Genomic DNA, 144,179 nt, shown 5'->3' with positions numbered 1-144,179 from the left:
GATGTTTTGGGAACTGTCAATTCTGTCCATAGATGAACTTTTAACGTTTTGTGCAATTTCAAGCATAAGTTGGTCTATTGGTATCTTTTCCTAAGGAAACGTTGTACCGAAAGATAAACTAGCAAGTTAGACTTCTAAGAACACTAAATAGAGTGCAACGGTCCACTTCGATGCTTTACGAATGTTCAATTCTGTCCATAGATGAGCTTTTCCAGTTTTGTGCATTTTCAAACGTAACTTGTTTTATTGGCATCTTTATCGAACGAAACGTTGTACAAAACATAAACTAGCAAGTTACACTTCTAACGACACTAAATAGGGTACAACGGTCCACTTTGATTCTTTAGGAGTGCTCAATTCTGTCCATAGACAAACATTTCAAGTTTTGTGCAATTTGAAACATAACTTGGTCTATTGGTATCTTTACCTAAGGAAACGTTGTACGAAAGCTAAACTAGTAAGTTAGACTGGCAAGAACACTAAATAGAGTACAACGGTCCACTTTGATGCTTTGGGAATGCTCAATTCTGTCCATAGATGAGCTTTTAAGGTTTTGTGCAATTTCAAGCATAACTTGGACTATTGGCATCTTTACCTAACGAAACGTTGTACGAAAGCTAAACTAGCAAGTTAGACTGCTACGAACACTACATAGAGTACAACGGTCCACTTTTTCGCTTCGGGAATGCTGAATTAAGTCCATAAATAAGCTTTTCAAGTTTTATGCATCTTCAAACATAACTTGGTTTTTTGGCATCTTTATCGAACGAAACATTGTACAAAAGCTAAACTAGCGGATAACACTTCTAACAACACTAAATGGAGTACAACGTTCCACTCTGATGCTTTAGGAATGCTCAATTATGTCCATAGACAAAATTTTCAAGTTTTGTGTAATTTGAAACATAACTTGGTCTATCGGTATCTTTACCTAACGAAACGTTGTACGAAAGCTAAACTAGCAAGTTAGACTGCTAAGAACACTAAATAGAGTACAACGGTTCACTTTGATGCTTTTGGAATGCTCAATTCTATCCATATATGAGCTTTTAAGGTTTTGTGAAATTTCAAGCATAACTTGGACTATTGGCATCTTTACCTAACGAAACGTTGTACGAAAGCTAAACTAGGAAGTTAGACTGCTACGAACACTACATAGAGTACAACGGTCCACTTTTTCGCTTCGGAAATGCTCAATTTAGTCCATAGATGAGCTTTTCAAGTTTTATGCATCTTCAAACATAACTTGGTTTATTGGCATCTTTATCGAACGAAACATTGTACAAAAGCTAAACTAGCGGGTAACACTTCTAACAACACTAAATGGAGTACAACTTTCCACTCTGATGCTTTAGGAATGCTCAATTCTGTCCATAGACAAAATATTCAAGTTTTGTGCAATTTGAAACATAACTTGGTCTATCGGTATCTTTACCTAACGAAACGTTGTACGAAAGCTAAACTAGCAAGTTAGACTGCTAAGAACACTAAATAGAGTACAACGGTTCACTTTGATGTTTTGGGAACTCTCAATTCTGTCCATAGATGAGCTTTTAATGTTTTGTGCAATTTCAAGCATAACTTGGTCTGTTGGCATCTTTTCCTAACGAAAAGTTGTACGAAAGATAAACTAGCATGTCAGACTTCAAAGAACACTAAATAGAGTGCGACGGTCCACTTTGATGCTTTACGAATACTCAATTCTATCCATAGACGAGCTTTTCAAGTTTTGTGCATTTTCAAACATAACTTGTTTTCTTGGCATTGTTATCGAATGAAACATTGTACAAAAGCTAAACTAGCAAGTTACACTTCTAACGACACTAAATAGAGTTCAACGGTCCACTTTGATGCTTTAGGAATGCTCAATTCTGTCCATAGAAAAACTTTTCAAGTTTTGTGGAATTTGAAATATAACTTGGTCTATTGGTATCTTTACCTAACGAAACGTTGTACGAAAGCTAAACTCACAAGTTACACTACTAAGAACAGTAAATAGAGTACAACAGTACACTTTGATGCTTTAGTAATGCTCAATTCTGTCCATAGATGAGCTTTTAAGGTTTTGTGCAATTTCAAGCATAACTTGGTCTATTGGCATCTTTACCTAACGAAACGTTGTACAAAAGCTAAACCAGCATGTTAGACTTCTAAGAACACTAAAAAGAGTGCGACGGTCCACTTTGATGCTTTACGATTGCTCAATTCTGTCCATAGACGAGCTTTTCAAGTTTTGTGCATTTTCAAACATAACTTGTTTTATTGGCATCTTTATCCAAAGAAACATTGCACAAAAGCTAAACTAGCAAGCTACACTTCTAACGACACTAAATGTAGTACAACGGTCCACTTTGATGTTTTAGCAATGCTCCATTCTGTACATAGACAAACTTTTCAAGTTTTGAGCAATTTGAAACATAACTTGGTCTATTGGTATCTTTACCTCACGAAACATTGTACGAAACGTAAACTAGCAAGTTAGACTACTAAGAACACTAAATAGAGTAAAACGGTCCACTTTGATGCTTTGGGAACGCTCAATTCTGTCCATAGATGAATTTTTAAGGTTTTGTGCAATTTCAAGCATAACTTGGTCTATTGGCATCTTTACCTAACGAAACGTTGTACAAAAGCTAAACCAGCATGTTAGACTTCTAAGAACACTAAATAGAGTGCGACGGTCCACTTTGATGCTTTACGATTGCTCAATTCTGTCCATAGACGAGCTTTTCAAGTTTTGTGCATTTTCAAACATAACTTTTTTTATTGGTATCTTTATCGAACGAAACGTTGTACAACAGCTAAACTAGCAAGTTACACGTCTAACGACACTAAATAGAGTAAAACGGTCCACTTTGATGCTTTAGGAATGCTCAATTCTTTCCATAGACAAACTTTTCAAGTTTTGTGTAATTTGAAATATAACTTGGTCTATTGGTATCTTTACCTAACGAAACGTTGTACGAAAGCTAAACTCGCAAATTAGACTGCTAAGAACACTAAATAGAGTACAACGGTCCACTTTGATGCTTTAGGAATGCTCAATTCTGTCCATAGATGAGCTTTTAAGGTTTTGTGCAATTTCAAGCATAACTTGGTCTATTGGCATCTTTACCTAACGAAACGTTGTACGAAAGCTAAACTAGCAAGTTAGACTGCTACGAACACTAAATAGAGTACACCGGTCCACTTTGATGCTTCGGCAATGCTCAATTAAGTCCATAGACGAGCTTTCCAAGTTTTGTGCATCTTCAAACGTAACTTGGTTTATTGGCATCTTTATCTAACGAAATATTGTACAAAAGCTAAACGACCAAGTAACACTTCTAACAACACTAAATAGAGTACAGCGGTCCACTCTGATGCTTTAGGAATTCTCAATTCTTTCCATAGACAAACTTTTCAAGTTTTGTGCAACTTGAAATATAACTTGGTCTATTGGAATCTTTACCTAACGAAATGTTGTACGAAAGCTAAACTAGCAAGTTAGACTGCTATGAACACTAAATAGAGTACAACGGTCCACTTTGATGGTTTGGGAATGCCCAATTCTGTCCATAGATGAGCTTTTAAGGTTTTGTGCAATTTCAAGCATCTCTTGTTCTATTGGCATCTTTAGCTAACGAAACGTTGTAGGAAAGCTAAACTAGCAAGTTAGACTTCCAAGAACACTAAATAGAGTACAACGGTCCACTTTCATGCGTTACGAATGCTTAATTCTATCCATAAACGAGCTTTTCAAGTTTTGTGCATTTTCAAACTTAACTTGTTTTATTGGCATCTTTATCGAACGACACGTTGTACAAAAGATAAACTAGCAAGATAGAATGCTAAGAACACTAAATAGAGTACAACGGTCCACTTTGATGCTTTGGGAATGCTCAATTCTGTCCATAGATGAGCTTTTAAGGTTTTGTGCAATTTCAAGCATAACTTGGTCTATTGGCATCTTTACGTAACGAAACGTTGTACGAAAGCTAAACTAGCAAGTTAGACTGCTACAAACACTAAATAGAGTACACCGGTCCACTTTGATTCTTCGGCAATGCTCAATTAAGTCCATAGACGAGCTTTCCAAGTTTTGTGCATCTTCAAACATAACTTGGTTTATTGGCATCTTTATCTAATGAAACATTGTACAAAAGCTAAACGACCAAGTAACACTTCTAACAACACTAAATAGAGTACAGCGGTCCACTCTGATGCTTTAGGAATGCTCAATTCTTTCCATAGACAAACTTTTCAAGTGTTGTGTAATTTGAAATATAACTTGGTCTATTGGAATCTTTACCTAACGAAATGTTGTACGAAAGCTAAACTAGCAACTTAGACTGCTATGAACACTAAATAGAGTACAACGTTCCACTTTGATGGTTTGGGAATGCCCAATTCTGTCCATACATGAGCTTTTAAGGTTTTGTGCAATTTGAAGCATAACTTGGTCTGTTGGCATCTTTGGCTAACGAAACGTTGTAGGAAAGCTAAACTAGCAAGTTAGACTTCTAAGAACACTAAAAAGAGTGCGACGGTCCACTTTGATGCTTTACGATTGCTCAATTCTGTCCATAGACGAGCTTTTCAAGTTTTGTGCATTTTCAAACATAACTTGTTTTATTGGCATCTTTATCCAAAGAAACATTGCACAAAAGCTAAACTAGCAAGCTACACTTCTAACGACACTAAATGTAGTACAACGGTCCACTTTGATGTTTTAGCAATGCTCCATTCTGTACATAGACAAACTTTTCAAGTTTTGAGCAATTTGAAACATAACTTGGTCTATTGGTATCTTTACCTCACGAAACATTGTACGAAACGTAAACTAGCAAGTTAGACTACTAAGAACACTAAATAGAGTAAAACGGTCCACTTTGATGCTTTGGGAACGCTCAATTCTGTCCATAGATGAATTTTTAAGGTTTTGTGCAATTTCAAGCATAACTTGGTCTATTGGCATCTTTACCTAACGAAACGTTGTACAAAAGCTAAACCAGCATGTTAGACTTCTAAGAACACTAAATAGAGTGCGACGGTCCACTTTGATGCTTTACGATTGCTCAATTCTGTCCATAGACGAGCTTTTCAGGTTTTGTGCATTTTCAAACATAACTTTTTTTATTGGTATCTTTATCGAACGAAACGTTGTACAACAGCTAAACTAGCAAGTTACACGTCTAACGACACTAAATAGAGTAAAACGGTCCACTTTGATGCTTTAGGAATGCTCAATTCTTTCCATAGACAAACTTTTCAAGTTTTGTGTAATTTGAAATATAACTTGGTCTATTGGTATCTTTACCTAACGAAACGTTGTACGAAAGCTAAACTCGCAAATTAGACTGCTAAGAACACTAAATAGAGTACAACGGTCCACTTTGATGCTTTAGGAATGCTCAATTCTGTCCATAGATGAGCTTTTAAGGTTTTGTGCAATTTCAAGCATAACTTGGTCTATTGGCATCTTTACTTAACGAAACGTTGTACGAAAGCTAAACTAGCAAGTTAGACTGCTACGAACACTAAATAGAGTACACCGGTCCACTTTGATGCTTCGGCAATGCTCAATTAAGTCCATAGACGAGCTTTCCAAGTTTTGTGCATCTTCAAACGTAACTTGGTTTATTGGCATCTTTATCTAACGAAATATTGTACAAAAGCTAAACGACCAAGTAACACTTCTAACAACACTAAATAGAGTACAGCGGTCCACTCTGATGCTTTAGGAATGCTCAATTCTTTCCATAGACAAACTTTTCAAGTTTTGTGCAACTTGAAATATAACTTGGTCTATTGGAATCTTTACCTAACGAAATGTTGTACGAAAGCTAAACTAGCAAGTTAGACTGCTATGAACACTAAATAGAGTACAACGGTCCACTTTGATGGTTTGGGAATGCCCAATTCTGTCCATAGATGAGCTTTTAAGGTTTTGTGCAATTTCAAGCATCTCTTGTTCTATTGGCATCTTTAGCTAACGAAACGTTGTAGGAAAGCTAAACTAGCAAGTTAGACTTCCAAGAACACTAAATAGAGTACAACGGTCCACTTTCATGCGTTACGAATGCTTAATTCTATCCATAAACGAGCTTTTCAAGTTTTGTGCATTTTCAAACTTAACTTGTTTTATTGGCATCTTTATCGAACGACACGTTGTACAAAAGATAAACTAGCAAGATAGAATGCTAAGAACACTAAATAGAGTACAACGGTCCACTTTGATGATTTGGGAATGCTCAATTCTGTCCATAGATGAGCTTTTAAGGTTTTGTGCAATTTCAAGCATAACTTGGTCTATTGGCATCTTTACGTAACGAAACGTTGTACGAAAGCTAAACTAGCAAGTTAGACTGCTACAAACACTAAATAGAGTACACCGGTCCACTTTGATGCTTCGGCAATGCTCAATTAAGTCCATAGACGAGCTTTCCAAGTTTTGTGCATCTTCAAACATAACTTGGTTTATTGGCATCTTTATCTAATGAAACATTGTACAAAAGCTAAACGACCAAGTAACACTTCTAACAACACTAAATAGAGTACAGCGGTCCACTCTGATGCTTTAGGAATGCTCAATTCTTTCCATAGACAAACTTTTCAAGTTTTGTGTAATTTGAAATATAACTTGGTCTATTGGAATCTTTACCTAACGAAATGTTGTACGAAAGCTAAACTAGCAAGTTAGACTGCTATGAACACTAAATAGAGTACAACGTTCCACTTTGATGGTTTGGGAATGCCCAATTCTGTCCATAGATGAGCTTTTAAGGTTTTGTGCAATTTGAAGCATAACTTGGTCTGTTGGCATCTTTGGCTAACGAAACGTTGTAGGAAAGCTAAACTAGCAAGTTAGACTTCTAAGAACACTAAATGGAGTGCAACGGTCCACTTTGATGCTTTACGAATGCTCAGTTCTGCTCATAGATGAGCTTTTCAAGTTTGTTGCATTTTCAAACATAACTTGTTTTATTGGCATCTTTATCGACCGAAATATTGTATAAAAGCTAAACTAGCAAGGTACACATCTAATGACACTAAATAGAGTACAACGGTCCACAGTGACGCTTTAGTAATGCTTAATTCTCTCCATAGACAAACTTTTCAAGTTTTGTGCAATTTAAAACATAACTTGGTTTATTGGTATCTATACCTAAGGAAACGTTGTACGAAAGCTAAACTAGAAAGTTAGGCTGCTATGAACACTAAATAGAGGACAACGGTCCACTTCGATGCTTTACGAATGCTCAATTTTGTCCATATATGAGCTTTTCAAGTTTTGTGCATTTTCAAACATAAGTTGTTTTATTGGCATCTTCATCGAACGAAACGTTGTACAAAAGCTAAACTAGCAAGTTAGAGTGCTAAGAACACTAAATAGAGTACAACGGTCCACTTTGATGCTTTGGGAACGCTCAATTCTATCCATAGATGAGCTTTCAAGGTTTTGTGCAATTCCAAGCATAACTTGGTCTATTGGCATCTTTACCTAACGAATCGTTGTACGAAAGCTAAACTAGCAAGTTAGACTTCTAAGAACACTAAATAGAGTACAACGGTCCACTTTGATGCTTTACGAATGCTCAATTCTGTCCATCGACGAGCTTTTCAAGTTTTGTGCATTTTCAAACATAACTTGTTTTATTGGCATCTTTATCCAAAGAAATGTTGTACAAAACCTAAACTAGCAAGTTACACTTCTAACGACACTAAATAGAGTGCAACGGTCCACTTTGATGCTTTAGGAGTGCTCAATTCTGTCCATAGACAAACTTTTCAAGTTTTATGCAATTTGAAACATAACTTGGTCTATTGGTATCTTTACCTAACGAAACGTAAACTAGCAAGTTAAACTAGTAGGAACACTAAAGAAAGTAAAACGGTCCACTTTGATGCTTTGGGAATGCTCAATTCTGTCCATAGATGAGCTTTTAGGGTTTTGTGTAATTTCAAGCATAACTTGGTGTATTGACATCTTTACCTAACGAAATGTTGTGCGAAAGCTAAATTAGCAAATTGGACTGCTAGGAATATTAAAAGTACAACGGTCCACTTTGATGCTACGGGAATGCTTATTTAAGTCCATAGATGAGCTTTTCTAGTTTTGTGCATTTTCAAACATAACTTGTTTTATTGGCATCTTTATCGAACGAAACATTACACAAAAGCGAAACTAGCAAGTGACACTTCTAACAACACTAAATAGAGTACAACGATCCACTTTGATGCTTTAGGAATGCTCAATTCTGTCCGTAGACAAACTTTTCAAGTTTTGTGCAATTTGAAACATAACTTGGTCTATTGGTATCTTTACCTAACGAAACGTTGTGCGAAAGTTAAACTAGCAACTTAGACAGCTAGGAACACTAAATAGAGTACAATGGTCTACTTTGATGCTTTGGGAATGCTCAATTCTATGCATAGATGAGCTTTTAAGGTTTTGTGCAATTTCAAGAATGACTTGGTCTATTGGCATCTTTAGCTAACGAAACGTTGTACGAAAGCTAAACTATTAAGTTAGACTTCCAAGAACACTAAATAGAGTGCAACGGTCCACTTTGATGCTTTACGAATGCTCAACTCTATCCATAGACGAGCTTTTCAAGTTTTGTGCATTTTCAAACATAACTTGTTCTATTGGCATCTTTATCGAACGAAACGTTGTACAAAAGCTAAACTAGCAAGTTACACTTCTAATGACACTAAATAGAGTACAACGGTCCACTTTGATGCTTTAGGAATGCTCAATTTTCTCCATACACAAACTTTTCAAGTTTTGTGCAATTTGAAACATAACTTGGTCTATTGGTATCTTTACCTAATGAAACGTTGTACAAAAGCAAAACTAGTGAATTAGACTGCCAAGAACACCAAATAGAGTACAACGGTCCACTTTGATGCTTTGGGAACGCTCAATTCTGTTCATAGATGAGTTTTAGGGTTTGGTGCAATTTCAAGCATAACTTGGTCTATTGGCATCTTTACCTAACGAAACGTTGTACAAAAGCTAAACTGGCAAGTTAAACTTCTAAGAACACTAAATAGAGTACAACGGTCCACTTTAATGCTTTACGAATGCTCACTTCTGTCCATAGACGAGCTTTTCAAGTTTTGTGCATTTTCAAACATAACTTGTTTTATTGGCATTTTTATCGAATGAAACGTTGTACAAAAGATAAACTAGCAAGTTAGAGTGCTAAGAACACTAAATAGAGTACAACGGTCCACTTTGATGCTTTGGGAATGCTCAGTTCTATCCATAGATGAGCTTTTAAGGTTTTGTGAAATTTCTAGCATAACTTGGTCTATTGGCATCTTTACCTATCGAAACGTTGTACGAAAGCTAAACTAGCAAGTTAGACTTCTAAGAACACTAAATAGAGTAAAACGGTCCACTTTGATGCTTTGGGAATGCTCAAGTCTGTGCATAGACGAGCTTTTAAGGTTTTGCGCAATTTCAAGCATAACTTGGCCTATTGGCATCTTTACCTAACGAAACGTTGTACGAAAGCTAAACTAACGTGTTAGACTTCTAAGAACACTAAATAGAGTGCAATGGTCCACTTTGATGCTTTACGAATGCTCAATTCTGTCCATAGACGAGCTTTTCAAGTTTTCTGCATTTTCAAGCATAAATTGTTTTGTTGGCATCTTTATCGAACGAAATGTTGTATGAAAGCTAACCTCGCAAGTTAGACTACTAAGAACACTAAATAGCGTACAATGGTCCACTTTGATTCTTTGGGCATGTCCAATTCTGTCTATAGATGAGCTTTTAAGGTTTTGTGCAATTTCAAACATAACTTGGTCTATTGGCATCTTTACCTAACAAAACGTTGTATGAAAGCTAAACTAGCAAATTGGACTGCTACGAATATTAAATAGAGTACAACGGTCCACTTTGATGCTTCGGGAATGCTCAATTAAGTCCATAGACGAGCTTTTCTAGTTTTGTGCATTTTCAAACATAACTTGTTTTATTGGCATCTTTATCGAACGAAACATTGCACAAAAGCTAAACTAGGAAGTTACACTTCTAACAACACTAAATAAAGTAAAACGGTCCACTTTGATGCTTTAGGAATGCTCAATTCTGTCCATAGATAAACTTTTCAAGTTTTGTCCAATTTGAAATATTACTTGGTCTATCGGTATCTTTACCTAACGAAACGTTGTATGAAAACTAACTTCGCAAGTTAGACTACTAAGAACACTAAATGGAGTACAACGGTCGACTTTGATGCTTTGGGAATGCTCAATTCTGTCCATAGATGAGCTTTTAAGGTTTTGTTCAATTTCAAGCATAACTTGGTGTATTGGCATCTTTACCTAACGAAATGTTGTACGAAAGCTAAACTAGCAAATTGGACTGCTAGGAATATTAAATAGAGTACAACGGTCCACTTTGATGCTTCGGGAATGCTCAATTAAGTCCATAGACGAGCTTTTCTAGTTTTGTGCATTTTCAAACATAACTTGTTTTATCGGCATCTTTATCGAACGAAACATTGCACAAAAGCGAAACTAGCAAGTGACACTTCTAACAACACTAAATAGAGTACAACGATCCACTTTGATGCTTTAGGAATGCTCAATTCTGTCCGTAGACAAACTTTTCAAGTTTTGTGCAATTTGAAACATAACTTGGTCTATTGGTATCTTTAACTAACGAAACGTTGTACGAAAGCTAAACTAGCAACTTAGACAGCTAGGAACACTAAATAGAGTACAACGGTCTACTTTGATGCTTTGGGAATGCTCAATTCTGTGCATAGATGAGCTTTTAAGGTTTTGTGCAATTTAAAGCATGACTTGGTCTATTAGCATCTTTAGCTAATGAAACGTTGTACGAAAGCTAAACTAGCAAGTTAGACTTCCAAGAACACTAAATAGAGTGCAACGGTCCACTTTGATGCTTTACGAATGCTCAACTCTGTCCATAGACGAGCTTTTCAAGTTTTCTGCATTTTCAAACATAACTTGTTCTATTGGCATCTTTATCTAACAAAACGTTGTACAAAAGCTAAACTAGCAAGTTAGAGTGCTAAGAACACTAAATAGAGTACAACGGTCCACTTTGATGCTTTGGGAACGCTCAATTCTATCCATAGATGAGCTTTTAAGGTTTTGTGCAATTCCAAGCATAACTTGGTCTATTGGCATCTTTACCTAACGAATCGTTGTTCGAAAGCTAAACTACCAAGTTAGACTTCTAAGAACACTAAATAGAGTACAACAGTCCACTTTGATGCTTTACGAATGCTCAATTCTGTCCATAGACGAGCTTTTCAAGTTTTGTGCATTTTCAAACATAACTTGTTTTATTGGCATCTTTATCCAACGAAATGTTGTACAAAAGCTAAACTAGCAAGTTACACTTCTAACGACACTAAATAGAGTGCAATAGTCCACTTTGATGCTTTAGGAGTGCTCAATTCTGTCCATAGACAAACTTTTCAAGTTTTATGCAATTTGAAGAATAACTTGGTCTATTGGTATCTTTACCTAACGAAACGTTGTACGAAACGTAAACTAGCAAGTTAGACTAGTAGGAACACTAAAGAAAGTAAAACGGTCCACTTTGATGCTTTGGGAATGCTCAATTCTGTCCATAGATGAGCTTTTAAGGTTTTGTGCAATTTCAAGCATAACTTGGTGTATTGGCATCTTTACCTAACGAAATGTTGTACGAAAGCTAAACTAGCAAATTGGACTGCTAGGAATATTAAATAGAGTACAACGGTCCACTTTGATGCTTCGGGAATGCTCAATTAAGTCCATAGACGAGCTTTTCTAGTTTTGTGCATTTTCAAACATAACTTGTTTTATTGGCATCTTTATCGAACGAAACATTGCACAAAAGCAAAACTAGCAAGTGTCACTTCTAACAACACTAAATAGAGTACAACGGTCCACTTTGATGCTTTAGGAATGCTCAATTCTGTCCGTAGACAAACTTTTCAAGTTTTGTGCAATTTGAAACAATACTTGGTCTATTGGTATCTTTACCTAACGAAACTTTGTACGAAAGCTAAACTAGCAACTTAGACAGCTAGGAACACTAAATAGAGTACAACGGTCTACTTTGATGCTTTGGGAATGCTCAATTCTGTGCATAGATGAGCTTTCAAGGTTTTGTGCAATTTCAAGCATGACTTGGCCTATTGTCATCTTTACCTAACGAAACGTTGTACGAAAGCTAAACTAGCAAGTTAGACTTCCAAGAACACTAAATAGAGTGCAACGGTCCACTTTGATGCTTTACGAATGCTCAACTCTATCCATAGACGAGCTTTTCAAGTTTTGTGCATTTTCAAACATAACTTGTTCTATTGGCATCTTTATCGAAGAAACGTTGTACAAAAGCTAAACTAGCAAGTTACACTTCTAATGACACTAAATAGAGTACAACGGTCCACTTTGATGGTTTAGGAATGCTCAATTTTCTCCATAAACAAACTTTTCAAGTTTTGTGCAATTTGAAACATAACTTGGTCTATTGGTATCTTTACCTAATGAAACGTTGTACAAAATCAAAACTAGTGAATTAGACTGCCAAGAACACCAAATAGAGTACAACGGTCCACTTTGATGCTTTGGGAACGCTCAATTCTGTCCATAGATGAGTTTTAGGGTTTGGTGCAATTTCAAGCATAACTTTGTCTATTGGCATCTTTACCTAACGAAACGTTGTACAAAAGCTAAACTGGCAAGTTAAACTTCTAAGAACACTAAATAGAGTACAACGGTCCACTTTAATGCTTTACGAATGCTCACTTCTGTCCATAGACGAGCTTTTCAAGTTTTGTGCATTTTCAAACATAACTTGTTTTATTGGCATTTTTATCGAACGAAACGTTGTACAAAAGTTAAACTAGCAAGTTAGAGTGCTAAGAACACTAAATAGAGTACAACGGTCCACTTTGATGCTTTGGGAATGCTCAGTTCTATCCATAGATGAGCTTTTAAGGTTTTGTGAAATTTCTAGCATAACTTGGTCTATTGGCATCTTTACCTATCGAAACGTTGTACGAAAGCTAAACTAGCAAGTTAGACTTCTAAGAACACTAAATAGAGTAAAACGGTCCACTTTGATGCTTTGGGAATGCTCAAGTCTGTGCATAGATGAGCTTTTAAGGTTTTGCGCAATTTCAAGCATAACTTGGCCTATTGGCATCTTTACCTAACGAAACGTTGTACGAAGGCTAAACTAACGTGTTAGACTTCTAAGAACACTAAATAGAGTGCAATGGTCCACTTTGATGCTTTACGAATGCTCAATTCTGTCCATAGACGAGCTTTTCAAGTTTTCTGCATTTTCAAGCATAAATTGTTTTGTTGGCATCTTTATCGAACGAAATGTTGTATGAAAGCTAACCTCGCAAGTTAGACTACTAAGAACACTAAATAGCGTACAACGGTCCACTTTGATTCTTTGGGCATGCCCAATTCTGTCTATAGATGAGCTTTTAAGGTTTTGTGCAATTTCAAACATAACTTGGTCTATTGGCATCTTTACCTAAAAAAACGTTGTATGAAAGCTAAACTAGCAAATTGGACTGCTACGAATATTAATTAGAGTACAACGGTCCACTTTGATGCTTCGGGAATGCTCAATTAAGTCCATAGACGAGCTTTTCTAGTTTTGTGCATTTTCAAACATAACTTGTTTTATTGGCATCTTTATCGAACGAAACATTGCACAAAAGCTAAACTAGGAAGTTACACTTCTAACAACACTAAATAAAGTAAAACGGTCCACTTTGATGCTTTAGGAATGCTCAATTCTGTCCATAGATAACTTTTCAAGTTTTGTGCAATTTGAAATATTACTTGGTCTATCGGTATCTTTACCTAACGAAACGTTGTATGAAAACTAACTTCGCAAGTTAGACTACTAAGAACACTAGATGGAGTACAACGGTCGACTTTGATGCTTTGGGAATGCTCAATTCTGTCCATAGATGAGCTTTTAATGTTTTGTTCAATTTCAAGCATAACTTGGTGTATTGGCATCTTTACCTAACGAAATGTTGTACGAAAGCTAAACTAGCAAATTGGACTGCTAGGAATATTAAATAGAGTACAACGGTCCACTTTGATGCTTCGGGAATGCTCAATTAAGTCCATAGACGAGCTTTTCTAGTTTTGTGCATTTTCAAACATAACTTGTTTTATCGGCATCTTTATCGAATGAAACATTGCACAAAAGCGAAACTAGCAAGTGACACTTCTAACAACACTAAATAGAGTAAAACGATCCACTTTGATGCTTTAGGAATGCTCAATTCTGTCCGTAGACAAACTTTTCAAGTTTTGTGCAATTTGAAACATAACTTGGTCTATTGGTATCTTTAACTAACGAAACGTTGTACGAAAGCTAAACTAGCAACTTAGACAGCTAGGAACACTAAATAGAGTACAACGGTCTACTTTGATGCTTTGGAAATGCTCAATTCTGTGCATAGATGAGCTTTTAAGGTTTTGTGCAATTTAAAGCATGACTTGGTCTATTAGCATCTTTAGCTAACGAAACGTTGTACGAAAGCTAAACTAGCAAGTTAGACTTCCAAAAACACTAAATAGAGTGCAACGGTCCACTTTGATGCTTTACGAATGCTCAACTCTGTCCATAGATGAGCTTTTCATGTTTTGTGCATTTTCAAACATAACTTGTTCTATTGGCATCTTTATCGAACAAAACGTTGTACAAAAGCTAAACTAGCAAGTTAGAGTGCTAAGAACACTAAATAGAGTACAACGGTCCACTTTGATGCTTTGGGAACGCTCAATTCTATCCATAGATGAGCTTTTAAGGTTTTGTGCAATTCCAAGCATAACTTGGTCTATTGGCATCTTTACCTAACGAATCGTTGTTCGAAAGCTAAACTACCGAGTTAGACTTCTAAGAACACTAAATAGAGTACAACAGTCCACTTTGATGCTTTACGAATACTCAATTCTGTCCATAGACGAGCTTTTCAAGTTTTGTGCATTTTCAAACATAACTTGTTTTATTGGCATCTTTATCCAACGAAATGTTGTACAAAAGCTAAACTAGCAAGTTACACTTCTAACGACACTAAATAGAGTGCAATAGTCCACTTTGATGCTTTAGGAGTGCTCAATTCTGTCCATAGACAAACTTTTCAAGTTTTATGCAATTTGAAGAATAACTTGGTCTATTTGTATCTTTACCTAACGAAACGTTGTACGAAACGTAAACTAGCAAGTTAGACTAGTAGGAACACAAAAGAAAGTAAAACGGTCCACTTTGATGCTTTGGGAATGCTCAATTCTGTCCATAGATGAGCTTTTAAGGTTTTGTGCAATTTCAAGCATAACTTGGTGTATTGGCATCTTTACCTAACGAAATGTTGTACGAAAGCTAAACTAGCAAATTGGACTGCTAGGAATATTAAATAGAGTACAACGGTCCACTTTGATGCTTCGGGAATGCTCTATTAAGTCCATAGACGAGCTTTTCTAGTTTTGTGCATTTTCAAACATAACTTGTTTTATTGGCATCTTTATCGAACGAAACATTGCACAAAAGCAAAACTAGCAAGTGACACTTCTAACAACACTAAATAGAGTACAACGGTCCACTTTGATGCTTTAGGAATGCTCAATTCTGTCCGTAGACAAACTTTTCAAGTTTTGTGCAATTTGAAACATAACTTGGTCTATTGGTATCTTTACCTAACGAAACTTTGTACGAAAGCTAAACTAGCAACTTAGACAGCTAGGAACACTAAATAGAGTACAACGGTCTACTTTGATGCTTTGGGAATGCTCAATTCTGTGCATAGATGAGCTTTCAAGGTTTTGTGCAATTTCAAGCATGACTTGGCCTATTGTCATCTTTACCTAACGAAACGTTGTACGAAAGCTAATCTAGCAAGTTAGACTTCCAAGAACACTAAATAGAGTGCAACGGTCCACTTTGATGCTTTACGAATGCTCAACTCTATCCATAGACGAGCTTTTCAAGTTTTGTGCATTTTCAAACATAACTTGTTCTATTGAGATCTTTATCGAAGAAACGTTGTACAAAAGCTAAACTAGCAAGTTACACTTCTAATGACACTAAGTAGAGTACAACGGTCCACTTTGATGGTGTAGGAATGCTCAATTTTCTCCATAGACAAACTTTTCAAGTTTTGTGCAATTTGAAACATAACTTGGTCTATTGGTATCTTTACCTAATGAAACGTTGTACAAAAGAAAAACTAGTGAATTAGACTGCCAAGAACACCAAATAGAGTACAACGGTCCACTTTGATGCTTTGGGAACGCTCAATTCTGTCCATAGATGAGTTTTAGGGTTTGGTGCAATTTCAAGCATAACTTTGTCTATTGGCATCTTTACCTAACGAAACGTTGTACAAAAGCTAAACTGGCAAGTTAAACTTCTAAGAACACTAAATAGAGTACAACGGTCCACTTTAATGCTTTACGAATGCTCACTTCTGTCCATAGACAAGCTTTTCAAGTTTTGTGCATTTTCAAACATAACTTGTTCTATTGGCATCTTTATCGAAGAAACGTTGTACAAAAGCTAAACTAGCAAGTTACACTTCTAATGACACTAAATAGAGTACAACGGTCCACTTTGATGGTTTAGGAATGCTCAATTTTCTCCATAGACAAACTTTTCAAGTTTTGTGCAATTTGAAACATAACTTGGTCTATTGGTATCTTTACCTAATGAATCGTTGTACAAAAGCAAAACTAGCGAATTAGACTGCCAAGAACACCAAATAGAGTACAACGGTCCACTTTGATGCTTTGGGAACGCTCAATTCTGTCCATAGATGAGTTTTAGGGTTTGGTGCAATTTCAAGCATAACTTGGTCTATTGGCATCTTTACCTAACGAAACGTTGTACGAAAGCTAAACTAGCGTGTTAGACTTCTAAAAACACTAAATAGAGTGCAATGGTCCACTTTGATGCTTTACGAATGCTCAATTATGTCCATAGACGAGCTTTTCAACTTTTCTACATTTTCAAGCATAACTTGTTTTGTTGGCATCTTTATCGAACGAAACGTTGTATGAAAGCTAACTTCGCAAGTTAGACTACTAAGAACACTAAATAGCGTACACTGGTCCACTTTGATTCTTTGGGCATGCTCAATTCTGTCTATAGATGAGCTTTTTAGGTTTTGTGCAATTTCAAACATAACTTGGTCTATTGGCATCTTTACCTAACAAAACATTGTATGAAAGCTAAACTAGCAAATTGGACTGCTACGAATATTAATTAGAGTACAACGGTCCACTTTGATGCTTCGGGAATGCTCAATTAAGTCCATAGACGAGCTTTTCTAGTTTTGTGCATTTTCAAACATAACTTGTTTTATTGGCATCTTTATCGAACGAAACATTGCACAAAAGCTAAACTAGGAAGTTACACTTCTAACAACACTAAATAAAGTAAAACGGTCCACTTTGATGCTTTAGGAATGCTCAATTCTGTCCATAGATAACTTTTCAAGTTTTGTGCAATTTGAAATATTACTTGGTCTATCGGTATCTTTACCTAACGAACACTAAATAGAGTACAACGGTCCACTTTGATGCTTTGGGAACGCTCAATTCTATCCATAGATGAGCTTTTAAGGTTTTGTGCAATTCCAAGCATAACTTGGTCTATTGGCATCTTTACCTAACGAATCGTTGTTCGAAAGCTAAACTACCGAGTTAGACTTCTAAGAACACTAAATAGAGTACAACAGTCCACTTTGATGCTTTACGAATACTCAATTCTGTCCATAGACGAGCTTTTCAAGTTTTGTGCATTTTCAAACATAACTTGTTTTATTGGCATCTTTATCCAACGAAATGTTGTACAAAAGCTAAACTAGCAAGTTACACTTCTAACGACACTAAATAGAGTGCAATAGTCCACTTTGATGCTTTAGGAGTGCTCAATTCTGTCCATAGACAAACTTTTCAAGTTTTATGCAATTTGAAGAATAACTTGGTCTATTTGTATCTTTACCTAACGAAACGTTGTACGAAACGTAAACTAGCAAGTTAGACTAGTAGGAACACAAAAGAAAGTAAAACGGTCCACTTTGATGCTTTGGGAATGCTCAATTCTGTCCATAGATGAGCTTTTAAGGTTTTGTGCAATTTCAAGCATAACTTGGTGTATTGGCATCTTTACCTAACGAAATGTTGTACGAAAGCTAAACTAGCAAATTGGACTGCTAGGAATATTAAATAGAGTACAACGGTCCACTTTGATGCTTCGGGAATGCTCTATTAAGTCCATAGACGAGCTTTTCTAGTTTTGTGCATTTTCAAACATAACTTGTTTTATTGGCATCTTTATCGAACGAAACATTGCACAAAAGCAAAACTAGCAAGTGACACTTCTAACAACACTAAATAGAGTACAACGGTCCACTTTGATGCTTTAGGAATGCTCAATTCTGTCCGTAGACAAACTTTTCAAGTTTTGTGCAATTTGAAACATAACTTGGTCTATTGGTATCTTTACCTAACGAAACTTTGTACGAAAGCTAAACTAGCAACTTAGACAGCTAGGAACACTAAATAGAGTACAACGGTCTACTTTGATGCTTTGGGAATGCTCAATTCTGTGCATAGATGAGCTTTCAAGGTTTTGTGCAATTTCAAGCATGACTTGGCCTATTGTCATCTTTACCTAACGAAACGTTGTACGAAAGCTAATCTAGCAAGTTAGACTTCCAAGAACACTAAATAGAGTGCAACGGTCCACTTTGATGCTTTACGAATGCTCAACTCTATCCATAGACGAGCTTTTCAAGTTTTGTGCATTTTCAAACATAACTTGTTCTATTGAGATCTTTATCGAAGAAACGTTGTACAAAAGCTAAACTAGCAAGTTACACTTCTAATGACACTAAGTAGAGTACAACGGTCCACTTTGATGGTTTAGGAATGCTCAATTTTCTCCATAGACAAACTTTTCAAGTTTTGTGCAATTTGAAACATAACTTGGTCTATTGGTATCTTTACCTAATGAAACGTTGTACAAAAGAAAAACTAGTGAATTAGACTGCCAAGAACACCAAATAGAGTACAACGGTCCACTTTGATGCTTTGGGAACGCTCAATTCTGTCCATAGATGAGTTTTAGGGTTTGGTGCAATTTCAAGCATAACTTTGTCTATTGGCATCTTTACCTAACGAAACGTTGTACAAAAGCTAAACTGGCAAGTTAAACTTCTAAGAACACTAAATAGAGTACAACGGTCCACTTTAATGCTTTACGAATGCTCACTTCTGTCCATAGACAAGCTTTTCAAGTTTTGTGCATTTTCAAACATAACTTGTTCTATTGGCATCTTTATCGAAGAAACGTTGTACAAAAGCTAAACTAGCAAGTTACACTTCTAATGACACTAAATAGAGTACAACGGTCCACTTTGATGGTTTAGGAATGCTCAATTTTCTCCATAGACAAACTTTTCAAGTTTTGTGCAATTTGAAACATAACTTGGTCTATTGGTATCTTTACCTAATGAATCGTTGTACAAAAGCAAAACTAGCGAATTAGACTGCCAAGAACACCAAATAGAGTACAACGGTCCACTTTAATGCTTTGGGAACGCTCAATTCTGTCCATAGATGAGTTTTAGGGTTTGGTGCAATTTCAAGCATAACTTGGTCTATTGGCATCTTTACCTAACGAAACGTTGTACGAAAGCTAAACTAGCGTGTTAGACTTCTAAAAACACTAAATAGAGTGCAATGGTCCACTTTGATGCTTTACGAATGCTCAATTATGTCCATAGACGAGCTTTTCAACTTTTCTACATTTTCAAGCATAACTTGTTTTGTTGGCATCTTTATCGAACGAAACGTTGTATGAAAGCTAACTTCGCAAGTTAGACTACTAAGAACACTAAATAGCGTACACTGGTCCACTTTGATTCTTTGGGCATGCTCAATTCTGTCTATAGATGAGCTTTTTAGGTTTTGTGCAATTTCAAACATAACTTGGTCTATTGGCATCTTTACCTAACAAAACATTGTATGAAAGCTAAACTAGCAAATTGGACTGCTACGAATATTAATTAGAGTACAACGGTCCACTTTGATGCTTCGGGAATGCTCAATTAAGTCCATAGACGAGCTTTTCTAGTTTTGTGCATTTTCAAACATAACTTGTTTTATTGGCATCTTTATCGAACGAAACATTGCACAAAAGCTAAACTAGGAAGTTACACTTCTAACAACACTAAATAAAGTAAAACGGTCCACTTTGATGCTTTAGGAATGCTCAATTCTGTCCATAGATAACTTTTCAAGTTTTGTGCAATTTGAAATATTACTTGGTCTATCGGTATCTTTACCTAACGAAACGTTGTATGAAAACTAACTTCGCAAGTTAGACTACTAAGAACACTAGATGGAGTACAACGGTCGACTTTGATGCTTTGGGAATGCTCAATTCTGTCCATAGATGAGCTTTTAATGTTTTGTTCAATTTCAAGCATAACTTGGTGTATTGGCATCTTTACCTAACGAAATGTTGTACGAAAGCTAAACTAGCAAATTGGACTGCTAGGAATATTAAATAGAGTACAACGGTCCACTTTGATGCTTCGGGAATGCTCAATTAAGTCCATAGACGAGCTTTTCTAGTTTTGTGCATTTTCAAACATAACTTGTTTTATCGGCATCTTTATCGAACGAAACATTGCACAAAAGCGAAACTAGCAAGTGACACTTCTAACAACACTAAATAGAGTAAAACGATCCACTTTGATGCTTTAGGAATGCTCAATTCTGTCCGTAGACAAACTTTTCAAGTTTTGTGCAATTTGAAACATAACTTGGTCTATTGGTATCTTTAACTAACGAAACGTTGTACGAAAGCTAAACTAGCAACTTAGACAGCTAGGAACACTAAATAGAGTACAACGGTCTACTTTGATGCTTTGGAAATGCTCAATTCTGTGCATAGATGAGCTTTTAAGGTTTTGTGCAATTTAAAGCATGACTTGGTCTATTAGCATCTTTAGCTAACGAAACGTTGTATGAAAGCTAAACTAGCAAGTTAGACTTCCAAAAACACTAAATAGAGTGCAACGGTCCACTTTGATGCTTTACGAATGCTCAACTCTGTCCATAGATGAGCTTTTCATGTTTTGTGCATTTTCAAACATAACTTGTTCTATTGGCATCTTTATCGAACAAAACGTTGTACAAAAGCTAAACTAGCAAGTTAGAGTGCTAAGAACACTAAATAGAGTACAACGGTCCACTTTGATGCTTTGGGAACGCTCAATTCTATCCATAGATGAGCTTTTAAGGTTTTGTGCAATTCCAAGCATAACTTGGTCTATTGGCATCTTTACCTAACGAATCGTTGTTCGAAAGCTAAACTACCGAGTTAGACTTCTAAGAACACTAAATAGAGTACAACAGTCCACTTTGATGCTTTACGAATACTCAATTCTGTCCATAGACGAGCTTTTCAAGTTTTGTGCATTTTCAAACATAACTTGTTTTATTGGCATCTTTATCCAACGAAATGTTGTACAAAAGCTAAACTAGCAAGTTACACTTCTAACGACACTAAATAGAGTGCAATAGTCCACTTTGATGCTTTAGGAGTGCTCAATTCTGTCCATAGACAAACTTTTCAAGTTTTATGCAATTTGAAGAATAACTTGGTCTATTTGTATCTTTACCTAACGAAACGTTGTACGAAACGTAAACTAGCAAGTTAGACTAGTAGGAACACAAAAGAAAGTAAAACGGTCCACTTTGATGCTTTGGGAATGCTCAATTCTGTCCATAGATGAGCTTTTAAGGTTTTGTGCAATTTCAAGCATAACTTGGTGTATTGGCATCTTTACCTAACGAAATGTTGTACGAAAGCTAAACTAGCAAATTGGACTGCTAGGAATATTAAATAGAGTACAACGGTCCACTTTGATGCTTCGGGAATGCTCAATTAAGTCCATAGACGAGCTTTTCTAGTTTTGTGCATTTTCAAACATAACTTGTTTTATTGGCATCTTTATCGAACGAAACATTGCACAAAAGCAAAACTAGCAAGTGACACTTCTAACAACACTAAATAGAGTACAACGGTCCACTTTGATGCTTTAGGAATGCTCAATTCTGTCCGTAGACAAACTTTTCAAGTTTTGTGCAATTTGAAACATAACTTGGTCTATTGGTATCTTTACCTAACGAAACTTTGTACGAAAGCTAAACTAGCAACTTAGACAGCTAGGAACACTAAATAGAGTACAACGGTCTACTTTGATGCTTTGGGAATGCTCAATTCTGTGCATAGATGAGCTTTCAAGGTTTTGTGCAATTTCAAGCATGACTTGGCCTATTGTCATCTTTACCTAACGAAACGTTGTACGAAAGCTAATCTAGCAAGTTAGACTTCCAAGAACACTAAATAGAGTGCAACGGTCCACTTTGATGCTTTACGAATGCTCAACTCTATCCATAGACGAGCTTTTCAAGTTTTGTGCATTTTCAAACATAACTTGTTCTATTGGCATCTTTATCGAAGAAACGTTGTACAAAAGCTAAACTAGCAAGTTACACTTCTAATGACACTAAGTAGAGTACAACGGTCCACTTTGATGGTTTAGGAATGCTCAATTTTCTCCATACACAAACTTTTCAAGTTTTGTGCAATTTGAAACATAACTTGGTCTATTGGTATCTTTACCTAATGAAACGTTGTACAAAAGCAAAACTAGTGAATTAGACTGCCAAGAACACCAAATAGAGTACAACGGTCCACTTTGATGCTTTGGGAACGCTCAATTCTGTCCATAGATGAGTTTTAGGGTTTGGTGCAATTTCAAGCATAACTTTGTCTATTGGCATCTTTACCTAACGAAACGTTGTACAAAAGCTAAACTGGCAAGTTAAACTTCTAAGAACACTAAATAGAGTACAACGGTCCACTTTAATGCTTTACGAATGCTCACTTCTGTCCATAGACGAGCTTTTCAAGTTTTGTGCATTTTCAAACATAACTTGTTCTATTGGCATCTTTATCGAAGAAACGTTGTACAAAAGCTAAACTAGCAAGTTACACTTCTAATGACACTAAATAGAGTACAACGGTCCACTTTGATGGTTTAGGAATGCTCAATTTTCTCCATAGACAAACTTTTCAAGTTTTGTGCAATTTGAAACATAACTTGGTCTATTGGTATCTTTACCTAATGAATCGTTGTACAAAAGCAAAACTAGCGAATTAGACTGCCAAGAACACCAAATAGAGTACAACGGTCCACTTTGATGCTTTGGGAACGCTCAATTCTGTCCATAGATGAGTTTTAGGGTTTGGTGCAATTTCAAGCATAACTTGGTCTATTGGCATCTTTACCTAACGAAACGTTGTACGAAAGCTAAACTAGCGTGTTAGACTTCTAAAAACACTAAATAGAGTGCAATGGTCCACTTTGATGCTTTACGAATGCTCAATTCTGTCCATAGACGAGCTTTTCAACTTTTCTACATTTTCAAGCATAACTTGTTTTGTTGGCATCTTTATCGAACGAAACGTTGTATGAAAGCTAACTTCGCAAGTTAGACTACTAAGAACACTAAATAGCGTACACTGGTCCACTTTGATTCTTTGGGCATGCTCAATTCTGTCTATAGATGAGCTTTTTAGGTTTTGTGCAATTTCAAACATAACTTGGTCTATTGGCATCTTTACCTAACAAAACATTGTATGAAAGCTAAACTAGCAAATTGGACTGCTACGAATATTAAATAGAGTACAGCGGTCCACTTTGATGCTTCGGGAATGCTCAATTAAGTCCATAGACGAGCTTTTCTAGTTTTATGCATTTTCAAACATAACTTGTTTTATTGGCATCTTTATCGAACGAAACATTGCACAAAAGCTAAACTAGCAAGTTACACTTCTAACAACACTAAATAGAGTACAACGGTCCACATTGATGCTTTAGGAATGCTCAATTCTGTCCATAGATAAACTTTTCAAGTTTTGTGCAATTTGAAATATAACTTGGTCTATCGGTATCTTTACCTAACGAAACGTTGTATGAAAGCTAACTTCGCAAGTTAGACTACAAAGAACACTAAATGGAGTACAACGGTCCACTTTGATGCTTTGGGAATGCTCAATTCTGTCCATAGATGAGCTTTTAAGGTTTTGTGCAATTTCAAGCATAACTTGGTGTATTGGCATCTTTACCTAACGAAATGTTGTACGAAAGCTAAACTAGCAAACTGGACTGCTACGAATATTAAATAGAGTACAACGGTCCACTTTGATGCTTCGGGAATGCTCAATTAAGTCCATAGACGAGCTTTTCCAGTTTTGTGCATTTTCAAACATAACTTGTTTTATTGGCAACTTTATCGAACGAAACATTGCACAAAAGCTAAACTACCAAGTGACACTTCTAACAACACTAAATAGAGTACAACGGTCCACTTTGATGCTTTAGGAATGCTCAATTCTGTCCGTAGACAAACTTTTCAAGTTTTGTGCAATTTGAAACATAACTTGGTCTATTGGTATCTTTACCTAACGAAACGTTGTACGAAAGCTAAACTAGCAACTTAGACAGCTAGGAACACTAAATATAGTACAACGGTCTACTTTGATGCTTTGGGAATGCTCAATTCTGTGCATAGATGAGCTTTTAAGGTTTTGTGCAATTTCAAGCATGACTTGGTCTATTGGCATCTTTAGCTAACGAAACGTTGTACGAAAGCTAAACTAGCAAGTTAGACTTCCAAGAACACTAAATAGAGTGCAACGGTCCACTTTGATGCTTTATGAATGCTCAACTCTGTCCATAGACGAGCTTTTCAAGTTTTGTGCATTTTCAAACATAACTTGTTCTATTGGCATCTTTATCAAACAAAACGTTGTACAAAAGCTAAACTAGCAAGTTACACTTCTAATGACACTAAATAGAGTACAACGGTCCACTTTGATGCTTTAGGAATGCCCAATTTTTTCTGTAGACAACCTTTTCAAGTTTTGTGCAATTTGAAACATAAGTTGGTATATTGGTATCTTTACCTAATGAAACGTTGTACAAAAGGAAAACTAGCGAATCAGACTGCCAAGAACACTAAATAGAGTAACACGGTCCACTTTGATGCTTTGGGAACGCTATATTCTGTCCATAGATGAGTTTTAGGGTTTGGTGCAATTTCAAGCATAACTTGGTCTATTGGCATCTTTACCTAACGAAACGTTGCACAAAAGCTAAACTAGCAAGTTAAACTTCTAAGAACACTAAATAGAGTACAACGGTCCACTTTAATGCTTTACGAATGCTCACTTCTGTCCATAGACGAGCTTTTTAAGTTTTGTGCATTTTCAAACATAACTAGTTTTATTGGCATCTTTATCAAACGAAACGTTGTACAAAAGATAAACTAGCAAGTTAGAGTGCTAAGAAAACTAAATAGAGTACAACGGTCCACAGTGATGCTTTGGGAATGCTCAGTTCTGTCCATAGATGAGCTTTTAAGGTGTTGTGAAATTTCTAGCATAACTTGGTCTATTGGCATCTTTACCTATCGAAACGTTGTACGAAAGCTAAACTACCAAGTTAGATTTATAAGAACACTAAATAGAGTAAAACGGTCCACTTTGATGCTTTGGGAATGCTCAAGTCTGTCCATAGATGAGCTTTTAAGGTTTTGTGCAATTTCAAGCATAACTTGGTCCATTGGCATCTTTACCTAACGAAACGTTGTACGAAAGTTAAACTAGCGTGTTACACTTCTAAGAACACTAAATAGAGTGCAATGGTCCACTTTGATGCTTTACGAATGCTCAATTCTATCCAGAGACGAGCTTTTCAAGTTTTCTGTATTTTCAAGCATAACTTGTTTTATTGGCACCTTTATCGAACGAAACGTTTTATGAAAGGTAACTTCGCAAGTTAGACTACTAAGAACACTAAATAGCGTACAACGGTCCACTTTGATTTTTTGGGCTGCTCAATTCTCTCTATAGATGGGCTTTTAAGGTTTTGTGCAATTTTAAACATAACTTGGTGTATTGGCATCTTTACCTAACGAAACGTTGTATGAAAGCTAAACTAGCAAATTGGACTGCTACGAATATTAAATAGAGTACAACGGTCCACTTTGATGCTTCGGGAATGCTCAATTAAGTCCATAGACGAGCTTTTCTAGTTTTGTGCATTTTCAAACATAACTTGTTTTATTGGCATCTTTATCGAACGAAACATTGCACAAAAGCTAAAATACCAAGTGACACTTCTAACAACACTAAATAGAGTACAACGGTCCACTTTGATGCTTTAGGAATGCTCAATTCTGTCCGTAAACAAACTTTTCAAGTTTTGTGCTATTTGAAACATAACTTGATCTATTGGTATCTTTACCTAACAAAACGTTGTACGAAAGCTAAACTAGCAACTTAGACAGCTAGGAACACTAAATATAGTACAACGGTCTTCTTTGATGCTTTGGGAATGCTCAATTCTGTGCATAGATGAGCTTTTAAGGTTTTGTGCAATTTCAAGCATGACTTGGTCTATTGGCATCTTTGGCTAACGAAACGTTGTACGAAAGCTAAACTAGCAAGTTAGACTTCCCAAAACACTAAATAGAGTGCAACGGTCCACTTTGATGCTTTACGAATGCTCAACTCTGTCCATAGACGAGCTTTTCAAGTTTTGTGCATTTTCAAACATAACTTGTTCTATTGGCATCTTTATCGAACGAAACGTTGTACAAAAGCTAAACTAGCAAGTTACACTTCTAATGATACTAAATAGAGTACAACGGTCCACTTTGATGCTTTAGGAATGCTCAATTTTGTCCGTAGACAAACGTTTCAAGTTTTGTGCAATTTGAAACATAAGTTGGTCTATTGGTATCTTTACCTAATGAAACGTTGTACAAAAGCAAAACTAGCGAATTAGACAGCCAAGAACACTAAATAGAGTACAACGGTCCACTTTGATGCTTTGGGAACGCTCAATTCTGTCCATTGATGAGTTTTTGCGTTTGGTGCAATTTCAAGCATAACTTGGTCTATTTTAAACTAAATAGAGTACAACGGTCCACTTTAATGCTTTACGAATGCTCACTTCTGTCCATAGACAAGCCTTTCAAGTTTTGTGCATTTTCAAACATAACTTGTTTTATTGGCATCTTTATCGAACGAAACGTTGTACAAAAGATAAACTAGCAAGTTAGAGTGCTAAGAACACAAAATAGAGTACAACGGTCCACTTTGATGCTTTGGGAATGCTCAGCTCTGTCCATAGATGACCTTTTAAGGTTTTGTGAAATTTCTAGCATAACTTGGTCTATTGGCATCTTTACCTATCGAAACGTTGTACGAAAGCTAAACTAGCAAGTTAAACTTCTAAGAACACTAAATAGAGTAAGACGGTCCACTTCAATGCTTTGGGAATGCTCAAGTCTGTCCATAGATGAGCTTTTAAGGTTTTCTGCAATGTCAAGCATAACTTGGTCTATTGGCATCTTTACCTAACGAAACGTTGTACGAAAGCTAAACTAGCGTGTTAGACTTCTAAGAACACTAAATAGAGTGCAATGTTCCACTTTGATGCTTTACGAATGCTCAATTATGTCCATAGACGAGTTTTTCAAGTTTTCTGCATTTTCAAGCATAACTTGTTTTATTGGCACCTTTATCGAACGAAACGTTGTATGAAAGCTAACTTCGCAAGTTAGACTACTAAGAACACTAAATAGCGTACAACGGTCCACTTTGATTCTTTGGGCATGCTCAATTCTGTCTATAGATGAGCTTTTAAGGTTTTGTGCAATTTTAAACATAACTTGGTCTATTGGCATCTTTACTTAACGAAACGTTGTATGAAAGCGAAACTAGCAAATTGGACTGCTACGAATATTAAATAGAGTACAACGGTCCACTTTGATGCTTGGGGAATGCTCAATTGAGTCCATAGACGAGCTTTTCTAGTTTTGTGCATTTTCAAACATAACTTGTTTTATTGGCATCTTTATCGAACAAAACATTGCACAAAAGCTAAACTACCAAGTTACACTTCTAACAACACTAAATAGAGTACAACGGTCCACTTTGATGCTTTAGGAATGCTCAATTCTCTCCATAGATAAACTTTTCAAGTTTTGTGCAATTTGAAATATAACTTGGTCTATCGGTATCTTTACCCAACGAAACGTTGTATGAAAGCTAACTTCGCAAGTTAGACTACTAAGAACACTAAATAGAGTACAAAGGTCCACTTTGATGCTTTGGGAATGCTCAATTCTGTCCATAGATGAGCTTTTAAGGTTTTGTGCAATTTGAAACATAACTTGGTCTATTGGTATCTTTACCTAATGAAACGTTGTACAAAAGCAAAACTAGCGAATTAGACTGGCAAGAACACTAAATAGAGTACAACGGTCCACTTTGATGCTTTGGAAACGCTCAATTCTGTCCATAGATGAGTTTTAGGGTTTGGTGCAATTTCAAGCATAACTTGGTCTATTGGCATCTTTACCTAACGAAACGTTGTACAAAAGATAAACTAGCAAGTTAAACTTCTAAGAACACTAAATAGAGTACAACGGTCCACTTTAATGCTTTACGAATGCTCACTTCTGTCCATAGACGAGCTTTTCAAGTTTTGTGCATTTTCAAAGATAACTTGATTTATTGGCATCTTTATCGAACGAAACGTTGTACAAAAGATAAACTAGCAAGTTAGAGTGCTAAGAACACAAAATAGAGTACAACGGTCCACTTTGATGCTTTGGGAATGCTCAGCTCTGTCCATAGATGACCTTTTAAGGTTTTGTGAAATTTCTAGCATAACTTGGTCTATTGGCATCTTTACCTATCGAAACGTTGTACGAAAGCTAAACTAGCAAGTTAAACTTCTAAGAACACTAAATAGAGTAAGACGGTCCACTTCAATGCTTTGGGAATGCTCAAGTCTGTCCATAGATGAGCTTTTAAGGTTTTCTGCAATGTCAAGCATAACTTGGTCTATTGGCATCTTTACCTAACGAAACGTTGTACGAAAGCTAAACTAGCGTGTTAGACTTCTAAGAACACTAAATAGAGTGCAATGATCCACTTTGATGCTTTACGAATGCTCAATTATGTCCATAGACGAGCTTTTCAAGTTTTCTGCATTTTCAAGCATAACTTGTTTTATTGGCACCTTTATCGAACGAAACGTTGTATGAAAGCTAACTTCGCAAGTTAGACTACTAAGAACACTAAATAGCGTACAACGGTCCACTTTGATTCTTTGGGCATGCTCAATTCTGTCTATAGATGAGCTTTTAAGGTTTTGTGCAATTTTAAACATAACTTGGTCTATTGGCATCTTTACTTAACGAAACGTTGTATGAAAGCGAAACTAGCAAATTGGACTGCTACGAATATTAAATAGAGTACAACGGTCCACTTTGATGCTTGGGGAATGCTCAATTGAGTCCATAGACGAGCTTTTCTAGTTTTGTGCATTTTCAAACATAACTTGTTTTATTGGCATCTTTATCGAACGAAACATTGCACAAAAGCTAAACTACCAAGTTACACTTCTAACAACACTAAATAGAGTACAACGGTCCACTTTGATGCTTTAGGAATGCTCAATTCTCTCCATAGATAAACTTTTCAAGTTTTGTGCAATTTGAAATATAACTTGGTCTATCGGTATCTTTACCCAACGAAACGTTGTATGAAAGCTAACTTCGCAAGTTAGACTACTAAGAACACTAAATAGAGTACAAAGGTCCACTTTGATGCTTTGGGAATGCTCAATTCTGTCCATAGATGAGCTTTTAAGGTTTTGTGCAATTTGAAACATAACTTGGTCTATTGGTATCTTTACCTAATGAAACGTTGTACAAAAGCAAAACTAGCGAATTAGACTGGCAAGAACACTAAATAGAGTACAACGGTCCACTTTGATGCTTTGGAAACGCTCAATTCTGTCCATAGATGAGTTTTAGGGTTTGGTGCAATTTCAAGCATAACTTGGTCTATTGGCATCTTTACCTAACGAAACGTTGTACAAAAGCTAAACTAGCAAGTTAAACTTCTAAGAACACTAAATAGAGTACAACGGTCCACTTTAATGCTTTACAAATGCTCACTTCTGTCCATAGACGAGCTTTTCAAGTTTTGTGCATTTTCAAAGATAACTTGATTTATTGGCATCTTTATCGAACGAAACGTTGTACAAAAGATAAACTAGCAAGTTAGAGTGCCAAGAACACAAAATAGAGTACAACGGTCCACTTTGATGCTTTGGGAATGCTCAGCTCTGTCCATAGATGACCTTTTAAGGTTTTGTGAAATTTCTAGCATAACTTGGTCTATTGGCATCTTTACCTATCGAAACGTTGTACGAAAGCTAAACTAGCAAGTTAAACTTCTAAGAACACTAAATAGAGTAAGACGGTCCACTTCAATGCTTTGGGAATGCTCAAGTCTGTCCATAGATGAGCTTTTAAGGTTTTCTGCAATGTCAAGCATAACTTGGTCTATTGGCATCTTTACCTAACGAAACGTTGTACGAAAGCTAAACTAGCGTGTTAGACTTCTAAGAACACTAAATAGAGTGCAATGATCCACTTTGATGCTTTACGAATGCTCAATTATGTCCATAGACGAGCTTTTCAAGTTTTCTGCATTTTCAAGCATAACTTGTTTTATTGGCACCTTTATCGAACGAAACGTTGTATGAAAGCTAACTTCGCAAGTTAGACTACTAAGAACACTAAATAGCGTACAACGGTCCACTTTGATTCTTTGGGCATGCTCAATTCTGTCTATAGATGAGCTTTTAAGGTTTTGTGCAATTTTAAACATAACTTGGTCTATTGGCATCTTTACTTAACGAAACGTTGTATGAAAGCGAAACTAGCAAATTGGACTGCTACGAATATTAAATAGAGTACAACGGTCCACTTTGATGCTTGGGGAATGCTCAATTGAGTCCATAGACGAGCTTTTCTAGTTTTGTGCATTTTCAAACATAACTTGTTTTATTGGCATCTTTATCGAACGAAACATTGCACAAAAGCTAAACTACCAAGTTACACTTCTAACAACACTAAATAGAGTACAACGGTCCACTTTGATGCTTTAGGAATGCTCAATTCTCTCCATAGATAAACTTTTCAAGTTTTGTGCAATTTGAAATATAACTTGGTCTATCGGTATCTTTACCCAACGAAACGTTGTATGAAAGCTAACTTCGCAAGTTAGACTACTAAGAACACTAAATAGAGTACAAAGGTCCACTTTGATGCTTTGGGAATGCTCAATTCTGTCCATAGATGAGCTTTTAAGGTTTTGTGCAATTTCAAACATAACTTGGTCTATTGGTATCTTTACCTAATGAAACGTTGTACAAAAGCAAAACTAGCGAATTAGACTGGCAAGAACACTAAATAGAGTACAACGGTCCACTTTGATGCTTTGGAAACGCTCAATTCTGTCCATAGATGAGTTTTAGGGTTTGGTGCAATTTCAAGCATAACTTGCTCTATTGGCATCTTTACCTAACGAAACGTTGTACAAAAGCTAAACTAGCAAGTTAAACTTCTAAGAACACTAAATAGAGTACAACGGTCCACTTTAATGCTTTACGAATGCTCTCTTCTGTCCATAGACGAGCTTTTCAAGTTTTGTGCATTTTCAAAGATAACTTGATTTATTGGCATCTTTATCGAACGAAACGTTGTACAAAAGATAAACTAGCAAGTTAGAGTGCCAAGAACACAAAATAGAGTACAACGGTCCACTTTGATGCTTTGGGAATGCTCAGCTCTGTCCATAGATGACCTTTTAAGGTTTTGTGAAATTTCTAGCATAACTTGGTCTATTGGCATCTTTACCTAACGAAACGTTGTACAAAAGCTAAACTAGCAAGTTAAACTTCTAAGAACACTAAATAGAGTACAACGGTCCACTTTAATGCTTTACGAATGCTCACTTCTGTCCATAGACGAGCTTTTCAAGTTTTGTGCATTTTCAAAGATAACTTGATTTATTGGCATCTTTATCGAACGAAACGTTGTACAAAAGATAAACTAGCAAGTTAGAGTGCTAAGAACACTAAATAGAGTACAACGGTCCACTTTGATGCTTTGGGAATGCTCAGTTCTGTCCATAGATGAGCTTTTAAGGTTTTGCGAAATTTCTAGCATAACTTGGTCTATTGGCATCTTTACCTATCAAACGTTGTACGAAAGCTAAACTAGCAAGTTAGACTTCTAAGAACACTAAATAGAGTAAAACGGTCCACTTTGATGCTTTGGGAACGCTCAATTATGTCCATAGATGAGCTTTTAAGGTTTTGTGCAATTTCTAGCATTACTTGGTCTATTGGCATCTTTACCTATCGAAACGTTGTACGAAAGCTAAACTAGCAAGTTAGACTTCTAAGAACACTAAATAGAATAAAAACGGTCAACTTTGATGCTTTGGGAACGCTTAAGTCTGTCCATAGATGAGCTTTAAAGGTTTTGTGCAATTTCAAGCATAACTTGGTCTATTGGCATCTTTACCTAACGAAACGTTGTACGAAAGCTAAACTAGCATGTTAGACTTCTACAAACACTAAATAGAGTGCAACGGTCCACTTTGATGCTTTACGAATGCTCAATTCTATCCATAGACGAGCTTTTCAAGTTCTTTGAATTTTCAAGCATAACTTTTTTATTGGCATCTTTATCGAATGAAAGGTTGTACAAAAGCTAAACTAGCAAGTTACACTTCTAATGACATTAAATAGAGTACAACGGTCCACTTTGAATCTTTAGGAATGCTCAATTCTGTCCATAGATAAACTTTTCAAGTTTTGTGCAATTTGAAATATAACTTGGTCTATTGGTATCTTTACCTAACGAAACGTTGTACGAAAGCTAAACTAGGAAGTTAGACAGCTAAGAACACTAAATAGAGTACAACGGTCCACTTTGATGCTTTGGTAATGCTCAATTCTGTCCATAGATGAGCTTTTAAGGTTTTGTGCAATTCCAAACATAACTTGGGCTATTGGCCTCTTTACCTAACGGAACGTTGTACGAAAGCTAAACTAGCAAGTTAGACTGCTACGAACACTAAATAGAGTACAACGGTCCACTTTGATGCTTCGGGAATGCTCAGTTAAGTCCATAGACGAACTTTCAAGTTTTGTGCATCTTCAAACATAACTTGGTTTATTGGCATCTTTATCGAAAGAAACATTGTACAAAAGCTAAACTAGCAAGTTACACTTCTAAAAACACTAAATAGAGTACAGCGGTCCACTTTGAAGCTTTAGGAAAGCTCATTTCTGTCCGTAGACAAACTTTTCAAGTTTTGTGCAATTTGAAACACAACTTGGTCTATTGGTATCTTTACCTAACGAAACGTTGTACGAAAGCTAAACTAGGAAGTTAGACAGCTAAGAACACTAAATAGAGTACAACGGTCCACTTTGATGATTTGGGAATGCTCAATTCTGTCCATAGATGAGCTTTTAAGGTTTTGTGCAAATTCAAGCATAACTTGGTCTATTGGCATCATTAGCTAACGAAACATTGTACGAAAGCTAAACTAGCAAAGTTAGACTTCTAAGAAACACTAAATAGAGTGCAACGGTCCACTTTGATTCTTTACGAATGCTCAATTATGTCCATAGACGAGCTTTTCAAGTTTTGTGCATTTTCAAACATAACTTGTTTTATTGGCATCTTTATCGAACGAAACGTTGTACAAAAGTTAAACTAGCAAGTAAGCACTTCTAAAAACACTAAATAGAGTACAACGGGCTACTCTGATCCTTTAGGAATGGTCAATTATGTCCATAGCAAACTTTCAAGTTTGTGCAATTTGAAACATACTTGGTCTATCGGTATCTTTTCCTAACGAAACATTGTACGAAAGCTAAGCTAGCGACTTAGACTACTAAGAACACTAAATAGAGTACAACGGTCCACTATGACGTTTTGGGAATACTCAATTCTGTCCATAGAATGAGCTTTTAAGGTTTTGTGCAATTTCAAGGCATAAACTTGGTCTATTGGCATCTTTAGCAAAACAAAACGTTGTACGAAAGCTAAACCTAGCAAGTTAGACTTCTAAGAACACTAAATAGAGTGCAACGGTCCACTTTGATGCTTTATGAATGCTCAATTATGTCCATAGACGAGCTTTTCAATTTTTGTGCATTTTCAAACATACTTGTTTTATTGGCATCTTTATCGAACGAAACGTTGTACAAAAGCTAACTAGCAAGTTACACTTCTAACGACACTAAATAGAGTACAACGGTCCCACTTTGATCCTTTAAGAATGCTCAATTATGTCCCCAGATAACTTTTCAAGTTTTGTGCAATTTGAAATATAACTTGGTCTATTGGTATCTTTACCTAACAAACCTTGTACGAAAGCTAAACTCGCAAGTTAGACTGCTAAGAACACTAAATAGCTTACAACGGTCCACACAAATGCTTTGGGAATGCTCAATTCTGTCCATAGATGAGCTTTTCAAGGTTTTGTGCAATTTCAAAAATAACTTGGTCCTTTGGCATCTCTACCTAACGAAACGTTGTACGAAAGGTAAACTAGCAAGTTAGACTGCCACGAACACTAAATAGAGTACAACGGTCCACTTTCATGCTTTGGGAATGCTGAATTCTGTCCATAGATGAGCTTTTAAGGTTTTGTGCAATTTCAAGCATAACTTGGTCTATTGGCATCTTTACCTGACGAAACGTTCTACGAAAGTTAAACTAGCACGTTAGACTTCTAAGAACACTAAATAGAGTACAACGGTCCACTTTAATGCTTCACGAATGCTCAATTCTGTCCATAGACGAGTTGTTCAACTTTTGTGCATTTTCAAACATAACTTGTTTTATTGGCATCTTTATCGAACGAAACGTTGTACAAAAGCTAAACTAGCAAGTTACACTTCTAACGACACCAAATAGAGTACAACGGTCCACTTTGATGCTTTAGGAATGCTCAATTCTGTCCCTAGATAACTTTTCAAGTTTTGTGCAATTTGAAACATAACTTGGTCTATTGGTATCTTTACCTAACGAAACGTTGTACGAAAGCTAAACTAGCAACTTAGACTGCTAGGAACACTAAATAGAGTACAACGGTCCACTTTGATGCTTTGGGAATGCTCAATTCTGTCCATAGATGAGCTTTTACAGTTTTGTGCAATTTCAAGCATAAACTAGCAAGTTAGACTTCTAACAACACTAAATAGAGTACAACGGTCCACTTTGATCCTTTAAGAATGCTCAATTATGTCCCCAGATAACTTTTCAAGTTTTGTGCAATTTGAAAATATAACTTGGTCTATTGGTATCTTTACCTAACAAACCTTGTACGAAAGCTAAACTCGCAAGTTAGACTGCTAAGAACACTAAATAGCTTACAACGGTCCACTTTGATGCTTTGGGAATGCTCAATTCTGTCCATAGATGAGCTTTTCAAGGTTTTGTGCAATTTCAAAAATAACTTGGTCTTTTGGCATCTCTACCTAACGAAACGTTGTACGAAAGGTAAACTAGCAAGTTAGACTGCTACGAACACTAAATAGAGTACAACCGTCCACTTTCATGCGTTGGGAATGCTAAATTCTGTCCATAGATGAGCCTTTAAGGTTTTGTGCAATTTCAAGCATAACTTGGTCTATTGGCATCTTTACCTGACGAAACGTTCTACGAAAGTTAAACTAGCAAGTTAGACTTTTAAGAACACTAAATAGAGTACAACGGTCCACTTTGATGCTTCACGAATGCTCAATTCTGTCCATAGACGAGTTGTTCAACTTTTGTGCATTTTCAAACATAACTTGTTTTATTGGCATCTTTATCGAACGAAACGTTGTACAAAATCTAAACTAGCAAGTTACACTTCTGACGACACCAAATAGAGTACAACGGTCCACTTTGATGCTTTAGGAATGCTCAATTCTGTCCCTAGATAACTTTTCAAGTTTTGTGCAATTTGAAACATAACTTGGTCTATTGGCATCTTTACCTAACAAAACGTTGTATGAAAGCTAACTTCGCAAGTTAGACTACTAAGAACACTAAATAGAGTACAAAGGTCCACTTTGATGCTTTGGGAATGCTCAATTCCGTCCATAAATGAGCTTTTAAGGTTTTGTGCAATTTGAAACATAACTTGGTCTATTGATATTTTTACATAATGAAACGTTGTACAAAAGCAAAACTAGCTAATTAGACTGGCAAGAACACTAAATAGAGTACAACGGTCCACTTTGATGCTTTGGAAACGCTCAATTCTGTCCATAAATGAGCTTTTAAGGTTTTGTGCAATTTGAAACATAACTTGGTCTATTGGTATTTTTACCTAATGAAACGTTGTACAAAAGCAAAACTAGCTAATTAGACTGGCAAGAACACTAAATAGAGTACAACGGTCCACTTTGATGCTTTGGAAACGCTCAATTCTGTCCATAGATGAGCTTTTACGGTTTTGTGCAATTTCAAGCATAAACTAGCAAGTTAGACTTCTAACAACACTAAATAGAGTAGAACGGTCCACTTTGATGCTTTACGAATGCTCAATAATGTCCATAGACGAGTTGTTCAACTTTTATGCATTTTTAAACATAACTTGTTTTATTGGCATCTTTATCGAACGAAACGTTGTACAAAAGATAAACTAGCAAGTTACACTTCTAACGACACCAAATAGAGTACAACGGTCCACTTTGATGCTTTAGGAATGCTCAACTCTATCCCTAGATAACTTTTCAAGTTTTGTGCAATTTGAAACATAACTTGGTCTATTGGTATCTTTACCTTACGAAACGTTCTACGAAACCTAAACTCGCAAGTTAGACTGCTAAGAACACTAAATAGCATACAACAATCCACTTTGATGCTTTGGGAAGGCTCAATTCTGTCCATATATAAGCATTTAGGGTTTTGTGCAATTTCAAACATAAGTTGGTCTATTGGCATGTTTACCTAACGAAACATTGTACGAAACTAAACTAGCAAGTTAGACTGCTACGAACACTAAATAGAGTACAACGGTCCACTTTGATGCTTCGGGAATGCTCAATTATGTCCATAGACGAGCTTTTCAGTTTTGTGCATTTCAAACATAACTTGGTCTATTGGTATCTTTAGCTAACAAAACATTGTACAAAGCTAAACTAGCAAGTTACACTTCTAACAACACTAATAGAGTGCAACGGTCCACTTTGATGTTTTCGGAATGCTCAATTCTGTCCGTTGACAGCTTTTCAAGTTTTGTACAATAACTTGTTATTGGTATCTTTATCGAACGAAACGTTGTACGAAAAGCTAAACTAGCAAGTTAGACTTCTAGGACACGAAAAGAGTACAACGGTCCACTTTGATGCTTTGGAATGCTCAATTCTGTCCCTAGATAACTTTTCAAGTTTTGTGCAATTTGAAATAACTTGGTCTATTGGTATCTTTACCTAACGAAACGTTGTACGAAAGCTAAAGTCGCAAGTTAGACTGCTAAGAACACTAAATAGAGTACAAAGGTCCACTTTGATGCTTTGGGAATGCTCAATTCTGTCCATAGATGAGCTTTTAAGGTTTTGTGCATTTCAAAAATAACTTGGTCTTTTGGCATCTCTTATGAAACGTTGTACAAGGTAAACTAGCAAGTTAGACTGCTACGACACTAAATAGAGTACAACGGTCCACTTTGATGCTTTGGAATGCTCAATTCTGTCCATAGATGAGCTTTTAAGGTTTTGTGAATTTCAAGCATAACTTGGTCTATTGGTATCTTTACCTAACGAAACGTTCTACGAAGTAAACTAGCAAGTTAGACTTCTAAGAACACTAAATAGAGTACAACGGTCCACTTGATGATTCACGAATGCTCAATTCTGTCCATAGACGAGCTTTTCAAGTTTTGTGCATTTCAAACATAACTTGGTGTTTGGCATCTTCATCGAACGAAACATTGTACAAAAGCTAAACTAGCAAGTTACACTTCTAGCAACACTAAATAGCTACAACGGTCCACTTTGATGCTTTGGGAATGCTCAATTCTGTCCATAGATGAGCTTTTCAAGGTTTTGTGCAATTTCAAATAACTTGGTCTTTGGCATCTCTACCTAACGAAACGTTGTACGAAAGTAAACTAGCAAGTTAGACTGCTACGAACACTAAATAGAGTACAACGGTCCACTTGATGCTTTGGAATGCTCAATTCTGTCCATAGATGAGCTTTTAAGTTTTGTGCAATTTCAAGCATAACTTGGTCTATTGGCTTCTTTACCTAACGAAACGTTCTACGAAAGTTAAACTAGCAAGTTACACTTCTAAGAACACTAAATAGAGTACAACGGTTGACTTTGATGCTTCACGATGCTCAATTCTGTCCATAGACGAGTTGTTCAGCTTTTGTGCATTTTCAAACATAACTTGTTTTATTGGCATCTTTATCGAACGAAACGTTGTACAAAAGCTGAACTAAGCAAGTTACACTTCTAACGACAGCAAATAGAGTACAAACGGTCCACTTTGATGCTTTAGGAATGCTCAATTCTATCCTAGATAACTTTTCAAGTTTTGTGCAATTTGAAACATAACTTGGTCTATTGGTATCTTTACCTTACGAAACGTTCTACGAAACCTAAACTCGCAAGTTAGACTGCTAAGAATACTAAATAGCATACAACAATCCACTTTGATGCTTTGGGAAGGCTCAATTCTGTCCATATATGAGCTTTTAGGGTTTTGTGCAATTTCAAACATAAGTTGGTCTATTGGCATTTTACCTAACGAAACATTGTACGAAAGCTAAACTAGCAAGTTAGACTGCTACGAACACTAAATAGAGTACAACGGTCCACTTTGATACTTCGGAATGCTCAATTATGTCCATAGACGAGCCTTTCAAGTTTTGTGCATTTTCAAACATAACTTGGTGTATTGGCTTCTTTATCGAACGAAACATTGTACAGAAGCTAAACTAGCAAGTTACACTTCTAACGACACTAAATAGAGTACAACGGTCCACTTTGATGCTTTAGAAATGCTCAATTCTGTCCATAGACAAACTTTTCAAGTTTTGTGCAATTTGAAACATAACTTGGTCTATTGGTATCTTGACCTAACGAAATGTTGTACGAAAGCTAAACTAGCAACTTAGACTTCTAGGAACACTAAATAGAGTACAACGGTCCACTTTGATGCTTTGGGAATGCTCAATTCTGTCCATAGATGAGCTTTTACGGTTTTGTGCAATTTCAAGCATAACTTGGTCTATTGGTATCTTTGGTTAACGAAACGTTGTACGAAAGCTAAACTAGCAAGTTAGACTTCTAAGAACACTAAATAGAGTGCAACGGTCCACTTTGACGCTTTACGAATGCTCAATGATGTCCATAGATGAGGTTTTGAAGTTTTGTGCATTTTCAAACATAACTTGTTTTATTGGCATCTTTATCGAACGAAACGTTGTACAAAAGCTAAACTAGCAAGTTACACTTCTAACGACACGAAATAGAGTACAACGGTCCACTTTAATGCTTTATGAATGCTCAATTCTGTCCCTAGATAACTTTTCAAGTTTTGTGCAATTTGAAATATAACTTGGTCTATTGGTATCTTTACCTAACGAAACGTTGTACGAAAGATAAACTAGCAAGTTAGACTGCTACGAACACTAAATAGAGTACAACGGTCCACTTTGATGCTTTGGGAATGCTCAATTCTATCCATAGATGAGCTTTTAAGGTTTTGTGCAATTTCAAGCATAACTTGGTCTATTGGCATCTTTACCTAACGAAACGTTCTACGAAAGTTAAACTAGCAAGTTAGACTTCTAAGAACACTAAATAGAGTACAACGGTCCACCTTGATGCTTCACGAATGCTCAATTCTGTCCATAGACGAGCTTTTCAAGTTTTGTGCATTTTCAAACATAACTTGGTGTATTGGCATCTTTATCAAACGAAACATTGTACAAAAGCTAAACTAGCAAGTTACACTTCTAACAACAGTAAATAGAGTACAACGGTCCACTTTGATCTTTTAGGAATTCTCAATTCTGTATGTACACAAACATTTCAAGTTTTGTACAATTTGAAATATAACTTGGTCTATTGGTATCTTTACCTAACGAAACGTTGTACGAAAGCTAAAGTCGCAAGTTAGATTGCCAAGAACACGAAATAGCATACAACGGTCCACTTTGATGCTTTGGGAATGCTCAATTCTGTCCATATATGAGCTTTTAAGGTTTTGTGCAATTTCAAACATAAGTTGGTCTATTGGCATCCTTACCTAACAAACATTGTACGAAAGCTAAACTAGCAAGTTAGACTGCTACGAACACTAAATAGAGTACAACGGTCCACTTTGATGCTTCGGGAATGCTCAATTAAGTCCATAGACGAGCTTTTCATGTTTTGTGCATTTTCAAACATAACTTGGTGTATTGGCATATTTATCGAACGAAACAATTTACAAAAGCTAAACTACCAAGTTACACTTCTAACTACACTAAATAGAGTACAACGGTCCACTTTGATGTTTTAGGAATGCTCAATTCTGTCCATAGACAAACTTTTCAAGTTTTGTACAATTTGAAACATAACTTGGTCTACTGATATCTTTACCTAACGAAACGTTGTATGAAAGCTAAACTAGCCACTTAGACTGTTAGGAACACTAAATAGAGTACAACAGTCCACTTTGATGCTTTGGGAATGCTAAATTCTGTCCATATATGAGCTTTTAAGGTTTTGTGCAATTTCAAACATAAGTTGGTCTATTGGCATCTTTACCTAACGAAACATTGTACGAAAGCTAAACTAGCAAGTTAGACTGCTATGAACACTAAATAGAGTACAACGGTAGACTTTGATGCTTCGGGAATGCTCAATTAAGTCCATAGACGAGCTTTTCAAGTTTTGTGCATTTTCAAACATAACTTGGTGTTTTTGGCATCTTTATCGAACGAAACATTGTACAAAAGCTAAACTAACAAGTTACACTTCTAACAACACTAAATAGAGTACAACGGTCCACTTTGATGTTCTAGGAATGCTCAATTCTGTCCGTAGACAAACTTTTCTAGTTTTGTACAATTTGAAACATAACTTGGTCTATTGGTATCTTTACCTAACGAAACGTTGTACGAAAGCTAAACTAGCAACTTAGACTTCTAGGAACACTAAATAGAGTACAACGGTCCACTTTGATGCTTAGGGAATGCTCAATTCTGTCCATAGATGAGCTTTTACGGTTTTGTGCAATTTCAAGCATAACTTGGTCTATTGGCATCTTTAGCTAACGAAACGTTGTACGAAAGCTAAACTAGCAAGTTAGACATCTAAGAACACTAAATAGAGTGCAACGGTCCACTTTCATGCTTTACGAATGCTCAATGATGTCCATAGACGAGCTTTTCAAGTTTTGTGCATTTTCAAACATAACTTGTTTTATTGGCATCTTTATCGAACGAAACGTTGTACAAAAGCTAAACTAGCAAGTTACACTTCTAACGACACGAAATAGAGTACAACGGTCCACTTTGATGCTTTAGGAATGCTCAATTCTGTCCCTAGATAACTTTTCAAGTTTTGTGCAATTTGAAATATAACTTGGTCTATTGGTATCTTTACCTAACGAAACGTTGTACGAAAGCTAAAGTCGCAAGTTACACTTCTAACAACACTAAATAGAGTACAACGGTCCACTTTGATGTTTTACGAATGCTCAATTCTGTCCATATATGAGCTTTTAAGGTTTTGTGCAATTTCAAACATAAGTTGGTCTATTGGCATCTTTACCTAACGAAACATTGTACGAAAGCTAAACTAGCAAGTTAGACTGCTACGAACACTAAATAGAGTACAACGGTCGACTTTGATGCTTCGGGAATGCTCCATTAAGTCCATAGACGAGCTTTTCAAGTTTTGTGCATTTTCAAACATAACTTGGTGTTTTTGGCATCTTTATCGAACGAAACATTGTACAAAAGCTAAACTAGCAAGTTACACTTCTAACCACACTAAATAGAGTACAACGGTCCACTTTGATCTTTTAGGAATGCTCAATTCTGTCCGTAGACAAACATTTCAAGTTTTGTTCAATTTGAAAAAGAACTTGGCCTATTGGTATCTTTACCTAACGAAACGTTGTACGAAAGCTAAAGTCACAAGTTAGACTGCCAAGAACACTAAATAGCATACAACGGTCCACTTTGATGCTTTGGGAATGCTCAATTCTGTCCATATATGAGCTTTTAAGGTTTTGTGCAATTTCAAACATAAGTTGGTCTATTGGCATCCTTGCCTAACAAAACATTGAACGAAAGCTAAACTAGCAAGTTAGACTGCTACGAGCACTAAATAGAGTACAACGGTCCACTTTGGTGCTTCGGGAATGCTCAATTAAGTCCATAGACGAGCTTTTCAAGTTTTGTGCATTTTCAAACATAACTTGGTGTATTGGCATCTTTATCGAACGAAACAATTAACAAAAGCGAAACTACCAAGTTACACTTCTAACAACACTAAATAGAGTACAACGGTCCACTTTGATGTTTTAGGAATGCTCAATTCTGTCCATAGACAAACTTTTCAAGTTTTGTACAATTTCAAACATACTTGGTCTATTGGTATATTTACCTAACGAAACGTTGTACGAAAGCAAAACTAGCCACTAAGACTGTTAGGAACACTAAATAGAGTACAACGGTCCACTTTGATGCTTTGGGAATGCTCAATTCTGTCCATATATGAGCTTTTAAGGTTTTGTGCAATTTCAAACATAAGTTGGTCTATTGGCATCTTTACCTAACGAAACATTGTACGAAAGCTAAACTAGCAAGTTAGACTGCTACGAACACTAAATAGAGTACAACGGTCGACTTTGATGCTTCGGGAATGCTCCATTAAGTCCATAGACTAGCTTTTCAAGTTTTGTGCATTTTCAAACATAACTTGGTGTTTTTGGCATCTTTATCGAACGAAACATTGTACACAAGCTAAACTAGCAAGTTACACTTCTAACCACACTAAATAGAGTACAACGGTCCACTTTGATCTTTTAGGAATGCTCAATTCTGTCCGTAGACAACATTTCAAGTTTTGTACAATTTGAAATATAACTTGGTCTATTGGTATCTTTACCTAACGAAACGTTGTACGAAAGCTAAAGTCGCAAGTTAGACTGCCAAGAACACTAAATAGCATACAACGGTCCACTTTGATGCTTTGGGAATGCTCAATTCTGTCCATATATGAGCTTTTAAGGTTTTGTGCAATTTCAAACATAAGTTGGTCTATTGGCATCCTTACCTAACAAAACATTGAACGAAAGCTAAACTAGCAAGTTAGACTGCTACGAGCACTAAATAGAGTACAACGGTCCACTTTGGTGCTTCGGGAATGCTCAATTAAGTCCATAGACGAGCTTTTCAAGTTTTGTGCATTTTCAAACATAACCTGGTGTATTGGCATCTTTATCGAACGAAACAATTTACAAAAGCTAAACTACCAAGTTACACTGCTAACAACACTAAATAGAGTACAGCGGTCCACTTTGATGTTTTAGGAATGCTCAATTCTGTCCATAGACAAACTTTTCAAGTTTTGTACAATTTCAAACATAACTTGGTCTATTGGTATATTTACCTAACGAAACGTTGTACGAAAGCAAAACTAGCCACTTAGACTGTTAGGAACACTAAATAGAGTACAACGGTCCACTTTGATGCTTTGGGAATGCTCAATTCTGTCCATATATGAGCTTTTAAGGTTTTGTGCAATTTCAAACATAAGTTGGTCTATTGGCATCTTTACCTAACGAAACATTGTACGAAAGCTAAACTAGCAAGTTAGACTGCTACGAACACTAAATAGAGTACAACGGTCGACTTTGATGCTTCGGGAATGCTCAATTAAGTCCATAGACGAGCTTTTCAAGTTTTGTGCATTTTCAAACATAACTTGGTGTTTTTGGCATCTTTATCGAACGAAACATTGTACAAAAGCTAAACTACCAAGTTACACTTCTAACAACACTAAATTGAGTACAACGGTCCACTTTGATGTTTTAGGAATGCTCAATTCTGTCCATAGACAAACTTTTCAAGTTTTGTACAATTTGAAACATAACTTGGTCTATTGGTATCTTTACCTAAAGAAACGTTGTACGAAAGCTAAACTAGCAAGTTAGACTGCTACGAACTCTAAATAGAGTACAACGGTCCACTTTGATGCTTTGGGAATGCTCAACTAAGTCCATCGACGAGCTTTTCAAGTTTTGTGCATTTTCAAACATAACTTGGTGTATTGGCATCTTTATCGAACGAAACATTGTACAAAAGCTAAACTAGCAAGTTACACTTCTAACAACACTAAATAGAGTACAACGGTCCACTTTGATGTTTTAGGAATGCTCAATTCTGTCCGTAGATAAACGTTTCAAGTTTTGTACAATCTGAAACATAACTTGGTCTATTGGTATCTTTACCTAACGAAACGTTGTACGAAAGCTAAACTAGCAACTTAGACTGCTAGGAACACTAAATAGAGTACAACGGTCCACTTTCATGCTTTGGGAATGCTCAATTCTGTCCATAGATGAGCTCTTAAGGTTTTGTGCAATTTCAAGCATAACTTGGTCTATTGGCATATTTAGCGAACGAAACGTTGTACAAAAGCTAAACTAGCAAGTTAGACTTCTAAGAACACTAAATAGAGTGCAACGGACCACTTTGATGATTTACGAATGCTCAATTATGTCCATAGACGAGCTTTTCAAGTTTTGTGCATTTTCAAACATAACTTGTTTTATTGGCATCTTTATCCAACGAAACGATGTACAAAAGCTAAACTTGCAAGTTACACTTCCAACGACACTAAATAGAGTACAACGGTCCACTTTGATGCTTTAGAAATGCTCAATTCTGTCCATAGACAAACTTTTCAAGTTTTGTACAATTTGAAACATAACTTGGTCTATTGGTATCTTGACCTAACGAAACGTTGTACGAAAGCTAAACTAGCAACTTAGACTTCTAGGAACACTAACTAGAGTACAACGGTCCACTTTGATGCTTTGGGAATGCTCAATTCTGTACATAGATGAGCTTTTACGGTTTTGTGCAATTTCTAGCATAACTAGGTCTATTGGCTTCTTTAGCTAACGAAACGTTGTACGAAAGCTAAACTAGCAAGTTAGGCTTCTAAGAACACTAAATAGAGTGCAACGGTCCACTTTAATGCTTTACGAATGCTCAATGATGTCCATAGACGAGCTTTTCAAGTTTTGTGCATTTTCAAACATAACTTGTTTTATTGGCATCTTTATCGAACGAAACGTTGTACAAAAGCTAAACTAGCAAGTTACACTTCTAACGACACGAAATAGAGTACAACGGTCCACTTTGATGCTTTAGGAATGCTCAATTCTGTCCCTAGATAACTTTTCAAGTTTTGTGCAATTTGAAATATAACTTGGTCTATTGGTATCTTTACCTAACGAAACGTTGTACGAAAGCTAAACTAGCAACTTAGACTGCTAGGAACACTAAATAGAGTACAACGGTCCACTTTCATGCTTTGGGAATGCTCAATTCTGTCCATAGATGAGCTCTTAAGGTTTTGTGCAATTTCAAGCATAACTTGGTCTATTGGCATATTTAGCGAACGAAACGTTGTACAAAAGCTAAACTAGCAAGTTAGACTTCTAAGAACACTAAATAGAGTGCAACGGACCACTTTGATGATTTACGAATGCTCAATTATGTCCATAGACGAGCTTTTCAAGTTTTGTGCATTTTCAAACATAACTTGTTTTATTGGCATCTTTATCCAACGAAACGATGTACAAAAGCTAAACTTGCAAGTTACACTTCCAACGACACTAAATAGAGTACAACGGTCCACTTTGATGCTTTAGAAATGCTCAATTCTGTCCATAGACAAACTTTTCAAGTTTTGTACAATTTGAAACATAACTTGGTCTATTGGTATCTTGACCTAACGAAACGTTGTACGAAAGCTAAACTAGCAACTTAGACTTCTAGGAACACTAACTAGAGTACAACGGTCCACTTTGATGCTTTGGGAATGCTCAATTCTGTACATAGATGAGCTTTTACGGTTTTGTGCAATTTCTATCATAACTAGGTCTATTGGCTTCTTTAGCTAACGAAACGTTGTACGAAAGCTAAACTAGCAAGTTAGGCTTCTAAGAACACTAAATAGAGTGCAACGGTCCACTTTAATGCTTTACGAATGCTCAATGATGTCCATAGACGAGCTTTTCAAGTTTTGTGCATTTTCAAACATAACTTGTTTTATTGGCATCTTTATCGAACGAAACGTTGTACAAAAGCTAAACTAGCAAGTTACACTTCTAACGACACGAAATAGAGTACAACGGTCCACTTTGATGCTTTAGGAATGCTCAATTCTGTCCCTAGATAACTTTTCAAGTTTTGTGCAATTTGAAATATAACTTGGTCTATTGGTATCTTTACCTAACGAAACGTTGTACGAAAGCTAAACTAGCCACTTAGACTGTTAGGAACACAAAATAGAGTACAACGGTCCACTTTGATGCTTTGGGAATGCTCAATTCTATCCATATATGAGCTTTTAAGGTTTTGTGCAATTTCAAACATAAGTTGGTCTACTGGCATCTTTACCTAACGAAACATTGTACGAAAGCTAAACTAGCAAGTTAGACTGCTACGAACACTGGATAGAGTACAACGGTCGACTTTGATGCTTCGGGAATGCTCAATTAAGTCCATAGACGAGCTTTTCAAGTTTTGTGCATTTTCAAACATAACTTGGTGTTTTTGGCATCTTTATCGAACGAAACATTGTACAAAAGCTAAACTAGCAAGTTACACTTCTAACAACACTAAATAGAGTGCAACGGTCCACTTTGATGTTTTAGGAATGCTCAATTCTGTCCGTGGACAAACTTTTCTAGTTTTGTACAATTGGAAACATAACTTGGTCTATTGGTATCTTTACCTAACGAAACGTTGTACGAAAGCTAAACTAGCAACTTAGACTACTAGGAACACTAAATAGTGTACAACGGTCCACTTTGATGCTTAGGGAATGCTCAATTTTGTCCATAGATGTGCTTTTACGGTTTTGTGCAATTTCAAGCATAACTTGGTCTATTGGCATCTTTAGCTAACGAAACGTTGTACGAAAGCTAAACTAGCAAGTTAGACTTCTAAGAACACTAAATAGAGTGCAACGGTCCACTTTGATGCTTTACGAATGCTCAATGATGTCCATAGACGATCTTTTCAAGTTTTGTGCATTGTCAAACATAACTTGTTTTATTGGCATCTTTATCGAACGAAACGTTGTACAAAAGCTAAACTAGCAAGTTACACTTCTAACGGCACGAAATAGAGTACAACGGTCCACTTTGATGCTTTAGGAATGCTCAATTCTGTCCCTAGATAACTTTGCAAGTTTTGTGCAATTTGAAATATAACTTGGTCTATTGGTATCTTTACCTAACGAAACGTTGTACGAAAGCTAAAGTCACAAGTTAGACTGCTAAGAACACTAAATAGAGTACAAAGGTCCACTTTGATGCTTTGGGAATGCTCAATTCTGTCCATAGATGAGCTTTTAAAGGTTTTGTGCAATTTCAAAAATAACTTGGTCTTTTGGCATCTCTACCTAATAAAACGTTGTACGAAAGGTAAACTAGCAAGTTAGACTGCTACGAACACTAAATAGAGTGCAACGGTCCACTTTGATGCTTTGGGAATGCTCAATTCTGTCCATAGATGAGCTTTTAAGGTTTTGTGAAATTTCAAGCATAACTTGGTCTATTGGCATCTTTACCTAACGAAACGTTCTACGAAAATTAAACTAGCAAGTTAGACTTCCAAGAACACTAAATAGAGTAACGGTCCACCTTGATGCTTCACGAATGCTCAATTATGTCCATAGACGAGCTTTTCAAGTTTTGTGCATTTTCAAACATAACTTGGTGTATTGGCATCTTTATCGAACGAAACAATTTACAAAAACTAAACTACCAAGTTACACTTCTAACAACACTAAATAGAGTACATCATACCACTTTGATGTGTTAGGAATGCTCAATTCTGTCCATAGACAAACTTTTCAAGTTTTGTACAATTTGAAACATAACTTGGTCTATTGGTATCTTTACCTAACGAAACGTTGTACGAAAGCTAAACTAGCCACTTAGACTGTTAGGAACAAAAATAGAGTACACGGTCCCTTTGATGCTTTGGAATGCTCAATTCTATCCATATATGAAGCTTTTAAGGTTTTGTGCAATTTCAAACATAAGTTGGTCTACCTGGCATCTTTACCTAACGAAACATTGTACGAAAGCTAAACTAGCAAGTTAGACTGCTACGAACACTATAGAGTACAAACGGTCGACTTTGATGCTTCGGGAATGCTCAATAGTCCATAGACGAGCTTTTCAAAGTTTTGTGCATTTTCAAACAAACTTGGTGTTTTTGGCATCTTTATCGAACGAAACATTGTACAAAAGCTAAACTAGCAAGTTACACTTCTAACACACTAAATAGAGTACACGGTCCACTTTGATGTTTTAAGAATGCTCAATTCTGTCCGTGGACAAACTTTTCTAGTTTTGTACAATTGAACATAACTTGGTCTATTGGTATCTTACCTAACGAAACGTTGTACAAGCTAAACTAGCAACTTAGACTACTAGGAACACTAAATAGAGTACAACGGTTCCACTTTGATGCTAGGGAATGCTCAATTTGTCCATATGATGTGCTTTTACGGTTTGTGCAATTTCAAGCATAACTTGTCTATTGGCATCTTTAGCTAACGAAACTTTGTACGAAAGCTAAACTAAGCAAGTTAGTACTTCTAAGAACACTATAGAGTGCAACGGTCCACTTTGATGCTTTACGAATGCTCAATGATGTCCATAGACGATCTTTTCAAGTTTTGTGCATTGTCAAACATAACTTGTTTTTTTGGCATCTTTATCGAACGAAACGTTGTACAAAAGCTAAACTAGCAAGTTACACTTCTAACGCACGTAATAGAGTACAACGGTCCACTTTGATGCTTTAGGAATGCTCAATTCTGTCCTAGATAACTTTGCAAGTTTTGTGCAATTTGAAATATAACTTGGTCTATTGGTATCTTTCCTAACGAAACGTTGTACGAAAGCTAAAAGTCCGCAAGTTAGACTGCTAAGAACACTAAATAGAGTACAAAGGTCCACTTTGATGCTTTGGGAATGCTCATTCTGTCCATAGATGAGCTTTTAAAGGTTTTGTGCAATTTCATAAAATAACTTGGTCTTTTTGGCATCTTAGCTACTACGAAACGTTGTACGAAGGTAAACTAGCAAGTTAGACTGCTACGAACACTAAATAGAGTGCAACGGTCCACTTTGATGCTTTGGGAATGCTCAATTTGTCCATAGATGAGCTTTTCAAGTGTTTGTGAAATTCAAGCATAACTTGGTCTATTGGCATCTATTACCTAACGAAACGTTCTACAAAATAAACTAGCAAGTTAGACTTCAAGGAACGAATAGAGTACAACGGTCCACCTTGATGCTTCACGAATGCTCAATTATGTCCATAGACGAGCTTTTCAAGTTTTTGTGCATTTTCAAAACATAACTTGGTGTATTGGCATCTTTATCGAACGAAACAATTTACAAAAACTAAACTACCAAGTTACACTTCTAACAACACTAAATAGAGTACACATACCACTTGTGTGTTAGGAATGCTCAATTCTGTCCAAGACAAACTTTTCAAGTTTTGTACAATTTGAAACATAACTTGGTCTATTGGTATCTTTACCTAACGAAACGTTGTACGAAAGCTAAACTAGCCACTTAGACTGTTGAACACAAATAGAGTACAACGGTCCACTTTGATGCTTTGGGAATGCTCAATTCTATCCATATATGAGCTTTTAAGGTTTTGTGCAATTTCAAACATAAGTTGGTCTACTGGCATCTTTACCTAACGAAACATGTCGAAAGCTAAACTAGCAAGTTAGACTGCCACGAAACACTAGATAGAGTAATACACGGTCGACTTTGATGCTTCGGGAATGCTCAATTAAGTCCATAGACGAGCTTTTCAAGTTTTGTGCATTTTCAAATATAACTTGGTGTTTTGGTATCTTTATCGAACGAAACATTGTACAAAGCAAAACTAGCAAGTTACATTTCTAACAACACTAAAATAGAGTACAACGGTCCACTTTGATGTTTTAGGAATGCTCAATTCTGTCCGTAGACAAACTTTTCTAGTTTTGTACAATTGGAAACATAACTTGGTCTATTGGTATCTTTACCTAACGAAACGTTGTACGAAAGCTAAACTAGCACTTAGACTACTAGGAACACTAAATAGAGTACAACGGTCCACTTTGATGCTTAGGGAATGCTCAATTTTGTCCATAGATGTGCTTTTACGGTTTTGTGCAATTTCAAGCATAACTTGGTCTATTGGCATCTTTAGCTAACGAAACGTTGTACGAAAGCTAAACTAGCAAGTTAGACTTCTAAGAACACTAAATAGAGTGCAACGGTCACTTTGATGCTTTACGAATGCTCAATGATGTCCATAGACGATCTTTTCAAGTTTTGTGCATTGTCAAACATAACTTGTTTTATTGGCATCTTTATCGAACGAAACGTTGTACAAAAGCTAAACTAGCAAGTTACACTTCTAACGGCAAAAAGATAGAGTACAACGGTCCACTTTGATGCTTTAGGAATGCTCAATTCTGTCCCTAGATAAACTTTGCAAGTTTTGTGCAATTGAAATATAACTTGGTCTATTGGTATCTTTACCTAACGAAACGTTGTACGAAAGCTAAAGTCGCAAGTTAGACTGCTAAGAACACTAAATAGAGTACAAAGGTCCACTTTGATGCTTTGGGAATGCTCAATTCTGTCCATAGATGAGCTTTTAAAGGTTTTGTGCAATTTCAAAAATAACTTGGTCTTTTGGCATCTCTACCTAATAAAACGTTGTACGAAAGGTAAACTAGCAAGTTAGACTGCTACGAAACACTAAATAGAGTACAACGATCCACTTTGATGCTTTGGGAATGCTCAATTTGTCCATAGATGAGCTTTTAAGGTTTTGTGAAATTTCAAGCATAACTTGGTTCTATTGGCATCTTTACCTAACGAAACGTTCTACGAAGTTAAACTAGCAAGTTAGACTTCCAAGAACACTAAATAGAGTACAACGGTCCACCTTGATGCTTCACGAATGCTCAATTATGTCCATAGACGAGCTTTTCAAGTTTTGTGCATTTTCAAACAATAACTTGGTGTATTGGCATCCTTATCGAACGAAACATTGTACAAAAGCTAAACTACAAGTGACACTTCTAACAACACTAAAGAGTACAACGGTCCACTTTGATCATTTAGGAATGCTCAATTCTGTCCGCAGACAAACATTTCAAGTTTTGTACAATTTGAAATATAACTTGGTCTATTGTATCTTTACCTAACAAAGCGTTGTACGAAAGCTAAAGTCGCAAGTTAGACTGCCAAGAACACTAAATAGATACAACGATCCACTTTGATGCTTTGGGAATGCTAAATTCTGTCCATATATGAGCTTTTAAGGTTTTGTGCAATTTCAAACATAAGTTGGTCTATTGGCATCTTTACCTAACGAAACATTGTACGAAAGCTAATCTAGCAAGTTAGACTGCTACGAACACTAAATAGAGTACAACGGTCCACTTTGATGCTTCGGGAATGCTCAATTAAGTCCATAGACGAGCTTTTCAAGTTTTGTGCATTTTCAAACATAACTTGGTGTATTGGCATCTTTATCGAAGGAAACAATTTACAAAAACTAAACTACCAAGTTACACTTCTAACAACACTAAATAGAGTACAACATACCACTTTGATGTTTTAGGAATGCTCAATTCTGTCCATAGACAAACTTTTCAAGTTTTGTACAATTTGAAACATAACTTGGTCTATTGGTATCTTTACCTAACGAAACGTTGTACGAAAGCTAAACTAGCAACTTAGTATGCTAGGAACACTAAATAGAGTACAACGGTCCACTTTGATGCTTAGGGAATGCTCAATTCTGTCCATAGATGAGCTTTTACGGTTTTGTGCAATTTCAAGCATAACTTGGTCTATTGGCATCTTTAGCTAACGAAACGTTGTACGAAAGCTAAACTAGAAAGTTAGACTTCTAAGAACACTAAATAGAGTGCAACGGTCCACTTTGATGCTTTACGAATGCTCAATGATGTCCATAGACGATCTTTTCAAGTTTTGTGCATTGTCAAACATAACTTGTTTTATTGGCATCTTTATCGAACGAAACGTTGTACAAAAGCTAAACTAGCAAGTTACACTTCTAACGACACGAAATAGAGTACAACGGTCCACTTGGATGCTTTAGGAATGCTCAATTCTGTCCCTAGATAACTTTTCAAGTTTTGTGCAATTTGAAATATAACTTGGTCTATTGGTATCTTTACCTAACGAAACGTTGTACGAAAGCTAAAGTCGCAAGTTAAACTGCTAAGAACACTAAAAAGAGTACAAAGGTCCACATTGATTCTTTGGGAATGCTCAATTCTGTCCATGGATGAGCTTTTAAAGGTTTTGTGCAATTTCAAAAATAACTTGGTCTTTTGGCATCTCTACCTAACGAAACGTTGTACGAAAGGTAAACTAGCAAGTTAGACTGCTACGAACACTAAATAGAGTACAACGGTCCACTTTGATGCTTCGGGAATGCTCAATTAAGTCCATAGACGAGCTTTTCAAGTTTTGTGCATTTTCAAACATAACTTGGTGTATTGGCATCCTTATCGAACGAAACATTGTACAAAAGCTAAACTAGCAAGTTACACTTCTAACAACACTAAATAGAGTACAACGGTCCACTTTGATCTTTTAGGAATGCTCAATTCTGTACGTAGACAAACATTTCAAGTTTTGTACAATTTGAAATATAACTTGGTCTCTTGGTATCTTTACCTAACGAAACGTTGTACGAAAGCTAAAGCCGCAAGTTAGACTGCCAAGAACACTAAATAGCATACAACGGTCCACTTTGATGCTTTGGGAATGCTCAATTCTATCCATATATGAGCTTTTAAGGTTTTGTGCAATTTCAAACATAAGTTGGTCTATTGGCATCTTTACCTAACGAAACATTGTACGAAAGCTAAACTAGCAAGTTAGACTGCTACGAACACTAAATAGAGTACAACGGTCCACTTTGATGCTTCGGGAATGCTCAATTAAGTCCATAGACGAGCTTTTCAAGTGTTGTGCATTTTCAAACATAACTTGGTGTATTGGCATCTTTATCGAACGAAACAATTTACAAAAGCTAAACTACCAAGTTACACTTCTAACAACACTAAATAGAGTACAACGGTCCACTTTGATGTTTTAGGAATGCTCAATTCTGTCCATAGACAAACTTTTCAAGTTTTGTACAATTTGAAACATAACTTGGTCCTATTGGTATCTTTACCTAACGAAACGTTGGACGAAAGCTAAACTAGCAACTTAGACTGTTAGGAACACTAAATAGAGTACAACGGTCCACTTTGATGCTTTGGGAATGCTCAATTCTGTCCATATATGAGCTTTTAAAGGTTTTGTGCAATTTCAAACATAAGTTGGTCTATTGGCATCTTTACCTGACGAAACATTGTACGAAAGCTAAATTAGCAAGTTAGACTGCTACGAACACTAAATGGAGTACAACGGTCGACTTTGATGCTTCGGGAATGCTCAATTAAGTCCATAGACGAGCTTTTCAAGTTTTGTCCATTTTCAAACATAACTTGGTGTATTGGCATCTTTATCGAACGAAACAATTTACAAAAGCTAAACTACCAAGTTACACTTCCAACAACACTAAATAGAGTACAACGGTCCACTTTGATGTTTTAGGAATGCCCAATTCTGTCCATAGACAAACTTTTGAAGTTTTGTACAATTTGAAGCATAACTTGGTCTATTGGTATCTTTACCAAACGAAACGTTGTACGAAAGCTAAACTAGCAACTTAGACTGTTAGGAACACTAAATAGAGTAAAACGGTCCACTTTGATGCTTTGGGAATGCTCAATTCTGTCCATATATGAGCTTTTAAGGTTTTGTGCAATTTCAAACATAAGTTGGTCTATTGGCATATTTACCTAACAAAACATTGTACGAAAGCTAAATTAGCAAGTTAGACTGCTACGAACACTTAATAGAGTACAACGGTCGACTTTGATGCTTCGGGAATGCTCAATTAAGTCCATAGATGAGCTTTTCAAGTTTTGTGCATTTTCAAGCATAACTTGGTGTTTTTGGCATCTTTATCGAACGAAACATTGTACAAAAGCTAAACTAGCAAGTTAGACTTCTAAGAACACTAAATAGAGTACAACGGTCCACCTTGATGCTTCACGAATGCTCAATTTTGTCCATAGACGAGCTTTTCAAGTTTTGTGCATTTTCAAACATAAATTGGTGTATTGGCATCCTTATCGAACGAAACATTGTACAAAAGCTAACTAGCAAGTTACACTTCCAACGACACTAAATAGAGTACAACGGTCCACTGTGATTCTTTAGAAATGCTCAATTCTGTCCATAGAAAAACTTTTCAAGTTTTGTGCAATTTGAAACATAACTTGGTCTATTGGTATCTTGACCTAACGAAACGTTGTACGAAAGCTAAACTAGCTAGTTAGACTGCTAAGAACACTAAATAAAGTACAAAGCTCCACTTTGATGCTTTGGGAATGCCCAATTCTGTCCATAGCTGAGCTTTTAAAGGTTTTGTGCAATTTCAAAAATAACTTGGTCTTTTGGCATCTCTACCCAACGAAACGTGGTACGAAAGGTAAACTAGCAAGTTAGACTGCTACGAACACTAAATAGAGTACAACGGTCCACTTTGATGCTTTGGGAACGCTCAATTCTGTCCATAGACGAGCTTTCCATAGATGTGCTTTTCAAGTTTTGTACATTTTCAAACATAACTTATTTTATTGGCATCTTTATCGAACGAAACATTGTACAAAACATAAAATAGCAAGCTAGAGTGCTAAGAACACTAAATAGAGTACAACGGTCCACTTTGATGCTTTGGGAACGCTCAATTCTGTCCATAGATGAGCTTTTAAGGTTTTGTGCAATTTCAAACATAACTTGGGCTATTGGCATCTTTACCTAACGAAACGTTGTACGAAAGCTAAACTAGCAAGTTATACTGCTACGAACACTAAATAGAGTACAAAGGTCCACTTTGATGCTTCGGGAATGCTCAATTAAGTCCATAGACGAGCTTTCCAAGTTTTGTGCATCTTCAAACATAACTTGGTCTACTGGCATCTTTATCGAGCGAAACATTGTACAAAAGCTAAACTAGGAAGTTACCCTTCTAACGACACTAAATAGAGTACAACGGTCCACTTTGATGCTTTAGGAATGCTCAATTCTGTCCCTTGATAACTTTTCAAGTTTTGTGCAATTTGAAACATAACTTGGTCTATTGGCATCTTTACCTAACGAAACGTTGTACGAAAGCCAAACTAGCAAGTTAGACTGCTACGAACACTAAATAGAGTACAACGGTCCACTTTGATGCTTTGGGAATGCTCAATTCTGTCCATATATGAGCTTTTAAGGTTTTATGCAATTTCAAGCATAACTTGGTCTATTGGCATCTTTTGCTAACGAAATGTTGTACGAAAGCTAAACTAGCAACTTAGACTTCTAAGAACACTAAATAGAGTGCAACGGTCCACTTTGATGATTTACGAATGCTCAATTATGTCCATAGATGAGCTTTTCAAGTTTTGTGCATTTTCAAACATAACTTGTTTTATTGGCATCTTTATCCAACGAAACGCTGTACAAAAGCTAAACTAGCAAGTTACACTTCTAACGACACTAAATAGAGTACAACGGTCCACTTTGATGGTTTAGAAATGCTCAATTCTATCCATAGACAAATTTTTCAAGTTTTGTGCAATTTGAAACATAACTTGGTCTATTGGTATCTTGACCTAACGAAACGTTGTACGAAAGCTAAACTAGCAAGTTAGACTGCTAAAAACACTAAATAGAGTACAAAGGTTCACTTTGATGCTTTGGGAATGCTCAATTTTGTCCATAGATGAGCTTTTAAAGGGTTTGTGCAATTTCAAAAATAACTTGGTCTTTTGGCATCTCTACCTAACGAAACGTTGTACGAAAGGTAAACTAGCAAGTTAGACTGCTACGAACACTAAATAGAGTACAACGGTCCACTTTGATGCTTTGGGAATGCTCAATTCTGTCCATAGATGAGCTTTTAAGGTTTTGTACAATTCAAACATAACTTGGGCTATTGGCATCTTTACCTAACGAAACGTTGTGCGAAAGCTAAACTAGCAAGTTAGACTGCTACGAATACTAAATAGAGTACAACGGTCCACTTTGATGCTTCGGGAATGCTCAATTAAGTCCATAGACGAGCTTTCCAAGTTTTGTGCATCTTCAAACATAACTTGGTTTATTGGCATCTTTATCGAACGAAACATTGTACAAAAGCTAGCAAGTTACCCTTCTAACGAAACTAAATAGAGTACAACGGTCCACTTTGATGTTTTAGGAATGCTCAATTCTGTCCGTACACAAACTTTTCAAGTTTTGTACAATTTGAAACATAACTTGGTCAATTGGTATCTTTACCTAACGAAACGTTATACGAAAGCTAAACTAGCAACTTAGACTGCTAGGAACACTAAATAGAGTACAACGGTCCACTTTGATGCTTTGGGAATGCTCAATTCTGTCCATATATGAGCTTTTACGGTTTTGTGCAATTTCAAGCATAACTTGGTCTATTGGCATCTTTAGCTAATGAAACGTTGTACGAAAGCTAAACTAACAAGTTAGACTTCTATGAAAACCAAATAGAGTGCAACGGTCCACTTTGATGCTTTACGAATGCTCAATTATGTCCATAGACGAGCTTTTCAAGTTTTGTGCATTTTCAAACATAAATTGATGTATTGGCATCTTTATCGAACGAAACATTGTACAAAAGCTAAACTAGCAAGTTACACTTCTAACAACACTAAATTGAGTACAACGGTCCACTTTGATGTTTTAGGAATGCTCAATTCTGTCCGTAGACAAACATTTCAAGTTTTGTACAATTTGAAACATAACTTGGTCTATTGGTATCTTTACCTAACGAAACGTTGTACGAAAGCTAAACTAGCAACTTAGACTGGTAGGAACACTAAATAGCGTACAACGGTCCACTTTGATGCTTTGGGAATGCTCAATTCTGTCCATAGATGAGCTTTTAACGGTTTTGTGCAATTTCAAGCATAACTTGGTCTATTGGCATCTTTAGCTAACGAAACATTGTACGAAAGCTAAACTAGCAAGTTAGACTTCTAAGAAAACTAAATAGAGTGCAACGGTCCACTTTGATGCTTTACGAATGCTCAATTATGTCCATAGATGAGCTTTTCAAGTTTTGTGCATTTTCAAACATAACTTGTTTTATTGGCATCTTTATCGAACGAAATGTTGTACAAACGCTAAACTAGCAAGTTACACTTCTAACAACACTAAATAGAGTACAACGGTCCACTTTGATGTTTTAGGAATGCTCACTTCTGTCCGTAGACAAACTTTTCAAGTTTTGTACAATTTGAAACATAACTTGGTCTATTGGCATCTTTACCTAACGAAACGTTGTTCGAAAGCTAAACTAGCAACTTAGACTGCTAGGAACACTAGATAGAGTAAAACGGTCCACTTTGATGCTTTGGGAATGCTCAATTCTGTCCATGGATGAGCTTTAAAGGTTTTGTGCAATTTCAAGCATAACTTGGTCCATTGGCATCTTTAGCTAACGAAACGTTGTACGAAAGCTAAACTAGCAAGTTAGACTTCTAAGAACACTAAATAGAGTACAACGGTCCACTTTCATGGTTTGGGAACGCTCAATTCTGTCCATAGATGAGCTTTTAAGCTTTTGTGCAAATTCAAGCACAACTTGGTCTATTGGCATCTTTAGCTAACGAAACGTTGTACGAAAGCTAAACTAGCAAGTTAGACTTCTAATAACACTAAATAGAGTGCAACGGTCCACTTTGATGCTTTACGAATGCTCAATTATGTCCATTGACGAGCTTTTCAAGTTTTGTGCATTTTCAAACATAACTTGTTTTATTGGCATCTTCATCGAACGAAACGTTGTACAAAAGCTAAACTAGCAAGTTACACTTCTAATGACACTAAATAGAGTACAACGGTCCACTTTGATGCTTTAGGAGTGCTCAATTCTGTCCCTAGATAACTTTTCAAGTTTTGTGCAATTTGAAATATAACTTGATCTATTGGTATCTTTACCGAACGAAACATTGTACGAAAGCTAAACTCTCAAGTTAGACTGCTAAGAGCACTAAATAGCATACAACGGTCCACTTTGATGCTTTGGGAATGCTCAATTCTGTCCATAGATGAGCTTTGAAGGTTTTGTGCAATTTCAAACGTAACTTGGTCTATTGGCATCTTTACCTAACGAAACATTGTACGAAAGCTAAACTAGCAAGTTAGACTGCTACGAACACTAAATAGAGTACAACGGTCCACTTTGATGCTTCGAGAATGCTCAATTAAGTCCATAGGCGAGCTTTTCAAGTTTTGTGCATTTTCAAACATAACTTGGTGTATTGGCTTCTTTATCGAACGAAACATTGTCCAAAAGCTAAACTAGCAAGTTACACTTATAACAACACTAAATAGAGTACAACGGTCCACTTTGATGTTTTAGGAATGCTCAATTCTGTCCGTAGACAAACTTTTCAAGTTTCGTACAATTTGAAACATAACTTGGTCTACCGGTATCTTTACCTAACGAAACGTTGTACGAAAGCTAAACTAGCAACTTCGACTGCTAGGAAAGCTAAATAGAGTACAACGGTCCACTTTGATGCTTTGGGAATTCTCAATTCTGTCCATAGATGAGCTTTTAAGGTTTTGTGCAATTTCAAGCATAACTTGGTCTGTTAGCATCTTTAGCTAACGAAACGTTGTACGAAAGCTAAACTAGCAAGTTAGACTTCTAAGAACACTAAATAGAGTGCAACGGTCCACTTTGATGATTTACGAATGCTAAATTATGTCCATAGACGAGCTTTTCAAGTTTTGTGCATTTTCAAACATAAGTTGTTTTATTCGCATCTTTATCGAACGAAACGTTGTACAAAAGCTAAACTAGCAAGTTACACTTCTAACGACAGTAAATAGAGTACAACGGTCCACTTTGATGCTTTAGAAATTCTCAATTCTGTCCATAGATAACTTTTCAACTTTTGTGCAATTTGAAATATAACTTGGTCTATTGGTATCTTTACCTTACGAAACGTTGTATGAAAGCTAAACTAGAAAGTTAGACTGCTAAGAACACTAAATAGAGTGCAACGGCCCACTTTGATGCTTCGGGAATGCCCAATTAAGTCCATAGACGAGCTTTTCAAGTTTTGTGCATTTTCAAACATAACTTGGTGTATTGGCATCTTTATCGAACGACACATTGTACAAAAGCGGAACTACCAAGTTACACTTCTAACAACACTAAATAGAGTACAACGGTCCACTTTGATTTTTTAGGAATGCTCAATTATGTCCGTAGACAAACGTTTCAAGTTTGGAACAATTTGAAACATAACTTGGTCTATTGGTATCTTTACCTAACGAAACGTTGTACGAAAGCTGAACTAGCAGCTTAGACTGCTATAAACACTAAATAGAGTACAACGGTCCACTTTGATGCTTTGGGAATGCTCAATTCTGTCCATAGATGAGCTTTTACGGTTTTGTGCAATTTCAAGCATAACTTGATCTATTGGCATCTTTAGCTAACGACACATTGTACGAAAGCTAAACTAGCAAGTTAGACTTCTAAGAACACTAAATAGAGTGGAATGGTCCACTTTGATGCTTTACGAATGCTCAATTATGTCCATAGATGAGCTTTTCAAGTTTTGTGCATTTTCAAACATAAGTTGTTTTTTTGGCATCTTTATCTAATGAAACGTTGTACAAAAGCTAAACTAGCAAGTTACACTTCTAACGACACTAAATAGAGTACAACGGTCCACTTTGATGCTTTAGGAATGCTCAATTCTATCCCTAGATAACTTTTCAAGTTTTGGCCAATTTGAAATATAACTTGGTCTATTGGTATCTTTACCTAACGAAACGTTGTACGAAAGCTAAACTCGCAAGTTAGACTGCTAAGAACACTAAATAGCATACAACGGTCCGCTTTGATGCTTTGGGAAGGCTCAATTCTGTCCGTAGATGAGCTTTTAAGGTTTTGTGCAATTTCAAACATAACTTGGTCTATTGGCATCTTTACCTAACGAAAAATTGTACAAAAGCTAAACTAGCAAGTTAGACTGCTACGAACACTAAATGGAGTGCAACGGTCCACTTTGATGCTTCGGGAATGCTCAATTAAGTCCATAGGCGAGCTTTTCAAGTTTTGTGCATTTTCAAACATAACTTGGTGTATTGGCTTCTTTATCGAACGAAACATTGTCCAAAAGCTAAACTAGCAAGTTACACTTCTAACAACACTAAATAGAGTACAACGGTCCACTTTGATGTTTTAGGAATGCTCAATTCTGTCCGTAGACAAACTTTTCAAGTTTCGTACAATTTGAAACATAACTTGGTCTACCGGTATCTTTACCTAACGAAACGTTGTACGAAAGCTAAACTAGCAACTTCGACTGCTAGGAACGCTAAATAGAGTACAACGGTCCACTTTGATGCTTTGGGAATTCTCAATTCTGTCCATAGATGAGCTTTTAAGGTTTTGTGCAATTTCAAGCATAACTTGGTCTATTGGCATCTTTAGCTAACGAAACGTTGTACGAAAGCTAAACTAGCAAGTTAGACTTCTAAGAACACTAAAAAGAGTGCAACGGTCCACTTTGATGATTTACGAATGCTCAATTATGTCCATAGACGAGCTTTTCAAGTTTTGTGCATTTTCAAACATAAGTTGTTTTATTCGCATCTTTATCGAACGAAACGTTGTACAAAAGCTAAAGTAGCAAGTTACACTTCTAACGACAGTAAATAGAGTACAACGGTCCACATTGATGCTTTAGAAATTCTCAATTCTGTCCATAGATAACTTTTCAAGTTTTGTGCAATTTGAAATATAACTTGGTCTATTGGTATCTTTACCTTACGAAACGTTGTATGAAAGCTAAACTAGACAGTTAGACTGCTAAGAACACTAAATAGAGTGCAACGGTCCACTTTGATGCTTCGGGAATGCCCAATTAAGTCCATAGACGAGCTTTTCAAGTTTTGTGTATTTTCAAACATAACTTGGTGTATTGGCATCTTTATCGAACGAAACATTGTACAAAAGCTGAACTACCAAGTTACACTTCCAACAACACTAAATAGAGTACAACGGTCCACTTTGATGTTTTAGGAATGCTGAATTCTGTCCGTAGACAAACTTTTCAAGTTTTGCACAATTTGAAACATAACTTGATCTATTGGTATCTTTACCTAACGAAACGTTGTACGAAAGCTGAACTAGCAACTTAGACTGCTATAAACACTAAATAGAGTACAACGGTCCACTTTGATGCTTTGGGAATGCTCAATTCTGTCCATAGATGAGCTTTTACGGTTTTGTGCAATTTCAAGCATAACTTGATCTATTGGCATCTTTAGCTAACGAAACATTGTACGAAAGCTAAACTAGCAAGTTAGACTTCTAAGAACACTAAATAGAGTGCAACGGTCCACTTTGATGCTTTACGAATGGTCAATTATGTCCATAGATGAGCTTTTCAAGTTTTGTGCATTTTCAAACATAAGTTGTTTTTTTGGCATCTTTATCTAACGAAACGTTGTACAAAAGCTAAACTAGCAAGTTACACTTCTAACGACACTAAATAGAGTACAACGGTCCACTTTGATGCTTTAGGAATGCTCAATTCTATCCCTAGATAACTTTTCAAGTTTTGGCCAATTTGAAATATAACTTGGTCTATTGGTATCTTTACCTAACGAAACGTTGTACGAAAGCTAAACTCGCAAGTTAGACTGCTAAGAACACTAAATAGCATACAACGGTCCACTGTGATGCTTTGGGAAGGCTCAATTCTATCCGTAGATGAGCTTTTAAGGTTTTGTGCAATTTCAAAGATAACTTGGTCTATTGGCATCTTTACCTAACGAAAAATTGTACGAAAGCTAAACTGGCAAGTTAGACTGCTACGAACACTAAATGGAGTGCAACGGTCCACTTTGATGCTTCGGGAATGCTCAATTAAGTCCATAGGCGAGCTTTTCAAGTTTTGTGTATTTTCAAACATAACTTGGTGTATTGGCTTCTTTATCGAACGAAACATTGTCCAAAAGCAAAACTAGCAAGTTACACTTCTAACAACACTAAATAGAGTACAACGGTCCACTTTGATGTTTTAGGAATGCTCAATTCTGTCCGTAGACAAACTTTTCAAGTTTCGTACAATTTGAAACATAACTTGGTCTACCGGTATCTTTACCTAACGAAACGTTGTACGAAAGCTAAACTAGCAACTTCGACTGCTAGGAACGCTAAATAGAGTACAACGATCCACTTTGATGCTTTGGGAATTCTCAATTCTGTCCATAGATGAGCTTTTAAGGTTTTGTGCAATTTCAAGCATAACTTGGTCTATTGGCATCTTTAGCTAACGAAACGTTGTACGAAAGCTAAACTAGCAAGTTAGACTTCTAAGAACACTAAAAAGAGTGCAACGGTCCACTTTGATGATTTACGAATGCTCAATTATGTCCATAGACGAGCTTTTCAAGTTTTGTGCATTTTCAAACATAAGTTGTTTTATTCGCATCTTTATCGAACGAAACGTTGTACAAAAGCTAAAGTAGCAAGTTACACTTCTAACGACAGTAAATAGAGTACAACGGTCCACATTGATGCTTTAGAAATTCTCAATTCTGTCCATAGATAACTTTTCAAGTTTTGTGCAATTTGAAATATAACTTGGTCTATTGGTATCTTTACCTTACGAAACGTTGTATGAAAGCTAAACTAGAAAGTTAGACTGCTAAGAACACTAAATAGAGTGCAACGGTCCACTTTGATGCTTCGGGAATGCCCAATTAAGTCCATAGACGAGCTTTTCAAGTTTTGTGTATTTTCAAACATAACTTGGTGTATTGGCATCTTTATCGAACGAAACATTGTACAAAAGCTGAACTACCAAGTTACACTTCTAACAACACTAAATAGAGTACAACGGTCCACTTTGATGTTTTAGGAATGCTGAATTCTGTCCGTAGACAAACTTTTCAAGTTTTGCACAATTTGAAACATAACTTGATCTATTGGTATCTTTACCTAACGAAACGTTGTACGAAAGCTGAACTAGCAACTTAGACTGCTATAAACACTAAATAGAGTACAACGGTCCACTTTGATGCTTTGGGAATGCTCAATTCTGTCCATAGATGAGCTTTTACGGTTTTGTGCAATTTCAAGCATAACTTGATCTATTGGCATCTTTAGCTAACGAAACATTGTACGAAAGCTAAACTAGCAAGTTAGACTTCTAAGAACACTAAATAGAGTGCAATGGTCCACTTTGATGCTTTACGAATGCTCAATTATGTCCATAGATGAGCTTTTCAAGTTTTGTGCATTTTCAAACATAAGTTGTTTTTTTGGCATCTTTATCTAACGAAACGTTGTACAAAAGCTAAACTAGCAAGTTACACTTCTAACGACACTAAATAGAGTACAACGGTCCACTTTGATGCTTTAGGAATGCTCAATTCTATCCCTAGATAACTTTTCAAATTTTGGCCAATTTGAAATATAACTTGGTCTATTGGTATCTTTACCTAACGAAACGTTGTACGAAAGCTAAACTCGCAAGTTAGACTGCTAAGAACACTAAATAGCATACAACGGTCCACTTTGATGCTTTGGGAAGGCTCAATTCTATCCGTAGATGAGCTTTTAAGGTTTTGTGCAATTTCAAACATAACTTGGTCTATTGGCATCTTTACCTAACGAAAAATTGTACGAAAGCTAAACTGGCAAGTTAGACTGCTACGAACACTAAATGGAGTGCAACGGTCCACTTTGATGCTTCGGGAATGCTCAATTAAGTCCATAGGCGAGCTTTTCAAGTTTTGTGTATTTTCAAACATAACTTGGTGTATTGGCTTCTTTATCGAACGAAACATTGTCCAAAAGCAAAACTAGCAAGTTACACTTCTAACAACACTAAATAGAGTACAACGGTCCACTTTGATGTTTTAGGAATGCTCAATTCTGTCCGTAGACAAACTTTTCAAGTTTCATACAATTTGAAACATAACTTGATCTATTGGTATCTTTACCTAACGAAACGTTGTACGAAAGCTGAACTAGCAACTTAGACTGCTATAAACACTAAATAGAGTACAACGGTCCACTTTGATGCTTTGGGAATGCTCAATTCTGTCCATAGATGAGCTTTTATGGTTTTGTGCAATTTCAAGCATAACTTGATCTATTGGCATCTTTAGCTAACGAAACATTGTACGAAAGCTAAACTAGCAAGTTAGACTTCTAAGAACACTAAATAGAGTGCAACGGTCCACTTTGATGCTTTACGAATGCTCAATTATGTCCATAGATGAGCTTTTCAAGTTTTGTGCATTTTCAAACATAAGTTGTTTTTTTGGCATCTTTATCTAACGAAACGTTGTACAAAAGCTAAACTAGCAAGTTACACTTCTAACGACACTAAATAGAGTACAACGGTCCACTTTGATGCTTTAGGAATGCTCAATTCTATCCCTAGATAACTTTTCAAATTTTGGCCAATTTGAAATATAACTTGGTCTATTGGTATCTTTACCTAACGAAACGTTGTACGAAAGCTAAACTCGCAAGTTAGACTGCTAAGAACACTAAATAGCATACAACGGTCCACTTTGATGCTTTGGGAAGGCTCAATTCTATCCGTAGATGAGCTTTTAAGGTTTTGTGCAATTTCAAACATAACTTGGTCTATTGGCATCTTTACCTAACGAAAAATTGTACGAAAGCTAAACTGGCAAGTTAGACTGCTACGAACACTAAATGGAGTGCAACGGTCCACTTTGATGCTTCGGGAATGCTCAATTAAGTCCATAGGCGAGCTTTTCAAGTTTTGTGTATTTTCAAACATAACTTGGTGTATTGGCTTCTTTATCGAACGAAACATTGTCCAAAAGCAAAACTAGCAAGTTACACTTCTAACAACACTAAATAGAGTACAACGGTCCACTTTGATGTTTTAGGAATGCTCAATTCTGTCCGTAGACAAACTTTTCAAGTTTCGTACAATTTGAAACATAACTTGGTCTACCGGTATCTTTACCTAACGAAACGTTGTACGAAAGCTAAACTAGCAACTTCGACTGCTAGGAACGCTAAATAGAGTACAACGGTCCACTTTGATGCTTTGGGAATTCTCAATTCTGTCCATAGATGAGCTTTTAAGGTTTTGTGCAATTTCAAGCATAACTTGGTCTATTGGCATCTTTATCTAACGAAACGTTGTACGAAAGCTAAACTAGCAAGTTAGACTTCTAAGAACACTAAAAAGAGTGCAACGGTCCACTTTGATGATTTACGAATGCTCAATTATGTCCATGGACGAGCTTTTCAAGTTTTGTGCATTTTCAAACATAAGTTGTTTTATTCGCATCTTTATCGAACGAAACGTTGTACAAAAGCTAAAGTAGCAAGTTACACTTCTAACGACAGTAAATAGAGTACAACGGTCCACATTGATGCTTTAGAAATTCTCAATTCTGTCCATAGATAACTTTTCAAGTTTTGTGCAATTTGAAATATAACTTGGTCTATTGGTATCTTTACCTTACGAAACGTTGTATGAAAGCTAAACTAGAAAGTTAGACTGCTAAGAACACTAAATAGAGTGCAACGGTCCACTTTGATGCTTCGGGAATGCCCAATTAAGTCCATAGACGAGCTTTTCAAGTTTTGTGTATTTTCAAACATAACTTGGTGTATTGGCATCTTTATCGAACGAAACATTGTACAAAAGCTGAACTACCAAGTTACACTTCTAACAACACTAAATAGAGTACAACGGTCCACTTTGATGTTTTAGGAATGCTGAATTCTGTCCGTAGACAAACTTTTCAAGTTTTGCACAATTTGAAACATAACTTGATCTATTGGTATCTTTACCTAACGAAACGTTGTACGAAAGCTGAACTAGCAACTTAGACTGCTATAAACACTAAATAGAGTACAACGGTCCACTTTGATGCTTTGGGAATGCTCAATTCTGTCCATAGATGAGCTTTTACGGTTTTGTGCAATTTCAAGCATAACTTGATCTATTGGCATCTTTAGCTAACGAAACATTGTACGAAAGCTAAACTAGCAAGTTAGACTTCTAAGAACACTAAATAGAGTGCAATGGTCCACTTTGATGCTTTACGAATGCTCAATTATGTCCATAGATGAGCTTTTCAAGTTTTGTGCATTTTCAAACATAAGTTGTTTTTTTGGCATCTTTATCTAACGAAACGTTGTACAAAAGCTAAACTAGCAAGTTACACTTCTAACGACACTAAATAGAGTACAACGGTCCACTTTGATGCTTTAGGAATGCTCAATTCTATCCCTAGATAACTTTTCAAATTTTGGCCAATTTGAAATATAACTTGGTCTATTGGTATCTTTACCTAACGAAACGTTGTACGAAAGCTAAACTCGCAAGTTAGACTGCTAAGAACACTAAATAGCATACAACGGTCCACTTTGATGCTTTGGGAAGGCTCAATTCTATCCGTAGATGAGCTTTTAAGGTTTTGTGCAATTTCAAACATAACTTGGTCTATTGGCATCTTTACCTAACGAAAAATTGTACGAAAGCTAAACTGGCAAGTTAGTCTGCTACGAACACTAAATGGAGTGCAACGGTCCACTTTGATGCTTCGGGAATGCTCAATTAAGTCCATAGGCGAGCTTTTCAAGTTTTGTGTATTTTCAAACATAACTTGGTGTATTGGCTTCTTTATCGAACGAAACATTGTCCAAAAGCAAAACTAGCAAGTTACACTTCTAACAACACTAAATAGAGTACAACGGTCCACTTTGATGTTTTAGGAATGCTCAATTCTGTCCGTAGACAAACTTTTCAAGTTTCATACAATTTGAAACATTACTTGGTCTACCAGTATCTTTACCTAACGAAACGTTATACGAAAGCTAAACTAGCAACTTCAACTGCTAGGAATGCTAAATAGAGTACAACGGTCCACTTTGATGCTTTGGGAATGCTCAATTCTGTCCATAGATGAGCTTTTAAGGTTTTGTGCAATTTCAAGCATAACTTGGTCTATTAGCATCTTTAGCTAACGAAACGTTGTACGAAAGCTAAACTAGCTAGTTAGACTTCTAAGAACACTAAATAGAGTGCAACGGTCCACTTTGATGATTTACGAATGCTCAATTATGTCCATAGACGAGCTTTTCAAGTTTTGTGCCTTTTCAAACATAACTTGGTGTATTGGCATCTTTATCGAACGAAACATTGTACAAAAGCTGAACTACCAAGTTACACTTCTAACGACACTAAATAGAGTACAACGGTCCACTTTGATGCTTTAGGAATGCTCAATTCTATCCCTAGATAACTTTTGAAGTTTTGGCCAATTTGAAATATAACTTGGTCTATTGGTATCTTTATCTAACGAAAAATTGTATGAAAGCTAAACTGGTAAGTTAGACTGCTACGAACACTAAATGGAGTGCAACGGTCCACTTTGATGCTTCGGGAATGCTCAATTAAGTCCATAGGCGAGCTTTTCAAGTTTTGTGCATTTTCAAACATAACTTGGTGTATTGGCTTCTTTATCGAACGAAACATTGTCCAAAAGCTAAACTAGCAAGTTACACTTCTAACAACACTAAATAGAGTACAACGGTCCACTTTGATGTTTTAGGAATGCTCAATTCTATCCGTAGACAAACTTTTCAAGTTTCATACAATTTGAAACATAACTTGGTCTACCGGTATCTTTAGCTAACGAAATGTTGTACGAAAGCTAAACTAGCAACTTCGACTGCTAGGAATGCTAAATAGAGTACAACGGTCCACTTTGATGCTTTGGGAATGCTCAATTCTGTCCATAGATGAGCTTTTAACGTTTTGTGCAATTTCAAGCATAACTTGGTCTATTAGCATCTTTAGCTAACGAAACGTTGTACGAAAGCTAAACTAGCAAGTTAGACTTCTAAGAACACTAAATAGAGTGCAACGGTCCACTTTGATGATTTACGAATGCTCAATTATGTCCATAGACGAGCTTTTAAAGTTTTGTGCATTTTCAAACATAAGTTGTTTTATTCGCATCTTTATCGAACGAAACGTTGTACAAAAGCTAAACTAGCAAGTTACACTTCTAACGACAGTAAATAGAGTACAACGGTCCACTTTGTTGCTTTAGAAATTCTCAATTCTGTCCATAGATAACTTTTCAAGTTTTGTGCAATTTGAAATATAACTTGGTCTATTGGTATCTTTACCTTACGAAACGTTGTATGAAAGCTAAACTAGAAAGTTAGACTGCTAAGAACACTAAATAGAGTGCAACGGTCCACTTTGATGCTTCGGGAATGCCCAATTAAGTCCATAGACGAGCTTTTCAAGTTTTGTGCATTTTCAAACATAACTTGGTGTATTGGCATGTTTATCAAACGAAACATTGTACAAAAGCTGAACTACCAAGTTACACTTCTAACAACACTAAATAGAGTACAACGGTCCACTTTGATGTTTTAGGAATGCTCAATTCTGTCCGTAGACAAACTTTTCAAGTTTTGCACAATTTGAAACATAACTTGGTCTATTGGTATCTTTACCTAACGAAACGTGGTACGAAAGCTGAACTAGCAGCTTAGACTGCTATAAAGTCTAAATAGAGTACAACGGTCCACTTTGATGCTTTGGGAATGCTCAATTCTGTCCATAGATGAGCTTTTACGGTTTTGTGCAATTTCAAGCATAACTTGATCTATTGGCATCTTTAGCTAACGAAACATTGTACGAAAGCTAAACTAGCAAGTTAGACTTCTAAGAACACTAAATAGAGTGCAACGGTCCACTTTGATGCTTTACGAATGCTCAATTATGTCCATAAATGAGCTTTTCAAGTTTTGTGCATTTTCAAACATAAGTTGTTTTTTGGCATCTTTATCTAACGAAACGTTGTACAAAAGCTAAACTAGCAAGTTACACTTCTAACGACACTAAATAGAGTACAACGGTTCACTTTGATGCTTTAGGAATGCTCAATTCTATCCCTAGATAACTTTTCAAGTTTTGGCCAATTTGAAATATAACTTGGTCTATTGGTATCTTTACCTAACGAAACGTTGTACGAAAGCTAAACTCGCAAGTTAGACTGCTAAGAACACTAAATAGCATACAACGGTCCACTTTGATGCTTTGGGAAGGCTCAATTCTGTCCGTAGATGAGCTTTTAAGGTTTTGTGCAATTTCAAACATAACTTGGTCTATTGGCATCTTTACCTAACGAAAAATTGTACGAAAGCTAAACTAGCAAGTTAGACTGCTACGAACACTAAATGGAGTGCAACGGTCCACTTTGATGCTTCGGGAATGCTCAATTAAGTCCATAGGCGAGCTTTTCAAGTTTTGTGCATTTTCAAACATAACTTGGTGTATTGGCTTCTTTATCGAACGAAACATTGTCCAAAAGCTAAACTAGCAAGTTACACTTCTAACAACACTAAATAGAGTACAACGGTCCACTTTGATGTTTTAGGAATGCTCAATTCTGTCCGTAGACAAACTTTTCAAGTTTCGTACAATTTGAAACATAACTTGGTCTACCGGTATCTTTACCTAACGAAACGTTGTACGAAAGCTAAACTAGCAACTTCGACTGCTAGGAACGCTAAATAGAGTACAACGGTCCACTTTGATGCTTTGGGAATTCTCAATTCTGTCCATAGATGAGCTTTTAAGGTTTTGTGCAATTTCAAGCATAACTTGGTCTATTGGTATCTTTACCTAACGAAACATTGTACGAAAGCTAAACTAGCAAGTTAGACTTCTAAGAACACTAAAAAGAGTGCAACGGTCCACTTTGATGATTTACGAATGCTCAATTATGTCCATAGACGAGCTTTTCAAGTTTTGTGCATTTTCAAACATAAGTTGTTTTATTCGCATCTTTATCGAACGAAACGTTGTACAAAAGCTAAAGTAGCAAGTTACACTTCTAACGACAGTAAATAGAGTACAACGGTCCACATTGATGCTTTAGAAATTCTCAATTCTGTCCATAGATAACTTTTCAAGTTTTGTGCAATTTGAAATATAACTTGGTCGATTGGTATCTTTACCTTACGAAACGTTGTATGAAAGCTAAACTATAAAGTTAGACTGCTAAGAACACTAAATAGAGTGCAACGGTCCACTTTGATGCTTCGGGAATGCCCAATTAAGTCCATAGACGAGCTTTTCAAGTTTTGTGTATTTTCAAACATAACTTGGTGTATTGGCATCTTTATCGAACGAAACATTGTACAAAAGCTGAACTACCAAGTTACACTTCTAACAACACTAAATAGAGTACAACGGTCCACTTTGATGTTTTAGGAATGCTCAATTCTGTCCGTGGACAAACTTTTCAAGTTTTGCACAATTTGAAACATAACTTGATCTATTGGTATCTTTACCTAACGAAACGTTGTACGAAAGCTGAACTAGCAACTTAGACTGCTATAAACACTAAATAGAGTACAACGGTCCACTCTGATGCTTTGGGAATGCTCAATTCTGTCCATAGGTGAGCTTTTACGGTTTTGTGCAATTTCAAGCATAACTTGATCTATTGGCATCTTTAGCTAACGAAACATTGTACGAAAGCTAAACTAGCAAGTTAGACTTCTAAGAACACTAAATAGAGTGCAACGGTCCACTTTGATGCTTTACGAATGCTCAATTATGTCCATAGATGAGCTTTTCACGTTTTGTGCATTTTCAAACATAAGTTGTTTTTTTGGCTTCTTTATCTAACGAAACGTTGTACAAAAGCTAAACTAGCAAGTTACACTTCTAACGACACTAAATAGAGTACAACGGTCCACTTTGATGCTTTAGGAATGCTCAATTATATCCCTAGATAACTTTTCAAGTTTTGGCCAATTTGAAATATAACTTGGTCTATTGGTATCTTTACCTAACGAAACATTGTACGAAAGCTAAACTCGCAAGTTAGACTGCTAAGAACACTAAATAGCATACAACGGTCCACTTTGATGCTTTGGGAAGGCTCAATTCTATCCGTAGATGAGCTTTTAAGGTTTTGTGCAATTTCAAACATAACTTGGTCTATTGGCATCTTTACCTAACGAAAAATTGTACGAAAGCTAAACTGGCAAGTTAGACTGCTACGAACACTAAATGTAGTGCAACGGTCCACTTTGATGCTTCGGGAATGCTCAATTAAGTCCGTAGGCGAGCTTTTCAAGTTTTGTGTATTTTCAAACATAACTTGGTGTATTGGCTTCTTTATCGAACGAAACATTGTCCAAAAGCAAAACTAGCAAGTTACACTTCTAACAACACTAAATAGAGTACAACGGTCCACTTTGACGCTTTGGGAATGCTCAATTCTGTCCATAGATGAGCTTTTAAGGTTTTGTGCAATTTCAAGCATAACTTGGTCTATTGGTATCTTTACCTAACGAAACGTTGTACGAAAGCTAAACTAGCAAGTTAGACTACTAAGAACGCCGAATAGAGTACAATGGTCCACTTTGATGCTTCGCGAACGCTCAATTCTGTCCATAAATGTGGTTTTAAGGTTTTGTGCAATTTCAAGCATAACTTAGTCTATTGGCTTCATTAGCTAAGGAAACGTTGTACGAAAGCTAAACTAGCAAGTTAGACTTCTAAGAACACTAAATAGAGTACAACGGTCCACTTTGATGCTTTATGAATGCCTAATTCTGTCCATAGACGAGCTTTTCAAGTTTTGTGCATTTTCAAACATAACTTGTTTTATTGGCATCTTTATCGAACGAAACGTTGTACAAAAGCTAAACTAGAAAGTTACACTTCTAACAACACTAAATAGAGTACAACGGTCCACTTTGACGCTTTGGGAATGCTCAATTCTGTCCATAGATGAGCTTTTAAGGTTTTGTGCAATTTGAAGCATAACTTGGTCTATTGGTATCTTTACCTAACGAAACGTTGTATGAAAACTAAACTAGCAAGTTAGAATGCTAAGAACGCTGAATAGAGTATAATGGTCGACTTTGATGCTTCGTGAACGCTCAATTCTGTCCATAGCTGAGGTTTTAAGGTTTTGTGTAATTTCAAGCATAACTTGGTCTATTGGTATCTTTACCTAACGAAACGTTGTACGAAAGCTAAACTCGCAAGTTAGCCTGCTAAAAACACTAAATAGCATACAACGGTCCACTTTGATGCTTTGGGAAGGCTCAATTCTGTCCGTAGATGAGCTTTTAAGGTTTTGTGCAATTTCAAACATAACTTGGTCTATTGGCATCTTTACCTAACGAAACATTGTACGAAAGCTAAACTAGCAAGTTAGACTGCTACGAACACTAAATAGAGTGCAACGGTCCACTTTCATGCTTCGGGAATGCTCAATTAAGTCCATAGGCGAGCTTTTCAAGTTTTGTGCATTTTCAAACATAACTTGGTGTATTGGCTTCTTTATCGAACGAAACATTGTCCAAAAGCTAAACTAGCAAGTTACACTTCCAACAACACTAAATAGAGTACAACGGTCCACTTTGATGTTTTAGGAATGCTCAATTCTGTCCGTAGACAAACTTTTCAAGTTTCGTACAATTTGAAACATAACTTGGTCTAGTGGTATCTTTACCTAACAAAAAGTTGTACGAAAGCTCAACTAGCAAGTTAGACAGCTATGAACACTAAATAGAGTACAACGGTCCACTTTGACGCTTTGGGAATGCTCAATTCTGTCCATAGATGAGCTTTTAAGGTTTTGTGCAATTTCAAGCATAACTTGGTCTATTGGTATCTTTACCTAACGAAATGTTGTACGAAAGCTAAACTAGCAAGTTAGACTACTAAGAACGCCGAATAGAGTACAATGGTCCACTTTGATGCTTCGCGAACGCTCAATTCTGTCCATAAATGTGGTTTTAAGGTTTTGTGCAATTTCAAGCATAACTTAGTCTATTGGCTTCATTACCTAACGAAACGTTGTACGAAAGCTAAACTAGCAAGTTAGACTTCTAAGAACACTAAATAGAGTACAACGGTCCACTTTGATGCTTTAGGAATGCTCAATTCTGTCCATAGACAAACTTTTCAAGTTTTGTGCAATTTGAAACATAATTTGGTCTATTGGTATCTTTACCGAACAAAAAGTTGTACGAAAGCTAAACTAGCAAGTTAGACAGCCAGGAAAACTAAATAGAGTACAACGGTCCACTTTGATGCTTTGGGAATGCTCAATTCTATCCATAGATGAGGTTTTAAGGTTTTGTGCAATTTAAAGCATAACTTGGTCTATTCGCATCTTTACCTAATGAAACGTTGAACGAAAGCTAAACTAGCAAGTTAGACTTCTAGGAACACTAAATAGAGTACAACGGTGCATTTTGATGCTTTGGGAACGCTCAGTTCTGTCCATACATGAGCTTTTAAGGTTTTGTGCAATTTCAACCAGAACTTGGTCTATTAGCATCTTTAACTAATGAAACGTTGTACGAAAGCTAAACTAGCAAGTTAGACTTCTAGGAACACAAAATAGAGTACAACGGTCCACTTTGATGCTTTGGGAACGCTCAATTCTGTCCATAGATAAGCTTTTAAGGTTTTGTGCAATTTCAAGCATAACTTGGTCTATTGGCATCTTTACCTAATGAAACGTTGTACGAAAGCTAAACTAGCAAGTTAGACTTCTAGGAACACTAAATAGAATACAACGGTCCACTTTGATGCTTTACGAATGGTCAATTCTGTCCATAGACGAGCTTTTCAAGTTTTGTGCATTTTCAAACATAACTTGTTTTATTGGCAACTTTGTCGTACGAAACGTTGTACAAAAGCTAAACTAGAAAGTTACACTTCTAACGACACAAAATAGAGTACAACGATCCACTTTGATGCTTTAGGAATGCTCAATACTGTCCATAGACAAACTTTTCAAGTTTTGGGTAATTTGAAACATAATTTGGTCTAGTGGTATCTTTACCTAACAACAAGTTGTACGAAAGCTCAACTAGCAAGTTAGACAGCTATGAACACTAAATAGAGTACAACGGTCCACTTTGACGATTTGGGAATGCTCAATTCTGTCCATAGATGAGCTTTTAAGGTTTTGTGCAATTTCAAGCATAACTTGGTCTTTTGGTATCTTTACCTAACGAAACGTTGTACGAAAGCTAAACTAGCAAGTTAGACTACTAAGAACGCCGAATAGAGTACAATGGACCACTTTCATTCTTCGCGAAGGCTCAATTCTGTCCATAAATGTGGTTTTAAGGTTTTGTGCAATTTCAAGCATAACTTAGTCTATTGGCTTCATTACCTAACGAAACGTTGTACGAAAGCTAAACTAGCAAGTTAGACTTCTAAGAACACTAAATAGAGTACAACGGTCCACATTGATGCTTTATGAATGCCCAATTCTGTCCATAGACGAGCTTTTCAAGTTTTGTGCATTTTCAAACATAACTTGTTTTATTGGCATCTTTATCGAACGAAACGTTGTACAAAAGCTAAACTAGAAAGTTAAACTTCTAACGAATCTAAATAGAGTACAACGGTCCACTTTGATGCTTTAGGAATGGTCAATTCTGTCCATAGACAAACTTTTCAAGTTTTGTGCAATTTGAAACATAATTTGGTATATTGGTATCTTTACCGAACAAAAAGTTGTACGAAAGCTAAACTAGCAAGTTAGACAGCCAGGAAAACTAAATAGAGTACAACGATCCATTTTGATGCTTTGGGAATGCTCAATTCTGCCCATAGATGAGCTTTTAAGGTTTTGTGCAATTTGAAGCATAACTTGGTCTATTGGTATCTTTACCTAACGAAACGTTGTATGAAAACTAAACTAGCAAGTTAGAATGCTAAGAACGCTGAATAGAGTATAATGGTCGACTTTGATGCTTCGTGAACGCTCAATTCTGTCCATAGCTGAGGTTTTAAGGTTTTGTGTAATTTCAAGCATAACTTGGTCTATTGGCTTCTTTACCTAACGAAACGTTGTACGAAAGCTAAACTAGCAAGTTAGACTTCTAAGAACACTAAATGGAGTACAACGGTCCACTTTGATGCTTTACGAATGCCCAATTCTGTCCACAGACCAGCTTTTCAAGTTTTGTGCATTTTCAAACATAACTTGTTCTATTGGCATCTTTATAGAACGAAACGTTGTACAAAAGCTAAATTAGCAAGTTAGACTGCTAAGAGCACTAAATAGAGTACAACGGTCCACTTTGATGCTTTGGGAATGCTCAATTCTGTCCATAGATGAGCTTTTAAAGCTTTGTGCAATTTCAAGCATAACTTGGTCTATTGGCATCTTTACCTAACGAAACGTTGTACGAAAGCTAAACTAGCAAGTTAGACTTCCAAGAACACTAAATAGAGTACAACGGTCCACTTTGATGCTTTAGGAATGCTCAATTCTGTCCATAGACAAACTTTTCAAGTTTTGTGCAATTTGAAACATAACTTGGTCTATGGGTATTTTTACCTAACGAAACGTTGTATGAAAGCTAAACTCGCAACTTAGACTGCTAAGAACACTAAATAGAGTACAACGGTCCAATTTGATGCTTTGGGAATGCTCAATTCTGTCCATAGATGAGCTTTTAAGCTTTTGTACAATTTCAAGCATAACTTGGTCTATTGGCGTCTTTACCTAACGAAACATTGTACGAAAGCTAAACTAGCAAGTTAGACTTCTAGAAACACTAAATAGAGTACAACGGTCCACTTTGATGCTTTACGAATGCTCAATTCTGTCCATAGACGAGCTTTTCAAGTTTTTTGCATTTTCAAACATAACTTGTTTTATTGGCATCTTTATCAAACGAAACGTTGTACAAAAGCTAAACTAGAAAGTTACACTTCTAACGACACTAAATAGAGTACAACGGTCCACTTTGATGCTTTAGGAATGCTCAATTCTGTCCATAGACAAACTTTTCAAGTTTTGTGCAATTTGAAACATAATTTGGTCTATTGGTATCTTTACCGAACAAAAAGTTGTACGAAAGCTAAACTAGCAAGTTAGACAGCCAGGAAAACTAAATAGAATACAACGGTCCACTTTGATGCTTTACGAATGGTCAATTTTGTCCATAGACGAGCTTTTCAAGTTTTGTGCATTTTCAAACATAACTTGTTTTATTGGCAACTTTGTCGTACGAAACGTTGTACAGAAGCTAAACTAGAAAGTTACACTTCTAACGACACAAAATAGAGTACAACGATCCACTTTGATGCTTTAGGAATGCTCAATACTGTCCATAGACAAACTTTTCAAGTTTTGGGTAATTTGAAACATAATTTGGTCTAGTGGTATCTTTACCTAACAACAAGTTGTACGAAAGCTCAACTAGCAAGTTAGACAGCTATGAACACTAAATAGAGTACAACGGTCCACTTTGACGATTTGGGAATGCTCAATTCTGTTCATAGATGAGCTTTTAAGGTTTTGTGCAATTTCAAGCATAACTTGGTCTTTTGGTATCTTTACCTAACGAAACGTTGTACGAAAGCTAAACTAGCACGTTAGACTACTAAGAACGCCGAATAGAGTACAATGGACCACTTTCATTCTTCGCGAACGCTCAATTCTGTCCATAAATGTGGTTTTAAGGTTTTGTGCAATTTCAAGCATAACTTAGTCTATTGGCTTGTTTACCTAACGAAACGTTGTACGAAAGCTAAACTAGCAAGTTAGACTTCTAAAAACACTAAATAGAGTACAACGGTCCACTTTGATGCTTTATGAATGCCCAATTCTGTCCATAGACGAGCTTTTCAAGTTTTGTGCATTTTCAAAAGTAACTTGTTTTATTGGCATCTTTATCGAACGAAACGTTGTACAAAAGCTAAACTAGAAAGTTAAACTTCTAACGACACTAAATAGAGTACAACGGTCCACTTTGATGCTTTAGGAATGCTCAATTCTGTCCATAGACAAACTTTTCAAGTTTTGTGCAATTTGAAACATAATTTGGTCTATTGGTATCTTTACCGAACAAAAAGTTATACGAAAGCTAAACTAGCAAGTTAGACAGCCAGGAAAACTAAATAGAGTACAACGGTCCACTTTGATGCTTTGGGAATGCTCAATTCTATCCATAGATGAGGTTTTAAGGTTTTGTGCAATTTAAAGCATAACTTGGTCTATTCGCATCTTTACCTAATGAAACGTTGAACGAAAGCTAAACTAGCAAGTTAGACTTCTAGGAACAGTAAATAGAGTACAACGGTCCATTTTGATGCTTTGGGAACGCTCAGTTCTGTCCATACATGAGCTTTCAAGGTTTTGTGCAATTTCAACCAGAACTTGGTCTATTAGCATCTTTAACTAATGAAACGTTGTACGAAAGCTAAACTAGCAAGTTAGACTTCTAGGAACACAAAATAGAGTACAACGGTCCACTTTGATGCTTTGGGAACGCTCAATTCTGTCCATAGATAAGCTTTTAAGGTTTTGTGCAATTTCAAGCATAACTTGGTCTATTGGCATCTTTACCTAATGAAACGTTGTACGAAAGCTAAACTAGCAAGTTAGACTTCTAGGAACAGTAAATAGAGTACAACGGTCCATTTTGATGCTTTGGGAACGCTCAGTTCTGTCCATACATGAGCTTTCAAGGTTTTGTGCAATTTCAACCAGAACTTGGTCTATTGGCATCTTTACCTAATGAAACGTTGTACGAAAGCTAAACTAGCAAGTTAGACTTCTAGGAACACTAAATAGAATACAACGGTCCACTTTGATGCTTTACGAATGGTCAATTCTGTCCATAGACGAGCTTTTCAAGTTTTGTGCATTTTCAAACATAACTTGTTTTATTGGCAACTTTGTCGTACGAAACGTTGTACAAAAGCTAAACTAGAAAGTTACACTTCTAACGACACAAAATAGAGTACAACGATCCACTTTGATGCTTTAGGAATGCTCAATACTGTCCATAGACAAACTTTTCAAGTTTTGGGTAATTTGAAACATAATTTGGTCTAGTGGTATCTTTACCTAACAACAAGTTGTACGAAAGCTCAACTAGCAAGTTAGACAGCTATGAACACTAAATAGAGTACAACGGTCCACTTTGACGATTTGGGAATGCTCAATTCTGTCCATAGATGAGCTTTTAAGGTTTTGTGCAATTTCAAGCATAACTTGGTCTTTTGGTATCTTTACCTAACGAAACGTTGTACGAAAGCTAAACTAGCAAGTTAGACTACTAAGAACGCCGAATAGAGTACAATGGACCACTTTCATTCTTCGCGAACGCTCAATTCTGTCCATAAATGTGGTTTTAAGGTTTTGTGCAATTTCAAGCATAACTTAGTCTATTGGCTTGTTTACCTAACGAAACGTTGTACGAAAGCTAAACTAGCAAGTTAGACTTCTAAAAACACTAAATAGAGTACAACGGTCCACTTTGATGCTTTATGAATGCCCAATTCTGTCTATAGACGAGCCTTTCAAGTTTTGTGCATTTTCAAACATAACTTGTTTTATTGGCATCTTTATCGAACGAAACGTTGTACAAAAGCTAAACTAGAAAGTTAAACTTCTAACGACACTAAATAGAGTACAACGGTCCACTTTGATGCTTTAGGAATGCTCAATTCTGTCCATTGACAAACTTTTCAAGTTTTGTGCAATTTGAAACATAATTTGGTCTATTGGTATCTTTACCGAACAAAAAGTTATACGAAAGCTAAACTAGCAAGTTAGACAGCCAGGAAAACTAAATAGAGTACAACGGTCCACTTTGATGCTTTGGGAATGCTCAATTCTATCCATAGATGAGGTTTTAAGGTTTTGTGCAATTTAAAGCATAACTTGGTCTATTCGCATCTTTACCTAATGAAACGTTGAACGAAAGCTAAACTAGCAAGTTAGACTTCTAGGAATACTAAATAGAGTACAACGGTGCATTTTGATGCTTTGGGAACGCTCAGTTCTGTCCATACATGAGCTTTTAAGGTTTTGTGCAATTTCAACCAGAACTTGGTCTATTGGCATCTTTAACTAATGAAACGTTGTACGAAAGCTAAACTAGCAAGTTAGACTTCTAGGAACACAAAATAGAGTACAACGGTCCACTTTGATGCTTTGGGAACGCTCAATTCTGTCCATGGATAAGCTTTTTAGGTTTTGTGCAATTTCAAGCATAACTTGGTCTATTGGCATCTTTACCTAATGAAACGTTGTACGAAAGCTAAACTAGCAAGTTAGACTTCTAGGAACAGTAAATAGAGTACAACGGTCCATTTTGATGCTTTGGGAACGCTCAATTCTATCCATACATGAGCTTTCAAGGTTTTGTGCAATTTCAACCAGAACTTGGTCTATTGGCATCTTTACCTAATGAAACGTTGTACGAAAGCTAAACTAGCAAGTTAGACTTCTAGGAACACTAAATAGAATACAACGGTCCACTTTGATGCTTTACGAATGGTCAATTTTGTCCATAGACGAGCTTTTCAAGTTTTGTGCATTTTCAAACATAACTTGTTTTATTGGCAACTTTGTCGTACGAAACGTTGTACAGAAGCTAAACTAGAAAGTTACACTTCTAACGACACAAAATAGAGTACAACGATCCACTTTGATGCTTTAGGAATGCTCAATACTGTCCATAGACAAACTTTTCAAGTTTTGGGTAATTTGAAACATAATTTGGTCTAGTGGTATCTTTACCTAACAACAAGTTGTACGAAAGCTCAACTAGCAAGTTAGACAGCTATGAACACTAAATAGAGTACAACGGTCCACTTTGACGATTTGGGAATGCTCAATTCTGTTCATAGATGAGCTTTTAAGGTTTTGTGCAATTTCAAGCATAACTTGGTCTTTTGGTATCTTTACCTAACGAAACGTTGTACGAAAGCTAAACTAGCAAGTTAGACTACTAAGAACGCCGAATAGAGTACAATGGACCACTTTCATTCTTCGCGAACGCTCAATTCTGTCCATAAATGTGGTTTTAAGGTTTTGTGCAATTTCAAGCATAACTTAGTCTATTGCCTTGTTTACCTAACGAAACGTTGTACGAAAGCTAAACTAGCAAGTTAGACTTCTAAAAACACTAAATAGAGTACAACGGTCCACTTTGATGCTTTATGAATGCCCAATTCTGTCCATAGACGAGCTTTTCAAGTTTTGTGCATTTTCAAAAGTAACTTGTTTTATTGGCATCTTTATCGAACGAAACGTTGTACAAAAGCTAAACTAGAAAGTTAAACTTCTAACGACACTAAATAGAGTACAACGGTCCACTTTGATGCTTTAGGAATGCTCAATTCTGTCCATAGACAAACTTTTCAAGTTTTGTGCAATTTGAAACATAATTTGGTCTATTGGTATCTTTACCGAACAAAAAGTTATACGAAAGCTAAACTAGCAAGTTAGACAGCCAGGAAAACTAAATAGAGTACAACGGTCCACTTTGATGCTTTGGGAATGCTCAATTCTATCCATAGATGAGGTTTTAAGGTTTTGTGCAATTTAAAGCATAACTTGGTCTATTCGCATCTTTACCTAATGAAACGTTGAACGAAAGCTAAACTAGCAAGTTAGACTTCTAGGAACACTAAATAGAGTACAACGGTGCATTTTGATGCTTTGGGAACGCTCAGTTCTGTCCATACATGAGCTTTTAAGGTTTTGTGCAATTTCAACCAGAACTTGGTCTATTGGCATCTTTAACTAATGAAACGTTGTACGAAAGCCAAACTAGCAAGTTAGACTTCTAGGAACACAAAATAGAGTACAACGGTCCACTTTGATGCTTTGGGAACGCTCAATTCTGTCCATAGATAAGCTTTTAAGGTTTTGTGCAATTTCAAGCATAACTTGGTCTATTGGCATCTTTACCTAATGAAACGTTGTACGAAAGCTAAACTAGCAAGTTAGACTTCTAGGAACAGTAAATAGAGTACAACGGTCCATTTTGATGCTTTGGGAACGCTCAATTCTGTCCATACATGAGCTTTCAAGGTTTTGTGCAATTTCAACCAGAACTTGGTCTATTGGCATCTTTACCTAATGAAACGTTGTACGAAAGCTAAACTAGCAAGTTAGACTTCTAGGAACACTAAATAGAATACAACGGTCCACTTTGATGCTTTACGAATGGTCAATTTTGTCCATAGACGAGCTTTTCAAGTTTTGTGCATTTTCAAACATAACTTGTTTTATTGGCAACTTTGTCGTACGAAACGTTGTACAGAAGCTAAACTAGAAAGTTACACTTCTAACGACACAAAATAGAGTACAACGATCCACTTTGATGCTTTAGGAATGCTCAATACTGTCCATAGACAAACTTTTCAAGTTTTGGGTAATTTGAAACATAATTTGGTCTAGTGGTATCTTTACCTAACAACAAGTTGTACAAAAGCTCAACTAGCAAGTTAGACAACTATGAACACTAAATAGAGTACAACGGTCCACTTTGACGATTTGGGAATGCTCAATTCTGTTCATAGATGAGCTTTTAAGGTTTTGTGCAATTTCAAGCATAACTTGGTCTTTTGGTATCTTTACCTAACGAAACGTTGTACGAAAGCTAAACTAGCAAGTTAGACTACTAAGAACGCCGAATAGAGTACAATGGACCACTTTCATTCTTCGCGAACGCTCAATTCTGTCCATAAATGTGGTTTTAAGGTTTTGTGCAATTTCAAGCATAACTTAGTCTATTGCCTTGTTTACCTAACGAAACGTTGTACGAAAGCTAAACTAGCAAGTTAGACTTCTAAAAACACTAAATAGAGTACAACGGTCCACTTTGATGCTTTATGAATGCCCAATTCTGTCCATAGACGAGCTTTTCAAGTTTTGTGCATTTTCAAAAGTAACTTGTTTTATTGGCATCTTTATCGAACGAAACGTTGTACAAAAGCTAAACTAGAAAGTTAAACTTCTAACGACACTAAATAGAGTACAACGGTCCACTTTGATGCTTTAGGAATGCTCAATTCTGTCCATAGACAAACTTTTCAAGTTTTGTGCAATTTGAAACATAATTTGGTCTATTGGTATCTTTACCGAACAAAAAGTTATACGAAAGCTAAACTAGCAAGTTAGACAGCCAGGAAAACTAAATAGAGTACAACGGTCCACTTTGATGCTTTGGGAATGCTCAATTCTATCCATAGATGAGGTTTTAAGGTTTTGTGCAATTTAAAGCATAACTTGGTCTATTCGCATCTTTACCTAATGAAACGTTGAACGAAAGCTAAACTAGCAAGTTAGACTTCTAGGAACACTAAATAGAGTACAACGGTGCATTTTGATGCTTTGGGAACGCTCAGTTCTGTCCATACATGAGCTTTTAAGGTTTTGTGCAATTTCAACCAGAACTTGGTCTATTGGCATCTTTAACTAATGAAACGTTGTACGAAAGCTAAACTAGCAAGTTAGACTTCTAGGAACACAAAATAGAGTACAACGGTCCACTTTGATGCTTTGGGAACGCTCAATTCTGTCCATAGATAAGCTTTTAAGGTTTTGTGCAATTTCAAGCATAACTTGGTCTATTGGCATCTTTACCTAATGAAACGTTGTACGAAAGCTAAACTAGCAAGTTAGACTTCTAGGAACAGTAAATAGAGTACAACGGTCCATTTTGATGCTTTGGGAACGCTCAGTTCTGTCCATACATGAGCTTTCAAGGTTTTGTGCAATTTCAACCAGAACTTGGTCTATTGGCATCTTTACCTAATGAAACGTTGTACGAAAGCTAAACTAGCAAGTTAGACTTCTAGGAACACTAAATAGAATACAACGGTCCACTTTGATGCTTTACGAATGGTCAATTCTGTCCATAGACGAGCTTTTCAAGTTTTGTGCATTTTCAAACATAACTTGTTTTATTGGCAACTTTGTCGTACGAAACGTTGTACAAAAGCTAAACTAGAAAGTTACACTTCTAACGACACAAAATAGAGTACAACGATCCACTTTGATGCTTTAGGAATGCTCAATACTGTCCATAGACAAACTTTTCAAGTTTTGGGTAATTTGAAACATAATTTGGTCTAGTGGTATCTTTACCTAACAACAAGTTGTACGAAAGCTCAACTAGCAAGTTAGACAGCTATGAACACTAAATAGAGTACAACGGTCCACTTTGACGATTTGGGAATGCTCAATTCTGTCCATAGATGAGCTTTTAAGGTTTTGTGCAATTTCAAGCATAACTTGGTCTTTTGGTATCTTTACCTAACGAAACGTTGTACGAAAGCTAAACTAGCAAGTTAGACTACTAAGAACGCCGAATAGAGTACAATGGACCACTTTCATTCTTCGCGAACGCTCAATTCTGTCCATAAATGTGGTTTTAAGGTTTTGTGCAATTTCAAGCATAACTTAGTCTATTGGCTTGTTTACCTAACGAAACGTTGTACGAAAGCTAAACTAGCAAGTTAGACTTCTAAAAACACTAAATAGAGTACAACGGTCCACTTTGATGGTTTATGAATGCCCAATTCTGTCCATAGACGAGCTTTTCAAGTTTTGTGCATTTTCAAACATAACTTGTTTTATTGGCATCTTTATCGAACGAAACGTTGTACAAAAGCTAAACTAGAAAGTTAAACTTCTAACGACACTAAATAGAGTACAACGGTCCACTTTGATGCTTTAGGAATGCTCAATTCTGTCCATAGACAAACTTTTCAAGTTTTGTGCAATTTGAAACATAATTTGGTCTATTGGTATCTTTACCGAACAAAAAGTTATACGAAAGCTAAACTAGCAAGTTAGACAGCCAGGAAAACTAAATAGAGTACAACGGTCCACTTTGATGCTTTGGGAATGCTCAATTCTATCCATAGATGAGGTTTTAAGGTTTTGTGCAATTTAAAGCATAACTTGGTCTATTCGCATCTTTACCTAATGAAACGTTGAACGAAAGCTAAACTAGCAAGTTAGACTTCTAGGAACACTAAATAGAGTACAACGGTGCATTTTGATGCTTTGGGAACGCTCAGTTCTGTCCATACATGAGCTTTAAAGGTTTTGTGCAATTTCAACCAGAACTTGGTCTATTGGCATCTTTAACTAATGAAACGTTGTACGAAAGCTAAACTAGCAAGTTAGACTTCTAGGAACACAAAATAGAGTACAACGGTCCACTTTGATGCTTTGGGAACGCTCAATTCTGTCCATAGATAAGCTTTTAAAGTTTTGTGCAATTTCAAGCATAACTTGGTCTATTGGCATCTTTACCTAATGAAACGTTGTATGAAAGCTAAACTAGCAAGTTAGACTTCTAGGAACAGTAAATAGAGTACAACGGTCCATTTTGATGCTTTGGGAACGCTCAATTCTGTCCATACATGAGCTTTCAAGGTTTTGTGCAATTTCAACCAGAACTTGGTCTATTGGCATCTTTACCTAATGAAACGTTGTACGAAAGCTAAACTAGCAAGTTAGACTTCTAGGAACACTAAATAGAATACAACGGTCCACTTTGATGCTTTACGAATGGTCAATTTTGTCCATAGACGAGCTTTTCAAGTTTTGTGCATTTTCAAACATAACTTGTTTTATTGGCAACTTTGTCGTACGAAACGTTGTACAGAAGCTAAACTAGAAAGTTACACTTCTAACGACACAAAATAGAGTACAATGATCCACTTTGATGCTTTAGGAATGCTCAATACTGTCCATAGACAAACTTTTCAAGTTTTGGGTAATTTGAAACATAATTTGGTCTAGTGGTATCTTTACCTAACAACAAGTTGTACGAAAGCTCAACTAGCAAGTTAGACAGCTATGAACACTAAATAGAGTACAACGGTCCACTTTGACGATTTGGGAATGCTCAATTCTATTCATAGATGAGCTTTTAAGGTTTTGTGCAATTTCAAGCATAACTTGGTCTTTTGGTATCTTTGCCTAACGAAACGTTGTACGAAAGCTAAACTAGCAAGTTAGACTACTAAGAACGCCGAATAGAGTACAATGGACCACTTTCATTCTTCGCGAACGCTCAATTCTGTCCATAAATGTGGTTTTAAGGTTTTGTGCAATTTCAAGCATAACTTAGTCTATTGGCTTGTTTACCTAACGAAACGTTGTACGAAAGCTAAACTAGCAAGTTAGACTTCTAAAAACACTAAATAGAGTACAACGGTCCACTTTGATGCTTTATGAATGCCCAATTCTGTCCATAGACGAGCTTTTCAAGTTTTGTGCATTTTCAAACATAACTTGTTTTATTGGCATCTTTATCGAACGAAACGTTGTACAAAAGCTAAACTAGAAAGTTAAACTTCTAACGACACTAAATAGAGTACAACGGTCCACTTTGATGCTTTAGGAATGCTCAATTCTGTCCATAGACAAACTTTTCAAGTTTTGTGCAATTTGAAACATAATTTGGTCTATTGGTATCTTTACCGAACAAAAAGTTATACAAAAGCTAAACTAGCAAGTTAGACAGCCAGGAAAACTAAATAGAGTACAACGGTCCACTTTGATGCTTTGGGAATGCTGAATTCTCTCCATAGATGAGGTTTTAAGGTTTTGTGCAATTTAAAGCATAACTTGGTCTATTCGCATATTTACCTAATGAAACGTTGAACGAAAGCTAAACTAGCAAGTTAGACTTCTAGGAACACTAAATAGAGTACAACGGTGCATTTTGATGCTTTGGGAACGCTCAGTTCTGTCCATACATGAGCTTTTAAGGTTTTGTGCAATTTCAACCAGAACTTGGTCTATTGGCATCTTTAACTAATGAAACGTTGTACGAAAGCTAAACTAGCAAGTTAGACTTCTAGGAACACAAAATAGAGTACAACGGTCCACTTTGATGCTTTGGGAACGCTCAATTCTGTCCATAGATAAGCTTTTAAGGTTTTGTGCAATTTCAAGCATAACTTGGTCTATTGGCATCTTTACCTAATGAAACGTTGTACGAAAGCTAAACTAGCAAGTTAGACTTCTAGGAACAGTAAATAGAGTACAACGGTCCATTTTGATGCTTTGGGAACGCTCAATTCTGTCCATACATGAGCTTTCAAGGTTTTGTGCAATTTCAACCAGAACTTGGTCTATTGGCATCTTTACCTAATGAAACGTTGTACGAAAGCTAAACTAGCAAGTTAGACTTCTAGGAACACTAAATAGAATACAACGGTCCACTTTGATGCTTTACGAATGGTCAATTTTGTCCATAGACGAGCTTTTCAAGTTTTGTGCATTTTCAAACATAACTTGTTTTATTGGCAACTTTGTCGTACGAAACGTTGTACAGAAGCTAAACTAGAAAGTTACACTTCTAACGACACAAAATAGAGTACAACGATCCACTTTGATGCTTTAGGAATGCTCAATACTGTCCATAGACAAACTTTTCAAGTTTTGGGTAATTTGAAACATAATTTGGTCTAGTGGTATCTTTACCTAACAACAAGTTGTACGAAAGCTCAACTAGCAAGTTAGACAGCTATGAACACTAAATAGAGTACAACGGTCCACTTTGACGATTTGGGAATGCTCAATTCTGTTCATAGATGAGCTTTTAAGGTTTTGTGCAATTTCAAGCATAACTTGGTCTTTTGGTATCTTTACCTAACGAAACGTTGTACGAAAGCTAAACTAGCAAGTTAGACTACTAAGAACGCCGAATAGAGTACAATGGACCACTTTCATTCTTCGCGAACGCTCAATTCTGTCCATAAATGTGGTTTTAAGGTTTTGTGCAATTTCAAGCATAACTTAGTCTATTGGCTTGTTTACCTAACGAAACGTTGTACGAAAGCTAAACTAGCAAGTTAGACTTCTAAAAACACTAAATAGAGTACAACGGTCCACTTTGATGCTTTATGAATGCCCAATTCTGTCCATAGACGAGCTTTTCAAGTTTTGTGCATTTTCAAAAGTAACTTGTTTTATTGGCATCTTTATCGAACGAAACGTTGTACAAAAGCTAAACTAGAAAGTTAAACTTCTAACGACACTAAATAGAGTACAACGGTCCACTTTGATGCTTTAGGAATGCTCAATTCTGTCCATAGACAAACTTTTCAAGTTTTGTGCAATTTGAAACATAATTTGGTCTATTGGTATCTTTACCGAACAAAAAGTTATACGAAAGCTAAACTAGCAAGTTAGACAGCCAGGAAAACTAAATAGAGTACAACGGTCCACTTTGATGCTTTGGGAATGCTCAATTCTATCCATAGATGAGGTTTTAAGGTTTTGTGCAATTTAAAGCATAACTTGGTCTATTCGCATCTTTACCTAATGAAACGTTGAACGAAAGCTAAACTAGCAAGTTAGACTTCTAGGAACACTAAATAGAGTACAACGGTGCATTTTGATGCTTTGGGAACGCTCAGTTCTGTCCATACATGAGCTTTTAAGGTTTTGTGCAATTTCAACCAGAACTTGGTCTATTGGCATCTTTAACTAATGAAACGTTGTACGAAAGCCAAACTAGCAAGTTAGACTTCTAGGAACACAAAATAGAGTACAACGGTCCACTTTGATGCTTTGGGAACGCTCAATTCTGTCCATAGATAAGCTTTTAAGGTTTTGTGCAATTTCAAGCAAAACTTGGTCTATTGGCATCTTTACCTAATGAAACGTTGTACGAAATCTAAACTAGCAAGTTAGACTTCTAGGAACAGTAAATAGAGTACAACGGTCCATTTTGATGCTTTGGGAACGCTCAGTTCTGTCCATACATGAGCTTTCAAGGTTTTGTGCAATTTCAACCAGAACTTGGTCTATTGGCATCTTTACCTAATGAAACGTTGTACGAAAGCTAAACTAGCAAGTTAGACTTCTAGGAACACTAAATAGAATACAACGGTCCACTTTGATGCTTTACGAATGGTCAATTCTGTCCATAGACGAGCTTTTCAAGTTTTGTGCATTTTCAAACATAACTTGTTTTATTGGCAACTTTGTCGTACGAAACGTTGTACAAAAGCTAAACTAGAAAGTTACACTTCTAACGACACAAAATAGAGTACAACGATCCACTTTGATGCTTTAGGAATGCTCAATACTGTCCATAGACAAACTTTTCAAGTTTTGGGTAATTTGAAACATAATTTGGTCTAGTGGTATCTTTACCTAACAACAAGTTGTACGAAAGCTCAACTAGCAAGTTAGACAGCTATGAACAGTAAATAGAGTACAACGGTCCACTTTGACGATTTGGGAATGCTCAATTCTGTCCATAGATGAGCTTTTAAGGTTTTGTGCAATTTCAAGCATAACTTGGTCTTTTGGTATCTTTACCTAACGAAACGTTGTACGAAAGCTAAACTAGCAAGTTAGACTACTAAGAACGCCGAATAGAGTACAATGGACCACTTTCATTCTTCGCGAACGCTCAATTCTGTCCATAAATGTGGTTTTAAGGTTTTGTGCAATTTCAAGCATAACTTAGTCTATTGGCTTGTTTACCTAACGAAACGTTGTACGAAAGCTAAACTAGCAAGTTAGACTTCTAAAAACACTAAATAGAGTACAACGGTCCACTTTGATGCTTTATGAATGCCCAATTCTGTCCATAGACGAGCTTTTCAAGTTTTGTGCATTTTCAAACATAACTTGTTTTATTGGCATCTTTATCGAACGAAACGTTGTACAAAAGCTAAACTAGAAAGTTAAACTTCTAACGACACTAAATAGAGTACAACGGTCCACTTTGATGCTTTAGGAATGCTCAATTCTGTCCATAGACAAACTTTTCAAGTTTTGTGCAATTTGAAACATAATTTGGTCTATTGGTATCTTTACCGAACAAAAAGTTATACGAAAGCTAAACTAGCAAGTTAGACAGCCAGGAAAACTAAATAGAGTACAACGGTCCACTTTGATGCTTTGGGAATGCTCAATTCTATCCATAGATGAGGTTTTAAGGTTTTGTGCAATTTAAAGCATAACTTGGTCTATTCGCATCTTTACCTAATGAAACGTTGAACGAAAGCTAAACTAGCAAGTTAGACTTCTAGGAACACTAAATAGAGTACAACGGTGCATTTTGATGCTTTGGGAACGCTCAGTTCTGTCCATACATGAGCTTTTAAGGTTTTGTGCAATTTCAACCAGAACTTGGTCTATTGGCATCTTTAACTAATGAAACGTTGTACGAAAGCTAAACTAGCAAGTTAGACTTCTAGGAACACAAAATAGAGTACAACGGTCCACTTTGATGCTTTGGGAACGCTCAATTCTGTCCATAGATAAGCTTTTAAGGTTTTGTGCAATTTCAAGCATAACTTGGTCTATTGGCATCTTTACCTAATGAAACATTGTACGAAAGCTAAACTAGCAAGTTAGACTTCTAGGAACAGTAAATAGAGTACAACGGTCCATTTTGATGCTTTGGGAACGCTCAATTCTGTCCATACATGAGCTTTCAAGGTTTTGTGCAATTTCAACCAGAACTTGGTCTATTGGCATCTTTACCTAATGAAACGTTGTACGAAAGCTAAACTAGCAAGTTAGACTTCTAGGAACACTAAATAGAATACAACGGTCCACTTTGATGCTTTACGAATGGTCAATTTTGTCCATAGACGAGCTTTTCAAGTTTTGTGCATTTTCAAACATAACTTGTTTTATTGGCAACTTTGTCGTACGAAACGTTGTACAGAAGCTAAACTAGAAAGTTACACTTCTAACGACACAAAATAGAGTACAACGATCCACTTTGATGCTTTAGGAATGCTCAATACTGTCCATAGACAAACTTTTCAAGTTTTGGGTAATTTGAAACATAATTTGGTCTAGTGGTATCTTTACCTAACAACAAGTTGTACGAAAGCTCAACTAGCAAGTTAGACAGCTATGAACACTAAATAGAGTACAACGGTCCACTTTGACGATTTGGGAATGCTCAATTCTGTTCATAGATGAGCTTTTAAGGTTTTGTGCAATTTCAAGCATATCTTGGTCTTTTGGTATCTTTACCTAACGAAACGTTGTACGAAAGCTAAACTAGCAAGTTAGACTACTAAGAACGCCGAATAGAGTACAATGGACCACTTTCATTCTTCGCGAACGCTCAATTCTGTCCATAAATGTGGTTTTAAGGTTTTGTGCAATTTCAAGCATAACTTAGTCTATTGGCTTGTTTACCTAACGAAACGTTGTACGAAAGCTAAACTAGCAAGTTAGACTTCTAAAAACACTAAATAGAGTACAACGGTCCACTTTGATGCTTTATGAATGCCCAATTCTGTCCATAGACGAGCTTTTCAAGTTTTGTGCATTTTCAAACATAACTTGTTTTATTGGCATCTTTATCGAACGAAACGTTGTACAAAAGCTAAACTAGAAAGTTAAACTTCTAACGACACTAAATAGAGTACAACGGTCCACTTTGATGCTTTAGGAATGCTCAATTCTGTCCATAGACAAACTTTTCAAGTTTTGTGCAATTTGAAACATAATTTGGTCTATTGGTATCTTTACCGAACAAAAAGTTATACGAAAGCTAAACTAGCAAGTTAGACAGCCAGGAAAACTAAATAGAGTACAACGGTCCACTTTGATGCTTTGGGAATGCTCAATTCTATCCATAGATGAGGTTTTAAGGTTTTGTGCAATTTAAAGCATAACTTGGTCTATTCGCATCTTTACCTAATGAAACGTTGAACGAAAGCTAAACTAGCAAGTTAGACTTCTAGGAACACTAAATAGAGTACAACGGTGCATTTTGATGCTTTGGGAACGCTCAGTTCTGTCCATACATGAGCTTTTAAGGTTTTGTGCAATTTCAACCAGAACTTGGTCTATTGGCATCTTTAACTAATGAAACGTTGTACGAAAGCTAAACTAGCAAGTTAGACTTCTAGGAACACAAAATAGAGTACAACGGTCCACTTTGATGCTTTGGGAACGCTCAATTCTGTCCATAGATAAGCTTTTAAGGTTTTGTGCAATTTCAAGCATAACTTGGTCTATTGGCATCTTTACCTAATGAAACGTTGTACGAAAGCTAAACTAGCAAGTTAGACTTCTAGGAACAGTAAATAGAGTACAACGGTCCATTTTGATGCTTTGGGAACGCTCAATTCTGTCCATACATGAGCTTTCAAGGTTTTGTGCAATTTCAACCAGAACTTGGTCTATTGGCATCTTTACCTAATGAAACGTTGTACGAAAGCTAAACTAGCAAGTTAGACTTCTAGGAACACTAAATAGAATACAACGGTCCACTTTGATGCTTTACGAATGGTCAATTTTGTCCATAGACGAGCTTTTCAAGTTTTGTGCATTTTCAAACATAACTTGTTTTATTGGCAACTTTGTCGTACGAAACGTTGTACAGAAGCTAAACTAGAAAGTTACACTTCTAACGACACAAAATAGAGTACAACGATCCACTTTGATGCTTTAGGAATGCTCAATACTGTCCATAGACAAACTTTTCAAGTTTTGGGTAATTTGAAACATAATTTGGTCTAGTGGTATCTTTACCTAACAACAAGTTGTACGAAAGCTCAACTAGCAAGTTAGACAGCTATGAACACTAAATAGAGTACAACGGTCCACTTTGACGATTTGGGAATGCTCAATTCTGTTCATAGATGAGCTTTTAAGGTTTTGTGCAATTTCAAGCATATCTTGGTCTTTTGGTATCTTTACCTAACGAAACGTTGTACGAAAGCTAAACTAGCAAGTTAGACTACTAAGAACGCCGAATAGAGTACAATGGACCACTTTCATTCTTCGCGAACGCTCAATTCTGTCCATAAATGTGGTTTTAAGGTTTTGTGCAATTTCAAGCATAACTTAGTCTATTGGCTTGTTTACCTAACGAAACGTTGTACGAAAGCTAAACTAGCAAGTTAGACTTCTAAAAACACTAAATAGAGTACAACGGTCCACTTTGATGCTTTATGAATGCCCAATTCTGTCCATAGACGAGCTTTTCAAGTTTTGTGCAATTTCAAACATAACTTGTTTTATTGGCATCTTTATCGAACGAAACGTTGTACAAAAGCTAAACTAGAAAGTTAAACTTCTAACGACACTAAATAGAGTACAACGGTCCACTTTGATGCTTTAGGAATGCTCAATTCTGTCCATAGACAAACTTTTCAAGTTTTGTGCAATTTGAAACATAATTTGGTCTATTGGTATCTTTACCGAACAAAAAGTTATACGAAAGCTAAACTAGCAAGTTAGACAGCCAGGAAAACTAAATAGAGTACAACGGTCCACTTTGATGCTTTGGGAATGCTCAATTCTATCCATAGATGAGGTTTTAAGGTTTTGTGCAATTTAAAGCATAACTTGGTCTATTCGCATCTTTACCTAATGAAACGTTGAACGAAAGCTAAACTAGCAAGTTAGACTTCTAGGAACACTAAATAGAGTACAACGGTGCATTTTGATGCTTTGGGAACGCTCAGTTCTGTCCATACATGAGCTTTTAAGGTTTTGTGCAATTTCAACCAGAACTTGGTCTATTGGCATCTTTAACTAATGAAACGTTGTACGAAAGCTAAACTAGCAAGTTAGACTTCTAGGAACACAAAATAGAGTACAACGGTCCACTTTGATGCTTTGGGAACGCTCAATTCTGTCCATAGATAAGCTTTTAAGGTTTTGTGCAATTTCAAGCATAACTTGGTCTATTGGCATCTTTACCTAATGAAACGTTGTACGAAAGCTAAACTAGCAAGTTAGACTTCTAGGAACAGTAAATAGAGTACAACGGTCCATTTTGATGCTTTGGGAACGCTCAATTCTGTCCATACATGAGCTTTCAAGGTTTTGTGCAATTTCAACCAGAACTTGGTCTATTGGCATCTTTACCTAATGAAACGTTGTACGAAAGCTAAACTAGCAAGTTAGACTTCTAGGAACACTAAATAGAATACAACGGTCCACTTTGATGCTTTACGAATGGTCAATTTTGTCCATAGACGAGCTTTTCAAGTTTTGTGCATTTTCAAACATAACTTGTTTTATTGGCAACTTTGTCGTACGAAACGTTGTACAGAAGCTAAACTAGAAAGTTACACTTCTAACGACACAAAATAGAGTACAACGATCCACTTTGATGCTTTAGGAATGCTCAATACTGTCCATAGACAAACTTTTCAAGTTTTGGGTAATTTGAAACATAATTTGGTCTAGTGGTATCTTTACCTAACAACAAGTTGTACGAAAGCTCAACTAGCAAGTTAGACAGCTATGAACACTAAATAGAGTACAACGGTCCACTTTGACGATTTGGGAATGCTCAATTCTGTTCATAGATGAGCTTTTAAGGTTTTGTGCAATTTCAAGCATAACTTGGTCTTTTGGTATCTTTACCTAACGAAACGTTGTACGAAAGCTAAACTAGCAAGTTAGACTACTAAGAACGCCGAATAGAGTACAATGGACCACTTTCATTCTTCGCGAACGCTCAATTCTGTCCATAAATGTGGTTTTAAGGTTTTGTGCAATTTCAAGCATAACTTAGTCTATTGGCTTGTTTACCTAACGAAACGTTGTACGAAAGCTAAACTAGCAAGTTAGACTTCTAAAAACACTAAATAGAGTACAACGGTCCACTTTGATGCTTTATGAATGCCCAATTCTGTCCATAGACGAGCTTTTCAAGTTTTGTGCATTTTCAAAAGTAACTTGTTTTATTGGCATCTTTATCGAACGAAACGTTGTACAAAAGCTAAACTAGAAAGTTAAACTTCTAACGACACTAAATAGAGTACAACGGTCCACTTTGATGCTTTAGGAATGCTCAATTCTGTCCATAGACAAACTTTTCAAGTTTTGTGCAATTTGAAACATAATTTGGTCTATTGGTATCTTTACCGAACAAAAAGTTATACGAAAGCTAAACTAGCAAGTTAGACAGCCAGGAAAACTAAATAGAGTACAACGGTCCACTTTGATGCTTTGGGAATGCTCAATTCTATCCATAGATGAGGTTTTAAGGTTTTGTGCAATTTAAAGCATAACTTGGTCTATTCGCATCTTTACCTAATGAAACGTTGAACGAAAGCTAAACTAGCAAGTTAGACTTCTAGGAACACTAAATAGAGTACAACGGTGCATTTTGATGCTTTGGGAACGCTTAGTTCTGTCCATACATGAGCTTTTAAGGTTTTGTGCAATTTCAACCAGAACTTGGTCTATTGGCATCTTTAACTAATGAAACGTTGTACGAAAGCCAAACTAGCAAGTTAGACTTCTAGGAACACAAAATAGAGTACAACGGTCCACTTTGATGCTTTGGGAACGCTCAATTCTGTCCATAGATAAGCTTTTAAGGTTTTGTGCAATTTCAAGCATAACTTGGTCTATTGGCATCTTTACCTAATGAAACGTTGTACGAAATCTAAACTAGCAAGTTAGACTTCTAGGAACAGTAAATAGAGTACAACGGTCCATTTTGATGCTTTGGGAACGCTCAGTTCTGTCCATACATGAGCTTTCAAGGTTTTGTGCAATTTCAACCAGAACTTGGTCTATTGGCATCTTTACCTAATGAAACGTTGTACGAAAGCTAAACTAGCAAGTTAGACTTCTAGGAACACTAAATAGAATACAACGGTCCACTTTGATGCTTTACGAATGGTCAATTCTGTCCATAGACGAGCTTTTCAAGTTTTGTGCATTTTCAAACATAACTTGTTTTATTGGCAACTTTGTCGTACGAAACGTTGTACAAAAGCTAAACTAGAAAGTTACACTTCTAACGACACAAAATAGAGTACAACGATCCACTTTGATGCTTTAGGAATGCTCAATACTGTCCATAGACAAACTTTTCAAGTTTTGGGTAATTTGAAACATAATTTGGTCTAGTGGTATCTTTACCTAACAACAAGTTGTACGAAAGCTCAACTAGCAAGTTAGACAGCTATGAACAGTAAATAGAGTACAACGGTCCACTTTGACGATTTGGGAATGCTCAATTCTGTCCATAGATGAGCTTTTAAGGTTTTGTGCAATTTCAAGCATAACTTGGTCTTTTGGTATCTTTACCTAACGAAACGTTGTACGAAAGCTAAACTAGCAAGTTAGACTACTAAGAACGCCGAATAGAGTACAATGGACCACTTTCATTCTTCGCGAACGCTCAATTCTGTCCATAAATGTGGTTTTAAGGTTTTGTGCAATTTCAAGCATAACTTAGTCTATTGGCTTGTTTACCTAACGAAACGTTGTACGAAAGCTAAACTAGCAAGTTAGACTTCTAAAAACACTAAATAGAGTACAACGGTCCACTTTGATGCTTTATGAATGCCCAATTCTGTCCATAGACGAGCTTTTCAAGTTTTGTGCATTTTCAAACATAACTTGTTTTATTGGCATCTTTATCGAACGAAACGTTGTACAAAAGCTAAACTAGAAAGTTAAACTTCTAACGACACTAAATAGAGTACAACGGTCCACTTTGATGCTTTAGGAATGCTCAATTCTGTCCATAGACAAACTTTTCAAGTTTTGTGCAATTTGAAACATAATTTGGTCTATTGGTATCTTTACCGAACAAAAAGTTATACGAAAGCTAAACTAGCAAGTTAGACAGCCAGGAAAACTAAATAGAGTACAACGGTCCACTTTGATGCTTTGGGAATGCTCAATTCTATCCATAGATGAGGTTTTAAGGTTTTGTGCAATTTAAAGCATAACTTGGTCTATTCGCATCTTTACCTAATGAAACGTTGAACGAAAGCTAAACTAGCAAGTTAGACTTCTAGGAACACTAAATAGAGTACAACGGTGCATTTTGATGCTTTGGGAACGCTCAGTTCTGTCCATACATGAGCTTTTAAGGTTTTGTGCAATTTCAACCAGAACTTGGTCTATTGGCATCTTTAACTAATGAAACGTTGTACGAAAGCTAAACTAGCAAGTTAGACTTCTAGGAACACAAAATAGAGTACAACGGTCCACTTTGATGCTTTGGGAACGCTCAATTCTGTCCATAGATAAGCTTTTAAGGTTTTGTGCAATTTCAAGCATAACTTGGTCTATTGGCATCTTTACCTAATGAAACGTTGTACGAAAGCTAAACTAGCAAGTTAGACTTCTAGGAACAGTAAATAGAGTACAACGGTCCATTTTGATGCTTTGGGAACGCTCAATTCTGTCCATACATGAGCTTTCAAGGTTTTGTGCAATTTCAACCAGAACTTGGTCTATTGGCATCTTTACCTAATGAAACGTTGTACGAAAGCTAAACTAGCAAGTTAGACTTCTAGGAACACTAAATAGAATACAACGGTCCACTTTGATGCTTTACGAATGGTCAATTTTGTCCATAGACGAGCTTTTCAAGTTTTGTGCATTTTCAAACATAACTTGTTTTATTGGCAACTTTGTCGTACGAAACGTTGTACAGAAGCTAAACTAGAAAGTTACACTTCTAACGACACAAAATAGAGTACAACGATCCACTTTGATGCTTTAGGAATGCTCAATACTGTCCATAGACAAACTTTTCAAGTTTTGGGTAATTTGAAACATAATTTGGTCTAGTGGTATCTTTACCTAACAACAAGTTGTACGAAAGCTCAACTAGCAAGTTAGACAGCTATGAACACTAAATAGAGTACAACGGTCCACTTTGACGATTTGGGAATGCTCAATTCTGTTCATAGATGAGCTTTTAAGGTTTTGTGCAATTTCAAGCATAACTTGGTCTTTTGGTATCTTTACCTAACGAAACGTTGTACGAAAGCTAAACTAGCAAGTTAGACTACTAAGAACGCCGAATAGAGTACAATGGACCACTTTCATTCTTCGCGAACGCTCAATTCTGTCCATAAATGTGGTTTTAAGGTTTTGTGCAATTTCAAGCATAACTTAGTCTATTGGCTTGTTTACCTAACGAAACGTTGTACGAAAGCTAAACTAGCAAGTTAGACTTCTAAAAACACTAAATAGAGTACAACGGTCCACTTTGATGCTTTATGAATGCCCAATTCTGTCCATAGACGAGCTTTTCAAGTTTTGTGCATTTTCAAACATAACTTGTTTTATTGGCATCTTTATCGAACGAAACGTTGTACAAAAGCTAAACTAGAAAGTTAAACTTCTAACGACACTAAATAGAGTACAACGGTCCACTTTGATGCTTTAGGAATGCTGAATTCTGTCCATAGACAAACTTTTCAAGTTTTGTGCAATTTGAAACATAATTTGGTCTATTGGTATCTTTACCGAACAAAAAGTTGTACGAAAGCTAAACTAGCAAGTTAGATAGCCAGGAAAACTAAATAGAGTGCAACGGTCCACTTTGATGCTTTGGGAATGCTCAATTCTGTCCATAGATGAGGTTTTAAGGTTTTAAGCAATTTAAAGCATAACTTGGTCTATTGGCATCTTTACCCAACGAAACGTTGTACGAAAGCTAAACTAGCAAGTTAGACTTCTAAGAACACTAAATAGAGTACAACGGTCCACTATGATGCTTTAGGAATGCTCAATTCTGCCCATAGACAAACTTTTCATGTTTTGTGCAATTTGAAACATAACTTGGTCTATTGGTATCTTTACATAACGAAACTTTGTATGAAAACTAAACTAGCAAGTTAGACTGCTAAGAACACTAAATAGAGTACAACGGTCCATTTTGATGCTTTGGGAACGCTCAATTCTGTCCATAGATAAGCTTTTAAGGTTTTGTGGAATTTCAAGCATAACTTGGTCTATTGGCATCTTTACCTAATGAAACGTTGTACGAAAGCTAAACTAGCAAGTTAGACTTCTAGGAACACTAAATAGAGTACAACGGTCCACTTTGATGCTTTACGAATGCTCAATTCTGTCCATAGACGAGCTTTTCATGTTTTGTGCATTTTCAAACATAACTTGTTTTATTGGCATCTTTATCGTACGAAACGTTGTACAAAAGGTAAACTAGCAAGTTACACTACTAACGATACTAAATAGAGTACAACGGTCCACTTTGATGCTTTGGTAATGCTCAATTCTAGCCATAGATGAGGTTTTAAGGTTTTAAGCAATTTAAAGCATAACTTGGTTTATTGGCATCTTTACGTAACGAAACGTTGTACGAAAGCTAAACTAGCAAGTTAGACTTCTAAGAACACTAAATAGAGTACAACAGTCCACTATGATGCTTTAGGAATGCTCAATTCTGCCCATAGACAAATTTTTCAAGTTTTGTGCAATTTGAAACATAACTTGGTCTATTGGTATCTTTACCAAACAAAATGTTGTACGAAAGCTAAACTGGCAAGTTAGACTGCTAAGAACACTAAATAGAGTACAACGGTCCATTTTGATGCTTTGGGAACGCTCAACAAGCAACCCAAGTTGAGATGTGTGCCATTTGTTCTCAATCTAACCACACCACAGAAACATGTCCTATGTCTTCTAACTCTGAACAAGAACATACCAATTATGTGGGACAAGGTGGCTTCCATCCCAACAACAATCCATTTTCAAATACATACAATCCAGGATGGAGAAATCACCCAAATTTCAGTTGGGGAGGACAAGGCCAGAGTAAGCAATACAATCAGAAGATGACACAACAAGTCCCTAAAGAACCAAAGAAGCTTTCTTTGGAGGAGCAAATGGCTCTTCTAGCTCTCAACACCAACAATTTTATTCAGAAAATGACGGAGCAAAACAACAGGTACGACCAACAATTCAGCAACATACATGGATCTATTCAAAAACTAGAAGTTCAAGTTGGTCAAATTGCTGAGCGACTAAGTGAAAGGGAGCTGGGCAGATTGCCGAGTTAACCAGAAGTCAATCCAAAAGGCAAGGAACAAATCAATGCTATTACCACCAGACGCGGAACAACTGTGGGATTTTTAGAGAACGATGGTGAAAAGGCCAAAAAGCCTAATGATGAAATTCAGCCCAAGCCAATTGACTTATCAAAGCATAAAATGAATGAGTCTCATGTGCCTTTTCCTAGCCGGTTGGTGAATGAGAAGAAGACTGACCAGATGCGGCGAATTATGGATATATTCAGAAAAGTTGAGATAAACATTCCGCTTCTTGACGCGATTCAACAAATTCCTCCATATGCAAAATTTCTCAAAGATGTCTGCACCAGAAAGAAGAAACTGGCACCATATGAGAAGATTATGTTGTCTGAACAATGTAGTGTCGTTCTAAACAAGAAGCTACCACCAAAGCTAAAGGATCCGGGAAGTTTCACTATCCCTTGTACTGTTGGGCAAGTCTCTTTCGAGAAAGCTTTTCTAGACCTGGGTGCTAGCATCAATCTGATGCCATATTCAGTTTTTGTGCAACTTGGTCTCGAAAAGGAATTACAACCAACTTCAATCACTTTGCAATTGGCAGATCGATCAATAAAATTTCCACGTGGTATCATAGAAGATGTTCTTGTCAAAGTTGATACATTTCTCCTTCCAGCAGATTTTATTATCCTTGATATGGAGGAAGACAGAAACATACCAATTATTCTGGGGAGGCCTTTCTTAGCCACTGCAGGAACTATTGTGGATGTACAAAAGGGTGCTTGTCCATGACTGTACAAGGACAAACGGTGGAATTTAATCTATTTGAAGCTACTAGACACCCTTCTGATACAGGGGAGTGTTTTAGCATTGAAGCTGTTGATGGCTTAATTTATGATTCATTTTTGGAGCATCAATCTATTGACCATTTGGCAACTTGTCTTGCGTTTCCTGAACTGCAAGTTTAAGACGATGGTGAAGTTGCAGAATTTTGTGCATATTTTCAGGCACAACAACCAGTGAATCAGAGGTGGATTTGCACATTTGAAGCTCTCGGTCCTTCACTTCCGAAAGTGGTTCGTTCTATTGAATCTCCACCAAAGCTAGAGTTGAAGCAACTTCCAGATCATTTGAAATATGCTTATCTTGGTGCTAAAGAGGCATTACCTGTCATTGTCGCTGCTAACCTTACTGAGCCCCAGGAAGAAAGTCTCTTGAGGGTGCTACGACAATACAAAAGTGTCATTGGGTGGTCCATTGCTGACATCAAAGGCATAAGTCCCACTATGTGTATGCACCGAATTTTACTGGAAGAAGATTCAAAATCCTCACGTGAAGCACAAAGACGTCTCAATCCATCGATGAAGGAGGTAGTTCGATCTGAAATATTGAAGTTGTTGGATGTAGGAGTCATCTATCCTATTTCTGATAGCCAATGGGTCAGTCCTGTTCAAGTGGTTCCCAAGAAATCTGGAATCACGGTAATTACTAATGAGAACAATGAGCTCATCCCAACAAGAAAACAGACAGGGTGGCGTGTTTGTATTTATTATCGAAAGCTGAATTCTACCACAAGAAAGGATCACTTTCCCTTACCATTTCTAGATCAGGTGCTAGATAGACTGGCGGGCCATTCCCATTATTGTTTTCTTGATGGCTACTCTGGCTATAATCAAATTGTGATCGCACCAGAGGATCAAGAGAAAACAACTTTCACATGTCCTTTTGGGACATTTGCATATAGAAGAATGCCATTTGGGCTGGGCTTTGCAATGCACCAGCTACTTTTCAGCGGTGCATGACAAGTATATTCTCTGACATGGTGGGCCACATCATTGAAGTCTTTATGGATGATTTCTCCGTGTTCGGATCATCTTTTGATACCTGCCTGTGCAATCTTGCCTTGGTTCTGGAGAGATGCCAGAAGACTAATTTGGTGCTTAATTGGGAGAAATGCCATTTTATGGTTCACGAAGGTATTGTTCTTGGTCATCTTATTTCCGAGAAAGGGATTGCCGTTGACAAAGCAAAAATTGAAGTTATTTCTAGATTGCCACCTCCCACTTCTGTAAAAGGTGTGCGATCTTTTCTCGGACATGCGGGGTTCTATCGCCGGTTCATCAAAGATTTTTCAAAGATTTCCAGGCCATTGTGCAATTTGCTATCCAAAGATGCCACTTTCCACTTTGATGATGAGTGTTTGCAAGCATTCCGCAAATTGAAGCAATTACTTACATCTGCACCTATCATGATGGCACCAGATTGGAGTTTACCATTCGAGCTCATGTGTGATGCCAGTGACTATGCAATTGGAACGGTGTTGGGGCAAAGAGTTGACAAGCTACCACATGTCATTTACTATGCAAGTCGTACTCTCAATGATGCCCAACTTAATTACTCAACAACAGAAAAAGAATTGTTGGCTGTAGTTTTTGCATTGGAAAAATTCCGATCATACCTGATTGGATCTAAGGTGATTGTCTATAGCGATCATGCGGCCCTCAAATATTTGTTGTCTAAAAAAGATTCAAAGCCGAGATTGATTCGCTGGGTGTTATTGCTCCAAGAATTTGATTTGGAGATAAGAGATAAAAAAGGAGCAGAAAATGTTGTGGCAGATCATCTTTCTCATATTGTTCAAACAAACGATGGTGAGAAGACGGAGCTTCCATTGAATGAAACTTTTCCTGATGAACAACTTTTCTCCGTACAAATTTAGACACCTTGGTATGCTGATATTGCCAATTACCTTGCAAAAGGTGTTATTCCCAAAAACTGGACTCACCAACAACGGAAGAAATTTTTCTCCACCGCCAAGCATTATTTTTGGGATGAGCCTTATTTATACAAGCATTGTGCTGATCAAATCATTCGAAGGTGTGTGCCACAACAAGAACAACAGAGTATTCTACAATTCTATCATACATTCGCTTGTGGTGGTCACTTTGGTACCCAGAGAACTTCTGCAAAGATTTTACAATCAGGGTTCTATTGGCCAACTCTTCACAAGGATGTCTACATTTTCTGCTCTACCTGTGAAAATTGTCAGAACTTGGCAACATTTCTCGCAGGAATGAAATGCCACTCAACAATATTTTGGTGGTTGAAATCTTTGATGTTTGGGGAATAAATTTCATGGGACCATTTCCCAAGTCTCATGGGAATGAATATATACTGGTGGCAGTAGACTACGTATCCAAGTGGGTTGAAGCTGTTGCAAGCCCAACCAACAAAAGTGAGGTGGTAATCCGGTTACTTCAAGGTGTAATATTTCCAAGATATGACACTCCTCGTGCTATAATCAGTGATGAAGGGAAGCATTTTTTGAACAGGAGTGTGTCTACACTTCTTGCCAAGTACAATATCACGCATAAGATTGCCACTGCTTATCATCCTCAAACCAGTGGACAAGCAGAGATTTCTAACCGAGAAATTAAACGAATTTTGGAGAAGACTGTGAATATCAAAAGAACTGATTGGAGTATAAAATTGAATGATGCTCTTTGGGCATATCGCACTGCATATAAAACTCCAATTGGCATGTCTCCGTATCGTTTGATTTTCGGCAAGGCTTGTCATCTTCCTGTAGAGCTTGAGCATAAGGCATTCTGGGCAATAAAAAGGTTGAATTTTGATTACGATGCAGCTGGTGAGAAGAGGAAACTGCAGCTCAATGAACTTACAGAGCTACGTGACGAGGCATACGAAAATGCGAGGATTTATAAGGAAAAGACAAAAAGATATCATGATCAGCGCATCACAATGAAAGAATTTTTTCCTGGTCAAAAGGTACTTTTGTTTAACTCTCGTCTAAAACTTTTTCCAGGGAAGTTACGTTCAAGATGGTATGGCCCATTTCAAGTTGTTCGAGCATATCCCCATGGAGCTGTTGACATTAAAAACTTGGAGACGGGAAATGAATTCAAGGTTAACGGTCATCGCCTCAAACCTTATTTGGAAGTTAATTATGACACAACAGTGTCCAGCATTACTCTCCAAGACCCAGGTAATTGAGTGTTGGGAACACTTCGTCTTGCCCAGACGATAAATACAACGCTTATGGGAGGCAACCCATATTTATGTCTTATTTTTGTTTTTATTTTTATTTTTATTTATTTATTTATTATTTTTTTAATATTATTATTATTTATTTGAAAGCAAAAGTATTTTGGTCTTCATCGAGCATTGAACTGAACAGCGGAGCGTGATGGTAAATAGACTGGTGATGTGACAGGCACCCCAAATTTCTTCCATACTTGTAGTACTTTTTCTTTATTATTCTCAAATCAATTTTTTTTCTTGGAGTGTGTTTTTTTTTCCTCTCTCTAGAAAAAATCAGAAAAAATGCCGAGACGCCCACGCACTATCTTATCAAAATCCCAGTCCATGTTTGCATTATTCAATGAAGCTGAAATCATTCCTGAGTGTAGAATTGATGAAAAGATACAGCGAGACGTCATCAACAGATGGGCGATGCACTACCTGAGGGAGCATTCCTTGTTGTTCCTCGTAGATCCAGATCCAGAAGATAATTTACTAGTGTATCCTCAAATCATTCGTTCTTTCTATCACACTCTCATCGAGCTACCACGAAGTGAATGGACTGGGAATCAACTTGTTTACCAGGTTGTTATAGCTGGTTTGACTGTTCAATTCACAACAACAGATCTGTGTTGCTGCTTAGGGTATCCACCAGCATATGATACGACCATTGGATTTCGACAACCGATCTTTGCATCAAAGCAGGAAATGATTGATGATATGTGTAGCGGAAAGAGGAATAAACACACCAATGCTACACGCCGAGCCTACTTGCCACCAAAGATGTGGTTGTTGGATGATGCTATCCGGAAAAATCTGTGTCCTATTGGCCATGAGCAAGAACGACGGGGAAAATTCTTGTCAGTTTTATACTCTATGTATAAAGGGTATTGGTTTGACATTGGGAAGATCTATCTGGCCATAATTTTCACAGCCAAATCTTTCGTCGAGAAGAAGCCAACAAAGGCAGGAAAGTTATTTTTCCCACGGCTTATCACAAGGTTGCTTTCATACAAAAGCATTCGACCTCCTTTGCCTCAGGCATCTTCGGGATATCAGGTCACCATGCTGGAAAAAAAGACATGGCGTCAAAGCGTTCACCGGTTGCAAACATCTTCTTCTAGAAAGAAGCAACCCCAGGAAGCACCCTTAACATCATCATCTGACGAGTCCTCCTCAGCAGTTGCAGTGTCTCAACAACCAGATCGCGTTAGTGTAGCGATAGCCCGGCTCGAGATGGGGCTACAAACATTAGAGGCTGGACAACAGAGGCTAGAGAGCATGTTGATCGTGCTCATGGATATGATACGGCATTGAAAACATAGCAATCCAATGATCCAAATTTTTTGCATCAGGTTGTATTTCTCTGAACCACAGTTTATCATATTTCATTTTCATATTTAGTTTTTTTTTTTTTTTATTTTCCCATTGAGGACAATGCGAACTTTTAAGTGGGGGAGGAAATGATTGTTAGATTTAAAAAAAAAATGTAGCTAGAGGAGGCAAGTGCTGTGCTACCTTAGGTGCAAGCTTGAAACACTTGTAGTTGATCTCTTAGAGGGATGCCAACTCAACCAGCTAAGTAATTAGTAGTTTGTCCAGGAAACAACCACCGATAAGGTATTTGGGAGTCCTAAGCATGGACTGGACAAAAATGTCCATAATTGTAAAGCCCCAAAGTGGAGATACAAAGGACTGTTGACCTTGGCTTGGGTTCCATTGAGCCGACCAGAAACTCTTAGAGAATGACAACCTATTGTAAGGCCTTGTTAGCCTTTTACCCTTTGCTACGGGGTACATCTCTTTAGTTAGGTTGATAGTAACCTAGCATCCAGTCTCAAGGATTCTGGTGTTGAGACAAATTCCGTTTGTTTGCGGTGCTTTGGGAATATTGAGTCTTAGAACCGTTTGTTGTTAAATGTTTATTCCGTTTAGTTATTTGAAATATATATATATTGTTTGTGATTTGGAAGTTATGATTTTACCGTATTTCTGAATTGGTCTAAATATCTCTGAAGTATGGATAATAATTTGAGTTGAAAGCCCATAATCACTTGTGGATTATTCTTACTTTAGTTTTGTCTCACCTATTCTATTTAATAATTGGATCAATTGCACAGAATTACGTATTTGTGGGGTATGGTATTTGAGATTAATTATGAATATTGTGATTTTCTAGAGTTGATTTGGAATTCTTTGAATATTTATATCTTGGGATATATATATATATATATATATATATATATATATATATATGTATTAAAAAAAATAAAAATAAAAAAAATAATTATAAATAACAGGCGTGTCTATGAGTTTCTCTGCTGAGTAACCGGGCCTCTTGCCTCAGCAAGCAGTGAGTGTTCGCGTAAAAAGGTAGAAATATCAAGACATCAACCTATGTGACAAGCGAAGTTTTGTAGCCTTTTTGACTCGAGTTATTAAACCCGTTGGGGTGTCTTTACACCTAATGCCCTGAGCCAACTGGATTGGGAGTCATTGGTTGAACGCTTGTTACAAGGGTCAATTAGAAAGCTTAATAAAACTGAGCATTGCACAAGTCACATAAAAAAATATATATATTATTGAAAAAAATAAATAAATAAATAAATCCCTTGATATTAACTGTTCATTGAGTCTGATGATTCTTGTGATATTGCAGTGTTTGTGTTAAGCTTAAATTAAAGCCACATATTTATGTTAAATTCGCTACGCACTACACCTCACGCTAAGAAAGAATGGGTGGTATGAAATTTAGTCAGAATGATTTGTTCTAGTGATAGTGGTTGATGGATTCTTGAATATATTCATATTATCGAGATACTTGGATTATTTACAGTTTTTGCATGAATTTTCCGAACGCTTGAATTACTAGGGACTAGCAATAAGCTGGTTGGGGGTTATGATAAATATATAAAATTCTATATATTAACAGTGTTATAGGTAGATGTATACATATATAAGTTTATATATATATAGTTGTATATATATGTGTGTGTGTGGTACGAAAGTCAAAGTAATAGTTATATATATAGATATATATATGTATGTGTGTATATATATATGCAAAAGTCCAACGTAATAGTTATATGTATAGATATATATGTATATGTATATAAGTGTCTGACATTAATAAATAATCTTTGTGTTGATATTTTATGTCTGCAGCCCCAACATTCTTCTAAAGTCTTCAAAATACAGCGTTCGTGAAGCTTATCAATAACTTTTCACTTCTATAAAAGGATCAGACACTGAGACAAATGAAAGGAGGGGGTCTCTCTGGAGAAAGCAAAGAGCAAGAGAAGACAACATTAGAGGCAAGAGGAGGAGAAAAATCAAGGAGTGAGTTCTTGGGTTTTATTTTCTCTTTTACAACAATTTTCTCTCATATTCTTTCTAGAATTTTGTGAGATCAATTGTTGGTTGTGTAAACCTAGTATGAGGAACTAATCCTCTTACTAGGGTGATGATGGATCCACTCTATTGTATCTAAATAAATTTGGTTTGATTAATTATTAGTTTATTTATGCTATGTCAAGTGTTAATTAGCTATTCTTTATTGATAATTAAATCTTGATGCTTAGCTACCATCTAGGTTTGATTACCATGATGCAAATTGAGGCAAATGCCCATGTCCAATTTGAGACCAGCTTCTTGCAATTAATACCGGAGTTACCTAGACATAAATGCCATATGCTAGGATCTTTGTCATCGCTACATAAGTTACCATAAATCCTAATGCATTCTTGATTGTCCTAGCCAATCCAAATGCCCATGGATGGTTGCAATTGGGAATAGACGTGGTAAGTCAAATGCCCATGACTATTACATAAATAAGGGGACTTGATCTTTGACATGCATGAATGAAATGATAATTGTCGGCTAAATAATTTAAATACAATAGAGTTGGTGAATTCGGATCCCTAGTGTTTGCTTATTTGCGTTAATCCTTATTTATTTTGTTTCCATTGATAATTACAAGAGTTGGAATTGCAGATATTTAATAGTCAGTCCCTGTGGGTACGACACTCGTATTTGCCACTTCTATACTACAATTGATTCGTGCACTTGCGAGTATAATTTGGGTTTGAAATCGCTATACTTTTAACGGGTACTAAACTCCACATCAGTCCACTTTGATGCTTTACGAATGCTCAATTCTGTCCATAGACGAGCTTTCCAAGTTTTGTGCATTTTCAAACATAACTTGTTTTATTGGCATCTTTATCGTACGAAACGTTGTACAAAAGGTAAACTTGCAAGTTACACTACTAACGATACTAAATAGAGTACAACGGTCCACTTTGATGCTTTGGGAATGCTCAATTCTGTCCATAGATGAGGTTTTAAGGTTTTAAGCAATTTAAAGCATAACTTGGTCTATTGGCATCTTTACCCAACGAAACGTTGTACGAAAGCTAAACTAGCAAGTTAGACTTCTAAGAACACTAAATAGAGTACAACAGTCCACTATGATGCTTTAGGAATGCTCAATTATGCCCATAGAGAAACTTTTCAAGTTTTGTGCAATTTGAAACATAACTTGGTCTATTGGTATCTTTACCAAACGAAACGTTGTACGAAAGCTAAACTGGCAAGTTAGACTGCTAAGAACACTAAATAGAGTACAACGGTCCAGTTTCATGCTTTGGGAACGCTCAATTCTGTCCATAGACGAGCTTTTAAGGTTTTGTGCAATTTCAAGCATAACTTGGTCTATTGGCTACTTTAGCTAACAAAACGTTCTACGAAAGCGGAATTAGCAAGTTAGACATCTAAGAACACTAAATAGAGTGCAACGGTGCACTTTGATGCTTTACGAATGCTCAATTCTGTCCATAGATGAGGTTTCAAGGTTTTGTGAAATTTCAAGCATAACTTGGTCTATTGGCTTCTTTACCTAGTGAAACGTTGTACGAAAGCTAAAATAGCAAGTTAGACTTGTAAGAACACTAAATAGTGTACAACGGTCCACTTTGATGCTTTACGAATGCCCAATTCTGTCCATAGACGAGCTTTTCAAAATTTTGTGCATTTTCAAACATAACTTGTTCTATTGCCATCTTTATCGAACGAAATGTTGTACAGGAGCTAAACTAGCAAGTTAGACTGCTAAGAACACTAAATAGAGTACAACGGTCCACTTTGATGCGTTGGGAAAGCTCAATTCTGTCAATAGATGAGCTTTTAAGGCTTGGTGCAATTTCAAGCATAACTTGGTCTATTGGTATCTTTACCTAACGAAACATTGTACGAAAGCTAAACTAGAAAGTTAGACTTCTAAGAACACTAAATAGAGTACAGCGGTCCACTTTGATGCTTTAGGAATGCTCAATTCTGTCCATAGTCAAACTTTTCAAGTTTTGTGCAATTTGAAACATAACTTGGTGAATTGGTATCTTTACCTAACGAAACGTTGTATGAAAGCTAAACTCACAACCTAGACTGCTAAGAACACTAAATACAGTACAACGGTCCAATTTGATGCTTTGGGAACGCTCAATTCTGTCCATAGATGAGCTTTTAAGCTTTTGTGCAATTTCAAGCATAACTTGGTCTATTGGCGTCTTTACCTAACAAAACGTTGTACGAAAGCTAAACTAGCAAGTTAGACTCCTAGGAACACTAAATAGAGTACAACGGTCCACTTTGATGCTTTACGAATGCTCAATTCTGTCCATAGACGAGCTTTTCAAGTTTTGTGCATTTTCAAACATAACTTGTTTTATTGGCATCTTTATCGAACGAAACGTTGTACAAAAGCTAAACTAGAAAGTTACACTTCTAACGACACTAAATAGAGTAGAACCGTCCACTTTGATGCTTTAGGAACGCTCAATTCTGTCCATAGACAAACTTTTCAAGTTTTGTGCAATTTGAAACATCATTTGGTCTATTGGTATCTTTACCTAACGGAAAGTGGTACGAAAACTAAACCAGCAAGTTAGACTGCTAGGAACACTAAATAGAGTACAACGGTCCACTTTGATGCTTTGGGAATGCTCAATTCTGTTCACAGATGAGGTTTTAAGGTTTTGTGCAATTTCAAGCATAACTTGTTCAATTGGCAACTTTAGTTAACGAAACGTTGTACGAAAGCTGAATTAGCAAGTTAGACTTCTAAGAACACTAAATAGAGTGCAACAGTGCATTTTGTTGTTTTACGAATGCTTAATTCTGTACATAGACGAGCTTTTCAAGTTTTGTGCATTTTCAAAAATAACTTGTTTTATTGGCATCTTTATCGAACGAAACGTTGTACAAAAGCTAAACTAGCAAGTTACACTTCTAACGACACTAAACAGAGTACAACGGTCCACTTTGATGCTTTAGGAGTGCTAATTTCCGTCCATAGACAAACTTTTCAAGTTTTGTGCAATTTGAAACATAACTTGGTCTATTGGTATCATTACCTAACGAAACGTTGTACGAAAGCCAAACTAGCAAGTTAGACTGCTAAGAAAACTAAATAGAGTACAACGGTCCAATTTGATGCTTTGAGAATGCTCAATTCTGTCCATACACGATCTTTTAGGGTTTTGTGCAATTTCAAGCATAACTTGGTCTGTTGGAAACTTTAGCTAACGAAACGTTCTACGAAAGCTGAATTAGCAAGTTAGACTTCTAATAACACTAAATAGAGTGCAACGGTGCACTTTGATGCTTTACGAATGATCAATTCTGTCAACAGACGAGCTTTCCGAGTTTTGTGCATTTTCAAAAATAACTTGTTTTATTGGCATCTTTATCGAACGAAACGTTGTACAAAAGCTAAACTAGCAAGTGACACTTCTAACGACACCAAATAGAGTACAACAGTCCACTTTGATGCTTTAGGAATGCTCAATTCTGTCCATAGATGAACTTTTCAAGTTTTGTGCAATTTGAAACATAACTTGGTCTATTGGTATGTTTACCTAGCGAAACGTTGTACGAAAGCTAAACTAGCAAGTTAGACTGCAAAGAACGCTAAATAGAGTAGAAGGGTCCACTTTGATGCTTTGGGAACGCTCAATTCTGTCCATAGATGAGGTTTTAAGGTTTTGCGCAATTTCAAGCATAACTTGGTTTATTGGCTTAGTTACCTAACGAAACGTTGTACGAAAGCTAAACTAGCAAGTTAGACTTCTGAGAACGCTAAATAGAGTACAACGGTCCACTTTGCCGCTTTGGGAATGCTCAATTCTGTCCATAGATGAGCTTTTATTTTGTGCGATTTGAAACTTAACTTGGTCTATTGGCATCTTTACCTAACGAATCATTGTACAAAAGCTAAACTAGCAAGTTACACTTCTAAGAACACTAAATAGAGTACAACGGTCCACTTTGATACTTTACGAATGCTCAATTCTGTCCATAGACGAGCTTTTCAAGTTTTGTGCATTTTCAAACATAACTTGTTCTATTGGCATCTTTATCGAATGAAACGATGTACAAAACCTAAACTAGCAAGTTAGACTGCTAAGAACACTAAATAGAGTACAACGGTCAACTTTGATGCTTTGGGAATGCTCTATTATGTCCGTAGATGAGCTTTTAAGGTTTTGTGCAATTTCAAGCATAACTTGGTCTATTGGCAACTTTAGCTTACGAAACGTTGTACGAAAGCTGAATTAGCAAGTTAGACTTCCAAGAACACTAAATAGAGTGCAACGGTGCACTTTGATGCTTTACGAATGCTCAATGCTGTCCATAGACGATCTTTTCAACTTTTGTGCATTTTCAAAAATAACTTGTGTTATTGGCATCTTTATCGAACGAAACGTTGTACAAAAGCTAAACTAGCAAGTTACACTTCTAACGACACTGAATAGAGTACAACGGTCCACTTTGATGCTTTGGGAATGCTCAATTATGTCTATAGATGAGCTTTTAAGGTTTTGTGCAATTTCGAGCATAACTTGTTCTATTGGCAACTTTAGCTAACGAAACATTGTACGAAAGCTGAATTAGCAAGTTATACTTCTAAGAACACTAGATAGAGTGCAACAGTGCACTTTACTGCTTTACGAATGCTTAATTCTTTCCATAGATGAGCTTTTCAAGTTTTGTCCATTTTCAAAAATAACTTGTTTTATTGGCATGTTTATCGAACGAAACGTTGTACAAAAGCTAAACTAGCAAGTTACACTTCTAACGACACTAAATAGAGTACAACGGTCCACTTTGATGCTTTAGGAATGCTCAATTCTGTCCATAGACAAACTTTTCAAGTTTTGTGCAATTTGAAACATAACTTGGTCTATTGGTATCTTTACCAAACGAAACGTTTTACGAAAGCTAAACTCGCAAGTTAGACTGCCAAGAACACTAAATAGAGTACAATGGTCGACTTTGATGCTTTATGAACGCTCAATTCTGTCGATACACGATCTTTTAAGGTTTTGTGCAATTTCAAGCATAACTTGGTCTATTGGCAACTTTAGCTAACGAAACATTGTACGAAAGCTGAATTAGTAAGTTAGACTTCTAAGAACACTAAATAGAGTGCAACGGTGCAGTTTGATGCTTTACGAATGCTCAATTCTGTCCATAGACGAGCTTTTCAAGTTTTGTGCATTTTTAGAAATGACTTGTTTTATTGGCATCTTTATTGAACGAAACGTTGTACAAAAGCTAAACTAGCAAGTTACACTTCTAACGACACTAGATAGGGTACAACGATCCACTTTGATGCTTTAGGAATGCTCAATTCTGTCCATAGGCAAAATTTTCATGTTTTGTGCAATTTGAAACATAATTTGGTCTATTGGTATCTTTACCTAACGAAAAGTTGTACATAAGCAAAACTAGCAAGTTAGACTGCTAGGAACACTAAATATAGTACAACGGACCACTTTGATGCTTTGGGAATGCTCAATTCTGTCCATATATGAGCTCTTAAGCTTTTGTGCAATTTCAAGCATAACTTGGTCTATTGGAAACTTTAGCTAACGAAATGTTGTACGAAAGCTGAATTAGCAAGATAGACTTCTAAGAACACTAAATAGAGTGCAACGGTGCACTTTGATGTTTTACGAATGCTCAATGCTATCCATAGATGAGCTTTTCAAGTTTTGAGCATGTTCAAAAATAGCTTGTTTTATTGGCATCTTTATCGAACGAAACGTTGTACAAAAGCTAAACTAGCAAGTTAGACTGCTAAGAACACTAAATAGAGTACAACGGTCCACTTTGAACCTTTGGGAATGCTCTATTATGTCCATAGATGAGCTTTTAAGGTTTTGTGCAATTTCAAGCATAACTTGGTCTATTGGCAACTTTAGCTAACGAAACGTTGTACGAAAGCTGAAATAGCAAGTTAGACTTCTAAGAACACTAAATAGAGTGCAACGGTGCACTTTGATGCTTTACGAATGCTAAATGCTGTCCATAGACGATCTTTTCAAGTGTTGTGCATTTTCAAAAATAACTTGTTTTATTGGCATCTTTATCGAACGAAACGTTGTACAAAAGCAAAACTAGCAACTTACACTTCTAACGACACTGAATAGAGTACAACGGTCCACTTTGATGCTTTAGGAATGCTCAATTCTGTCCATAGACAAACTTTACAAGTTTTGTGCAATTTGAAACATAACTTGGTCTATTGGTCGCTTTAGCTAACAAAATGTTGTACGAAAGCTAAACTAGCAAGGTAGACTGCTAAGAACACTAGACGGAGTACAACGGTCGACTTTGATGATTTGGGAATGGGCAATTCTGTCCATATATGAGCTTTTAAGGTTTTGTGCAATTTCAAGTGTAACTTGGTCTATTGGCATCTTCACCTAACGAAACGTTGTACGAAAGCTAAACTAGCAAGTTAGACTTCTAAGAACACTAAATGAAGTGCAACGGTCCACTTTGATGCTTTACGAATGCTCAATTCTTTCCATAGACGAGCTTTTCAAGTTTTCTGCATTTTCAAAAATGACTTGTTTTATTGGCATCTTTATTGAACGAAACGTTGTACAAAAGCTAAACTAGCAAGTTACACTTCTAACGACACTAGATAGGGTACAACGGTCCAGTTTGATGCTTTAGGAATGCTCAATTCTGTCTATAGACAAACTTTTCAAGTTTTGTGCAATTTGAAACATAACTTGGTCTATTGGTATCTTTACCTAACGAAATGTTGTACGAAAGCTGAATTAGCAAGATAGACTTCTAAGAACACTAAATAGAGTGCAACGGTGCACTTTGATGGTTTGCGAATGCTCAATTCTGTCCATAGATGAGCTTTTCAAGTTTTGAGCATGTTCAAAAATAGCTTGTTTTATTGGCATCTTTATCGTACGAAACGTTGTACAAAAACTAAACTAGCAAGTTAGACTGCTAAGAACACTAAATAGAGTACAATGGTCCACTTTGATGCTTTGGGAATGCTCTATTATGTCCATAGATGAGCTTTTAAGGTTTTGTGCAATTTCAAGCATAACTTGGTCTTTTGGCAACTTTAGCTAACGAAACGTTGTACGACAGCTGAATTAGCAAGTAATACTTCTAAGAACACTAGATAGAGTACAACGGTGCACTTTACTGCTTTACGAATGCTTAATTCTGTCCATAGATGAGATTTTCAAGTTTTGTGCATTTTCAAAAATAACTTGTTTTATTGGCATGTTTATCGAACGAAACGTTGTACAAAAGCTAAACTAGCAAGTTACACTTCTAACGACACCAAATAGAGTACAACAGTCCACTTTGATGCTTTAGGAATGCTCAATTCTGTCCATAGATGAACTTTTCAAGTTTTGTGCAATTTGAAACATAACTTGTTCTATTGGTATGTTTACCTAGCGAAACGTTGTACGAAAGCTAAACTAGCAAGTTAGACTGCTAAGAACGCTAAATATAGTAGAAGGGTCCACTTTGATGCTTTCGGAACGCTCAATTCTGTCCATAGATGAGGTTTTAAGGTTTTGCGCAATTTCAAGCATAACTTCGTCTATTGGCAACTTTAGCTTACGAAACGTTGTACGAAAGCTAAATTAGCAAGTTAGACTTCCAAGAACACTAAATAGAGTGCAACGGTGCACTTTGATGCTTTACGAATGCTCAATGCTGTCCATAGACGATCTTTCCAAGTTTTGTGCATTTTCAAAAATAACTTGTTTTATTGGCATCTTTATCGAACGAAACGTTGTACAAAAGCTAAACTAGCAAGTTACACTTCTAACGACACAGAATAGAGTACAACGGTCCACTTTGATGCGTTGGGAATGCTCAATTATGTCTATAGATGAGCTTTTAAGGTTTTGTGCAATTTCGAGCATAACTTGTTCTATTGGAACCTTTAGCTAACGAAACGTTGTACGAAAGCTGAATTAGCAAGTTATACTTCTAAGAACACTAGATAGAGTGCAACGGTGCACTTTACTACTTTACGAATGCTTAATTCTTTCCATAGATGAGCTTTTCAAGTTTTGTCCATTTTCAAAAATAACTTGTTTTATTGGCATGTTTATCGAACGAAACGTTGTACAAAAGCTAAACTAGCAAGTTACACTTCTAACGACACTAAATAGAGTACAACGGTCCACTTTGATGCTTTAGGAATGCTCAATTCTGTCCATAGACAAACTTTTCAAGTTTTGTGCAATTTGAAACATAACTTGGTCTATTGGTATCTTTACCAAACGAAACGTTGTACGAAAGCTAAACTCGCAAGTTAGACTGCCAAGAACACTAAATAGAGTACAACGGTCGACTTTGATGCTTTATGAATGCTCAATTCTGTCCATACACTATCTTTTAAGGTTTTGTGCAATTTCAAGCATAACATGGTCTTTTGGCAACTTTAGCTAACGAAACATTGTACGAAAGCTGAATTAGTAAGTTAGACTTCTAAGAACACTAAATAGAGTGCAACGGTGCACTTTGATGCTTTACGAATGCTCAATTCTGTCCATAGACGAGCTTTTCAAGTTTTGTGCATTTTCAAAAATGACTTGTTTTATTGGCATCTTTATTGAACGAAACGTTGTACAAAAGCTAAACTAGCAAGTTACACTTCTAACGACACTAGATAGGGTACAACGGTCCACTTTGATGCTTTAGGAATGCTCAATTCTGTCCATAGACAAAATTTTCATGTTTTGTGCAATTTGAAACATAATTTGGTCTATTGGTATCTTTACCTAACGAAAAGTTGTACATAAGCAAAACTAGCAAGTTAGACTGCTAGGAACACTAAATATAGTACAACGGACCACTTTGATGCTTTGGAAATGCTCAATTCTGTCGATAGATGAGCTCTTAAGCTTTTGTGCAATTTCAAGCATAACTTGGTCTATTGGAAACTTAAGCTAACGAAATGTTGTACGAAAGCTGAATTAGCAAGATAGACTTCTAAGAACACTAAATAGAGTGCAACGGTGCACTTTGATGGTTTACGAATGCTCAATTCTGTCCATAGATGAGCTTTTCAAGTTTTGAGCATGTTCAAAAATAGCTTGTTTTATTGGCATCTTTATCGAACGAAACGTTGTACAAAAGCTAAACTAGCAAGTTAGACTGCTAAGAACACTAAATAGAGTACAACGGTCCACTTTGAACCTTTGGGAATCCTCTATTATGTCCATAGATGATCTTTTAAGGTTTTGTGCAATTTCAAGCATAACTTGGTCTATTGGCAACTTTAGCTAACGAAACGTTTTACGAAAGCTGAAATAGCAAGTTAGACTTCTAAGAACACTAAATAGAGTGCAACGGTGCACTTTGATGCTTTACGAATGCTAAACTGGCAAGGTAGACTGCTATGAACACTAGACGGAGTACAACGGTCGACTTTGATGATTTGGGAATGGACAATTCTGTCCATAGATGAGCTTTTAAGGTTTTGTGCAATTTCAAGTATAACTTGGTCTATTGGCATCTTCACCTAACGAAACGTTGTACGAAAGCTAAACTAGCAAGTTAGACTTCTAAGAACACTAAATGAAGTACAACGGTTCACTTTGATGCTTTACGAATGCTCAATTCTGTCCATAGACGAGCTTTTCAAGTTTTCTGCATTTTCAAAAATGATTTGTTTTATTGGCATCTTTATTGAACGAAACGTTGTACAAAAGCTAAACTAGCAAGTTACACTTCTAATGACACTAGATAGGGTACAACGGTCCAGTTTGATGCTTTAGGAATGCTCAATTCTGTCTATAGACAAACTTTTCAAGTTTTGTGCAATTTGAAACATAATTTGGTCTATTGGTATCTTTACCTAACGAAAAGTTGTACATAGGCAAAACTAGCAAGTTAGACTGCTAGGAACACTAAACATAGTACAACAGACCACTTTGATGCTTTGGGAATGCTCAATTCTTTCCATAGATGAGCTCTTAAGGTTTTGTGCAATTTCAAGCATAACTTGGTCTATTGGAAACTTTAGCTAATGAAATGTTGTACGAAAGCTGAATTAGCAAGATAGACTTCTAAGAACACTAAATAGAGTGCAACGGTGCACTTTGATGGTTTGCGAATGCTCAATTCTGTCCATAGATGAGCTTTTCAAGTTTTGAGCATGTTCAAAAATAGCTTGTTTTATTGGCATCTTTATCGAACGAAACGTTGTACAAAAACTAAACTAGCAAGTTAGACTGCTAAGAACACTAAATAGAGTGCAACGGTCCACTTTGATGCTTTGGGAATGCTCTATTATGTCCATAGATGAGCTTTAAAGGTTTTGTGCAATTTCAAGCATAACTTGGTCTTTTGGCAACTTTAGCTAACGAAACGTTGTACGAAAGCTGAATTAGCAAGTTATACTTCTAAGAACACTAGATAGAGTGCAACGGTGCACTTTACTGCTTTACGAATGCTTAATTCTGTCCATAGATGAGCTTTTCAAGTTTTGTGCATTTTCAAAAATAACTTGTTTTATTGGCATGTTTATTGAACGAAACGTTGTACAAAATCTAAACTAGCAAGTTACACTTCTAACGACACTAAATAGAGTACAACGGTCCACTTTGATGCCTTAGGAATGCTCAATTCTGTCCATAGACAAACTTTTCAAGTTTTGTGCAATTTGAAACATAACTTGGTCTATTGGTATCTTTACCTAACGAAACGTTGTACGAAAGCTAAACTCGCAAGATAGACTGCCAAGAACACTAAATAGTGTATAACTGTCGACTTTGATGCTTTATGAATGCTCAATTTTGTCCATACACGATCTTTTAAGGTTTTGTGCAATTTCAAGCATAACTTGGTCTATCGGCAACTTTAGCTAACGAAACATTGTACGAAAGCTGAATTAGCAAGTTAGACTTCTAAGAACACTAAATAGAGTGCAACGGTGCACTTTGATGCTTTACGAATGCTCAATGCTCTCCATAGACGATCTTTTCAAGTTTTGTGCATTTTCAAAAATAACTTGTTTTATTGGCATCTTTATCGAACGAAACGTTGTACAAAAGCTAAACTAGCAAGTTACACTTCTAACGACACTGAATAGAGTGCAACGGTCCACTTTGATGCTTTGGGAATGCTCAATTCTGTCCATAGATGAGCTTTTAAGGTTTTGTGCAATTTCAAGTATAACTTGGTCTATTGGCATCTTCACCTAACGAAACGTTGTACGAAAGTTAAACTAGCAAGTTAGACTTCTAAGAACACTAAATGAAGTACAACGGTCCACTTTGATGCTTTACGAATGCTCAATTATGTCCATAGACGAGCTTTTCAAGTTTTGTGCATTTTCAAAAATGACTTGTTTTATTGGCATCTTTATTGAATGAAACGTTGTACAAAAGCTAAACTAGCAAGTTACACTTCTAACGACACTAGATAGGGTACAACGGTCCAGTTTGATGCTTTAGCAATGCTCAATTCTGTCTATAGACAAACTTTTCAAGTTTTGTGCAATTTGAAACATAATTTGGTCTATTGGTATCTTTACCTAACGAAAAGTTGTACATAGGCAAAACTAGCAAGTTAGACTGCTAGGAACACTAAACATAGTACAACAGACCACTTTGATGCTTTGGGAATACTCAATTCTGTCCATAGATGAGCTCTTAAGGTTTTGTGCAATTTCAAGCATAACTTGGTCTATTGGAAACTTTAGCTAATGAAATGTTGTACGAAAGCTGAATTAGCAAGATATACTTCTAAGAACACTAAATAGAGTGCAACGGTGCACTTTGATGGTTTGCGAATGCTCAATTCTGTCCATAGATGAGCTTTTCAAGTTTTGAGCATGTTCAAAAATAGCTTGTTTTATTGGCATCTTTATCGAACGAAACGTTGTACAAAAACTAAACTAGCAAGTTAGACTGCTAAGAACACTAAATAGAGTACAACGGTCCACTTTGAAGCTTTGGGAATGCTCTATTATGTCCATAGATGAGCTTTTAAGGTTTTGTGCAATTTCAAGCATAACTTGGTCTATTGGCAACTTTAGCTAACGAAACGTTGTACGAAAGCTGAATTAGCAAGTAATACTTCTAAGAACACTAGATAGAGTGCAACGGTGCACTTTACTGCTTTACGAATGCTTAATTCTGTCCATAGATGAGCTTTTCAAGTTTTGTGCATTTTCAAAAATAACTTGTTTTATTGGCATGTTTATCGAACGAAACGTTGTACAAAAGCTAAACTAGCAAGTTACACTTCTAACGACACTAAATAGAGTACAACGGTCCACTTTGATGCTTTAGGAATGCTCAATTTTGTCCATAGACAAACTTTTCAAGTTTTGTGCAATTTGAAACATAACTTGGTCTATTGGTATCTTTACCAAACGAAACGTTGTACGAAAGCTAAACTCGCAAGTTAGACTGCCAAGAACACTAAATAGAGTACAACGGTCGACTTTGATGCTTTATGAATGCTCAATTCTGTCCATACACGATCTTTTAAGGTTTTGTGCAATTTCAAGCATAACTTGGTCTATTGGCAACTTTAGCTAACGAAACATTGTACGAAAGCTGAAATAGTAAGTTAGACTTCTAAGAACACTAAATAGAGTGCAACGGTGCACTTTGATGCTTTACGAATGCTCAATTCTGTCCATAGACGAGCTTTTCAAGTTTTGTGCATTTTCAAAAATGACTTGTTTTATTGGCATCTTTATTGAACGAAACGTTGTACAAAAGCTAAACTTCCAAGTTACACTTCTAACGACACTAGATAGGGTACAACGGTCCACTTTGATGCTTTAGGAATGCTCAATTCTGTCCATAGACAAAATTTTCATGTTTTGTGCAATTTGAAACATAATTTGGTCTATTGGTATCTTTACCTAACGAAAAGTTGTACATAAGCAAAACTAGCAAGTTAGACTGCTAGGAACACTAAATATAGTACAACGGACCACTTTGATGCTTTGGGAATGCTCAATTCTGTCCATAGATGAGCTCTTAAGCTTTTGTGCAATTTCAAGCATAACTTGGTCTATTGGAAACTTTAGCTAACGAAATATTGTACGAAAGTTGAATTAGCAAGATAGACTTCTAAGAACACTAAATAGAGTGCAACGGTGCACTTTGATGGTTTACGAATGCTCAATTCTGTCCATAGATGAGCTTTTCAAGTTTTGAGCATGTTCAAAAATAGCTTGTTTTATTGGCATCTTTATCGAACGAAACGTTTTACAAAAGCTAAACTAGGAAGTTAGACTGCTAAGAACACTAAATAGAGTACAGCGGTCCACTTTGAACCTTTGGGAATGCTCTATTATGTCCATAGATGAGCTTTTAAGGTTTTGTGCAATTTCAAGCATAACTTGGTCTATTGGCAACTTTAGCTAACGAAACGTTGTACGAAAGCTGAAATAGCAAGTTAGACTTCTAAGAACACTAAATGGAGTGCAACGGTGCACTTTGATGCTTTACGAATGCTCAATGCTGTCCATAGACGATCTTTTCAAGTTTTGTGCATTTTCAAAAATAACTTGTTTTATTGGCATCTTTATCGAACGAAACGTTGTACAAAAACTAAACTAGCAAGTTACACTTCTAACGACACTGAATAGAGTACAACGGTCCACTTTGATGCTTTAGAAATGCTCAATTCTGTCTATAGACAAACTTTACAAGTTTTGTGCAATTTGAAACATAACTTGGTCTATTGGTCTCTTTAGCTAACAAAACGTTGTACGAAAGCTAAACTAGCAAGGTAGACTGCTAAGAACACTAGACGGAGTACAACGGTCGACTTTGATGATTTGGGAATGGGCAATTCTGTCCATAGATGAGCTTTTAAGGTTTTGTGCAATTTCAAGTATAACTTGGTCTATTGGCATCTTCACCTAACGAAACGTTGTACGAAAGTTAAACTAGCAAGTTAGACTTCTAAGAACACTAAATGAAGTACAACGGTCCACTTTGATGCTTTACGAATGCTCAATTATGTCCATAGACGAGCTTTTCAAGTTTTGTGCATTTTCAAAAATGACTTGTTTTATTGGCATCTTTATTGAATGAAACGTTGTACAAAAGCTAAACTAGCAAGTTACACTTCTAACGACACTAGATAGGGTACAACGGTCCAGTTTGATGCTTTAGCAATGCTCAATTCTGTCTATAGACAAACTTTTCAAGTTTTGTGCAATTTGAAACATAATTTGGTCTATTGGTATCTTTACCTAACGAAAAGTTGTACATAGGCAAAACTAGCAAGTTAGACTGCTAGGAACACTAAACATAGTACAACAGACCACTTTGATGCTTTGGGAATGCTCAATTCTGTCCATAGATGAGCTCTTAAGGTTTTGTGCAATTTCAAGCATAACTTGGTCTATTGGAAACTTTAGCTAATGAAATGTTGTACGAAAGCTGAATTAGCAAGATATACTTCTAAGAACACTAAATAGAGTGCAACGGTGCACTTTGATGGTTTGCGAATGCTCAATTCTGTCCATAGATGAGCTTTTCAAGTTTTGAGCATGTTCAAAAATAGCTTGTTTTATTGGCATCTTTATCGAACGAAACGTTGTACAAAAACTAAACTAGCAAGTTAGACTGCTAAGAACACTAAATAGAGTACAACGGTCCACTTTGAAGCTTTGGGAATGCTCTATTATGTCCATAGATGAGCTTTTAAGGTTTTGTGCAATTTCAAGCATAACTTGGTCTATTGGCAACTTTAGCTAACGAAACGTTGTACGAAAGCTGAATTAGCAAGTAATACTTCTAAGAACACTAGATAGAGTGCAACGGTGCACTTTACTGCTTTACGAATGCTTAATTCTGTCCATAGATGAGCTTTTCAAGTTTTGTGCATTTTCAAAAATAACTTGTTTTATTGGCATGTTTATCGAACGAAACGTTGTACAAAAGCTAAACTAGCAAGTTACACTTCTAACGACACTAAATAGAGTACAACGGTCCACTTTGATGCTTTAGGAATGCTCAATTCTGTCCATAGACAAACTTTTCAAGTTTTGTGCAATTTGAAACATAACTTGGTCTATTGGTATCTTTACCTAACGAAACGTTGTACGAAAGCTAAACTCGCAAGATAGACTGCCAAGAACACTAAATAGAGTATAACTGTCGACTTTGATGCTTTATGAATGCTCAATTTTGTCCATACACGATCTTTTAAGGTTTTGTGCAATTTCAAGCATAACTTGGTCTATCAGCAACTTTAGCTAACGAAACATTATACGAAAGCTGAATTAGCAAGTTAGACTTCTAAGAACACTAAATAGAGTGCAACGGTGCACTTTGATACTTTACGAATGCTCAATGCTGTCCATAGACGATCTTTTCAAGTTTTGTGCATTTTCAAAAATAACTTGTTTTATTTGCATCTTTATCGAACGAAACGTTGTACAAAAGCTAAACTATCAAGTTACTCTTCTAACGACACTGAATAGAGTACAACGGTCCACTTTGATGCTTTGGGAATGCTCAATTATGTCCATAGATGAGCTTTTAAGGTTTTGTGCAATTTGGAGCATAACTTGTTCTATAGGCAACTTTAGCTAAAGAAACGTTGTACGAAAGCTGAATTAGCAAGTTATACTTCTAAGAACACTAGATAGAGTGCAACGGTGCACTTTACTGCTTTACGAATGCTTAATTCTGTCCATAGATGAGCTTTTCAAGTTTTGTGCATTTTCAAAAATAACTTGTTTTATTGGCATGTTTACCGAACGAAACGTTGTACAAAAGCTAAACTAGCAAGTTACACTTCTAACGACACTAAATAGAGTACAACGGTCCACTTTGATGCTTTAGGAATGCTCAATTCTGTCCATAGACAAACTTTTCAAGTTTTGTGCAATTTGAAACATAACTTGGTCTATTGGTATCTTTACCTAACGAAACGTTGTACGAAAGCTAAACTCGCAAGTTAGACTGCCAAGAACACTAAATAGAGTACAACGGTCGACTTTGATGCCTTATGAATGCTCATTTCTGTCCATACACGATCTTTTAAGGTTTTATGCAATTTCAAGCATAACTTGGTCTATTGGCAACTTTAGCTAACGAAACATTGTACGAAAGCTGAATTAGCAAGTTAGACTTCTAAGAACACTAAATAGAGTGCAACGGTGCACTTGGATGGTTTACAAATGCTCAATTCTGTCCATAGACGAGCTTTTCAAGTTTTGTGCATTTTCAGAAATGACTTGTTTTATTGGCATCTTTATTGAACGAAACGTTGTACAAAAGCTAAACTAGCAAGTTACATTTCTAACGACACTAGATAGGGTACAACGGTCCACTTTGATGCTTTAGGAATGCTCAATTCTGTCCATAGACAAAATTTTCATGTTTTGTGCAATTTGAAACATAATTTGGTCTATTGGTATCTTTACCTAACGAAAGGTTGTACATAAGCAAAACTAGCAAGTTAGACTATTAGGAACACTAAATATAGTACAACAGACCACTTTGACGCTTTGGGAATGCTCAATTCTGTCGATAGATGAGCTCTTAAGGTTTTGTGCAATTTCAAGCATAACTTGGTCTATTGGAAACTTTAGGTAACGAAATGTTGTACGAAAGCTGAATTAGCAAGATAGACTTCTAAGAACACTAAATAGAGTGCAATGGTGCACTTTGATAGTTTGCGAATGCTCAATTCTGTCCATAGATGAGCTTTTCAAGTTTTGAGCATGTTCAAAAATAGCTTGTTTTATTGGCATCTTTATCGAACGAAACGTTGTACAAAAGCTAAACTAGCAAGTTAGACTGCTAAGAACACTAAATAGAGTACAACGGTCCACTTTGAAGCTTTGGGAATGCTCTATTATGTCCATAGATGAGCTTTTAAGGTTTTGTGCAATTTCAAGCATAACTTGGTCTTTTGGCAACTTTAGCTAACGAAACGTTGTACGAAACCCGAATTAGCAAGTAATACTTCTAAGAACACTAGCTAGAGTGCAACGGTGCACTTTACTGCTTTACGAATGCTTAATTCTGTCCATAGATGAGCTTTTCAAGTTTTGTGCATTTTCAAAAATAACTTGTTTTATTGGCATGTTTATCGAACGAAACGTTGTACAAAAGCTAAACTAGCAAGTTACACTTCTAACGACACTAAATAGAGTACAACGGTCCACTTTGATGCTTTAGGAATGCTCAATTCTGTCCATAGACAAACTTTTCAAGTTTTGTGCAATTTGAAACATAACTTGGTCTATTGGTATCTTTACCTAACGAAACGTTGTACGAAAGCTAAACTCGCAAGATAGACTGCCAAGAACACTAAATAGAGTATAACTGTCGACTTTGATGCTTTATGAATGCTCAATTTTGTCCATACACGATCTTTTAAGGTTTTGTGCAATTTCAAGCATAACTTGGTCTATCGGCAACTTTAGCTAACGAAACATTGTACGAAAGCTGAATTAGCAAGTTAGACTTCTAAGAACACTAAATAGAGTGCAACGGTGCACTTTGATGCTTTACGAATGCTCAATGCTGTCCATAGACGATCTTTTCAAGTTTTGTGCATTTTCAAAAATAACTTGTTTTATTTGCATCTTTATCGAACGAAACGTTGTACAAAAGCTAAACTATCAAGTTACACTTCTAACGACACTGAATAGAGTACAACGGTCCACCTTGATGCTTTGGGAATGCTCAATTATGTCCATAGATGAGCTTTTAAGGTTTTGTGCAATTTGGAGCATAACTTGTTCTATAGGCAACTTTAGCTAAAGAAACGTTGTACGAAAGCTGAATTAGCAAGTTATACTTCTAAGAACACTAGATAGAGTGCAACGGTGCACTTTACTGCTTTACGAATGCTTAATTCTGTCCATAGATGAGCTTTTCAAGTTTTGTGCATTTTCAAAAATAACTTGTTTTATTGGCATGTTTACCGAACGAAACGTTGTACAAAAGCTAAACTAGCAAGTTACACTTCTAACGACACTAAATAGAGTACAACGGTCCACTTTGATGCTTTTGGAATGCTCAATTCCGTCCATAGACAAACTTTTCAAGTTTTGTGCAATTTGAAACATAACTTGGTCTATTGGTATCTTTACCTAACGAAACGTTGTACGAAAGCTAAACTCGCAAGTTAGACTGCCAAGAACACTAAATAGAGTACAACGGTCGACTTTGATGCCTTATGAATGCTCATTTCTGTCCATACACGATCTTTTAAGGTTTTATGCAATTTCAAGCATAACTTGGTCTATTGGCAACTTTAGCTAACGAAACATTGTACGAAAGCTGAATTAGCAAGTTAGACTTCTAAGAACACTAAATAGAGTGCAACGGTGCACTTGGATGCTTTACAAATGCTCAATTCTGTCCATAGACGAGCTTTTCAAGTTTTGTGCATTTTCAGAAATGACTTGTTTTATTGGCATCTTTATTGAACGAAACGTTGTACAAAAGCTAAACTAGCAAGTTACACTTCTAACGACACTAGATAGGGTACAACGGTCCACTTTAATGCTTTAGGAATGCTCAATTCTGTCCATAGACAAAATTTTCATGTTTTGTGCAATTTGAAACATAATTTGGTCTATTGGTATCTTTACCTAACGAAAAGTTGTACATAAGCAAAACTAGCAAGTTAGACTATTAGGAACACTAAATATAGTACAACAGATCACTTTGATGCTTTGGGAATGCTCAATTCTGTCCATAGATGAGCTCTTAAGGTTTTGTGCAATTTCAAGCATAACTTGGTCTATTGGAAACTTTAGGTAACGAAATGTTGTACGAAAGCTGAATTTGCAAGATAGACTTCTAAGAACACTAAATAGAGTGCAATGGTGCACTTTGATAGTTTGCGAATGCTCAATTCTGTCCATAGATGAGCTTTTCAAGTTTTGAGCATGTTCAAAAATAGCTTGTTTTATTGGCATCTTTATCGAACGAAACGTTGTACAAAAGCTAAACTAGCAAGTTAGACTGCTAAGAACACTAAATAGAGTACAACGGTCCACTTTGAAGCTTTGGGAATGCTCTATTATGTCCATAGATGAGCTTTTAAGGTTTTGTGCAATTTCAAGCATAACTTGGTCTATTGGCAACTTTAGCTAACGAAACGTTGTACGAAAGCTGAATTAGCAAGTTAGACTTCTAAGAACACTAAATAGAGTGCAACGGTGTACTTTGATGCTTTACGAATGCTCAATGCTGTCCATAGACGATCTTTTCAAGTTTTGTGCATTTTCAAAAAAACTTGTTTTATTGGCATCTTTATCGAACGAAATGTTGTACAAAAGCTAAACTAGAAAGTTACACTTCTAACGACACTGAATAGTGTAAAACGGTCCACTTTGATGTTTTAGGAATGCTCAATTCTGTCCATGGACAAACTTTACAAGTTTTGTGCAATTTGAAACATAACTTGGTCTATTGGTCTCTTTACCTAACAAAACGCTGTACGAAAGCTAATCCAGCAAGGTAGACTGCTAAGAACACTAGACAGAGTACAACGGTCGACTTTGATGCTTTGGGAATGGGCAATTCTGTCCATAGATGAGCTTTTAAGGTTTTGTGCAATTTCAAGTATAACTTGGTCTATTGGCATCTTCACCTAACGAAACGTTGTACGAAAGCTAAACTAGCAAGTTAGACTTCTAAGAACACTAAATGGAGTACAACGGTCCACTTTGATGCTTTACGAATGCTCAATTCTGTCCATAGACGAGCTTTTCAAGTTTTGTGCATTTTCAAAAATGACTTGTTTTATTGGCATCTTTATTGAACGAAACGTTGTACAAAAGCTAAACTAGCAAGTTACACTTCTAATGACACTAGGTAGGGTACAACGGTCCAGTTTGATGCTTTAGGAATCCTCAATTCTGTCCATAGACAAACTTTCAAGTTTTGTGCAATTTGAAACATAATTTGGTCTATTGGTATCTTTACCTAACGAAAAGTTGTACATAAGCAAAACCAGCAAGTTAGACTGCTAGGAACACTAAATATAGTACAACGAACCACTTTGATGCTTTGGGAATGCTCAATTCTGTCCATAGAGGAGCTCTTAAGGTTTTGTGCAATTTCAAGCATAACTTGGTCTATTGGAAACTTTAGCTAATGAAATGTTGTACGAAAGCTGAATTAGCAAGATAGACTTCTAAGAACACTAAATAGAGTGCAACGGTGCACTTTGATGGTTTGCGAATGCTCAATTCTGTACATAGATGAGCTTTTCAAGTTTTGAGCATGTTCAAAAATAGCTTGTTTTATTGGAATCTTTATCGAGCGAAACGTTGTACAAAAGCTAAACTAGCAAGTTAGACTGCTAAGAACACTAAATAGAGTACAACAGTCCACTTTGATGCTTTGGGAATGCTTTATTATGTCCATCGATGAGCTTTTGAGGTTTTGTGCAATTTCAAGCATAACTTGGTCTATTGGTCTCTTTACCTAACAAAACGCTGTACGAAAGCTAAACTAGCAAGGTAGACTGCTAAGAACACTAGACAGAGTACAACGGTCGACTTTGATGCTTTGGGAATGGGCAATTCTGTCCATAGATGAGCTTTTAAGGTTTTGTGCAATTTCGAGTATAACTTGGTCTATTGGCATCTTCACCTAACAAAACGTTGTACGAAATCTAAACTAGCAAGTTAGACTTCTAAGAACACTAAATGGAGTACAACGGTCCACTTTCATGCTTTACGAATGCTTAATTCTGTCCATAGACGAGCTTTTCAAGTTTTGTGCATTTTCAACAATAACTTGTTCTATTGGCATCTTTATCGAACGAAACATTGTACAAAAGCCAAATTAGCAAGTTAGACTGCTAAGAACACTAAATAGAGTACATCGGTCCACTTTGATGCTTTGGGAATGCTCAATTCTGTCCATAGATGAGCTTTTAAGGTTTTGTGCAATTTGAAACATAACTTGGTTTATTGGCGTTTTTATCGAACGAAACATTGTACAAAAGCTAAACTACCAAGTAAGACTTCTATGAACACTAAATAGAGTACAACGGTCCACTTTGATGCTTTAGGAATGCTCAATTTTGTCCATAGATGAGCTTTTAAGCTTTTGTGAAATTTCAAGCATAACTTGGTCTATTGGCATCTTTACCTAACGAAACATTGTACGAATGCTAAACTAGCAAGTTAGACTGCTAAGAACACTAAATAGAGTACAACGGTCCACTTTGATGCTTTGGGAATGCTCAATTTTGTCCATAGATGAGCTTTTAAGGTTTTGTGCAATTTCAAGCATAACATTGTCTATTGGCATCTTTACCTAACGAAACGTTGTACGAAAGCTAAACTAGCAAGTTAGACTTCTAAGAACACTAAATAGAGTATAACGGTCCACTTTGATGCTTTAGGAATGCTCAATTCTGTCCATAGGCAAACTTTTCAAGTTTTGTGCAATTTGAAACATAACTTGGTCTATTGGTATCTTTACCTAACGAAAATTTGTACGAAAGCTAAACTAGCAAGGCAGACTGCTAAGAACACTAAATAGAGTACAACGGTCCACTTTGATGATTTGGGAATGCTCATCTGTCCATAGATAATCTTTTAAGGTTTTGTGCAACTTCAAGCATAACCTCGTCTTATGGCATCTTTATCTAACGAAACGTTGTACGAAAGCTAAACTAGCAAGTTACACTTCTAACGACACTAAATAGAGTACAACGGTCCACTTTGATTCTTTAGGAATGCTCAATTCTGTCCATGGACAAACTTTTCAAGTTTTGTGCAATTTCAACCATAACTTTTTCTATTGGCATCTTTATCGAACAAAACGTTGTACAAAAGCCAAACTAGCGAGTTAGACTGGTAAGAACACTAAATAGAGTACAACGGTCCACTTTGATGCTTTGGGAATGCTCATTTCTGTCCATAGATGAGCTTTTAAGGTTTTGTGCAATTTGAAACATAACATGGTCCATTGGCATCTTTACCGAATGAAACGTTGTACGAAAGCTAAACTAGCAAGTTAGACTTCTAAGAACACTAAATAGAGTACAATGGTCCACTTTGATGCTTTAGGGATGCTCAATTCTATCCATAGACAAACTTTTCAAGTTTTGTGCAATTTGAAACATAACTTGGTCTACTGATATCTTTACCTAACAAAACGTTGTACGAAAGCTAAACTAGCAAGTTAGACTGCTAAGAACACTTAATAGAGTACAACGGTCCACTTCGATGCTTTGGGAATGCTCATCTGTCCATAGATAATCTTTTAAGGTTTTGTGCAACTTCAAGCATAACCTCGTCTTATGGCATCTTTATCTAACGAAACGTTGTACGAAAGCTAAACTAGCAAGTTACACTTCTAACGACACTAAATAGAGTACAACGGTCCACTTTGATGCTTTAGGAATGCTCAATTCTGTCCATGGACAAACTTTTCAAGTTTTGTGCAATTTGAAACATGACTTGGTCTACTGGTATCTTTACCGAACGAAACGTTGTACGAAAGCTAAACTCGCAACGTAGACTGCTAAAAACACTAAATAGAGTACAACGGTCGACTTTGATACTTTGGGAATGCTCAATTCTGTGCATAGATGAGCTTTTAAGGTTTTGTGCAATTTCAAGCATAACTTGGTCTATTGGCATCTTTACCTAACGAAACGTTGTACGAAAGCTAAACTAGCAAGTTAGACTGCTAAGAACACTAAATAGAGTACAATGGTCCACTTTGACACATCGGGAATGCTCAATTAAGTCCATAGATGAGCTTTTCAAGTTTTGTGCATTTTCAAACATAACTTGGTTTATTGGCATCTTTATCTAACGAAACATTGTACAAAAGCTAAACTAGCAAGGAAGACTTCTACGAACACTAAATAGGGTACAACGGTCCATTTTGATGCTTTAGGAATAATGAATTCTGACCATAGACAAACTTTTCAAGTTTTGTGCAATTTGAAACATAACTTGGTCTATTGCTATCTTACCTAACGAAACGTTGTACGAAAGCTATACTAGCAAGTTATACTGCTAAGAACACTAAATAGAGTACAACGGTCCACTTTGATGCTTTGGGAACGCTCAATTCTGTCCATAGACGAGCTTTTAAGGTTTTGTGCAATTTCAAGCATAACTTGGTCTATTGGCATCTTTACCTAACGAAACGTTGTATGAAAGCTGAACTAGCAAGTTAGACTTCTAAGAACACTAAATAGAGTATAACGGTCCACTTTGATGCTTTAGGAATGCTCAGATCTGTCCATAGACAAACTTTTCAAGTTTTATGCAATTTGAAACATAACTTGGTCTATTGGTATCTTTCCCTAACGAAGCGTTGTACGAAAGCTAAACTAGCAAGGTAGACTGCAAAGAACACTAGATAGAGTACAACGGTCCACTTTGAAGCTTTGGGAACACTCAATTCTGTCCATAGATGAGCTTTTAAGGTTTTGTGCAATTTCAAGCGTAACTTGGTCTATTGGCATCTTTACCCAACGAAACATTGTACGAAAGCTAAACTAGCAAGTTAGACTTTTAAGAACACTAAATATAGTACAACGGTCCACTTTGATGCTTTAGGAATGCTCAATTTTGTCCATAGACAAACTTTTCAAGTTTTGTACAATTTGAAACATAACTTGGTCTACTGGTATCTTTACCTAATGAAACGTTGTACGAAAGCTAAACTGGCAATTTAGACTACAAAGAACACTAAATAGAGTACAACGGTCGACTTTGATGCTTTACGAATGCTTAATTCTGTCCATAGACGAGCTTTTCATGTTTTGTGCATTTTCAACCATAACTTGTTCTATTGGCCTCTTTATTGAATGAAACGTTGTACAAAAGCCAAACTACCAAGTTAGACTGCTAAGAACACTAAATAGAGTACAACGGTCCACTTTGATGCTTCGGGAATGCTCAATTCTGTCCATAGATGAGCTTGTAAGGTTTTGTGCTATTTGAAACATAACTTGGTCTATTAGCATTTGTACCGAACGAAACGTTGTACGAAAGCTAAACTAGCAAGTTAGATTTCTAAGAACACTAAATAGAGTACAACGGCCCACTTTGATGCTTTAGGAATGCTCAATTCTGTCCATAGACAAACTTTTCAAGGTTTGTGCAATTTGAAACATAACTTGGTCTACTGGTATCTTTACCTAACGAAACATTGTACGAAAGCTAAACTAGCAAGTTGGACTGCTAAGAACACTAAATAGAGTACAACGGTCCACTTCGATGCTTTGGGAATGCTCATCTGTCCATAGATAAGCTTTTAAGGTTTTGTGCAACTTCAAGCATAACTTCGTCTTATGGCATCTTTATCTGACGAAACGTTGTACGAAAACTAAACTAGCAAGTTATACTTCTAACGACACCAAATAAAGTACAACGGTCCACTTTGATGATTTAGGAACGTTCAATTCTGCCCATGGACAAACTTTTCAAGTTTTGTGCAATTTGAAACATAACTTGGTCTATTGGTATCTTTACCTAACGAAACGTTTACGAAAGCTAAACTCGCAAGTTAGACTGCTTAGAACACTAAATAGAGTACAACGGTCGACTTTGATACTTTGGGAATGCTCAATTCTGTCCATAGATGAGTTTTTAAGGTTTTGTGCAATTTCAAGCATAACTTGGTCTACTGGCATCTTTACCTAACGAAACGTTGTACGAAAGCTAAACTAGCAAGTTAGACTGCTAAGAACACTAAATAGAGTACAATGGTCCACTTTGACACATCGGGAATGCTCAATTAAGTCCATAGATGAGCTTTTCAAGTTTTGGGCATTTTCAAGTAAGACTTCTATGAACACTAAATAGAGTACAACGGTCCACTTTGATGTTTTAGGAATGCTCAATTTTGTCCATAGATGAGCTTTTAAGCTTTTGTGAAATTTCAAGCATAACTTGGTCTATTGGCATCTTTACCTAACGAAACGTTGTACGAATGCTAAACTAGCAAGTTAGACTGCTAAGAACACTAAATAGAGTACAACGGTCCACTTTGATGCTTTGCGAATGCTCAATTTTGTCCATAGATGAGCTTTTAAGGTTTTGTGCAATTTCAAGCATAACTTTGTCTATTGGCATCTTTACCTAACGAAACGTTGTACGAAAGCTAAACTAGCAAGTTAGACTTCTAAGAACACTAAATAGAGTATAACGGTCCACTTTGATGCTTTAGGAATGCTCAATTCTGTCCATAGGCAAACTTTTCAAGTTTTGTGCAATTTGAAACATAACTTGGTCTATTGGTATCTTTACCTAACGAAACGTTGTACGAAAGCTAAACTAGCAAGGCAGACTACTAAGAACACTAAATAGAGTACAACGGTCCACTTTGATGATTTGGGAACGCTCAATTCTGTCCATAGATGAGCTTTTAAGGTTTTCTGCAATTTCAAGCATAACTTGGTCTATTGGCATCTTTACCCAACGAAACATTGTACGAAAGCTAAAATAGCAAGTTAGACTTCTAAGAACACTAAATAGAGTACAACGGTCCACTTTGACGCTTTAGGAATGCTCAATTCTATCCATAGACAAACTTTTCAAGTTTTGTGCAATGTGAAACATAACTTGGTATACTGGTATCTTTACCTAACGAAACGTTGTACGTAAGCTAAACTAGCAAGTTAGACTGCTAAGAACACTAAATAGAGTACAACGGTCCACTTTGATGCTTTACGAATGCTCAATTCTGTCCATAGATGAGCTTTTCAAGTTTTGTGCATTTTCAACCATAACTTGTTCTATTGGCATCTTTATCGAACGAAACGTTGTACAAAAGCCAAACTAGCGAGTTAGACTGGTAAGAACACTAAATAGAGTACAACGGTCCACTTTGATGCTTTGGGAATGCTCATTTCTGTCCATAGATGAGCTTTTATGGTTTTGTGCAATTTGAAACATAACATGGTCCATTGGCATCTTTACCGAACGAAACGTTGCACGAAAGCTAAACTAGCAAGTTAGACTTCTAAGAACACTACATAGAGTACAACGGCCCACTTTGATGCTTTAGGATTGCCCAATTCTGTCCATAGACAAACTTTTCAAGTTTTGTGCAATTTGAAACATAACTTGGTCTACTGGTATCTTTACCTAACGAAACGTTGTACGAAAGCTAAACTAGCAAGTTAGACTACGAAGAATACTAAATAGAGTACAACGGTCCACTTTGATGCTTTCGGAATGCTCAATTCTGTCCATGGACAAACTTTTCAAGTTTTGTACAATTTGAAACGTAACTTGGTCTATTGGTATCTTTGCCTAATGAAACGTTGAATGAAAGCTGAACTCGCAAGTTAAACTGTTAAGAACACTAAATAGAGTGCAACGGTCCACTTTGATGCTTGGGGAACGCTCAATTCTATCCATAGACAAGTTTTTAAGGTTTTGTGCAATTTCAAGCATAAGTTAGTCTATTGGCAACTGTAGCGAACGAAACGTTGTACGAAAGCTGAATTAGCAAGTTAGACTTCTAAGAACACTAAATAGAGTGCAACAGTGCACTTTGATGCTTTACGAATGCTCAATTCTGTCCATAGACGAGCTTTTCAAGTTTTGTGCATTTTCAAAAGTAACTTCTTTTATTGGCATCTTTATCGAAGAAACGTTGTACAAAAGCTAAACTAGCAAGTTAGACTGCTAAGAACACTAAATAGAGTACAACGGTGCACTTTGATGCTTTGGCAATGCTCAATTCTGTCCATGGACAAACTTTTCAAGTTTTGTGCAATTTGAAACATAACTTGGTCTATTGGTATCTTTACCTAACGAAACTTTGTACGAAAGCTAAACTAGCAAGGCAGACTACTAAGAACACTAAATAGAGTACAACGGTCCATTTTGATGATTTGGGAACGCTCAATTCTGTCCATAGATGAGCTTTTAAGGTTTTCTGCAATTTCAAGCATAACTTGGTCTATTGGCATCTTTACCCGACGAAACGTTGTACGAAAGCTAAAATAGCAAGTTAGACTTCTAAGAACACTAAATAGAGTACAACGGTCCACTTTGACGCTTTAGGAATGCTCAATTCTGTCCATAGACAAACTTTTCAAGTTTTGTGCAATTTGAAACATAACTTGGTCAACTGGTATCTTTACCTAACGAAACGTTGTACGAAAGTTAAACTAGCAAGTTAGACTGCTAAGAACACTAAATAGAGTACAAGGATTGACTTTGATGCTTTACGAATGCTCAATTCTTTCCATAGACGAGCGTTTCAAGTTTTGTGCATTTTCAACCATAACTTGTTCCATTGGTATCTTTATCGAACGAAACGTTGTACAAAAGCCAAACTAACGAGTTAGACAGGTAAGAACACTAAATAGAGTACAACGGTCCACTTTGATGCTTTGGGAATGCTCATTTCTGTCCATAGATGAGCTTTTAGAGTTTTGTGCAATTTGAAACATAACTTGGTCTATTGGCATCTTTACCGAACGAAACGTTGTACGAAAGCTAAACTAGCAAGTTAGACTTCTAAGAACACTACATAGAGTACAACGGCCCACTTTGATGCTTTAGGAATGCCCAATTCCGTCCATAGACAAACTTCTCAAGTTTTGTGCAATTTGAAACATAACTTGGTCTACTGGTATCTTTACCTAACGAAACGTTCTACGAAAGCTAAACTAGCAAGTTAGACTGCTAAGAATACTAAATAGAGTACAACGGTCCACTTTGATGCTTTAGGAATGCTGAATGCTGTCCATAGACAAACTTTTCAAGTTTTGTGCAATTTGAAACATAACTTGGTGTATTGGTATCTTTACCTAACGAAACGTTGTACGAAAGCTAAACTAGCAAGGCAGACTGCTAAGAACACTAAATAGAGTACAAGGGTCCACTTTGATGATTTGGGAACGCTCAATTCTGTCCATAGATGAGTTTTTAAGGTTTTCTGCAATTTCAAGCATAACTTGGTCTATTGGCATCTTTACCCAACGAAACATTGTACGAAAGCTAAACTAGCAAGTTAGACTTCTAAGAACACTAAATAGAGTACAACGGTCCACTTTGATGCTTTAGGAATGCTCAATTCTGTCCATAGACAAACTTTTCAAGTTTTGTGCAATTTGAAACGTAACTTGGTCTACTGGTATCTTTACCTAACGAAAAGTTGTACGAAAGCTAAACTAGCAAGTTAGACGTGTAAGAACACTAAATAGAGTACAACGGTCCACTTTGTGTCTTTGGGAATGCTCATTTCTGTCCATAGATGAGCTTTTAAGGTTTTGTGCAATTTGAAACATAACTTGGTCTATCGACATCTTTACCGAACGAAACGTTGTACGAAAGCTAAGCTAGCAAGGTAGACTTCTAAGAACACTACATAGAGTACAATGGCCCATTTTGATGCTTTAGGAATGCCCAATTCTGTCCATAGACAAACTTTTCAAGTTTTGTGCAATTTGAAACATAACTTGGTCTACTGGTATCTTTACCTAACGAAACGTTGTACGAAAGCTAAACTAGCAAGTTAGACTGCTAAGAACACTAAATAGAGTATAACGGTCAACTTTGATGCTTTACGAATGCTCAATTCTGTCCATAGACAAACTTTTCAACTTTTGTGCAATTTGAAACATCACTTGGTCTACTGGTATCTTTACCTAACGAAACGTTGTACGAAAGCTAAACTAGCAAGGCAGACTGCTAAGAACACAAGAACACTAAATAGAGTACAACGGTCCACTTTGATGATTTGGGAACGCTCAATTTTGTCCATAGATGAGCTTTTAAGGTTTTCTGCAATTTCAAGCATAACTTGGTCTATTGGCATCTTTACCCAATGAAACATTGTACGAAAGCTAAACTAGCAAGTTAGACTTCTAAGAACACTAAATAGAGTACAATGGTCCACTTTGATGCTTTAGGAACGCTCAATTCTGTCCATAGACAAACTTTTCAAGTTTTGTGCAATTTGAAACATAACTTGTTCTACTGGTATCTTTACCTAACGAAACGTTGTACGAAAGCTAAACTAGCAAGTTAGACTGCTAAGAACACTAAATAGAGTACAACGGTCCACTTTGATGCTTTATGAATGCTCAATTCTGTCCATAGACGAGCTTTTCAAGTTTTGTGTATTTTCAACCATAACTTGTTCTATTGGCATCTTTACGAACGAAACGTTGTAGAAAAGCCAAACTAGCAATTTAGACTGGTAAGAACACTAAATAGAGTACAACGGTCCACTTTGATGCTTGGGGAACGCTCAATTCTATCCATAGACAAGTTTTTAAGGTTTTGTGCAATTTCAAGCATAAGTTAGTCTATTGGCAACTGTAGCGAACGAAACGTTGTACGAAAGCTGAATTAGCAAGTTAGACTTCTAAGAACACTAAATAGAGTGCAACAGTGCACTTTGATGCTTTACGAATGCTCAATTCTGTCCATAGACGAGCTTTTCAAGTTTTGTGCATTTTCAAAAGTAACTTCTTTTATTGGCATCTTTATCGAAGAAACGTTGTACAAAAGCTAAACTAGCAAGTTAGACTGCTAAGAACACTAAATAGAGTACAACGGTGCACTTTGATGCTTTGGCAATGCTCAATTCTGTCCATAGACAAACTTTTCAAGTTTTGTGCAATTTGAAACATAACTTGGTCTATTGGTATCTTTACCTATCGAAACTTTGTACGAAAGCTAAACTAGCAAGGCAGACTACTAAGAACACTAAATAGAGTACAACGGTCCATTTTGATGATTTGGGAACGCTCAATTCTGTCCATAGATGAGCTTTTAAGGTTTTCTGCAATTTCAAGCATAACTTGGTCTATTGGCATCTTTACCCGACGAAACGTTGTACGAAAGCTAAAATAGCAAGTTAGACTTCTAAGAACACTAAATAGAGTACAACGGTCCACTTTGACGCTTTAGGAATGCTCAATTCTGTCCATAGACAAACTTTTCAAGTTTTGTGCAATTTGAAACATAACTTGGTCAACTGGTATCTTTACCTAACGAAACGTTGTACGAAAGTTAAACTAGCAAGTTAGACTGCTAAGAACACTAAATAGAGTACAAGGATTGACTTTGATGCTTTACGAATGCTCAATTCTTTCCATAGACGAGCGTTTCAAGTTTTGTGCATTTTCAACCATAACTTGTTCCATTGGTATCTTTATCGAACGAAACGTTGTACAAAAGCCAAACTAACGAGTTAGACAGGTAAGAACACTAAATAGAGTACAATGGTCCACTTTGATGCTTTGGGAATGCTCATTTCTGTCCATAGATGAGCTTTTAGAGTTTTGTGCAATTTGAAACATAACTTGGTCTATTGGCATCTTTACCGAATGAAACGTTGTACGAAAGCTAAACTAGCAAGTTAGACTTCTAAGAACACTACATAGAGTACAACGGCCCACTTTGATGCTTTAGGAATGCCCAATTCCGTCCATAGACAAACTTCTCAAGTTTTGTGCAATTTGAAACATAACTTGGTCTACTGGTATCTTTACCTAACGAAACGTTCTACGAAAGCTAAACTAGCAAGTTAGACTGCTAAGAATACTAAATAGAGTACAACGGTCCACTTTGATGCTTTAGGAATGCTGAATGCTGTCCATAGACAAACTTTTCAAGTTTTGTGCAATTTGAAACATAACTTGGTGTATTGGTATCTTTACCTAACGAAACGTTGTACGAAAGCTAAACTAGCAAGGCAGACTGCTAAGAACACTAAATAGAGTACAAGGGTCCACTTTGATGATTTGGGAACGCTCAATTCTGTCCATAGATGAGTTTTTAAGGTTTTCTGCAATTTCAAGCATAACTTGGTCTATTGGCATCTTTACCCAACGAAACATTGTACGAAAGCTAAACTAGCAAGTTAGACTTCTAAGAACACTAAATAGAGTACAACGGTCCACTTTGATGCTTTAGGAATGCTCAATTCTGTCCATAGACAAACTTTTCAAGTTTTGTGCAATTTGAAACGTAACTTGGTCTACTGGTATCTTTACCTAACGAAAAGTTATACGAAAGCTAAACTAGCAAGTTAGACGTGTAAGAACACTAAATAGAGTACAACGGTCCACTTTGTGTCTTTGGGAATGCTCATTTCTGTCCATAGATGAGCTTTTAAGGTTTTGTGCAATTTGAAACATAACTTGGTCTATCGACATCTTTACCGAACGAAACGTTGTACGAAAGCTAAGCTAGCAAGGTAGACTTCTAAGAACACTACATAGAGTACAATGGCCCATTTTGATGCTTTAGGAATGCCCAATTCTGTCCATAGACAAACTTTTCAAGTTTTGTGCAATTTGAAACATAACTTGGTCTACTGGTATCTTTACCTAACGAAACGTTGTACGAAAGCTAAACTAGCAAGTTAGACTGCTAAGAACACTAAATAGAGTATAACGGTCAACTTTGATGCTTTACGAATGCTCAATTCTGTCCATAGACAAACTTTTCAACTTTTGTGCAATTTGAAACATCACTTGGTCTACTGGTATCTTTACCTAACGAAACGTTGTACGAAAGCTAAACTAGCAAGGCAGACTGCTAAGAACACTAAATAGAGTACAACGGTCCACTTTGATGATTTGGGAACGCTCAATTTTGTCTATAGATGAGCTTTTAAGGTTTTCTGCAATTTCAAGCATAACTTGGTCTATTGGCATCTTTACCCAATGAAACATTGTACGAAAGCTAAACTAGCAAGTTAGACTTCTAACAACACTAAATAGAGTACAACGGTCCACTTTGATGCTTTAGGAACGCTCAATTCTGTCCATAGACAAACTTTTCAAGTTTTGTGCAATTTGAAACATAACTTGTTCTACTGGTATCTTTACCTAACGAAACGTTGTACGAAAGCTAAACTAGCAAGTTAGACTGCTAAGAACACTAAATAGAGTACAACGGTCCACTTTGATGCTTTATGAATGCTCAATTCTGTCCATAGACGAGCTTTTCAAGTTTTGTGTATTTTCAACCATAACTTGTTCTATTGGCATCTTTACGAACGAAACGTTGTAGAAAAGCCAAACTAGCAATTTAGACTGGTAAGAACACTAAATAGAGTACAACGGTCCACTTTGATGCTTTGGGAATGCTCATTTCTGTCCATAGACGAGCTTTTAAGGTTTTGTGCAATTTGAAACATAACTTGGTCTATCGGCATCTTTACCGAACGAAACGTTGTACGAAAGCTAAACTAGCAAGTTAGACTTCTAAGAACACTACATAGAGTACAACGGCTCACTTTGATGCTTTAGGAATGCCCAATTCTGTCCATAGACAAACTTTTCAAGTTTTGTGCAATTTGAAACATAACTTGGTCTACTGGTATCTTCACCTAACGAAACGTTGTACGAAAGCTAAACTAGCATGTTAGACTGCTAAGAACACTAAATAGAGTACAACGATCCACTTTGATGCTTTACGAATGCTCAATTCTGTCCATAGACGAGCTTTTCAAGTTTTGTGCATTTTCAACCATAACTTGTTCTATTGGCATCTTTATCGAACGAAACGTTGTACAAAAGCCAAACTAGCAAGTTAGACTGGTAATAACACTAAATAGAGTACAACGGTCCACTTTGATGCTTTGAGAATGCTCATTTCTGTCCATAGATGAGCTTTTAAGGTTTTGTGCAATTTGAAACATAACTTGGTCTATCGGCATCTTTACCGAATGAAACGTTGTACGAAAGCTAAACTAGCAAGTTAGACTTGTAAGAACACTACATAGAGTACAATGGCCCACTTTGATGCTTTAGGAAGGCCCAATTCTGTCCATAGACAAACTTTTCAAGTTTTGTGCAATTTGAAACATAACTTGGTCTACTGGTATCTTTACCTAACGAAACGTTGTGCGAAAGCTAAACTAGCAAGTTAGACAGCTAAGAATACTAAATAGAGTACAACGGTCCATTTGATGCTTTAGGAATGCTCAATTCTGTCCATGGACCAACTTTTCAAGTTTTGTACAATTTGAAACGTAACTTGGTCTATTGGTATCTTTGCCTAATGAAACGTTGAACGAAAGCTGAACTCGCAAGTTAAACTGCTAAGAACACTAAATAGAGTGCAACGGTCCACTTTGATGCTTTGGGAACGCTCAATTCTGTCCATAGACTAGCTTTTAAGGTTTTGTGCAATTTCAAGCATAACTTAGTCTATTGGCAAATTTAGCTAATGAAACGTTGTACGAAAGCTGAATTAGCAAGTTAGACTGCTAAGAACACTAAATAGAGTATAACGGTCAACTTTGATGCTTTACGAATGCTCAATTCTGTCCATAGACAAACTTTTCAACTTTTGTGCAATTTGAAACATCACTTGGTCTACTGGTATCTTTACCTAACGAAACGTTGTACGAAAGCTAAACTAGCAAGGCAGACTGCTAAGAACACTAAATAGAGTACAACGGTCCACTTTGATGATTTGGGAACGCTCAATTTTGTCTATAGATGAGCTTTTAAGGTTTTCTGCAATTTCAAGCATAACTTGGTCTATTGGCATCTTTACCCAATGAAACATTGTACGAAAGCTAAACTAGCAAGTTAGACTTCTAACAACACTAAATAGAGTACAACGGTCCACTTTGATGCTTTAGGAACGCTCAATTCTGTCCATAGACAAACTTTTCAAGTTTTGTGCAATTTGAAACATAACTTGTTCTACTGGTATCTTTACCTAACGAAACGTTGTACGAAAGCTAAACTAGCAAGTTAGACTGCTAAGAACACTAAATAGAGTACAACGGTCCACTTTGATGCTTTATGAATGCTCAATTCTGTCCATAGACGAGCTTTTCAAGTTTTGTGTATTTTCAACCATAACTTGTTCTATTGGCATCTTTACGAACGAAACGTTGTAGAAAAGCCAAACTAGCAATTTAGACTGGTAAGAACACTAAATAGAGTACAACGGTCCACTTTGATGCTTTGGGAATGCTCATTTCTGTCCATAGACGAGCTTTTAAGGTTTTGTGCAATTTGAAACATAACTTGGTCTATCGGCATCTTTACCGAACGAAACGTTGTACGAAAGCTAAACTAGCAAGTTAGACTTCTAAGAACACTACATAGAGTACAACGGCTCACTTTGATGCTTTAGGAATGCCCAATTCTGTCCATAGACAAACTTTTCAAGTTTTGTGCAATTTGAAACATAACTTGGTCTACTGGTATCTTCACCTAACGAAACGTTGTACGAAAGCTAAACTAGCATGTTAGACTGCTAAGAACACTAAATAGAGTACAACGATCCACTTTGATGCTTTACGAATGCTCAATTCTGTCCATAGACGAGCTTTTCAAGTTTTGTGCATTTTCAACCATAACTTGTTCTATTGGCATCTTTATCGAACGAAACGTTGTACAAAAGCCAAACTAGCAAGTTAGACTGGTAATAACACTAAATAGAGTACAACGGTCCACTTTGATGCTTTGAGAATGCTCATTTCTGTCCATAGATGAGCTTTTAAGGTTTTGTGCAATTTGAAACATAACTTGGTCTATCGGCATCTTTACCGAATGAAACGTTGTACGAAAGCTAAACTAGCAAGTTAGACTTGTAAGAACACTACATAGAGTACAATGGCCCACTTTGATGCTTTAGGAAGGCCCAATTCTGTCCATAGACAAACTTTTCAAGTTTTGTGCAATTTGAAACATAACTTGGTCTACTGGTATCTTTACCTAACGAAACGTTGTGCGAAAGCTAAACTAGCAAGTTAGACAGCTAAGAATACTAAATAGAGTACAACGGTCCATTTGATGCTTTAGGAATGCTCAATTCTGTCCATGGACCAACTTTTCAAGTTTTGTACAATTTGAAACGTAACTTGGTCTATTGGTATCTTTGCCTAATGAAACGTTGAACGAAAGCTGAACTCGCAAGTTAAACTGCTAAGAACACTAAATAGAGTGCAACGGTCCACTTTGATGCTTTGGGAACGCTCAATTCTGTCCATAGACTAGCTTTTAAGGTTTTGTGCAATTTCAAGCATAACTTAGTCTATTGGCAAATTTAGCTAATGAAACGTTGTACGAAAGCTGAATTAGCAAGTTAGACATCTAAGAACACTAAATAGAGTGCAACGGTGCACTTTGATGCATTACGAATGCTCAATTCTGTCCATAGACGAGCTTTTCAAGTTTTGTGCATTTTCAAAAATAACTTCTTTTATTGGCATCTTTATCGAACGAAACATTGTACAAAAGCTAAACTAGCAAGTTAGCTTGCTTAGAACACTAAATAGAGTACAACGGTCCACTTTGATGCTTTGGGAATGCTCAATTCTGTCCATAGACAAACTTTTCAAGTTTTGTGCAATTTGAAACATAACTTGGTCTGTTGGTATCTTTACCGAACGAACCGTTGTACGAAAGCTAAACTAGCAAGGCAGACTGCTAAGAACACTAAATAGAGTACAACGGTCCACTTTGATGATTTGGGAACGCTCAATTCTGTCCATAGATGAGCTTTTAATGTTTTCTGCAATTTCAAGCATAACTTGGTCTATTGGCATCTTTACCCAAAGAAACATTGTACGAAAGCTAAACTAGCAAGTTAGACTTCTAAGAGCACTAAATAGAGTACAACGGTCCACTTTGATGCTTTAGGAATGCTCAATTCTGTCCATAGACAAACTTTTCAAGTTTTGTGCAATTTGAAACATAACTTGGTCTACTGGTATCTTTACCTAACGAAACGTTGTACGAAAGCTAAACTAGCAAGTTAGACTGCTAAGAACACTAAATAGAGTACAACGGTCCACTTTGATGCTTTACGAATGCTCAATTCTGTCCATAGACGAGCTTTTCAAGTTTTGTGTATTTTCAACCATAACTTGTTCTATTGGCATCTTTACGAACGAAACGTTGTAGAAAAGCCAAACTAGCAATTTAGACTGGTAAGAACACTAAATAGAGTACAACGGTCCACTTTGATGCTTTGGGAATGCTCATTTCTGTCCATAGACGAGCTTTTTAGGTTTTGTGCAATTTGAAACATAACTTGGTCTATCGGCATCTTTACCGAACGAAACGTTGTACGAAAGCTAAACTAGCAAGTTAGACTTCTAAGAACACTACATAGAGTACAACGGCCCACTTTGATGCTTTAGGAATGCCCAATTCTGTCCATAGACAAACTTTTCAAGTTTTGTGCAATTTGAAACATAACTTGGTCTATTGGTATCTTCACCTAACGAAACGTTGTACGAAAGCTAAACTAGCATGTTAGACTGCTAAGAACACTAAATAGAGTACAACGGTCCACTTTGATGCTTTACGAATGCTCAATTCTGTCCATATACGAGCTTTCCAAGTTTTGTGCATTTTCAACCATAACTTGTTCTATTGGCATCTTTATCGAACGAAACGTTGTACAAAAGCCAAACTAGCAAGTTAGACTGGTAATAACACTAAATAGAGTACAACAGTCCACTTTGATGCTTTGAGAATGCTCATTTCTGTCCATAGATGAGCTTTTAAGGTTTTGTGCAATTTGAAACATAACTTGGTCTATCGGCATCTTTACCGAACGAAACGTTATACGAAAGCTAAACTAGCAAGTTAGACTTCTAAGAACACTACATAGAGTACAACGGCCCACTTTGATGCCTTAGGAATGCCCAATTCTGTCCATAGACAAACTTTTCAAGTTTTGTGCAATTTGAAACATAACTTGGTCTACTGGTATCTTTACCTAACGAAACGTTGTGCGAAAGCTAAACTAGCAAGTTAGACTGTTAAGAATACTAAATAGAGTACAACGGTCCATTTGATGCTTTACGAATGCTCAATTCTGTCCATGGACCAACTTTTCAAGTTTTGTACAATTTGAAACGTAACTTGGTCTATTGGTATCTTTGCCTAATGAAACGTTGAACGAAAGCTGAACTCGCAAGTTAAACTGCTAAGAACACTAAATAGAGTGCAACGGTCCACTTTGATGCTTTGGGAACGCTCAATTCTGTCCATAGACTAGCTTTTAAGGTTTTGTGCAATTTCAAGCATAACTTAGTCTATTGGCAACTTTAGCTAATGAAACGTTGTACGAAAGCTGAATTAGCAAGTTAGACATCTAAGAACACTAAATAGAGTGCAACGGTGCACTTTGATGCTTTACGAATGCTCAATTCTGTCCATAGACGAGCTTTTCAAGTTTTGTGCATTTTCAAAAGTAACTTCTTTTATTGGCATCTTTATCGAACGAAACATTGTACAAAAGCTAAACTAGCAAGTTAGCTTGCTTAGAACACTAAATAGAGTACAACGGTCCACTTTGATGCTTTGGGAATGCTCAATTCTGTCCATAGACAAACTTTTCAAGTTTTGTGCAATTTGAAACATAACTTGGTCTGTTGGTATCTTTACCGAACGAACCGTTGTACGAAAGCTAAACTAGCAAGGCAGACTGCTAAGAACACTAAATAGAGTACAACGGTCCACTTTGATGATTTGGGAACGCTCAATTCTGTCCATAGATGAGCTTTTAATGTTTTCTGCAATTTCAAGCATAACTTGGTCTATTGGCATCTTTACCCAAAGAAACATTGTACGAAAGCTAAACTAGCAAGTTAGACTTCTAAGAGCACTAAATAGAGTACAACGGTCCACTTTGATGCTTTAGGAATGCTCAATTCTGTCCATAGACAAACTTTTCAAGTTTTGTGCAATTTGAAACATAACTTGGTCTACTGGTATCTTTACCTAACGAAACGTTGTACGAAAGCTAAACTAGCAAGTTAGACTGCTAAGAACACT

Source organism: Tripterygium wilfordii, chromosome 7, assembly GCF_013401445.1.
Source record: "Tripterygium wilfordii isolate XIE 37 chromosome 7, ASM1340144v1, whole genome shotgun sequence".
Lineage (NCBI taxonomy): Eukaryota > Viridiplantae > Streptophyta > Magnoliopsida > Celastrales > Celastraceae > Tripterygium > Tripterygium wilfordii.
The sequence above is the reverse complement of the archived record's forward strand: the minus strand, read 5'-3'. Positions refer to the sequence as shown.